The 143380-nt window shown below is 44.2% G+C and overlaps 5 protein-coding genes across 9 annotated transcripts; 3 read left to right on the top strand and 2 right to left on the bottom strand.

Annotated features, from left to right (window-relative positions):
• The first annotated feature begins 23361 nt into the window (after positions 1 to 23361).
• Positions 23362 to 26378, top strand: NDUFB6 (NADH:ubiquinone oxidoreductase subunit B6). Its single transcript, XM_039544558.1, has 4 exons — positions 23362 to 23700; positions 23987 to 24079; positions 25776 to 25820; positions 26222 to 26378. Exons 1-4 carry the CDS (start codon positions 23521 to 23523, stop codon positions 26288 to 26290), a joined length of 387 nt encoding a protein of 128 aa, XP_039400492.1. The 5' UTR covers positions 23362 to 23520; the 3' UTR covers positions 26291 to 26378.
• A 516-nt stretch (positions 26379 to 26894) lies between these two features.
• On the bottom strand, positions 26895 to 28872 carry SMIM27 (small integral membrane protein 27). Of its 3 annotated transcripts, none has more exons than XR_005600392.1 (2): positions 28734 to 28872; positions 26895 to 27928 (listed from the first exon to the last, which is right to left on the bottom strand). XR_005600392.1 is itself a non-coding variant. In XM_039544559.1 (2 exons), the coding sequence occupies exons 1-2, from the start codon at positions 28615 to 28617 to the stop codon at positions 27818 to 27820; spliced, it is 156 nt and encodes a 51-aa protein (XP_039400493.1). In that variant the 3' UTR covers positions 26895 to 27817. The 3 variants fall into 3 exon arrangements, 1 of the variants encoding a protein (XP_039400493.1); XR_005600391.1 differs by having other exon boundaries at positions 28668 to 28806; XM_039544559.1 differs by lacking the exon at positions 28734 to 28872 and adding an exon at positions 28573 to 28617.
• Positions 28873 to 28974: 102 nt separating this feature from the next.
• On the top strand, positions 28975 to 36320 carry TOPORS (TOP1 binding arginine/serine rich protein, E3 ubiquitin ligase). 2 transcript variants are annotated; one of them, XM_039544556.1, is made up of 2 exons: positions 28975 to 29179; positions 32982 to 36320. In XM_039544556.1, exons 1-2 carry the CDS (start codon positions 28994 to 28996, stop codon positions 36021 to 36023), a joined length of 3228 nt encoding a protein of 1075 aa, XP_039400490.1. In that variant the 5' UTR covers positions 28975 to 28993; the 3' UTR covers positions 36024 to 36320. The 2 variants fall into 2 exon arrangements, with proteins under 2 accessions (XP_039400490.1, XP_039400491.1); XM_039544557.1 differs by lacking the exon at positions 28975 to 29179 and adding an exon at positions 29346 to 29492.
• Positions 36321 to 43118: 6798 nt separating this feature from the next.
• DDX58 (DExD/H-box helicase 58) lies at positions 43119 to 90720 on the top strand. 2 transcript variants are annotated; one of them, XM_039543431.1, is made up of 18 exons: positions 43119 to 43287; positions 58729 to 58863; positions 63051 to 63229; positions 65929 to 66079; positions 67827 to 67958; positions 70900 to 71007; positions 73083 to 73236; positions 74031 to 74289; positions 74961 to 75123; positions 77395 to 77496; positions 79795 to 79952; positions 81212 to 81347; positions 82506 to 82654; positions 82825 to 82915; positions 83680 to 83850; positions 85807 to 85958; positions 87442 to 87588; positions 89824 to 90720. In XM_039543431.1, exons 1-18 carry the CDS (start codon positions 43125 to 43127, stop codon positions 90127 to 90129), a joined length of 2856 nt encoding a protein of 951 aa, XP_039399365.1. In that variant the 5' UTR covers positions 43119 to 43124; the 3' UTR covers positions 90130 to 90720. The 2 variants fall into 2 exon arrangements, with proteins under 2 accessions (XP_039399365.1, XP_039399366.1); XM_039543432.1 differs by lacking the exon at positions 43119 to 43287 and adding an exon at positions 55522 to 55849.
• Positions 90721 to 93266: 2546 nt separating this feature from the next.
• ACO1 (aconitase 1) lies at positions 93267 to 135487 on the bottom strand. Its single transcript, XM_039543433.1, has 21 exons — positions 135183 to 135487; positions 122275 to 122392; positions 120713 to 120881; positions 118033 to 118170; positions 115720 to 115789; positions 115430 to 115613; positions 113299 to 113438; positions 112486 to 112657; positions 111744 to 111844; positions 110632 to 110748; positions 109229 to 109388; positions 105220 to 105355; positions 104483 to 104567; positions 102040 to 102196; positions 101366 to 101490; positions 100156 to 100260; positions 99577 to 99719; positions 97861 to 98008; positions 96571 to 96693; positions 95099 to 95284; positions 93267 to 94039 (listed from the first exon to the last, which is right to left on the bottom strand). Exons 2-21 carry the CDS (start codon positions 122369 to 122371, stop codon positions 93926 to 93928), a joined length of 2670 nt encoding a protein of 889 aa, XP_039399367.1. The 5' UTR covers positions 122372 to 122392; positions 135183 to 135487; the 3' UTR covers positions 93267 to 93925.
• Positions 135488 to 143380: the final 7893 nt, after the last annotated feature.

Below are 143380 nucleotides of genomic sequence, written 5' to 3'. Positions count from 1 at the left end.
TAAGTCGAAGGACGCGCGGCGAATGGACCTGTTAGGCCGCAAGGTCTACTCGGCTGGCGGCCTGCAAATGCACATCGCCAACCAGATGGTCCTCCTCGCCAGGTACGTCTATGACATCATGGTGTCCCTGGCGAAGTTTACAGAGCTCCTGCCAACAGCCTCCCGCCAGGAGTTCTCGGCGATGTTGGACGAGGGGAAGAAATCGTCCAGGTCCTCCATCACGGCCGCCCTTGATGCCGCGGACTCGGGAGCTCGGACCTTAGCCTCCGGCGTGACGATGCGGCGCATCTCCTGGCTGCAGTCCTCCACCCTGCCGCCGGAGGTGCAGTATACGTTACAGGACCTGCCTTTTGACACCCAGGGTCTCTTCTCTGAGAAGACTGATTCCCGGAGCCAGACCCTGAAGGACGGTCGCATTGCCATCCGCAGCCTCGGGATGCACACGCCGGCTCCACAGCGCAGGTCCTTCCGGCAGCAACCCCCCCGGTCCTTCCATCAACAACGCTACCGCCCGTACAATAGCAGGCGACCGGGCCCAAATCGCCGTCGTCCTTCCGGCAACAGGCGTAACCAGGGCCAGGCCTCTTCCAAGGCCCCTCAGGGGTCCAAGCAGGCCTTTTGATGGGACGCAAGAGGACGGCCCATCACTCTCCCTACCGGATCCTACCCTTCTCTTCCACAACTGCCTCTCCTATTTCTTTTCGGTGTGGTCCCAAATAACAACGGACAACTGGGTGCTCCAAACAGTCCAGTCGGGATACCGCCTTCAATTTGTTTCGCCCCCACCTTCCCACCCACCCTCCCTGTCCCTCTTCAGGGACCCCTCTCACGAGCAAGTCCTCTTACAAGAGGTCCAGACTCTGTTGAGCGTGGGTGCCATAGAGGCAGTGCCTCAAGACAGGCGGGGCAGGGGATTCTATTCCCGATATTTTCTCATCCCCAAAGCGAAAGGAGGGCTACGTCCTATCCTGGACCTTCGAGAGCTGAACAAATACCTGCTCAAGCCCAAGTTTCGCATGGTCACCCTGGGGACCATCATTCCCTCTCTGGATCCGGGAGACTGGTTTGCCGCCCTCGACATGAAGGACGCCTACTTCCATGTCGCAATCTATCCTCCTCATCGACGTTACCTCCGTTTTGTGGTCAACAACGCCCACTACCAGTTCGCCGTGTTACCATTCGGGCTCTCCACCGCACCGAGGGTGTTTACCAAATGCATGGCAGTGGTTGCCGCGGCCCTCCGCCGTCGTCAGATACATGTCTACCCGTATCTCGACGACTGGCTGGTTCGCGGACAGTCTCGACGGCTGGTAATGGGCCAGTTGACAGAAATCCTGTCCCTCTTCCGGCGACTCGGTCTTCTCATCAACGCCGAGAAGTCCACCTTGATTCCGTCGCAGCGGGTGGAGTTCATTGGAGCGGTCCTCGACTCCTCGTTGGCCCGCGCCTGCCTGCCGCGTTCTCGACACCAGACAATGGTCTCCATCATCCGGGACCTCGTCACCTTCCCGACCACGACGGTGCGATCCTGCCTCCGCCTCCTGGGCCACATGGCATCCTGTACGTATGTCACCGCGTACGCGCGGCTCCACCTGCGCACGTTCCAGGCCTGGCTGGCGACAGTGTATCGGCCGCATCGAGATCCTATCGATATGGTGGTCACAGTCCCCAGGCCAACCCTCGAGTCCCTCAACTGGTGGCTAGACCCGGAGGTCGTCTGTGCGGGAGTCCCGTTCCACCCTCCTCGCCCGTCCGCCACTCTGACCACGGATGCCTCAGCGCTCGGTTGGGGAGCTCACCTGGGCGACCCTCACACCCAGGGCCTGTGGTCGCCCCAGGAGCTCGCTCTGCACATCAATGTCCGCGAGCTGCGAGCGATCCGTTTGGCCTGTCACACCTTCCGCACCCACCTGCAAGGCCGCTGTGTGACGGTGTTCACGGACAATACAACAGCAATGTTCTACGTGAACAAGCAGGGCGGAGCCCACTCCTCCCTCCTCTGCAAGGAAGCGATGCTCCTGTGGGACTTCTGCGTGACCCACTCCATTCACCTGGAAGCGTCCTTTCTTCCGGGAGTGCAGAACACGCTGGCCGACCATCTCAGCAGGTCGTTCCTCTCCCACGAGTGGTCTCTCCATCCTGACGTCGTGCACACAATCTTCCGCAGGTGGGGGTTTCCCCGGATAGACCTATTCGCCTCGAAGGCGAACAGAAAGTGCCACCTGTTCTGCTCGTTCCGGGGTCACTCGCCGGGGTCCCTGTCGGATGCCTTCCTGTATTCCTGGAAGACTCACCTCCTTTACGCCTTCCCTCCGTTCCCGCTCGTGCACAGAGTGCTACAGAAGCTTCGGAGGGACAGAGCCACCGTCATACTCATGGCTCCGGCCTGGCCGAGGCAACATTGGTACACCCTGCTGCTCGAGCTCTCCGTTCGGGATCCTCTCCCCCTTCTGTTATGGCCGGACCTCATCACCCAGGACTTCGGCAGACTCCGCCATCCGAACCTGCAGTCCCTCCATCTTACAGCCTGGTACCTGCGTGGTTGACCCACACAGAGAGGGACTGTTTGGCGGCGGTGCAGCAAGTCCTGCTTGAGAGCAGAAAGCCTTCCACTCGCTCCACCTACCTTGCGAAATGGAAGCGGTTCACACTCTGGTGTGATAGCCGAGGCCTCAATCCCTTCGTAGTCCCTGTCCCTACCATCCTGGACTACCTCTGGTACCTTAAGGAGCAAGGTCTTGCTGTCTCCTCCTTGAAGGTACACCTGGCAGCTGTGTCCGCCTTTCGTCCATCGGTGGAAGGTCGGTCCATCTTCTCCAACCAGATGGTTTCCCGCTTCCTTAAAGACCTGGACCGCTTGTACCCGCCGGTGCAGCGTCCTGCCCCGACCTGGGATTTGAACCTCGTGCTGGCCAAGCTGATGGGTCCCCCCTTCAAGCCCTTGGCCACGTGCTCCCTGCTCTACCTCTCCTGGAAGACAGCCTTCCTCGTCGCAATTACGTCAGCGAGACGAGTCTCTGAGCTCCGTGCTCTAACGGTTGGTCCACCATACACCGTCTTCCATCGAGACAAGGTGCAGCTTCGACCACATCCGGCCTTCCTCCCCAAGGTGGTGTCGGCCTTCCACCTCAACCAGGAGATCTTCCTCCCGGTCTTCTTCCCGAAGCCGCATGCCTCACCTCGGGAGCAACAGCTTCACACCCTCGACGTCCGCAGGGCGCTCGCTTTTTACATCGAGCGGACGAAGCCCTTCCGGCGTTCGCCCCAGCTGTTCGTAGCGGTTGCTGACCACATGAGAGGCGAGCCGATCTCCTCCCAACGGATTTCCTCCTGGGTCACAGCATGTATCCGGACCTGCTACGAGCTTGCTTGCGTGCCACCATGCCGCCTCACAGCTCACTCCACGACAGCACAAGCCTCGTCGGCCGCTTTCCTGGCCCAGGTCCCCATCCTGGACATCTGTAGAGCTGCCACCTGGTCTTCTGTCCACACCTTTGCCTCCCACTACGCGTTGGTGCAGCAGTCTCGAGACGACGCAGCCTTCGGCTCCGCGGTATTACACTCCGCCACGTCTCACTCCGACCCCACCGCCTAGGTAAGGCTTGGGAATCACCTGACTGGAATGCATAGGAGCAATCACTCGAAGAAGAAGAGATGGTTACTCACCGTAGTAACTGTTGTTCTTCGAGATGTGTTGCTCCTATCCATTCCAGACCCGCCCTCCTTCCCCACTGTCGGAGTAGCCGGCAAGAAGGAACTGAGGAGCGGACGGGCCGGCTGGGGTATATAACAGGCGCCATAGCGGCGCCACTCCAGGGGGCGCCAGCCGGCCCGCCAGAGTTGCTAGGGTAAAAAAGTTCCGAAGAGCCGTGCACGCGCGGCGCGCACACCTGACTGGAATGCATAGGAGCAACACATCTCGAAGAACAACAGTTACTACGATGAGTAACCGTCTCATTTAGTGTTTCAAATCCATGAAATGCTTGTAAGTTGCTCCATGCATTAATCTCACTTGTAATGTCTGTATTCCCTGGTAGAAGGTGAAATAGAATTTTGTTTTATAATAGTAAAAATGCCTGCCCTGAACTGGTGAACTCAGATGGGAAGAGTGGCCCTCCCATCCATCTAGGAGGACTATCAAAAATTAAATGGGCCCTTGTAGGACAAGAGCTTTGTTGGTTGCCTCATCCAGCATGGAGAAGTACATGCAGAAGGCCTCATCCAATTGGTTTGAACAATGGAAGAGGGAAATGAATAAAATCTTCATGCTAGCTATTTTTATCTCTTACAAGGGCTGGAGCTAAGAAACGAAAAAGCAAAGACCTGGGTTAAACCCTGAGAAGACATTCAATGCTGACAGATTCCTATGTCTATCACCTTTTGAATCACAGACTGAAACTCATTGGTGAATATATACGTGCTTGCTTTAACCTGCAAATAACTCTCGTATTTATTTTTCCTAGTTAATAAACCTTTAGTTATGTTATTACAGGATTGGCTATAGGAGTAGTCTTTGGGGTGAGATCTGAGGTACAAATTGACCTGGGGTAAGTGCCTGGTCTCTTGGGACTGGAAGCACCCTGAATATTTTGTGATCTTTGGTGTAAGTGACTATTTGTCACTAAGTCCAGCTTGCCTGGGTGGCAAGATAGACTGGAGAGCCCAAAAGAACTGTCTGTGGCTCCATGGTAAGACTATTACAGTGCTGTAGGAGACCACACTTATTACTGAGTTGGAGAAATCTAATTCTAGAACATATCACCACTTTGGGGCACCAGCCCTGCTTTGACAGTCTGTCCTGAGATTGGCACTCTCAGATGTGAGCCACTCCAGACAGCGTGACTTAGGCATCTAAATAAGTGTCCTGATCTTCAATAGTGCCACTGCTTGCATCCGAAGAAGTGGGTATTCACCCACGAAAGCTCATGCTGCAAAACATCTGTTAGTCTATAAGGTGCCACAGGATTCTTTGCTGCTTCTACAGAACCAGACTAACACGGCTACCCCTCTGATACTCAATAGTGCTGATCACCCAGCTGCTCCTATTGACTTAGGCTGGGATTTTCCAAAGGACTCAGTGGCCTAATGCTGCACCCTGTGCTGTCATAGGCCACAATCTTCCACGAGAGCAGAACGGCATCATTCCCATTTGGGAGCAATGGAAGACAATGGACATTTTGAAAGAAGGCCTCTTAACTAGGAAACCTATGGCTTCAATTCCAGCGGAATAATATGTTAGCCATTTTGAAAAGGGGCATTTCTTTCGGCAATTCTCTGCAGAAGAATATTATTTGTCAGCCCCTGCTGAAGAGGCTTTCATTTATGAAGACTCATGGTAAAAAAAGACTCATAAATCCTAAAAAAGACTTCAAATGTAGTCAGTGCATGAGATTACAGTGAGTTATAACTATATGATAAGCCTGAAGATTCTGAATTATTCTATTATAAAGACGATGTGGGACAAAAACATAGACTTACACAAGGTGCTAAACTAATCAACTGATTTATTTGCAATGTCTCAGAAAATTAATTCTGTATTCAAAGTGTAAATACTGTAATATTGGAGAGGATATGCCGTAGTCTTCATATGTGACGAGTGGTTGACTCCCTGCTTTGAGTACACAACCTCTGACACTATGCATGCCACATGACCTTAGCTTTCTCCATATGCTATAATTTCATTTCTACCTAAATAGGTAGATACAAAAAAGTGCTCAAAAGACACCTGTATAATTGTCAGTATAGGGGGTTTTTTGAACAGAGAAAATCTTCACCCTTAGTAGCAGTCTGTACAGTCTGAAATTGTTAGAAGATGGCACTTTTTCTGTGAACTGTGCTTAGTCATGAAGAAGGCTAGATGTGCATGACCCCTGGATGTTTCGGAGTAAGGTATTAACACTTCTGTGGTCACTGATGAGATGAACCTGTGTGACAGAGGGATAAGAGTGCCACTCTTTTTTTCTTTGGGTGGCAACACAGGGAAGAGTTAAGGTTGTTTGAATCCCATTACCTGCATTATTGTGGTGTCCATTGTTTAATTTCCAGGCTTCTCAATGCTTGTGTTTTTGAGAAAACGGAGACATTCTCTGAGTTTTTTGGCAGATGTGATAGAGTCTTATGGTTTTCACTCCATGTAAGAGTTTTTTTGCCTAGTTATATAACTTCTTTAATGTGTTTCAATTGAATTTAGTGAAAGACTCCAGATTCACAGGCCAGTGACTGAAGTCCTATATTTTTTCAAGAAATCAGTTTTGCATGGCTTTTGTCGGCTTCCCCCAATCTACTTAGCTAATGTGCTTGAGTCCTGACCCTGGGGAGAGTGAGTTCTATCTCCAAATCAATCAGTCCTTGGCCTCTCCCAACAAGGATGCCACTCAGTGCTAGCTGTGGGGATGTTTTTGTGATGTGGGCATTTGCACTATAGAAACTTGAATAGAAATACAACATCAACCTTACTTGCAGGGTGATTCAAATACTAACCGTGTGCCTGTGAATTATTGCCACAGGTGCCTAGGAAATGTTCTTTAAAGCATGCCCGTGTGAAAAGTGTTTATTATTTTAGAAGGTGCTAAGACTAAGAGCCTATCAGAGATCAAGTGATGTCTAAGCCATGTCTAAGTCCAAAATGTCGTCATGAGCAAGGGCAATTGGAGACAGACAGAGCCACAGAATTATGTGCTGGATCTGCTTCATTTATTGGATTCCTAGCTAGCAAGATACCAGTCCTGAAAATCTCACTCAAGCTCCTTCCACTACAGCATTCAGTCAACCTCAGAGTACACCTTCCCTATTTCATTTGAGGAATTAATGAATATTCAGGACATTTTCAGGATATAGGGCCATGGGGATCTAGACCTCAGACTGCAAATCAGAATACAACCAGTTGTACCTTGGTACTAATAGGGTGACCAGAACATAAGAATGGCCGTACCAGGTCAGACCAAAGGTCCATCCAGCCCAGTATCTGTCTACCGACAGCGGCCAATGCCAGGTGCCCCAGAGGGAGTGAACCTAACAGGCAATGATCAAGTGATCTCTCTCCTGCCATCCATCTCCACCCTCTGACGAACAGAGGCTAGGGACATCATTCCTTACCCATCCTGGCTAATAGCCATTAATGGACTTAACCTCCATGAATTTATCCAGTTCCCTTTTAAACGTTGTTATAGTCCTAGCCTTCACAACCTCCTCAGGTAAGGAGTTCCACAGGTTGACTGTGCGCTGAGTGAAAAAGAACTTCCTTTTATTTGTTTTAAACCTGCTGCCTATTAATTTCATTTGGTGACCCCTAGTTCTTGTATTATGGGAATAAGTAAATAACTTTTCCTTATCCACTTTCTCAACATCACTCATGATTTTATATACCTTTATCACATCCCCCCTTAGTCTTCTCTTTTCCAAGCTGAAGAGTCCTAGCCTCTTTAATCTTTCCTCATATGGGACCCTCTCCAAACCCCTAATCATTTTTAGTTGCCCTTTTCTGAACCTTTTCTAGTGCTGGAATATCTTTTTTGAGGTGAGGAGACCACATCTGTACACAGTATTCAAGATGTGGGCATACCATGGGTTTATATAAGGGCAATAATATATTCTCAGTCTTATTCTCTATCCCCTTTTTAATGATTCCTAACATCCTGTTTGCTTTTTTGACCGCCTCTGCACACTGCGTGGACATCTTCAGAGAACTATCCACGATGACTCCAAGATCCTTTTCCTGACTCGTTGTAGCTAAATTAGCCCCCATCATATTGTATGTATAGTTGGGGTTATTTTTTCCAATGTGCATTACTTTACATTTATCCACATTAAATTTCATTTGCCATTTTGTTGCCCAATCACTTAGTTTTGTGAGATCTTTTTGAAGTTCTTCACAATCTGCTTTGGTCTTAACTATCTTGAGTAGTTTAGTATCATCTGCAAACTTTGCCACCTCACTGTTTACCCCTTTCTCCAGATCATTTATGAATAAATTGAATAGGATTGGTCCGAGGACTGACCTTGGGGAACACCACTAGTTACCCCTCTCCAGACAGCATATGTGAAAAATCGGGACAGTGGGTTGGGGGTAATAGGAACCTATATAAGAAAAAGACCCAAAAATAGGGATTATCTCTATAAAATCAGGACATCTGGTCACCCTACTTGGTACAACCCCTACCAACTGGAATAATGAAGCAATGGTTAATACATTGCTTCCCATGGAAAACATTTATTTAATTTCTGTAATGTGGAGCAAAGGAGCTTGATTAAATAATCCACTGAGTTTTACTGCTTTTGTGCCACACTCTCAGGGGTAAACTTTCAGTGCAGTTCACAGGGATTTAGCTGCTCAATCCGCATTTCCCTTAATGGAAGGCATATGGCTAAATCCCTGTGTGCAGCTCACTCCTTTACCATTCATTTAAAATGTAGTCTTTTGAGTGTTAATGGAAAATCTCAAGCCTTGTTGCAGTCAGCCGATGAAACTAATCTCTAGAAGTAACATAAAGATTAGTCTCACTTCAAAAGACAAATGTGCTGCTCCATCAGTTCAGAGAGAGACAGCTCAGCTTCTTCAGAAAGGAGACAACTGACAGCAAAAATGCATACAAATAATGATACTCTGAGCATGTATAATGTCTCTCAGGCGCTTATTTCTGTAGACTGGTTCATTTCATAAATACTTGTAACCTACATCTTAAATTTGGGGGCTTTGGGAGCTTAATCCTGGGAGTTGCTGAGTAGCCTTGCCTTCCATGGAATTAATCAAAGGTGAGTTCTAGGCAGAGATTCAGAGACAGGGTTTCTTATTTTATCCAGAACTGGTGTAGTGATTATCCAGAGTGAATCTGAACTCTGAACCTTTGGAAGTTCTCACGTGGCTAATTGGCATGTCTGTTTTGTTCTCATTTCAGGAACAAAATCCAGGACCAGGGGCTTTTATTTGGCAGTTTTCAATGCTTTGGTCATAACCAACACTTTGGCTTCTTTCTGCTCTGCCATAAACCCACTAGGCAGGAAATAGAGGGTCAAAAGTGGTAGCTGTTAAGACAGATGCCCTCTGCTCCATCTTATCAATTAAACCTGATAGTCAATGAGTCCTCATCTGTTGGGGCTTTGAATCCACTTTCAACACTCTTCTTTTAGCTTTCAGATAAAGCCAGATCTGCTATTGTCACCATCCTGCCATTGTTGCAGCTGCACAACCTGAGGGTTTGAGGGTATTTCACAGACCCTCAACATTGCCTCAAAAAAATCTGGTCTTCATGCTGGGGCCATGCCTGTGAGCATCATGGCCATTGATACTATAACATGACCTTAAATAGAGAAGGGGGGAAACAGAGTGGCTATGCTGCCCAAAAAGATGCCCCCCCAAAAACCATGGGATTTACCTAAATAGGCGACACAATATTTTCCTGTGTGTGTGCTAGGCTGTGTATATGTATGTGTAAATTTTTTTTTTCAAATAGTATAGAAGAAACAGAAGTGGGGATGATGGGTGAATTCAGCTGAAAGGAAACCTTTCGGCTTTTCAGTTTTTTCCAATGTTAGCAGGCATGGACCCTGTCTCAGTGCTCCGGGGAATATAGTTGATTGAGTAATTGTCAATCTTTTGGCCCTGCCAGAACAGGTACCCCTAAACCCAGGGCTAAATCTGTGAGTCTCCCCATCTAAGGTGAAGGCAACTCATCAGCACTGCTGAAAGTTTGCTGGCGGCGAAGATGACTAGGAGCACCCAAGACTCACTGCCAGATGGAACTTTGACCATGACTTCTAAACTCTTTGTGCAGACACATTGCTCAGTGTCTGCCCTTTCAAACTGTGGTACCACTGGGCCTGTGGGGCTTTGTGTTGAATGCAACCCTGTTTTATGGCTCCGCCTAGCTCTCCCCTTTTTGTTTTTCTCCTTTCATGCCTGAGTAAATAAATATTTCCCTTTCCTATATTCATTGTACTCTTCTGGTGTGTGTGTTCACTCTGGGGGGTTTGATACAAGTGCCTGGGGGGTAAGGGACTTTCACTACTTCATTCCTGCGTGCACCTTCTCTTGGCCAGAGCTGCTCGCAGAACAGACTCCATCTTGGCCACAAGAGCACTAAAGTTACATATTGTTGACATTTAAACTGCCATCTTTATGTTTCATGGATGAAGGGTCAGGTCATTCCTGTCAGTTACTCTTCCAGGCTGCCTGAGTCTTCAGGCAGCCATCATTGCAGCAGTTAACATAAGAACGGCCGTACTGGGTCAGACAAAAGGTACATCTAGCCCACTATTCTGTCTTCCAACGGTGGCCAGTGCCAGGTGCCCCAGAGGGAATGAACAGAACAGGTGATCCATCCCGTCACCCACTTCCAACTTCTGGCAAACAAAGGCTAGGGTCACCATCCCTGCCCATCCTAGCTAATAGCCTTGATGGACCTATCCTCCATGAACTTATCTAGTTCTTTTTTGAACCCTGTTATAGTCTTGGCCTCCACAACATCCCCTGGCAAAGAGTTCCACATGTTGACTTTTCATTGTGTGAAAAAAATATTTCCTTTTGTTTGTTTTAAACCTACTGCCTATTAATTTCATTTGGAGACCCCTAGTTCTTATGTTATGAGAAGGAGTAAATAACACTTCCTTATTTACTTTCTCCATACCAGTCATGATTGTATAGACCTCTATCATATCCCCCCCTTAGCTGTCTCTTTTCCAAGCTGAAAAGTCCGAGTCCTATTAATATCTCCTCATATGGAAGTTGTTCCATACCCCTAATTATTTTTGTTGCCCTTTTCTGTACCTTTTCCAATTCCAATATATCTTTTTTGTGATGGGGTGACCAGATCTGCACCAAATATTCAAGATGTGGGCGTACCATGGAACTTAGATAGAGGCAATATGATATTTTCTGTCTTATTATCTATCCCTTTCCTAATTATTTCCAAGATTCTGTTGGTTTTTTTGACTGCACATTGAGTGGATGTTTTCAGAGAATTATCCACAATGACTCCAAGATCTCTTTCTAGAGTGGGAACAGTTAATTTAGACCCCATCATTTTATATGTATAGTTGGGATTATGTTTTCCAATGTGCATTACTTTGCATTTATCAACATTGAATTTCATCTGCCATCTTACACTGAGCTTTCATTCTGAAAGTTGTTTTTGTACGCAAGAGCTAGAGACTTACATTATCTTTTAAATGAAAGAGATTTTAGAGCACCAGTAGTGATAGCAGTAATGATGGTGTTTAGTTAGGGGGCAGAGATGTACGTATGACAGGGATAGAAAAGCTTGAGTGTCAGTTACAGGGCTTTATCATCAGAGCCCGTGCATCCTAATGCAAATCAAATTCATAATCACAGAAAAGAGAACACACGGGCTTTTCAAAAACTCCTATCACTCATCTCATTACTGATACATAAATATACCACATGAGCCAGCGCACCTTTCAAAGCAGCTGTATGGAGAACAAAGAATAAAAGAGAAAAGCAGCAAGGAAATAAAGAGGACTTTCCAAAGCAGAAAACAGGAACCACAATAGCACTTGTGAATGAATTAATAAAATGGTTTACTTCTGTAGTTTTATTATCAGCAGTCTAACTGATTTCTACAGCCCTTAATAAAGTTTACAGGTTTGACTTTAAAACAAAATTAATTTTACCCACTGTAACCATTGGAAAAAATTAATGAACTTTTCTTAAGACATCAAGGATCAATCATGGTTCAGAGAAATGAGAATGCATTCAAAAGTCATCTTATAGAAAAAAAAGTTTTATAACTTACAGCATCTAGTGACTGGGCCTGAACTCACCCATGACCCTAGGCAATCTATTTACTAGGATAAACTCATTCATTTCTAAAAATGATTATACAGATATACCCTTCCTCCAAAGGGAAAGTCCACTAATAAGATCTATAAATTCTCTTCATAATCACACAAGCTGCTTCGTAGCATATGCTAATCAATTCTGTCATTAAGTAACTTCTGTGGTGCATTCCAGCTGAGGATCTCAGAGCACTTAAAATATTAATGGAAGTAAACCTAAAAATGCCCCTATGTAGAAGGAAAGTATCTTCCCTACCTGCGAATGGGAATACTAACTACAAAGCAGTTATGGGTGACATTTTCAAAACACTCCCAGGCAACATCCCTCAGCACGCTCCCCATTCATCAGCCCCAAACAATCCATCCCATCCAGGAGCCTTTCCTTCTCAAGGTCCTCCATTCTCCAGTCAAGCACCTCCCCAGCACCTACACCACCAATCACCTTGATGACTCAAGTCCCCAGCATTCAGGCAACCCACTGTACCACTGTCCCCCACGCACCCACCCAACCCATGCAACCTACCCACCCAACATTCCCCAGGCATCCAAATCTCCACCCCATCTTCCTGTTCACCCAGCAGCTGGGTAACTCCCTAACAGGGGCGGCTCTAGGCACCAGCAAAACAAGCTGGTGCCTAGGGCGGCAAAATCTAGGGGGCGTCCCCTGCGGCCGGGGTGGGCGGCAGGCTGGGCCGGTGGACCTGCCGCAGTCATGCCTGCGGGAGGTCCACCGGAGCCCCGGGAGGACCGGACCTGCCGCAGGCATGACTGCGGAGGGTGCACTCGTCCCGCGGCTCGGCTGGACCTCCCGCAGGCATGACTGCGGCAGCTCAAGCGGAGCCGCTGGACCCGCGAACCGTCCGCAGCCGCGGGAGGTCCAGCCGAGCCACGCGGGAACAGCGGTCCCTCTGCAGTCATGCCCGCGGGAGGTCCGCTGCTCCCGCGGCTCCGGGGCGCCTCCCGCGCATGACTGCTTGGGGCGGCCAAAAACGTAGAGCCGCCCCTGCTCCCTAACGCACATACCACACACCAACCCTCCTCAGCCAGCAGCCAGGCAACACTTCCCAGCACCCACCACCCAGACAGTCCACTTTGTGGCAAGTACCATATACATCAAAGGGAAAGAAAGGAGAATTTTTTTTGCATTTACGCAATAATTGAGCACAAGCAATACCTAAACATTAGATCTCACAGTAGGGTGACTAGATGTCCCATTTTTATAGGGACAGTCCTGATTTTTGGTTCTTTTTCTTATATAGGCTCCTATTACCCCCCACCCCCTGTCCCGATTTTTCACACTTGCTGTCTGGTCACCCTATCTAACAGAGACATTTTTAAAAGCAGTGTCTCAAAGATGGGTTGCACAATACAGTTGCAATGATTTTCCAATGCACCTAAGGAAGTGTTCAAGGAATAAGCAGCTGCTGCCCTCTTGTGGGAACCTGTGCACTAGACTGGATTATTTAATTGCTAGCCAGAAACTGTTCAGTCTGGTAAGTAAGGCCTTTTAGGAGACCTTTCACCATGTCTAGCCACTCTCGACCCTCTGCTGGATGGTGTCTTGCTGTGGTGACAGCATGCAGGTGTGGCCCCCTTTGATATCCCACACCCAGGCATTGTCACCCAGGTGTGATAGCTTCTGCTGTGATACTTCCCGGTGTTGACCAACCCACTGGTTGGCTACTTGCCTGTAACTTCCCATTTGTGCTGAAGGTTGCGTCTCACCTCACCTGAACCTAATTCTAAGGCCCTCTCTCTTTAAGGGCTAGCCAGCCTCCCTGGATGTAGCCCCTTTAGGAGTGGCTAAAACCCACACTACCCTAAAGCCCCTTAGGCTGCCAGTATCCCATTTTATTTCCATAGCAGCTAGGGGATTGCTTCTTTCATTCCAGCTCCCTATCAGTGCAGCCTCTGGGGTTGCTGCTGCAGGCTGTACTCTCAGTCCTTTTTACTCTGGGGCAGCTCCCAACACATCCTCTCGTTATCCTCCTGGTACCACCTGGCCTCTGACCCCGTCTTCTGGACACAGTCAGCTCACTGGCCCCCATTTTTTCCCTAAAGCGGCTTATCTCCCTGTTACTTGTTAGGGTGCTTCCTACCTAGGGTGACCAGACAGCAAGTGTGAAAAATTGGGATGGGGTGGGGGGTAATAGGAGCCTATATAAGAAAAAGACCCCAAAATTGGGACTGTCCCTATAAAATCGGGACATCTGGTCACCCTACTCCTACCAGACTTCACATAAGATTCAGTCACTTCATTTCTGCAGCCCCTCAGCTCCACCCCTCTGCAGGCCTACATGGCTGACTGTTGGTCAAATGTTGCTTCTTGGATCTAATATGATGGAAGTCATTTTTAGCTGACCCAAGAATTAATCAAGGGCCTGACTCTTTTGGTGGGCTGGTCAGCCCTTGGCTGATGCCTCTTTGAAAGTGGTCACACAGCTTTAAGTGTATCACGTGGCCTTGCCGGTAAAGTCTCTTTCCCAGATAACATCTAACATGTGGGTCTATTCATCTGCCGCCCCTTTGTGAAACCAAGAGGGTTACTCACAGTCACACTGCTCCCCTAACTCTGAGCCAACTGCCAGCAATAGTCACCCTGTTAAGTCTGTTATGATGTCACCAGAGCAACTGCCATCAAATCAGATCAGAAAAGTGTGCTGGAAAGACAGAACGATTACACGTCTGACGCTTGCCCTTTGCAGGCCAGCCTCTGTCAGGTGTGGGTTTGTTGGGTATTTCATCAAATGTCATTGATTTTGTGGATCAATCTTTTAGGGCTGCGAGGAAAAATACACCTAGACCCCAGGCTAAATCTGTAAGAGTTGTCCAATCTAAGGAGGAGGCAAACCCATTGACTCATCAGTACTGTTGGACTACAGCAATACTGTTGCTGACCCCAAATGCTGACAGTGAGACGTAGGTGTGGTGGTTAGAAACAACTTGCCATCTTATGGCAGTTTATAGATAAAATCATTCTGGGTGCACTTGAGATACTCAGATCTTAGAGCTGGTCAAACTTTATTTGTTGAAGGCAAACCTCAGTGAATGCTGAGCTATTTTGGCTTCACGAATCACCTATAAACGAGTCTTCCTCTCAAATGTATATATTATACAAAGATATTTGACCAATATTATGACTGAACAAATGGCAATCTAGTCTGTGTGTTAAGTTAGGAATCATTTGACTTCACTGTTTTAAGTTTTGAAATGGGTAACTCAAGTCCCCTGGCTTAAGACCTAGCAAGTTTGTAGCATTTTACTTTCCTCTCAATGCCCATACAACCCTTCTCCTATTTTATAAGATCCCCATTGCAGTGGGGGCAATTTTTCTGAGGTAAGCAATGTGGTGGTGTCATCTGTTTGATCTGTGCAGATAGTGACTCTTCAGTGAGCCTCACTGTGGATTTGCAGAATGCACTAGTTTCAGTTCACTAATATTTACACATCTTGAATTTGGTTTCACTTTTGGGCTTCAGCACCAGTGTCTCTGAGCTGAGCCCCAAATCCAGCCTCATTGGTTGAAACAAAAACTGATGACAGCGAGTAGAAACTGAAGCCCAGCTGCTCCAGCTGAAAAACCTACACTCCATCTTAAGAACCAGCAGCTCTCTGCAGTCTCCCCATTCTACCAACTATCCTAATGCTCCAGAATATTGCAGGTGTTGCCATGGTTTCATTTGCCAGACATCCACTTTCTACTGGAACCCAAAGTCCTTCAAAGTAAATATGGTTTACATTTCCAAAAATGCAACATTATATAAGAACGGCCATACGGTGTCAGACCAAAGGTCCATCTAGCCCAGTATCCTGTCTTCTGACGGTCGCCAATACAAGGTGCCCCAGAGGGAATGAACAGAACAGGTGATCATCAAGTGATCCATCCCCTGTCACCCATTCCCTGTTTCTGGCAAACAGAGGCTAGGGACACCATCACTGTCCATCTTGGCTAATAGTCATTGATGGATCTATCCTCCATGAACTTATCGAGTTCTTTTTTGAACCCTGTTTTAGTCCTGGTTTTCACAACATCCTCTGGCAATGAGTTCCACAGGTTGACTGTGTGTTGTGTGAAAAAAATACTTCCTTTTGTTTCTTTTAAACCTACTGCCTATTAATTTCATTTGGTGACCCCTAGTTCTTGTGTTATTGGAAAGAGTAAATAACACTTCCTTATTTACTTTCTCCACACCAGTCATGATTGTATAGACCTCTATCATAATCCCCCTTATTCATCTCTTTTCCAAGCTGAAAAGTCCCAGTTTTATTAATCCCTCCTCATATGAAAGCTGTTCCAGACCCCTAATTATTTTTGTTGCCCTTTTCCAATTCCAATATAACTTTTTTGAGATGAGGCGACCATATCTGCATACAGTATTCAAGATGTGGGCATACCTTGGATTTATATAGAAGCAATATGATATTTTCTGTCTCATTATCTATCCCTTTCTCAATGATTCCCCACATTCTGTTAGCTTTTTTTGACTGCTGCTGCTGCACATTGAGTGGATGGTTTCAGAGAACTATCCACAATGACGCCAAGATCTCTTTCTTGAGTGGTAACAGCTAATTTAGACCTCATCATTTTATATGTATAATTGGGATTATGTTTTCCAATGTGTGTTACTTTGCATTTATCAACATTGAATTTCATTTGCCATTTTATTGCCCAGTCACCCAGTTTTGTGAGATCCTTTTGTAGCTCTTCACAGTCTGCCTGGGACTTAACTATCTTGTGTAGTTTTGTATCATCTGCAAATTTTGCCACCTCACTGTTTATCCCCTTTTCCAGATCATTTACGAGTATGTTGAATAGCACTGGTCCCAGTACAGACCCCTGGGGGACACCACTACTTACTTCTCTCCATTCTGAAAACTGACCGTTTATTCCTACCCTTTGTTTCCTATCTTTTAACCAGTTATAAACCCAAGAGAGGACCTTCCCTTTTATCCCATGACAGGTTATTTTGCTTAAGAGCCTTTGGTGAGGTACCTTGTCAAAGGCTTTCTGAAAATCTAAGTACACTATATTCACAGGATCCCCCTTGTCCACATGCTTGTTGACCTCCTCAAAGAATTCTAGTAGATTGGTGAGGCATGATTTCCCTTTACAAAAACCATGTTGACTCTTCCCCAACAAATTATGTTCATCTACGTGTCTGACAATTTTGTTCTTTACTATAGTTTCAACCAGTTTGTCTGATACTGAAGTCAGGCTTACTGGCCTGTAACTACCAGGATTACCTCTGGAGCCTTTTATAAAAATTGGTGTCACGTTAGCTATCTTCCAGTCATATGGTAAAGAAGCTGATTTAAATGATAGGTTACAGACTACAGTTAGTAGTTCTGCAATTTCACATTTGAGTTCCTTCAGAACTCATGGGTGAATACCATCTGGTCTTGGTAACTTATTACTGTTTACTTTTTCAGTTTGTTCCAAAACCTCCTCTAATGACACCTCAATCTGGGACAGTTCCTCAGATTTGTCACCTAAAAAGAATGGTTCGGGTTTGGAAATTTCCCTCACATCCTCAGACGTGAAAACTGATGCAAAGAATTCATTTAGTTTTTCCACAATGGCCTTATCGTCCTTGAATGCTCCTTTAGCATCTCAATCGTCCACTGTCCCCATGGGTTTTTTAGCAGGCTTCCAACTTCTGATGTACTTTAACATATTGCTATTACTTTTTTACTCTTTGGCTAGCTGTTCTTCAAATTGTTTTTTGGCCTTCCTAATTATAGTTTTACACTTCTTTTGCCAGAGTTTATGCTCCTTTCTATTTTCCTCACTAGGATTTAACTTCCACTTTGTAAAGGATTTTTTTTTTTATCTCTCACTGCTTCTTTCACTTTGTTGTTTAGTCAAGGTGGCACTTTTTGGTTCTCTTACTGTGTTTTTTAATTTGGGGTATACATTTAAGTTGAGTCTCTATTATAGTATCTTTACAAAGTTTCCATGAAGCTTGCAGGGATTTCACTTTTGGCACTGTACCCTTTAATTTCTGTTTAACTAACCCCCTCATTTTGTGTAGTTCCCTTTCTGAAATTAAATGCTACCGTGTTGGGCTGCTGTGTTTTCCCCACCACATGGATGTTAAATTTCATTATATTATGGTGACTATTACCAAGCAGTCCAGCTATATTCACATCTTGGACCAGATCCTGTGCTCCACTTAGGACTAAATCAAATATTGGTCATCTTACAATGGAATTGGTTTTGGATTTGTTCATTGAGCTGTATTATCATCATGTGTCTGAATTTTGGGCACATTATGGAATGTTGCCTTTGTATCACCATCTGAAGAGCATCTGGACATGACCTCTCTCTGAAGATCTCAAATCATTCTGCAAACATTATAGAACTAAGCTTCACGGCAATCCTCTGAAGAAGCTAGGTCTCAAAACCATTTGACTGATGACAACATTGAGGCAGAGAGATTAAATATTTTATCTACAGGTACAGTGAGTCTGGGGCAGAATCAGGACTAAAACTTTATCATCATGACTCACAGGCCTGTGCTAGACCGTGCTGCTTCCCATAATTCACAGGATGCATCTTTAATATCGTGTTATGCAATAAATTAATCTTTCATAAGCCACCTATGGTAAGTGATCGTATCCGTTTTGCTTCAGAAGCCACTGCCTCATAAAATAGAAATCATTCTATTGTCTACAGCTTTAAATATCCAGTGTAACATTATTCACAGCATTGTCTTTCAACTTTCTCAGTATTTTTCCTTTAGCCAATGTTAAAACCCCATTTTATTAGTTCTGCAAATGCTAAAATGGCTTCCATATTTCCCAGTACCTTCTCACTGCAATAAGGGCCCTGATTCTCCATCCTGTTGTGGCAGCATTTCCCCACACCCACTCGGTGCTCAGGTGTAAATGAACACACAAGGTGCAAGGTGATGGAGAATCAGGCTTTTTAAATGCTTTCCAGCTCATCTCCCCTTTTTTAGTTTCAGAAACATTTAAGAATGAAAAAGCCCAGTGAAGCCGAACTCTTAAGTTTAATGGGAGGAAAAGGTGGGCTTCCTGAACCGCTGAGCCTGCTGCAAGGACTGGAATGGGGGCCCACAGTGCTAAGTCTGCCATTACAGACTAGTGAACATGGGACTATATGTCGTATTTGCCACTCATTCTGATGCAGGATGGTTATCTCAAGAAAAGGCTTTCGCTAAGAGAACATAGCTCTCATCCTGTGTCCATATCAGCTTGCTCTAATTTCTGGAGACTTCCATATCGCTCTCACAATTGCATCACCCAGTGTCTTGTATCCAGTTCAGAAATGACATTGAAGATAGCACTGCAACAAATTGTGACTTTCCAGAGAAAAGGACACAGGTGAGGCTCAAATGATCACCATGGTAACTCTTCTAGGGCTCGAGAGAGAGAGCAGATTTTATACTCTGTGGCTAAATACAACACACACTGCACTGCAGGGTACATACGACAAGAAAAGTAGGTGGGGCTAATTCAGTGAAAGTGAGACAGGTTGCAAGAAATCTCACAAAATAATGATAAGCTCTTTGGGTCAGGAAGAAACTTTCGGGTGTTTGTACAGCACCCAGCACAATGGGGTCCTGGTTCGTGAGCAGAGCTCCTAGATGCTACAACAATACAAATAGTCATTACAATGCTAATAGCAAAACCATCCCAGACCATTAGGACCTTCAATACCAGGAGACTGAACTTCCCCAAGAGCAGGGGGGAGTGTGTGATGCATGGACAGAGCTAAAATTGTCTCCCCCAGCACTGACTCCTATCAAATGTTCATAATGTAAACACAGTTGATTGCCACCTAACTCCCAGCCTCCCTGTTGGTGGCATCACATGGAAAGCAGGAGCATGAGCACTCAGGTGTTTTTACCTTTGCCAGCTGGAGGTGGATCAGTGTCCCCTAGGCCTTCTGCTTCTTAAATCCAAGCCAGTTCCCAAAGTGCTCCAAAGAAGCCATTCTTATACTGCTGTTTTCCTGAAGGGAATGGATCTGGATGAGACCTGAAAGACTGCGAGTCCTTTGCATTTACAGACTAATTCCTCCCCATTGCTGGAACTGTTTAACAGTTTGTGAATAGACTTTTATCTGCCACACTCTGAATTTGGAATTCTTCATTTTCAGAGATTCATCTAACCCATTCCCTGGATGTTTGGAACAGGGCTGGAATCAGATAGGGTTTCTTTGGGGGAGAGTGACCATTTTTATAGTATTAGCCCTACAGTTTACTGTAAGTCATTATGGGATGCTGACATCAAAGTGCTATATGGCTACTATTTGCCTTTGAATTTTACAGTTGCCACCATTAACAGTGATAGCAACCAAACAGTGTTTTATTCTGTGCACACCCTCTTATATAAAGCCAGAGAGCCTCAGGGCTGTACCATCTCTCCCACCCCACAGCAGGGATTTCACCTCCTCTGCTGGAGAAGTTGACTGTCTTCTTAATATAATAGTAACATGGACTTATAACGGGCAGTTTATACTAATGAGAGACCTAAGCATACTGGTGAAATCCCCAGGCTCCTGCCCCATTCTGTATTTGCATCAAAGAAGGTTCAGGCTAGCAGGATTATCTGCATGGAGGCAGATATCTTGATTATCTTCAGCTGCTGCAGAAGCTTTGCTAGGCTTGTCAGTGCCATTAGGAAGGTCATGGAGTCTTATGCCTCATACAGGCAGTTCACAAAGAGCTCCAGGATCTTGTCTATGTGCACTTTGACCTGAAGCCAACAAGAGATGCAAAACGGTTCTGTTAGCTGGTCCCTGTGGACTTTGTGTGTGTAGGTAAGCATGGTTAGAGTAATGAAAATAAAGAGTAATAAGCAACATGGTTGTATTAGGATTGAAATTTGAGAGTTTTTTTCCACATTATCATCTAGGAATGGAAGGACAAAAGGGGAATTGGGGCATTTCCTGCCTAGAGATCCATGGCTGAAGTCGTATCCCTTTCCTCCCACAGGAGGCAATAAAGAAAAAAAGACTGAGGGGGGACCTGATAAGTCTTCAGAGGTGTTAAGGGCTGTTATAAAGATGAGTTAGTCAATTGTTCTCCATGTCCACTTGTTGCCGGCACAGAGGGCCGAGAACAGCAACAGTGGGGGTTCGTTGCCCGGTGTGCACCGCACTAATTAACACACCAGGGTGGAGAAGCAAACCAAGTTTATTTGAGCCCAAATAAGGTGCAAGGGAGACATAGCCATCTCAAATCCTGCACACAGATACAAACGGTTTTTCTCTCTTTATACATAACTTCAGCTAAGCATTCCCATCACCCCCCACACTCCTCCCCCTTACCCCCCCTTCTTCCCCCTCCCGTCTATTTTCTATATCAAATACATCATGCAAGTAACAATTACACTAAGCAGGTTAAATCCATACTTGGCAAAAACCACTTTAGCTCGTTAGTACCTCTTCTGTGAACAGTTATCTGTACTTTCCCACCGTGGGGGCTACGTTCTCATACATATAACTTTAATTACAGCATCTGCTTTCCGCCTATCTTATTTAGTATTGGCTACATCTAGTGCCAAGCAGCCTTGCAGCTGCCAGTAATCAGCACATAACACAAGAGGTTACAAAAGTTTAGTAAGGCTAACAAAAGCACTTTACATAAAGGTACTTTGGGTCACATAGGCCCAAAGCCATCATCCCGAGTTACCTAGATTTATGCCTAGTGACACCAACACACTGAAGGTAGGATAAGAAATAATGGGCTTATCTGCTGCAAGAGAGATTTAGGAAAATTATTAGGAAAACTTTCTAAACTATAAGGCTGGTGAGGCTCTGGAATAAGCTGCAAAGGGAGGTTATGGAATCCTCTTCACTGGAGGTTTTTACGAACAGCTTAGACGAACAGCTGTCAGGGATGGTCTTAGTTTACTTGGTCCTGCCTCAGTACAGGGGGCTGGACTTGATGACTTCTCATGGTCCCTTCCAGCCCTACATTTCTATGACTCTATGAAAGAGTAACCTGTTGTATGACCTCCATGGAAAAGGGGAATATAGTCTAAGAATATTTTAATGTAGTGTAAGGGCAGAGAGACAGTATGATTATACCTGTGGGACAGCCTTAGACCAGACACAGATAAACTTTTCCGTGTGAGAGCATACTGTCCCCCTCAACTCCCAGTGATGCCTGCCTGGTCCCAACAGGAATAGGCTTCCTGTCAGAATCCAGTTGTCCACCACTTATTGCATGAACTTGCTAATTGTTCCTCATTAAATTGTTCCACAGAAAGCCAGGGGACCATCCAATGTGAAAGGTGTCTGCTGATGGAATCTCTTAGGAAGCAGGTAGGAGAACTACAGGAGGAGGTGGCTAGGCTGAGGAGCATCCATGCACATTAGGAATTCATTGAGAGTATTCATACGGAGACCTCCAAGGCTGAGGAAGCTATCCAGCTAGAGAGGATTTCTGTCTCACCACCAGGAAAGGAGGATATGGTTCCGTCACAGGGAGGACACTGGCTCCTTGGTTACTTCTGGCAGCAGGCAGTGCTCCACCCCTGCTCCCAACCCACTGACCATCATGATAAAGAACAGTTATGCTGCCCTGTCAATGAGCGATGAGGAATTGTCCCAGAAGGTGGAGGAGGAGAAGCCATGTACCTCCCCGGCTGGGGGGATCGCAGCCACCACTCCCAGAAGGAGACATAGGTTAGTTGTGGTTGGTGACTCTCTTCTGACATCCCAGGAGATATGCTGCCTGCCAAGGGCCCATATCCAAGATACTGTGGAGGGACTACTGAAGATCATTCAGGCCTCTAACTACTCCCCTGGCTGCTCATCCATGTGGCACTAATGATACTGTGAGGTGTGAACCTGAGCAGATCAGAAGTGACTACAAGGCTCTGGGAATAAGGGTGAAGGAAATGGGGGCACAGGTGGTGTTCTCTTTGATCCTTCCAGTCAAGGGTAAGGGACCAGGCAGAGACAGATGCAGCCTGGCTGCCAGGATGGTGTCACCAGGAGGGCTTTGGCTTCCTTGCCCACGGGATGTTGTTTCGGGAAGAAGGACTGCTCAGCAGAGATGGGATCCACCTATTGAGGAAAGGGAAGAGCATCTTTGGATATAGACTGGCTAACCAGTTGATCACAGTGACAGGTTGGTACCATTGAATTGTATTTAATTATGGATTTATTTTTGTGGGGGGCCCCGCTTAGCCCGAGGCTCTGGGCTGCAACTAGGGTGACCAGCTGTCCTCATTTTATAGGGACAGCCCCAATTTTGGGGTCTTTTTCTTATATAGGCTCCTATTACCCGCCACCCACATCCTGAGTTTTCACATTTGCTGTCTGGTCACCTTATGTGCAGCCCCTAGAGCCCCTCTGCTAATCCAGCCCTGCCAAAGGGTGACAGTGAGGGAGGCAGGGGGAGAGTGAGGGAGGGGGAGGGGGCGTGGCCTCAGAAAACGGGCGGGGCAAAGCTGTTCAGTTTTCCGCAAACAGAGACTTGGCAACCCCTAGTCTTCAGCCCCCTTCAGCTCTACGCATGCGCGCGCAGTGGCGCCGACGGGCCTTTGTGGATTCGGCCTCCCAGCAGCAGGGGGCGGAACGCATCTATCCCTTCCTAAGCGCGTCTGTGATTGACAACGCCAGTTACCGGAAGCACCGAGCCTCCGCTTCCGGCGTGAGAGAAGCGCGTAGACGGCGCCTCTCCCGGAGCCGTAGGGAGCGTGCGCTGTGCCCTGCCCTGCCCTTGGGAAGCGGCGCGCGGCCGGCTCGGGATGTCTGGCTACACCCCCGACGAGAAGCTGCGGCTGCAGCAGCTGCGCGTCCTGCGGCGCCGCTGGCTCAAGGACCAGGAGCTGAGTCCGCGCGAGCCCGTCCTGCCCCTGACCAAACTCGGGCCAGTGGAGAGCTTCTGGGAGCGCTTCCTGCAGCCGGGCTCCTTCTGGCGGCTGCAGGTCAGCGAGGCCCTGCCCTGCTAAGGCCTTCCCACCCCGGGGCAGCCTTGGCCAGAGGGATCCCCTAGCCCCCAACCCGACCCTGCTGGGAGGTTCGCCTCTGAATAAATAAGCCCAGAGACTAAAGCCTGTCAAGCCAGCCCTAGTGAATGCTAACGTCACTTAAAAATAACTAGAAATTTAAAAGCAAAGCTGGTATTAAAGGTTGAAGTGGGGGTGGGGGGAAGTTTTATATACTAAAATGTTAGGAAAAATAACATTGAATCTCATTTACCTTTATTTCCAGACTTTTAAGCTGTACAGAGGTTGTGCATTTACTTTAACTAGGATACTTATTCCTGCCTGGGTTGTTCACTACTATGTCAAATACCATGTAATGGTAAGTATAGAAACCTGCATGTTGCATTTGGGTGCAGAAGGTATATGCTGGACCATACAAATACCATTTACTTCCCTTCGCTGGAAATGCTTCCACTTTTTCTCCTTAAAAAACCCCATACTACAAAAAACACACCCCTGTGATCTGTCATGAAGTAAAAAGTTAAGGGTGATTGCACCTGAGAATTCTTTTGCTTTATTTTTGTCTGGGTACACTTTAGTGGTGTTGAAAATGTTTCACTTGCAGGACTAGAAAACTCTTCAGAGCTTCTGGTTTTCCACTTCAATAGACAAGTGTCATTTGTTGGCACACTATGCAAAGAAACACATTTCTGTACTTCTTGAGATGAACACAACTGTTTTGTTTCTTGCTGCTTAATAACTATTGATCAGGCTTACATTTTTTCTTTAAAAAAAACAAACTGTTTTTATTTATAGGCCCACTGAGCAAATATATGCACTGGGATTAAGCACTGAACGTTAATCACCTGCCTGCAGTATTGATTCTACAGTTAAAATAAGAAAAAATGCCTTATGAATAGGCTTGGATTAAAGAATTTTGGGGCCCTGTATACTTAGGAAATTCCCCCACTCCACCTGCAGTAAATTAGCCAGCAAACCTCCCTCACCCATATATATATCCCACCCCACACAGACCTCTGAATGCTCCTCACATCCCACATACACTCCAACCACCATTCCCTATCCTCAACAGACATGCCAGTTGCCCTGACATACATGTTCACTATAGCCCTATAGGCCACAACCTGCAATATCCTCTACTCAGCTGCAACATTCTGGCTCCTGTCAGTTTATAACTTATGTTCCCTCTGTCAACATCCAGTGAGGGGTGATTTTACTGAGTACCTGTGCCTCTCTCTAGTCACCAATGACTCCATTCAGTATCCTTCACTTTAGGCTTCTAGACAGTTCTGTAACATATGTCCTCTTAGGTTTAATGAGACTATCAAGGTTATTCATTTCCCATTTAATTTTTCTAGAATAGTTAGGCTTGATTTTCAGTCTCGGAAAGCTAACATTTTTAGCATCAGAAAACTTGGAAATACTTACATAAATATTTCAAAGTGACAATTGAGAATGGAAAAATCCGTGAAGTTGCGTTTAGTTTATTCTGGGGAAAACCAAGTTTTTCCACAACCCACATAGGGAGAGCCACATGTTGTAATGAATGTTTGCGGAGTAGCCCCCTTATGTTTGGACAATTTTATGTTGCTTCATCTATGTTTGGTCAGAGGAGGTTAGTTCAAACTGCATAAGCCTTGATGATTAAGAGGTTGATTTGTGTTTTGTTTGTAGCTGACTTGTACCCTGGTCTTGCTCACTCCTGCTTCCTTACTAGTCACTGACAGAATAAAACTCACTGCTCTCCTGAAGAAGTAATAACATGATCATTGCACCACGATTCAGTGAACACTCTTACTAGGCCATTGCCTGTGGATCTTTAGCCAGGGAGAGTCTTTTCATTTATAAAGTATTTTGAAGACTTGTCCTGTTTGAGGTGCGTTTATTCTGTATACTTCTGGTTTTAAACTAAGAGTAACCTAGTGGAGAGAAGCTGGGGCTGCTTACTATTAATTGTATTCAATGCTTTACCTGTATGGCAATATGGAAAACAGCTTTTTCTAATCAGCCATCTTTCAGAAAGCTTATCCTGACTAATCTGTTTTTTATTGCAGAAAATGCCACATGGTATTATTGAAGTGAAGCGCAAAATATTCCCAGTGAGTTAATTAAACTTAATATTTTCTCGTAACATGTCAGCCTCATGGATAAAGAAAACAAATGGGAAGGGAGTGGTGGGTGTGTGAGGGCAGCAGTGGTACAGGGAATAAAATTAAAGTAACTATTTAGTACTTTGGGCAATTGGTACAAAAATGTTAAATGCTGACTAAAGGAAACAATGTGATATAGACCTTTAGAAGCATCAGTATTTTATTCAGAATGGATAATATTCCCTTGAAAGCTTGTTTCGCCAACAGAAGTTGGTTCAATTAAAAGATATTGCCTCACCCATATTGTCTCATAAAAATAACAGTACTTTTATGCACTTGCATATTATATATTTTAGACAGTAGTATGACCCATGACAAAATATTCACCATAATATTTTTTATTTCATTAGGGTGACACAATTCTAGAGACAGGAGAAGTAATCCTACCAATGGAAGAAGAGCCTACTAATCATAACTGAAGGTTATAAACTCCAGCTTTGTTCCTATAAAAATGTGTTAAATATTTCCAGATATGTATATAAAACAATAAAGTTTCTTTCAGGAGACTCTCATGTTATCTTATTTCCTTCTAAGTATAGCAGGAATAGCAAAGACCATTTCCAGACTTTTCTTTAGTGCAAGGCAAGTTAAGGAAGTTACTCACATAGTAACAAAATGTTCATGATTGACTGTATGAAATGGTAGTAGGCTTTCAGGCCAATGTACTAGTAGTAATACAATCTTCTTGTCTTAACAGGCATTTATCAGATTATCTGCATTTTATCCATTTTAGCAACCAATTATATATCTCTAGTCATGTATTTATATTTAACCAAACAGGAAGATACAGAAAAAAAAAATCAGCACAGCAGGTAATGCACAAGTGCAGTAAAATTTAGAAAGCATTTTTGGAAAAGTAACTGTCCCACTTTTAAGTCAGATATTATTGAGAAATACATATCCTCTTTGTTTCATTTATTGTGGAAGTCCTACCAGAACTCTGAACACTCAAGCAATATTGTAAAGTTTATAAACTACAAAATCTTACAATTCTTTTTTGCAAAATGACCTGTATGAGAAGGGTTTGGTAAAACATGATAGCTTTAATTGTATGAATCAACAGCAAAATAAGATGAGTAAATAGAAACAAACTGTGACAAATAGTGATTTGTACTCACATTTCTATGAATACTTGTTCCTTTCAGGAACTAACCCTATTTCAAATACTTGGTCCACTTCATTGACTAGCAGTATTCCAGAATTCCTCAGCCACCCTGGACCTGACTATTCCTGAAGGTCAGCACACCATATCACTAGAAGATAGTGTGATCTATGTCACTGTAACATTTGTGACTAGCACTTTGCTAGGCATAGCCAAGATGCCAGACACATCTGCAGACCTCTAAACACAACTCAGTTGAGGCTGCTGTAGTTACACTTGCTTAATCCATCAATGAAAAACTTTACCATAATCAATTTTAATAGGAAAGAGTTGATATGGATAAGTTGTTGCTGAGAAACTATTTGAGGGCCAAATAATATTAACGTGAACTGAAGGAAAATGTTGAATCATCTTTAAATAATGTTACTTACTGCTATATCATTGGACTTAAACATGTGTATCATGTTTTAAACATTACAAAATGTAGCATTTAGCAAAGAGGGCTGTAAAAGAGAAGACATTCAGCAAACCAACTGAACATACACTTGGTGTACATTTCTTCCTTGGCTGCTTCTTAGTCTGGTGCTCATTTTCTGTATTTGTTTATTAAGAAAACTCAGTGTCACACAACATGCATTGCCTGTATTTCTGTTGCTCCTTTTAATTGTGCAGGAAGGTTGATTTTTTTTTCTTGAAGCCTTCTGCCACTGTTAAACTTAAATTATGTGGTCAGGTCATAACTTCTCAAACCATTAGCCTGGAAATAATCTTTTCTGTCCTCAAATTTGGTTTTAAGTGTATTCAGGTGTGAAAATCCAGATGCTGTCCATCTGTAATGATTCCTTTAAAAATTCAGCATTTGATCAGGGTAGTCCTTCTCAAGTTGCCACCGAGCTGCTATTCGTGTTGCATAAATAACATATCCCCATGAAAGTAATACAATGGTAAGAAGAATCTGTTAGAAGAAAATATATAATGTTTGGAAAGGTAGGTATTGTGCATTACCAATATAAATTTCAGAGTAGCAGCCTGTTAGTCTGTATCCACAAAAAGAACAGGCGTACTGCTGTTCTTTTTACCACTATAAATGTTTACCTCTATTGAATATTGGTCTCATATTTAAACTATTTGCAAATGGTTATCATTTACCAGCCCTCGCCTAAAAGTTTAGGTGTCCAACTCAGACACTAATGAAATACTGATTACATAGGGTAATGGTGGGGACAGGATTGGCATAGTGCCTGCCCCTGCTAGCATGGTATTTTCAGGCTCTGAGCCATGGCATTCAGTGCTTCACAGGAAGACTGGATCTCTGGCTTCCTAACCCCTCCTAATGCGCGGTGCGGAGGGTAACTGCGCCCCCGGGTTGTCCCGCAGGAGGCGGGTGGAAGGGAAGGTACCTGCTGCCCCCGCAGGGCTGCGGCCCGTTCCCCCAGCCAGGGGAGAGGCAGCGGCGGGACCCGAGAGCGGAGGCTTTGCTGCACGCCTCTGACAGGCCGGGCCGGGCTCGCCGGGAGCAGACAGCAGCCGCCCCCGCTCAGCGCCGGGGAGGGGGCGGTGTAGGCGCGCCCCTCCCCGAGGGACGGCGGGGGCACCTACCAGCGAGTAAAGCCAGTCCCGGGCGCGGCGGCCCAGCGGCGCCATGGTGCGGGCTGGGAGCGGCGCGTAGGTGGGTCACGGCAAGGGGAGCTCACCATGGAGACAGCTAGGCGGGCGCGCGCTCCGAGCCACCATCTTTGGTTGGGCCCGGAAGCGCCTACCCTGCGCAAAGCGAGCTGTATGAGCGGGTAGTGAAGTATCTGTGGGCGATGCCGCCCGGAGTCAAGATGGCGTCCAGGTCACGTGGTCGCTGTTCGGCCCGCTTGGCGGCTGCGTAAGTCGTGGAGTTCAGAACACGTCTTTTCCGGTCCCAGCAGCCCTTGCGGGGCGTCTGTCTTGCCCGGGGCCCGGCCATCTCGTCGTGTAGCGGGCGGGTGGTCACGGGTCGCTCTCCGGGCCCGGCCGCGGGCAGGCGGCTTCAATGGGTGACCCGCTGAATTACCTCACAGAGCGGGGGCGCCGCCGCCGCCTTCGTCACGGGGGCGAAGAGCCGCGCGCGGGCCCCGGCCCGGGCCCCGCCCGCTGCCGCCGTCAGAGACTCAAAGCGGCGGACCCGGGGCAGCCCCGCGCGGAGGCCGAAGCGCCCGCACCGGACAGCGGCGCCGCTGTGAGTGAGCGGGGCGGGGGGACTCGGGAGCGGCCGCGCCCTTGGCGGGGGAGGTCTCCGTTGCTTTCGCTCGGGCAGGGGGAAATGGCGGGGGGGGGGTTGGGACTGAGAGCAGCGGGTCCGTGGGGCGCTCCTGGGGCGATCGGGTCTGTGAGGCGGGAGGGTGCCTGGGCCTGTCAGGATGTTAGGCTGGTTCTGGAAATGTGTCTCCCCCCCCCCGCCCCCGTGCTCATCGGGGTCAGATCTTGCCCCTTCCTGCGAGGTACCGGTGACAAGCCCGGATCTGAGTGCCGGGTGCCTTGTGATTCAACAGGTGAGTTGTCAGTAGCCCCTCCCCTGCTGAGCTCTTGCAGGGACAGGAGCTCGGCTCAGCAGGAGCTGGGGAGACTGAGCAGAGAGGACCCCGGCCCCCCTGCCCAGCGCTCCTGGTGCGGCCGGATTCTGCCCGACTCGTGTTAGATCTGTGTGTAGAGAGAGCCTGAACTTACAGACACTTCGCAGCCTCCTGCCACTCAGTTACCTTAATGTTAGGCTGAGCCGTTAGGACGGATTAGTTGAACTGTCTCTATGGGCTATATGGAGAGTTTGACAGCAATGTACAGTGTTTGTTAGTTACCAGCTGTCTCCAGGTAGGCTTCCTATAGGGAGTAATAGAGTTCCCATCACTTGGACATACCTTCTCTTTTCAAAACGGGTCAAATAACTGTTCTAAATAGAAACACTGAGCCCAACTGTACATGACCACAGTGAGACTTATCAAGGCAGTTGTCCAAGATTTCATATTTCTCATTTACTTAAAGCCTGAAAACTTAGCAGGCCACACTCCAGTCCTTAATATAACAATGATAGACAAATTAGAAATTAGACTGTAACTCCTGTGCTATCAGGGCTCCCCCTGCTTGTGTCTAGGAACTTGGAGGAAGAGCAGCCTGACTCAGATGTGGTGGGTTTGAAGAACCAGTCCTGAGTGGGCAGAGAGAAGTAGGTTTGGCCAGGAGTCTCCTGGAATTGGGCTCGATCTCCCGGAGGCTACTGAAGCCAATTCGGGAGATTTTAGACCATTGAAAGTCCGGTGGTGCAGTGGGGCTATGGCAGGTGCCCTATTTGCCCTGGCTCTGCCCCACTCCTGGAAGCGGCTGGCGTGTTGTGGCTTCTAGGCAGAGCTGTGGCCAGGGGGTCTCAGCGTGCTGCCCCCACCCTGATCGCTGACTCTGCAGCTCCCATTGGCCGGGAACTGGGAGCCATGGCCACTAGGAGCTGCGGGGATGGTTCCTTCAGGCAGGGGCAGTGTGCAGAGCCGCCTGGATGCCTCTGAGCCTAGGAGCCACTGCTGGACACACTTCTGCTTCCATGAGCCACCTGAGGTAAGCACTGCCTACCCGGAGCTCTCACCCCCTTCCCAAATGCCTGCTGCAGCCCCCTCCTGCACCCAAACTCCTTCCTAGAGTCCGCACCCCAATCCCCTGCCCCAGGCTCAGCCCAGAGCCCCCTCCCACATGCCAAACCCCTTGGCCCTACGTTCCTGCCCATAGCCCGCACCCCAATCTCCTGCCTCATCCTGGTGAAAATGAGTGAGGGAGGGGGACTGGAGTGGGGCCTTGGAGAAGGAGTGGGATGGGGCGTGGTCTTGGGGAAGGGGCAGGGGGTGGGGCAAAGGTGTTTGGGTTTGTGTGATTAGACAGTTGGCAACCCTAGGGAGAAGGTATAAGTTGGGTTAAGGAGCTTAGGGGTGTGGTGAGTGGGAGGCTGGCACTATTTGGGGAAGGGTGGCAACTAAGGTAGGATAAGGGGTGGGGGTGGATGGGAACTTTGTGGGCAAGCAGCTAGGGGTTAGACTGAAACAAACTAGGTAAAGAAATTGGAACAAGGAGCTGATGTGAGAGAGGGCAATTTAGACTAAGATCAGATGAGGATCCAGAAGTTAGTTGGAGGGGATCGGAAATTTGGACTGGTAATTAAAGACTATATCAAAATGCATATGCACAAAGGGGCTGAATTAATTCTGGCATTTCCTAACTTTTGAATGCTTCACTTTGCAACCTTAATATTATTGTAATATAGTTTTTGTGTGTGTAGTAATTGTATCTGTTCTTATTAGCTACATCAGTAATACACTTTGTTAGATCATGATTACTGGTAGTAGTATAGAGACCAAAAATAATAGTAGAACTAATAGGATGATCAGCTTGATCAGACACTAGAGAATTAACCACCTTTGGGGAAAAAAAATACACTGTTATATGAAGTCTAACAACTATGATAAACATCTTGATCTTTTGTGGAAATAGCCAACTGATGATACCCTCCCTAGTGTAGAAAAGATCAACCACTATAATTATTTACCCTTTGCACTAAAATGTTATAATAATTTGAAAAATAAAAGCCTGCACCCAAAACAGGAAGCTTGGGAGGATGGCAGCGTCTTAGAATTCCTAGAGCTTACGTATGAAGTTGTCTGCTTGGCTGGTGATGTCAGAATGTTAGTAAAGGTTGTTCTAGGAAGCCTGCAACCCTTAAACTGGTATTAAAAAACAAACAAAAAAAAAATCCCAACACCAACACAGGGCTTTTTAAGTTCTTTGTTACTTTAAACAAATTTGCTATGTGTACATGCAGTAGTTGGTAAGTCACAACCTATTTAATGTACCTATCCCAAAATAAATATATGTTGATGTCAGCAGAAGTCATTATCCGCCGTAATGTGTGTCATGATGTAAAAATCAATTGTAGAAGTGTTGCTGAAACAGTGATCTCCTCTGACTATCCATAGAAGAATTTGAGGCATCTTAAAATTATTTGTGGCCAATCACAAACATAAATGCTTCTCCATACTTTCCCACCGCTTGTCCCACTCATTCAGATGCACCTTGGCCTGTGAACAATTGGCTAACAAAGTAGTGCTTGAGCAAAGCAATACTGGCTGTGAGTAAAACTGACTAGAGGATAATTCAATCCCAGTCAATTTCCCATAGCAGCATTATGCAAAATAAAATTGACTAATCGGTCAGATTTTGTCTGCATCAATCCCTAAAGTTGCTTTATACATGGAAGGACTGCAGAAAGAAACTGGCTGCTGACCTTGCAGAGGCTCCTGGAAAAGGATAAGGAAAATAAAAAATAGTAGACACTTTTATAAGATGGGAAGAACAAACACTAAAATGAAGACAGGAGAAGTTGAAAGTCAGAAAGAATGGGAGTAACTCTAACATTAGTGATTTTCATTTTTTCCAGTTATTGGGAATTGTGGCTCATCAAAGCTTAGAAATGAATAACCAAAATGTATATTTTGGAAATCCACTGAACAAACTATAGGATAGTAAACCATCCTTGTCTTGTGTACTGATCTAAAATGTTTTGGGACACAGATGTGGAGCTACACTTAAAAATAAAGACTTTGGGGCAATTCTCTGCCTAATAGGCCAGATTCTCAGATGGTGTAAATCAGGGTAGTTCCACTTCAATGAAGAATCTCAGATTTACATAACATGAGCATCTGGTCCCATGTATCTTTAGGTTATTCCTTTGCTCTGTTTGCATTAGGATGTTATTTAATCACTAATATTTCCTAAATTTCTGGGGGGAGAGACTGCAGAGGGAGTTTAATAACTTAAGCAGTTACATGTCAATTTCTTCTGGTCTAATGGGTTAGTAGTGTTTGCTGCTGTTCGTTCCTTATTTTCGACTCTCAGAAAAAACTGTTACAAGCTTAGTTGTTTATTTGGTTCACCTTCATATCACTTTTTTTGATCAGGAAAAGTTTAGCAAAGCTTTTATTGATCTTTGCCTCATTTTTCTTTTGTAGAACATAACATCAACAACTGAGGAGTTTACGGTGGATAGCAGCTTTTCACCTAAAGCTGGCACAAGCAAGCTGCATCAGACAATGCCAACAGATACATCTCCAGACTCTAAATGTCCAATCTGCTTGGACAGATTCGACAATGTGGCCTATTTAGATCGTTGCTTGCATAGGTTCTGCTTTCGTTGTGTACAGGAGTGGTCAAAAAACAAAGCTGAATGTCCACTCTGCAAACAGCCTTTCCATTCGATCTTCCATACTGTAAGAGCTGAAGATGATTTCAAGGAGTACGTACTCAGGCCTTTGCAGAATGGCTCTTTTGCTAGCCCTGATGGGCGGAGATTTCGTTACCGTACTACGTTAACAAGGGAACGTCATACATCAGCTTATCCTCGAAGGAGTTCCTCTTCTCGAAGAACACTGTCACCTCCAGATAATGGGATATTATTTGAAGGATTATCTGGTCAACCAGTAGGGCAAAGAGATGGAGGAATTCATCAGATGATTAGACGGCTTGCATCAAGGAGACAAGCTAGTGCAGAGGGTAGATCACTGCGGCAAATTCAAGAACAAGATATAATTAATTTCCGAAGAGCTCTGTATCGTTCTGGTGTGCGTGTTAGAAATATTCAAGATGGTGGTCGTTATAGAGATATTTCAGCTGAGTTTTTCCGCCGGAACCCCGCTTGTCTTCACAGATTAGTTCCATGGCTAAAGCGTGAGCTAACAGTCCTGTTTGGTGCCCATGGGTCTCTAGTCAATATTGTACAGCATATCATCATGAGTAATGTGACTAGATATGATTTGGAGAGTCAGGCCTTTTCTGATGACTTAAAGCCTTTTTTGCTCCATCGTACTAACCACTTTTTACATGAATTCATCAGCTTTGCCCGATGTCCTTTTAACATAGAGGCATACGACCAGCATGCCAATTATGATTGTCCTGCTCCTTCATATGAAGAAGGAAGCCAGTCAGAATCATCAGTTATCACAATATCTCCAGATGAGACAGATTCGCAAGAACCAGATCATAATGCATCCACAACTGGTGTTGATCGGGCACCTTGGGATGATGAAACTCCAGGGCCATCGTATTCCAGCTCAGAGCAGGTTCATGTTGCCGTGGCTTCTCCTTTGGATACTTCGGAAACTTCTGATGAAGAACCTAGTAGAAATGGAACTGAACTGCAAGGGCAGTTAAAAGATAATGCAGCCCCAGGTGGTGACACTGATTCTTCTTCAGACAACTGCGTCATTGTTGGGTATGTTAAGCCATTAGCTGAAAGAACACCAGAGCTTGTTGAGCTGTCCTCGGACTCTGAGGAGTCGGTTGATGATGGGAAAAGCGAGGATGTGAAGAAACCACAGTCTATCCAGTTTCACGTTTTTAGTGTCAGCGATGCTAGTGGGTGCTCATCGCCATGCTCTCCTATATCTAAGGATGGTAAATATAGCCATAAAAGCAGCACCTCACCCTCACATAAGAAGATGAAGTCAAAAAAGAATGAGAAAGATACAACTAAAATAGAAGATTTGTCTGTAAAGGACTCTTTACAAAGTTCCTCTACAAGAAGGGATAGGGTGTGCTCTCCGTGCAGCCACAGATTATCCAGGAGGAGGAGATCAAGGAGTTCAGAATCCTATTCACAGCACTCTCGCAACAGAGACAGCCATGGCCAGAGAGCCAGGAGGAAACATCACAGCAAAGAGAGGTTAAAAAGTAGACTATCAAGAAGCAGAGATAGTAGCAGACATAGGAGCAAAAGAGACAAAAGGAGGTCAAGACCTCGAGACATAAGTTTATCTAGAAAAAGCCAGACAGTGTCTCTAAGTAGTGAGAGCACTATATCTAGAGATGTAAGCAGGTCAAGATCCCGGAGTAATGATCATAGCAGAAGAAGATCAAGGAGCAGAGACAGTGATCATTATTATGTAAGAGATAATTACCAAAGTAGATACCAGTGGGAGTATACTTTTTACAGTAGAAACATGGACAGAGATGGCTATGAATCCTCATACAGGAGGAGAACTCAGGCCAGAGCTCATTATTCAAGGCAGTCAGCTAGTCCAGAGTACAGAATACAGTCCTTTTCTGAAAGGACAAATACTCGAAATCCGAGAGGTCACAATGAAAGCAGATATTACTACTATGAAAGACGCAGATCAAGGAGTCGATCCAGTAATAGATCTCGGACTGCTTCTGATAGAATGAGATGTGAAAAGCCTGGTGGAAAAAGGAAATACAAAACTCGCCACTTGGAGAATGCACACAAGGAGACTGCAACAAACCCTTGTGAAGGGAAAGGAAGTGACCTGCAGAAGTCTTTGTCAAAATACAGTGGTTGCTACAAAAATCAGGACAGCCTTTTAGACAACCAAGCAAGCATTGGGACTAGACATAAAAAGAGGAAAAAAAAGACAAGAAGTCCAAGTGTAGAGATTATTTATGAAGGAAAAGCTAGTGACACAACCAGACATCACAAAAAGAAAAAGAAAAAGCACAAGAAGAAACACAGGAGACATCACTCAGGTAACTCATCACATTCTTCTCCAGTTGTGATTACAATTGACAGTGATAGTGATAAGGAGACTGGAATACAAGAAAATACTGAGTGTGACAGTAGTATCTCTTGGACAACCACAACCCAGTTAAATGAGAGAGAAAATGAGACTCCATCCCCTGTCCTGGGAACAAGTGATTGTAAGGATGAGTACACAGTAGATGATGAAAGTGGACTGTTGGACAAGGATTCCAGTATTACTACCACTAGGGGAGACTTAGGTGATGACCCTGGAAAGGTAGATCGCCAATTTCAGGAAACATCAAATGAGCAGGCTCTTACAGTGGCAGATGATGATAGTGCATCTGACATGGGAACTCTACCGAGCAATGTTGAAACTATACAAACTGAATCAACCAGTCAGTTGCCTTCTTCGAGAGCGTCATTAGTAGGGAGTTCAGAGAGACCACCTTTGATATTAAGACTGCCAAAGAGACTTATTGACAGATCCTATTGGCTTGACTCCCCAGAAAAAAAGATGTAACAAGTTTTACACTGAACTGTTTTAAAACGATGAAATCCTGAAAAGAAAACACCTGGTGTGGTTTGTGTGTGTAAGACTGTTTTAAAAAAAAGTGTCTGAGAAATGTGTAAAATCCTTAAATTTATGCACTTTTAAGTCCAAGAAAACAGAATGTTGCTAGTAGTTTGTTAATTTTTTTTTTCCAGAATAAATGTATAAACCTTTAGAAGTTGTAATTTCATAGAGCCATACTGTATTCACATTGTGTAAAATATATCCATGGAATCTTTCTAAGTTGTTTTTAAAAAAAAAAAAAAAGAAAAGAAACAGCGCCTGAAGTCAGAAAATCTATTTTCTGATGGTTGCTCTTTTTATTTTATAAAAGAAAAATTGTATAATTCACAAAACAAATTCATGTTTAATTCTGCCATCATTTTAATCTGCATGGTTTAGCTTGACCTCTGCCAAAAAGGTGTCAATGCCTTCTGTACAAATGTTGAACCAGACTGCCATTGAAGTAAACATAAATTCTTTGAGAGTCCCAATAAAACAATAAGACATTTTTAGATCAGATTTTGAACACAATGTAATATGTACTTTCCAAGCATATCATTTGTCTTTAAGTCTGATATAACTTAAAACTGCACGTGGAAAATCATTAGGAAGAAATCTGGATCTGAGCTGTTCGTGTAAAATGGCAAGTTTAGCAGACCACTTGCCTGTGCATCACCATATTTTTTTCCACATGTCTTTTTCCACGTCTTCAATCTTGTAGGGTATGCACTGCAAAGAAAAACACCCAGCACAGAGTCTAAGCCCTGGTCTACACGGGGAGGGGGAGGTGGAGGATCGATCTAAGTTATGCAACTTCAGCTATGTGAATAACGTAGCTGAAGTCAACATACTTAGATCGACTTACCATGTGTCTTCACTGCGATAAGTCCACTGCTACTGCTCCCCTATCGACTCTGCCTGCGCCTCTCGCGGCGATGGAGTCGACGGGAGAGCGCTCAAGGATCGATTTATCGCGTCTAAACTGGACGTGATAAATCGATCCCCGCTGACGCTGCCCACCAATCCGGCAGGTAGTGTAGACATACCCTCAGCAGACTTGTGCTCAGTCTGTGGGGCTAAAAATAGCAGTGTAGACATTGGGGCTCAGGCTGGAGCCTGGGCTCTGAGACCTTCCCTCCTCACCAGGTTTCAGCACTTGGGCTCCAGCCCAAGCCTGAATACCTACGCTTGCAGTTTTTAGCCCTGCAGCCTGGGCCCTGCGAGACCAAGTCAATTGACTTGGCCTCTGAGACCAGGTGCCCGCAGATCTTTTATTGCGGTGTAGGCACATACCTTAAGTGTGTAAGAGCAAATCCAATAATGTCTTTCTAGTTCATTTTGTTTTGTTTTTTTCTCCTGCTTCCTCTGTACCTAAACTGCAGAATGCCAGAGGGCTATTATTTAACTGTATCATCACCTTTCTAAGATGATCAAAAGACAGTCTGGGTATATAATTGAAGACAGCTGCTTGACTTCAAGCTTAATCAGATTTTTTTTTCTCTGTAGACCCTGCCATTGTTTAAATGGGTTTCTGACATGACTGAGGTATAATGAGAAATAGAGGCCACACTTTAGGCAGTTTAATTACTTATAACAGTGGTTCTCAAATGTTTTATATTGACAATCCCTTTCACACAGCAAACCTCCGAGTGATTCTCCCCCCCCTTATCAATTAAAAACATTTTTGTATTTAACACTATTTTAAATGCTAAATTTATAACGCTTGTTTAAGACAAATTTACCTTTTCCCACTGCTTTTAAATTAAGACTAAAATGCATTTTTAGCAAATTATTGTTATAACCAGAAAAGTTATTTTTTAAATAGTTACTATTTAATACTGGGAGGGTGGCACAAAGAAACTTTGTCAGTATCACTTTTCACAGCAGACTGAGGGCATGTTTATATTGCAAAACAAAATTGACTTAAGTTATGTTGACGTGCAGCCACTGCAGTAACTAAATCAGTTTTGTATGGCCACACTAGCTCCTTCTGTCAGTGATGTGCGTCCTCACCAGGAGTGCTTGCACTGGCTGTCAGTGTCGGGCCCTGATACCCAGAGCCCTGCCGGCTGGGACTGAGAGCCCGCAGCCCTGCCATGCATGGGGGCTGACAGCTTGCAACCCCCTAGTAATAATCTCGTGACCCTGTTTGAGAACCCCAGACTTAGAAATATATATGTATTTCAGATAGCAGGGATCTTTCCCTTTTTCACTGATAAATGTTGAAAGTCTAAAGCCCAGTAGCTGGCACTGTGTCTGTGGAAGAACAATTGTTTTATTTTTAAAAGTCCATTATTCTGCCTTCACAAAAGAAAAAAACTGCTACACTAAGCTGTAGCCGAGAGGGGGGGGGGAAACCAGTAAGGGAAGTAGACTTGTAAATTTATCTCCCCCAGCTGACGAGTTTCTAAATTCTGTTATCCAGAAATTGCTTTTCAATGTTTGAAACAATCTGTGTATGAAAGTTCTCTGTAAATTCCTGTAGGTTAGACTTTTTTGTGTTTTTCATGGAAAAATGAACCAATTTCATTGTAGTGAATTGCTCCATTCATGAAGTTTTTTAATTTTTAACCTGTTTTTCCTAATTATTGTATTTCTCCCTTGTTGCTTTGTGAAACACCCACATAAATGTGAGGGATTGACTGACAGTATGCAAAGTAAACAGCTTTTTCTTTTAGATATAGTAATTTAGGTGCTGCTTGTAACAAGAGGTACAAACATTTCAGATGTAAATGTGATTAACACTTACAAAAAGTCAAACTATAATGCAGTCTTACTATAAATTCATATTCTGATTACCCTTCTGCATCTTTTTTAAAAGTGACAGTAGTCTTAATGACTTTTAGATCTAAAGTGATAGAATAATCCACTCTGATTTGTCAGTACCTCTGATTAAAAATGGTTTTAACTGCTTGTGAGTGTAGCAGTGAAGGTTTTTAGCTAATAATTTGTCCTATCATGGCTCCTAGGTGCACTGTATGCTAAAAAATTGAATGCTGCTGACCTTCACCAGCTGTATTAAGCAAGTGAACTGCATTTTGCACTGACACTGGTTCCGGTGATCTCATTAATCATTTAAAATATACACCTCTCATTGACCTATGGAGAAGGTGCCCAGAGCTTAGGAGGGGAGTGCCTATATGTATTTTATAAATCTGATTAAATTAAATGATAGATTTATTTACTGCCATAAGTCACATAGGGATTTAATAGGGAGTAAGATGCATTCCTCAGAAAATGGAGTTTAGGATAGTAAAAAGCAAGACACAACAGTAGTAGTAAGGGAGGATTTTGAGAAGTCGGGTTACTTTTTTTTTTTTAAATGGTGAAGTTTCCTGGAAGAAAAACTGACAGGAGGAGCCAAAGGAGCGTATGATAGAGAGCAAGAGCTAAACGTTTCCAAGGATAAGGGCAGTAAACTCAGCCAAGAGTAGGAGAGTAAGAGAAGGGGAGCAAGAAATAAGTACAGAGATGTAGGTGAGGATGAGGTCTGGTTTTTGTGAAGATGAAGGGCTGGAGTTGGATGCAGTAGGAGAATGAGGCGAATGAAGAGGGCAAGAAGGAAGCGGGAAGGAATGAGATGTCTGCAGCAATGGCTTTTCAGTAGAGATTCGGAGTCAGAAGCAGACTGAAACATAGAGGCCTTGGCTACACTTGCACGTTATACTACAATAAAACTTCTCGGAGCGTTCTACCTTACTCCCTGTCCACACTGGCAAGACCCGTAGAGTGCTCTGACTCCCTGGCTGGAGTGCTCCTGGTACTCCACCTCCATGAGAGGATTAACAGCAGTTGTATTGGGTGGGACACTTCAGTGCCAGTGTAAATGAGAAGTAATCCCCTTAACTGAAGTGGCCTCTCTTGTCTTTGCTGTGAACTCGAGGGAAGTGCCCTTTCAAAGCTCCTGTTTCAGAGTGCCAGCTGTTTATCTGGTCTGAGAAAAAAACAAACCGCTAATGTTTGCTTTGAGTGTGTGAGAGAGAGACAGGAGAAAGGGGGGTCTGAACTTACAAGACAGCCTGCTAACACACTCAGCACCCCAAAACACACTCTGTCCCTCCCCCCCCCACCCCCACCCCGCATTTGAAAAGCATGTTGCAGCCACTTGAACACTGGGATAGCTGCCCATAATGCACCACTCCCAATGCAGCTGCAAATGTGGCCACACCAGTGCGCTTTCAGCTCTCAGTGTGGACAGACTGCAGTGCTTTCCCTAGTGCACTCTCCGAAGGCTGGTTTAACTTAAAGCGCTCTACAGCTGCAAGTGTAGCCAAGAGTAACTGTCGTCTGATGCACACGTGCTGAGATGCAGGGGGAATGCTTATTTTCTAAGAGGAAACTATTTAAACCCTGTCAATGCTATTAAGTTTTCAGTTTTATTAAGAGATCTTATTGACTGCTATCCATGTATGGAAAACAAATCAACTGCATAAACTGAAACATGTGAATCTTATTAATTTCTTTAATATTCAGTTGTGATGGGCAAATGAATTGAAAATATCTTTAGAAAGTTCATAAGCAAATTAACATAATACAGATTTCAGATTTTATTTTATTTTATTTTTTTTGAGCTAAGACTGAAATCTTGTATTTACAGCTCAGGCAATGCACACTCTCTTAGAAATGCACTTTTTGGGTTACCTGGTGGTGGTATTACACAAGTGATCTTGTGGCTTATTTCGGTAATTATGTAAACAGAGACACACAGCAGGTGAGAGAATGTCTCTTAGTGGACCAACTTCTGTTGGTGAGAGAGACAAGCTAGTCATTCTGAATTATCAGAACAAATTATGGATGCTCTGTTTATAGGATGTCACAGAAGCCGTGCTTCAAGATGAATAAAAGCAAAGATAAGACAACTTTTCTTTTAACACATGGTATTTAAAGTTAAGCTCCAAAATTCAGGTAGGGCATGTTTATAAGGAAAATGGCAAAACAGTAATAGAAACTTTTTAATGGTTTTTCAAAGAAAAGCTCAGTGAGAACAGTTGATTGGATTTAAATACACCTCTACCTCGATATAACAACGTCCTTGGGAGCCAAAAAATCGTATCATGTTATAGGTGAAACCGTGTTATACTGAACTTGCTTTGATCCACCAAAGTGCACAGCCCCCCTCCCCCCGGAGCACTGCTAAATGGTGTTATATCCAAATTTGTGTTATATCGGGTGGCGTTATATCGAGGTAGCGGTGTATTTCAGTTGCCTGTTTAGGTTTCAGATATTCCACCATTTTGCCTGTGCATGAGAACTAGAAAGTTAAAGGTGACAAGTCTAGGTGCATTTTCAGAGGCCCCTTGAAAATTCAACCTAGGGTGTAATTTACGGAATGTATTTAACTTTTTGCAAATTGACTCTTTACAGCTCAATACTACCTTTGGTGTAGGTCGTACTCTGAAAAAGAGACTGACTGCCTCTTACTGAACATCAGCATTTGTATCTTCATTATGCCTTCAGTCTCCTTAATAGTTTCCAATAGCAGAGAGTTTAGGAAAATTATAATTGTATAAGTTGTATTGGTGATTCTTTAGGTGGCACAATGCTCTGTGAATCAGTACTGAACCAATGCACCATCATGATTAGAGGCAATATGCTGCTGGAGAGAGCGCATCTCACATGCGTCAAACTGAAGTCCTGACCACTAAAAACCCGGTACCTCTTTTGGCAAGAGTGGATGTTACTCGGGGTTGAAATCTGGCACAGTATTTACTTTCTGCCGAAGGAGATGCTATCAAGACAAAAATAACAATTTCAGAGGTACCTGTAGACCATCTCTCATGCCCACTCCCATGTCCGCAGACATGACAACTCACAAAGCTGCATCGTTTGGAGACACTAGTTCAAGTAGGGAATGTCATCCCATCCTGTCTGTGGAACTTAAGTGATATCAAACACAAAGGAGTTCAGCAGAACACAGTCAAGGTAATAATCTTGGTCTCCATTTTGGTGCCCTCTTGAGACACCTAAGAGGGGCCTTATCTTCAGAGACCTCATTCTTTTCTGAAAATCAGGCTGCATGATGGAGTCTGCAGATGGGCACCTGAAGGTTTCAGCAACCAACAATTTTGGGTGCTGAAACCTTCATGTGAAAACTTAGGTCCCAATATTTGAAAATAAGTGTGTGTGTGTGTGTGTGTGTGTGTGTAAAATATAAAAATCCTTTCATTATAATATGATCTAAGACCATGTAAACTAGCAGATGAGGACTGACTGGCTTACTTATTTGGTGATGAGACTAGAAAGAGTCTTTCACTTGTAGGTTGATGATTCACATTTTTGGCTAGGTCTGTAGTCTTTGGGTCTGGGGCCATCTCTCTCTTTGTGTTTGTATATCACCTAGCACATTGGTACAAATAATTCGTAGTAGTTACAGGTTTATAGTGACTGAAAGACTGTTGGCTGCTGTGAGCCTATATACAATTAGCTTGCTGGTCTGTTTTGTTCCATGAATATTTGTCCATGTCAGGACCACCACGGTTCGCTCCAAATAGAAGCCTTGCTGCTCGTTCAGCAAAGATCAAGGACAGAATGGCCCATAAAGACTGAAGTATCCTGTTGCCAGGCCTCCATAGTAAGTGTGAATGATGGTGATGGAGTGCTGTGTGGGAGCCACTGTCTGTGCTTCACCCGTACTGTGGGTAAATAGAGAATGGCAGTCTCCAGAATTGGCAGTCTGTCACAGTTTGGTGGATAGATCCATAAGACTGGATAAATGAAACCAGATGACTGGTAAGTTTCCCTTTCTGTTTCCCAGGCACAAGTACAATTGTTCAGTGGCGGGTTTCAAACACTGCAGCAGGATGTTTCACACACACCTTAAAATAAATACAACATTTTAAATCATGAAAATGTGCTCTTCAAATTTGCATGAGTAAAACCATGGTTCCCCACCTCAAGCTTAAAGTTTGTACTTTTAAAATTACAGGTCAGTATCAGATTAATCTGTAAACTACATATTTCAGAGTTCCGTAATCTTAATAAGAAAATACCGATGTACTACATTCATTGTTTGTGATTCCCATGCTGAATGTAAATTAACCTAGGACACCAAGAGACTAATTGAATATAATGGTTATTACTGTGTCATTGGTCTTCATCACGCATGAGAGATTTACAGTACTTCTCCTTTCTACAGTAGCTGGTGTAACTCTTAAGGAGTATGTCAGCAGCAACCAGAGCTGGAGCTGCTATGAGAGAACCAATCATTTTATCTTGTATTGGTTTCTATCTGGTATGTATTGTACCATATTCTGTTTTTTAGTTTTTAGAAATGTTTTCCTTCATGTTGCAAAGTTCACTTTCAGTGCATCTTGAATTCCCCATCTATTCAGTAGCATTTGATGAGTAAAAACAAATTGGACTTTAACATTTTGTGATAGTTACAAACACTGATTTTTATTTGTCATATCCCAGGTATAAGTTAGCCAATGTAACCTGCTTTTTTCAATGCATACGGATTGTGCAGTTAAGTGACAATTCTAAAGAACCGCAGATGGTCACTTTTTTATGATGTTGAACCATGAGCTTTAGTAGAATAAGGAAAGCAGTGTTATCCCTAAAGCTTCTCTGTCTCTCCTTCACTGTAAGGCTTCTCAGAACCTCTACCATCCCACTCCTGCCTGGCTTCCTACTAGATTTAAGGAAACAGTACATGCCTCCTTATACTTGTGGTTTAGGTCATAGTGGTCTGTTGTGTAACTGGAAGGGGTACAGCACTTCAAATGTATTTATTCAAGGCTTGTCTACACGCAGTTTTTGTACTGCTTTGACAACATAGAACCTTAGAGTTGCGAACACCTCAGGAATGGAGGTTTGTAACTCTGAACAAAACGTTAGGGTTTTTCTTTCAAAAGTTTACAGCTGAACAGTGACTTAATACAGCTTTGAAACTTTACTGTGGAGAAGAAAAAAGCTGCTGTCCCTTTATTTGTTAGTAGTTTACATGTAACACAGTACTGTACTGTATTTGCTCTGTTGCTGCCTCATTGTGTACTTCTTGTTCCAGATGAGGTGTGTGGTTGACTGGTCAGTTCGTAACTCTGAGGTTCTCCTGGATTAGAAACTTTAACTCATTCCCCTTGTGCATGTGCATTATGATAGTCTTTAATTACATGACCACATTATCTTTTCCATAGAAGCCCAGCCTTTTTAGGGCACAGGATGGGTATACAAGAGAGCAGAATTGAAGTTGTGTGGGCAACCTGCCAAGTGCTTGATGATGCTTATGTGTATCCTTGTGTGCGCCCTAGCCTCCAAAAGGCTTTTCTAGCAGGGCCTGACCACGTGCTTCTTGAAGAAGGATGGTATTGGAGTGGAGGACTGGAAGTTGGGACTCTTGGGTTCGATTCCCACCTTTGCAGGTTCCTAGTTTCAGGGCTGCCTGATTAAATACAAAGTTAGGAAAATATGCTCAGAACCTCTAATGCAATGGTTCTCAAACTGTGGGTCGGGACCCCAAAGTGTGGGTTGTGACCCCATTTTAATGGGGTCACCAGGGCTGATGTTAGACTCGCTGGGGCCCATGGCTGCAGTCGAAGCCTGAGCCCCGCAGGCCTGCACTGAAGCCAAAGCCGGTGGGCTTCAGCCTGCGATGGCGGGGCTCAGAGTCCAGTCCCACTACCTGCCTTGGGAGGCAGGGCTCTGCGCCCCCCTTCCCCTGCCCAGGGTCATGTAGCAATTTTTTTTAGTCAGAGAAGGGGTCCCGGTACAACGCAGTTTGAGAACCACTGCTCTAAGGCTATGGGAAACGCAAAGCAGTGTTTTGTGTGTGTGCGCATGCACACAATCCAATTGCTAGGGGGAGCTGCCTCTCCACCGCCCTTCCACAGCCTCAACTCTTCAGCAATGATTTTTTTTTTTAAATGTTGCTTTACTAGCCTTCAGTTAATAGGACCTACTGGGCTTCTGCTTCCAACTGCATTAGCAGGCAGGAGCCCTTATAGGACTCTTCCAGTGGTACTTACTAACTAATCATGTTCCTAACTGGAAGCACTAACATCAGTGGGATGGCTCACATACTTTGTTAGTCATGTGCATAAGTACTTTCTGGAATCAGGGTTTTAAGGCTGAACAATAACAGGGATTTTTTCTATTCTCCTTTTCTTTTTGGTTCAATAGGTATTTCATTCAAATCATTACTACTATAAGTTGCCACTTTATATAAAATAATTTATTGATAAGCAACAAATTTCTATGATAAATACATAAATAGGAACAATAAATAAATAGACTGACATAAATATTCTGTTACAAATATCGTAAAATGATCTGAAAATATTTTCACAGTGCATAGATAGAATAAATAGTAACGACAGCTTTTAAAATCCCACTGCATTTCATTTTAAATCATGTGTAAAATATTACTTGATTTCAGTTAGTACTTCTAAAAATGTTGGTATTTAAATTTCTAAACTTCTTTGTGAGTTTGTCCTATATTTGAAAACCCCATAATTCCACATGGATTCTCCTGCTAGCACTGAGGTTGAACTGCTTGTCTTTTATGAAATAATTGGTATCTCTTCACGTTCATCCTGGGAAACTGTAGGTCCTTTTCCCCTGGTCAGAGAGTCCCATTTTCCACCACTGCAACCAAGCATGTCTCCAGGTGCCCAACTTGCTGATGAGTCTGTGTTGGAATATCTGAATGGAACTCCCACCTCAGGTAGTTTCGGAGAGATTTTTGCAAAAGCAGCAGGAAATATGTTGGAAGATTTCCTGGATTGCCACCCTGCCATTCCTCTTCAGGGACACTCGAGGCTTGAAAACCTCTTGGGGCCACCTGAAACATGTCTCTTCGTTCTGACATTAGAGGAAAATTATGCCCATCTCTTTTGTTTGAAAGTTTTTCCAGTTCACATTTGTTATTCTGTTATACTGTGGTTAAGCAGCATGTTACAGTTCAGAGATGAGATTTGATCAGAGAAGAGTTGAACCACAGAAATATATAGCAAACACACAGTGGCAACAATGTTTAAGGTCTAACCCTTTCTTAATTTTCTTAACTTTTTTGCATGGATATCCTTCATTTTGCAATTTAAACTTTGAGTAAATCAATAGAGTATTATCACATGAATTGTAATATGGGCAGTTGGAATTTCATTATGGAGTGAGTGTATTGCATAATACAAGGTCAAGCATGATGCTATGGGAAGTTTCAGTAGAGAGGAGGGAATCCACTGCATGGTACAATTTCATCCAACTGTTTTAACCTCTGTAGTCACTGCATCTGCAGCTGGAATGAAATGAGATTTGGTTGAAACACAAAGGGAAGAATACATTTTTCCACTGTATTAATGTCAATAAATTAAATGGAAATATCTTTTTATACCTCCTAATCTCACAAGTCTTATGCTACGTTCATGTTTTTTTATAAATGTCTCTAGGAAACTTCTCAAGCTGTGGTATATGATGAGGACAGATGAATAAATAACAACCATGATCATAATAGAAACACTTCATATGTAGAAGTCAAAGTGCTTTCGGGGTGGAGGGGAAGTATCGTTTGATGACCAAAGTACTGATGAGGTGGCTAAGGATTCCAGAAATATGTACATTTTTGCATGGACTGCCAATTATGTAATGCATAACATCACCTGATATATGGGAGATTATGAAGAATCACAAACCTAAATAACACTAGTAACACAGAAAAATAAATCCATTTCCAGCACAGGACAGGAAGAGTCTAAAGCTGCTGCCATGGAAATCAGTTGCTATTTGGCCATTGACCCTGTAGAAGAAGGATCAGGCCCTGTATAAGCAGAGTTATAAAATATCCGCTATCTCTGTTCAGCTGTATAAATTACACTAATGTTAATTCATTTACTCCAGTTTTGTACTGTACCTTAGTTACTAAGCCTTCTAGTGAGTTTGTCAACCAGTAAAAAATTATCTGGGTGTTTCCATGCCAATGATCTCACAGGCTCTATTGCTTTTCTTTCAGGAAAGCATCCATCCCCTGAAAGTATTGTTTCACTCTCCCACTGGTGAGCTGCAGGTTCTCACTTTCTGGGTTGGTTAATTCCTTCTCCATCTGTGCTCTCAAACATGCCTCCAGCTGCTGAATTTGTTGCTAAAGTCCACTTTGGAACCTGACTATGTAAGTCCCATCCCAAGCACTTTTTGCTAAAGATGTTGAAGATCTCTTGGAGGATCTCTTAGGCCTGGTCTACACTGGGGGTGGGGGTCGAACTAAGGTACGCAAGTTCAGCTACGCGAATAGCGTAGCTGAACTCGAACTACCTTAGTTCGAAGTACTCACCCATCCAGACACCGCGGGATCGAAGTCCGTGGCTCCCCCGTCGACTCCGCCACCGCCGTTCGCGGTGGTGGAGTTCCGGAGTCGATGGGAGCGCATTCGGAGTTCGATATATCGTGTCTAGATGAGACGCGATATATCGAACTCCGAGAAGTCGAACGCTACCCGCCGACCCGGGCGGGTAGTATAGACGTAGCCTCAGATTGCCACCTTGGCATTCTCCTTCTGGGACACCGGAAGTTAGACAACATCCTGGGTGGGCTTGAAAGAGCAGTACAAGGCCAACATGCAGCAAACACCTGGTGGCCATGATGCTGTCTATACAGTCCTTTTTCTTTGTGTGAACCTTGACCCTAGTGTTTTTCGTCTTTCCTTTGTCTCTGAATTTAAGTATTTGGTTGGAGAATGTTTCTTTGATCATTTTGTATTTACAAGATTTTCTTTCTGGGAGGTTTCAGAGATTTTCCGTCTGTTTTACTTGCTATTTTCTAGTTCTTTTACCAAGTTTCCTCCCCCCCCCTTTTTTTTGTGGGGGCTGGAGGGGGTGAAAGTGACCACCCATGATAATACAGAACCCTGTTAACTCATGTTGGTTCCACATAGATACCGGCTTTTTATCATACATTAATTTCTATAATTTCAGAAGATCATCCACAATTCCAAAGCGGTATGGAAAAGACCTCCCCTTTGTCAGACAACGCACTTCCCATTCATAACCTCCTTCATTTGAGAGACAGAAATATTTTAGGAATATTTCAAGTTTGCCTAGGCATGGAGGAAGTAAATGTGGGAGAAAGGGGTTAGGCCTCCTAAAAGTACTGGCAAATCTCAACTTTAACCATTTCCTCCGATTTAGAAGGCACATTTAAAATGTAGACAGCACAAACCATTGGTATTCTCTTTCTGTGAAACCACGAGAGAGAGTGTTGTGAGAAAATGAAACCTTAACTCATTATTTATTTCCAGGTCTCTATATACATACTGTAGCTGAGGCATAGATGCAGTTGGAAGGTGTGAATATCATGTCCTGTTGATCACTCCAAGTAGCTGACCATAGTGGGGAAAAAAGAGACTAATTCATAAAACAGAATGAGCAATTAGTATAGTAACACATGCTAGAGAGGTACCCACATGGATGACTGTGATTTACAATGTGGTTAGAAGGAGGTTATGTAGAGAAGTCACAGTATGTATTTTTAACCTATGTGTCCCTGGAATGAAAGAATTCAAATAATTTTTTAAAAATCAAATTCAGAGTTCACCAGTTTTGCTGGTTCCTTCTCTTTTAACATTCACCTTCCCCTCGGCTTGGGCAGGGACATTCTTCTGGTTTGTTTAATTCTCTTCACTTCCTGTGGTCATGTTTCATTTTCTGGATCTCAGGCCCTAGCACAGACTGTTGTGCTGGAGTTTGCATCATGGCAAGGAAATGTGTTTTAATTCAACAAGAAAACTATTTTAACTGAAATTAGAAAAATCAGATGAAGAAACTATGAAAACATTTTTGTGCATATTAATTTGGTTAGAGTTTCTGAAGTCTTCCTGCACTTTTAGAAGAAATTTGAGATTTTAGCTTCAAATTTTTGAAAGACACTCTGCAAAGCAGAGAAAGCAGACTTAACAGAGCCCCCAGCTTGTCATGGGCTATGCTCCCCATTCTCTCATGACTTTCCAGGGGTGTTGGGCATCTGTATTCCACGCCAGGGTGAAATCCCAGGGGAAGATCTTGGGGGGGGGGGGGTGGTATTGAAAGCAAATGAACAAAACTGCAGACCCAATATATGAATGAGACCATGTTTTGGTCACTCTTATTACTTAGAGCTTCCTACCCCCAGCACCTATTGTTCGAGCCTAGGGCAGCCCTGGCACGGTGGCTATAATGGAACCACACTGATAGGGACTGGAAGGAAGGTCTGACAATGTCCTAGAAGTGATGCAGACACTCAGGTGCTCTGTGTGGACAGATTTTGTGCTCTGTGCAGAAGCCAGCAGGTCATCTATTTCTATGATGAAAGCTGGGGAAACTATTTCCTCCTGCCTGCTAGTGGAATGATAAGGGGGAGCTTAAGGGGGGGCTGTATTAGTGGTGTTTTCCTCCCGTTTTATCCACCTGTGGTTGGCTTTCCCTCAGGAAGACCTAAAGTCATAGATGATGGATAACATCAAATGGTTCTTAAGTACATTAAAAGAGTCTTCCACGTAGCACAGCTTAAAAATAATGTGGAATGGTTGTCAGGAGGTTCTCCTCTTCTCTACAGGGGTAATGAAGAAGTTAGGCTTTGAAGAAGAGTTTGTATGGCTCCCAGGTGCAATATGACCAGGTAAAGGCCCCTCTCCAGCCACTCCCCATAAGTGAGGTTCCGTTTCAGCATGTAGCTGTGAATATTCTGGGTCCTTTCCCTAAGAAGACACCCAGAGGAAAGCTGTACATACTGACTTGCTTGGCCGCAAAGCCAGGGCCAGCACTGACTGTGGCCGCAAGTTTCATAAAGATGCGTTCAGCTCTTGAGGCTCTAATCCTCCCAGAAGAAATGTAACATTTTCATGGACTCTGATTGTGATTGTGATATGTTTTCACCCAATAGTATACACGACTCCATTGGTGAAATGCTGTTTAACTAATATGGAAGTATAATTAGTCCAAATAATAAGGGCCAAATTATGGTAATCTTTCCTTGTGGGGTACTTCACAGTAAGGCAAGGAGAGCTTGTATTTAACAAACTACTTCCATTTAAACCTAGTGGAACACAGTAACCAGGGCCTGCAGTTATGGTCTGCTGTTCCAGCTCTCAAGATGCAGGATGACCTCTGTCTCTGCAGTTACACCCTCATCCTTACGTAACAATAGCAGTTCCACACAGCACGGGTATTTCTAGTGGTGAATAGGGTGAAAGGAACCCCTTCTCCATGGTTTCTGTAGAGGGAGCAGCCATAATATGTCTGCGTGCACTAACTGAGGCTTGGCCTACTCTAAAAATATACGTCAACATAGCTATGGCACTGAGGTGTGAAAGAGTGATATCCCTGAGCATTGTAGCTATGCCAACTTAACCTCCAGTGTAGCTGCTGCTAGGTCAATAGGAGAATGCTTCTGTCCACCTAGCTACCATTGCTCAGAGATGGAGTTCCTACAGCAATGGGCGGGGGAGAACCCTTCCGTTGCTGTTGTCTGTCTGCGCTACACACTTACAGCAGCATAGCTACAACACCATAACTATGCTGCTGTAGGGCCCATAGTGAGGATGTGGCCTCAGTGCAAGAAACGCACTATTGGTATCCATCAGCCCCACGAAGGGGTCATGTGTGGCTGGTGCGTGAAGAGCATGACCATAGACACAGCCCAGGTACACGCACATGGTGGTGGTGGGTGCAAGGGGCTGTAGCACTCCAGCCAAGTGTATGTAGGCCTGCACCAAAGAGAGCGTGTATTATTGGTGGTCTGTAGATGCCTCAATTGCCACTTGAGGGGCACTGTGAGAGTATGCTCCCAAGACGAGGAATGCCTTTAGCCTCCACCACTCAGGCAGTGCAGCTCCCCCACCCACTCGTAGAGCCATAACTGAGTCCCACATGTATGTATTTGTTATAACATTGCATTGGCCAGGAAGCATCACTTTATATTGTACATGCTACATTGTGACTATAAAATCATATTTCCTTTAGTACAGATATAACCACCTTATGTAAAATGGAGCAAAATGCTTAAAACCGCTCAGGCACATTATGTGAGGAAAATATACACACTGAAAATGTGTTGTGGTTACAGAAGTATTTCTCAGGCCTATCTCCTTCAGTCCTGCATCTCAGGATATAAGATACACTAGACCTGCTATAAGCTGTACGAAGGGAGACTCTCTCTACCATGTAAATAGGTGAAGTGGCCTAAGACATACTTGCTTTTCTTGGGCAAGACTTCATATGATCAGATGACATGTCCTTCAATTTTGCTCAGTTTTGGTGTGTAAAAGAATGAAAGCCGGCACCTTCTAGAGTAGAAAACCTCCCAAACATATTAGAAACTAATCAGTCACTGTCAAGGTTCCGCCCCCACTCTGAACTTTAGGGTACAGATGTGGGGACCTGCATGGACACTTCTAAGCTTAATTACTAGCTTAGATCTGGTAACACTGCCACCATCCAGAAATTTCAGTGTCTGGATCACTTTCTGTCCCCCCAAAACCTTCCCCTCCCTGGGCAGCCTTGAGAGGCTTTTTCACCAAGTTCCTGGTGAACACTGACCCAACCCCTTGGATCTTAACACAAGGAGAATGTAACCATCCCCCTTCCTTTCCCCCACCAATTCCTGGTGAGTCCAGATCCAATCCCCTTGGATCTTAACACAAGGGGGAAAAAAATCAATCAGGTTCTTAAAAAGAAAGCTTTTAATTAAAGAAAGAAAGGTAAAAAATATCTCTGTAAAATTAGGATGGAAAATACTTTACAGGGTAATCAGATTCATATAGCCCAGAGGAACCCCCTCTAGCCTTAGGTTCAAAGTTACAGCAAACAGAGGTAAAATCCTCTCAGCAAAAAGGAACATTTGCAAGTTGAGAAAACAAAAATAAGACTAACACGCCTTGCTTGGCTATTACTTACAAGTTTGAAACATGAGAGACTGATTCAGAAAGATTTGGAGAGCCTGGATTGATGTCTGGTCCCTCTTAGTCCCAAGAGCGAACAACCCCCAAAACAAAGAGCACAAACAAAAGACTTCCCTCCACCAAGATTTGAAAGTATCTTGTCCCCTTATTGGTCCTCTGGTCAGATGTCAGCCAGGTTTACTGAGCTTCTTAACCCTTTACAGGTAAAAGAGACATTAACCCTTAACTATCTGTTTATGACAGTCACTATATTAAGTCACACGTGCTGCCCTACCCTCTGTTTATATACAAGCGGAATAGCTGTACTGTGCTAAAGCAGGGTGTGTTCTGGGAAGTCTCTATGCCTCTTGGACTCTGCCGTGCCTTTCTTTGCAACAGAATGGAGGTCAGCGGGTGTAGCCACTAGACAGGTCTGTACTGCAGTAGGTGACAACCAATGTATGAGGTGCATAGGAACCCCATTTGTCTCTACCACTAGAGCACCAGTGCAGCTATTCCATGCCAACCCAGCAGGCTAAGGGGCAAAATGTTCCACCCAAAGCCAGATTTTTGAGCTTTGATGAGAGGTGGCACCATTTGGCCCCATGTGTTCTGTATTTATTGCCTTGTTTTCTTGCTAAGAATAGTTGCACACCATAATCTTCCCTTTTTTGCGACCTGGAAGAAGCATACCTGATTTTTGGATCTGTCGTCAATTCTTAACCGTGGATCAAATTCATATCCCAGCTGTCAAAAAACACAGAAACCGAGATACATATTTTTCCTGTGGTGGGTTTTTTTTCACAATTTTTAGTGTCTTTTTTCTTCATGTTCATCCCTGTATATTTATACAAGGCACCTAGTTTACTGTTTCGCCATTTTTGTTTTGGGGAGGATGTTTTCTCCATTCTACTAGACACCTATATTTATTGTCCTTCCACCATCATAAAAACTGTTTCACAAAGCTAGAGGTTTTATAAAATGCCAAATGCTGTTGGGCTGTCCAGTCCATAAATACCTTTTAGAAAATAAATCTTCCAACTAGGTCCAAATAATTATCTTCTATATTTCCCTTACTCCTACTGCTTATCTAACAATTATGGCACCACAACAAAATTCATGGCATATTTCCCACATCAGTTTTCCTTTTCCTCTCTCAAGGTCTGTGTTAAGCTTTCCTGTACTTTTCCTTTTATGGACAGCTTCATCTCGTGAGACCAAAACTATGCTAGATAACTGGTAAGGGCCAGCAAATAAACCCCTTTAATCCTAATTTCCCTTGAAGGGCTTTCCAACCTGAGCGAGCTTTTTGGCGAAAAGACAAGCTCACCTTGGCCTATGTTCGTCTGAACTTCTGACAATGTGCAACCCTTCAGCACAACTCCTTTCACAAAAGAACAATTTCATATCTAATGACGTGATTGTTTTCAATTACTTGACTGTGTATTCATGCTGGTGATGGTCAAATGCACAGATAATTGCAGCATGTATGCAACTGACATTTGCAAAATAATAAAATGTTAAACTATCTTCTATGTTGAAATTTTATGACTTTCAAAAACATATACTAAATATACAAGTCAGAATGCATCAATTCTCCCCATGTATAAATCTGTGTGATATAAATCTGCTCCTTGAACATCTGTCAGATACTTAGAATCATAGAATATCAGAGTGGGAGGGACCTCAGGAGGTCATCTAGCCCAACCCCCTTCTCAAAGCAGGACCAATCCCCAACTAAATCATCCCAGCCAGGGCTTTGTCAAGCCTGACCTTAAAAACCTCTAAGGAAGGAGATTCCACCACCTCCCTGGGTAACCCATTCCAGTGCTTCACCACTCTCCTAGTGAAAAAGTTTTTCCTAATATCCAACCTAAACTTCCCTCACTGCAACTTGAGACCATTACTCCTTGTTCTGTCATCTGTTACCTCTGAGAACAGTCTAGATCCATCCTCTTTGGAACCCCCTTTCAGGTAGTTGGAAGCAGCTACCAAATCTCCCCTCATTCTTCTCTTCTGCAGACTAAATAATCCCAGTTCCCTCAGCCTCTCCTCATAAGTCGTGCTCCAGCCCCCTAATCATTTTTGTTGCTCTCTGCTGGACTCTTTCCAATTTTTCCACATCCTTCTTGTAGTGGGGGCCCCAAAACAGGGCACAGTACATAGCTTGGTGATTTGAGCATTAGCCTCCTAAACCCAGGATTGTGAGTTCAGCCCTTAAGGGGGCCACTTAGGAATCGGGGGCAAAAATCAGTACTTGGTCCTGCTAGTGAAGGCAGGGGGCTGGACTCAATGACCTTTTGGGGTCCCTTCCAGTTCTATGAGATAGATGAGGCCTGACCAATGCCGAATAGAGGGGAATTATCACGTCCTTCGATCTGCTGGCAATGCTCTTACTTATACAGCCCAGAGGGGGGCTGGCCCGCTGATGGCCACAAGTTTTCTGTAGCTCAATAGTATTTCTGAAAATACCACTTGGCACTGAAAGGATGGGAGTAGGGAATCTAATGGGACCAGAGCTGAGATTCATGCTACAGGTCAGAGTGTCTGTAGAGACCTTTGTGATTAGTGCAGAATCCATAGAATATGCTGACTGTGGATTTGGAAGGACAGGTAGGTCCCTGAGAAAGTCAATGGATTAACTTGCCTCTCCTTCCTCCTGCCGATGTAGGAGAATCTCAGAGGGAGATATGTACAAATTGTTCCTGTCTTTTAAGAAACTCAGCTGGGATTCCCCACAGGCAATCCTGGTCCTAATACTTACCTATAAAGCTCTGAGAAAAAAGAGATAGAAGCCTCAAAGTAAAATGTTTTGTTTTGTCTATAAAGTGTCCTGTGCGATAAATCCACCAATCTAACAAGTACTATGTGTTACAATGGTCAGAGTTACCCAAAGGCACCATTACCACAGGACAGTAAGATCACTTAAGGCACAGTATGAGCTGGTCTATATAAACTCCCGTCTTAAAAATCTGTGTGTCTTTGGGCGAGGGAGATGGGTGGTATGACCCGCTTTTGGTTTTGAGTTTTCTTGCTGGGCTGATTCTGCCTTTTGAATATGTGAATGGACTGTTTCCATTTGGTGGGAGGAACATGAAGGTGCTTAAAGGAGGTTGTGATCTTGTTGAATTTGAAGGATTTGTTGCGTCTTTAATGGATTTAGGAACATAAAAAGTGTCATACTAGACTGGACCCGCTAGGCCAGTGTCCTGCTTTAGATGCACAGGTTGCAGCCAGTAGGCAGGTGCGGGATAATCTGCCCCCCACATGAGCTCTGATCCCAATCTCCAATCGCTTGAGACTGGTTTAAGTCCCAAGGCATGAGCCTTAACATCCCTCCCAAAACTTAGTTATAGGAGCGCTGGATAGTCTTGTCCTCCACGCCGGGCAGAGCGCGCGCCCCCTTGCGGCAGGGCAGGAACGGGTGGAAAGCGGCATCCCAGGCTCTGCCTTGCTGCAGCTGCTGCTGCCCTGCACTGCTGGTTATCCTCTCTGCACCGCCCTCGGCCTGCGCTTGTGGGCTAAGTTTCAGTTTCCTTTCTGGCTGCTCGGCTGAGTTTCTTTCCTCCTCCCCCTACCCCGGTGGCTTGGGCGTTATCCTCTTCCCTGGGAGTCAGTGAGTCTCCGTCCGTGGCGAGCTGCGAGCTTGCGCCGAGGCTGTGCCCCTCCTCTTTGACAGGGCAGGGGGAACGTGCCCGCTGCAGCCGGGGGCACCACCCCCCGCCCGCTGCAGCTGCAGGGTGCTTTGCCCCGAAGGGATTTTCTCTCCTTTGCAAGAGTGAAGCACAGGACAAAAAGGGGAGCTGGGAACTGGTTCTGCAGGGGCTGCCCCAGGAAACGGGAGCCCAGATGACTGCGGAGCAGAAGGGAAGCCTGCGGTGCTACCGGCAGTACATTGAGAAGACCCTGAATCCTGCCTATGTGCTGGGCAATATGAAGGAATGGCTTTCTGACGGTGAGATGCTCGCTCCGGGCAGGGCACCCCTGGCCCATCCCCCCTACCCCTCTCATGAATGCTTCTCTCCTGGAGGTTGGTGACAGTTTCCCACTTAGTGGGGATTTCTCTTCTCTTCCCCCCTCTCACCACTTCGATTTGTTTGTTTGCCTCTCTTTGCTCATTCTGTTGTCTGCTCTTTAATTATGTCCCGTCTAATGAAGATATTTCTATGGAGCGTTGGCTTCGTTTAAAAAAAAAAAAGTTTCTCAGCCAAGTACAGTGAGAGTTGATGGTGTCCCTTTAACCTGTAAAGACAATTTAACCTCAGCTGTACCCTGCGACTCCCTACACAGCTCCTAAACCTCTTGAATGACAAAATAGCTGTAGTTTTCCTCACTTAGTACCCATTACTGAAGTCAGGAGCTTTGCCACTGAATGGACACAGGGTCAAGTCTTTAATTCTTCCTGTGCCGTATTGTCCATAGGTCTAGGGTTCAAATGGGAGAAAGGAAGCCAGAGATGGAGAGAATACCATTTCCCTTGTTAAACTGATGGTAGCTTAATACATATGAGGACTGAAAGGAAGAGGCAGTTTCCGTTTTGAAATTTTGGGGCCTTGTATATGACGTACTCTGTGCTGAGTCTTTATATTTAGTTGCTTGGGTGCTCTGTCTATACCTGGCACTGTATATCTGGGGAAATGAACATTCATTGCTGCCTGATGTACGAGTTTGAGGTGCCAGTTCCTGCTCTTGGGTGGGGACCACCTTGATGTTCTGTGTTTCTGTAGCACCTTGCATAATGGGTCCATTACCAGTGCTCCAGCGTGCTACTGAAATACAAACAGATAACGATGATGGAACATCCATGCATTATGCTGCCGCATAGACTTTGGCAGATGACGGTGGCAAATGGGTTAATGTGGCACCCATCTCAAAACCCAGCTTTGGGGTTAACAGAAAAGTATCAGTCTAATGCCCCAAAATATGGTAGTTGCCTTACAAAGCATATGAAATGTAAGGCTTGTGATTTTTCAAAGCGAGTTAGCAGATTTAGCCACACAGCTCAGTGACAGAGAGACTCTTTGGCAAAGGGTCCTCTGTTCTTTGCAAACAACTCTCACCTCAGACCTGACAAACTCATTACACCAAAGGCATGTATTTATCCATAATGAGTAACAAGTAAGGTATCTACAGAAAGCTCTTAACTTGCAAAATACATGGTCTTTATGTATATATGGGTCGTATTTAAGAAATAATAATATATTTCTATTGAATGTATGCTTTATGGACATGGAGTAGAAATTAGTCACCAGGGGATAATGTGTGTTGGTGGTGGTTCGTTCAGGCAAGAGGGGAAGTGTCACCCTGCACTGTTTAGCTAGTGAGGCAATGCAAGGCTCAGTTGTTTAGCCTTGTGCAATACTAAGGCCTGGTCTACACTAAAAAATTAGGTTGGCACACTCAGGAATGTGAAAAGTCCACACCCCTGAGTGGCGTAGTTAAGTCACCCTAAATCCCTGTGTAGACAGCTTTAGGTCAATGGAACAATTCCATCGACTTAGCTATGGCCATTCAGGGAAATGGATTACCTTTGTTGATGGGAGAACCTCATCCCATTGGCATAGGTAGCGTCTACACTGAAGGGCTACAGCAATGTACCTTCGGTGTTTGAAGTCTAGACAAGTCCGAAGACTTTGAATGGGAAACTGAGGCAAATGCAAACAATTGAAACCAGTTAATTTAACAAGAAGACAGGTTCACTCTGTCTATGAAAAGAAAGATAAAGATGTTGTTATACTGATAACACAGAGGAGGGAAAAGCACTCTGCATCCACTCACTGAGGGAAAAACCTTTGTGGAGCGCAGCGGTGCTTTCATGAACGTTTGGTTCCTGGTTTTTGAGAAACCAGCCAGTTTTGCAACAGACTGAACTTTGAAGAGTTGTGGAGAGGATACTTCCTTTATTAGATAGGAAAGGTACTCTTGATAGGTAGACTCAGGTTCGCATTTTATTATTTTGTTTTCTATCATAACCATTTGTTACCATCACTCTCAGTTCTAGTGAAATCTTTACTCTTTCTTAAATAAACCTACTTTTGTTTTATTATAAGTGCTCACAAGTGCTATGTGGTTTGCAGGAGCAGCAGTTTAAGGTAAAACTGGCAAATTGGGGTACAGTGTACACTTGAGGGCAGAGGATCAGGGATATCTGGGAATAGCCAGCTGGATATCACATGGAAATGATTCAAAGGGCCTCGGGGATTGGGTTGCATCTATTGTTAACCTGCAAGCTGAAGTTAGGGTTGGCACAGCCTAGAGGAGAGGGCTTGGGTGGCTGAAAGGCTGATGGTACCAGGGAGATGACACCCAGCTACTCCAGGACAGACTCCCTCTTGCTGGAGGCGGGGGGGTAGGGTGACCAGATGTCCCGATTTTATAGGGACAGTTCCGATTATTGGGTCTTTTTCTTATATAGGCTCCTATTACCCCCACCCCACCCCAGTCGCGATTTTTCCACATTTGCTGTCTGGTCACCCTAGCAGGGGGTACACAGTGCCTCTCAGGCTTGGATTCCCCGAGAACTCTTAGACTCGCATTAATTTAAGTGAGACTTGTGAGACCAAATCCCCTTGGCAGCTTTCTCAATTTCAACCAAGAACTTGCAGTCTGAATTTGGGTTTAATTTGTGCATCTCCAGAGATTGTTTCCCACTCATAAGGTGTATATGCTTCCTCTCCTTGCCTCTGGAAGTGCAGTATAAAGCAGATACCCATCATGTAAATATACCCAGTAAATATTTCAGCACCTTCAGCACTCTGCACCAGGTGCAGTCCCCACTGCTGCCCGCACACCAGATCTACAATTTTGACTTATTCATATCTGATTTCACGCTAGATGCCAGAGAGAGAATTCAGACTGAGGAACAGAAGAAGGGTCTGACTGCTGCAGCGGCTCTCTTTGTTGACTCTATACTGCAGCTCGAATCAGAAGGATGGTTTCGGGGATTTCTAGATGCACTGAATGAAGCAGGTTTGTTTTCGTTGGTAAAGCTGACCGTTTTCACTTTCCCTGCTTTTTCATGTTGTGTGTGCATTTATTGCTTGTAAAAGGTGCTGGATTGACCACCCTGGAAAGTGAACACCTTTTAGTTCCATAGGTCAAATCGTAGCAGTACGAGCATCTCCACCAATCCATCTCCTAGCTCGATGGGCCAGGTAGAAGGTTGAGAGCAGAGGTTAATTGGGCTGGCTCATGGCAGCTTGGGGAGATAGGACATGTGCGTGTGCATACACCTGCACCATTCTGTGTCCCAGAATCTCAGCTTTTGTTAACTCAGAAAAACCAGCCAACAAAAAAAAAGTGGCTAGCCCTTAGGGTTGCAAAGAAAACCTGCAAAATGTGAACCATGTAACTGATGCAGTGAGGTCTGCAGACAGCCTGAGACAGTAACTCCAAGAGGTATGAACTGCACCAGTTCCTTGAAAGTCTAATTATGACAATATAAAAGTCAATATTGTTAATTTTCTATGCTGATCAAAGCAAGAAGTTATATTATGAGGATCTGGGCAATCTGCTTTTTTAGTGGCATCTTGTTTTGGTTGGCAGAAGCTGCCTTTTTTTTTTTTTAAATAAAACTTAAGAGAATAGCTCTAGAAATAATGTGATTTTCATATCCTAGACTGTTTGCAAATATTGGCAGTAGGAAAAATTAAATATTTTTACTTGGGAGTTGAGGAAATTTGATCCATGATTCAATGAGACTTAATAAATGGGGAACCCCAACATTATTAGTCATTTTTCAGAGTATAGACCACCCTCTAATGGTCAGGCACAAAAGAAATATATAGATGTTTCCCTTCTCCCTTTGATGGATTTACCTATAAAGAGTCATATTGTTTAAAAAATTCTAAAGTGACAATTTAAAGGTAAAACTCTTCTTTTAATTTATCAGGATTGTATTTTATTTCCATAGCTACCACTCTGAAACCTGTCTTAATACGATGTAACTCTTGATTAACTCATAAAAATACAATGTACTTTAGCTAGCTTGCATGGAACAGTCCTGTTTGATTTTGGAGATCAGTAACTCCACCTAGAATGTAATTGTTAAGCTGGCATGAAGCTAGTTTAATTATATCAGGGGTAGGCAACACATGGCACGAGTGCCGAAGGTCGCACGCAAGCTGATTTTCAGTGGCACTGCCTGGGTCCTGGCCACCGGTCTGCAGGGTTCTGCATTTTAATTTAATTTTAAACGAAACTTCTTAAACATTTTAAAAATCTTATTTACTTTACATACAACAATAGTTTAGTTATATATTATAGACTTATAGAAAGAGACCTTCTAAAAACGTTAAAATGCATTACTGGCACGCAAAACCTTAAATCAGAGTGAATAAATGAAGACTCGGCACACCACTTCTGAAAGGTTGCCAACCCCTGAATTATATGCATAGGCATATATAATAATGCATATATAATAATGCCTTTTGCGACTTCTGTATGATGTGTACAGATAACCCCACACTGCACTTCCAATTTTTGCTGGAGGACTCTTTCATAGAAGTTAGAGATTGAAAAGGCCCTACTTAAAGCAGGATTGTTGCCTACACTGTGTATGTAAACATTCTGATGTAAGCAGTTCCAAGCCATGAGACTATTCCACAGCCCATCTGGGATTAAAAAATACTATTAAAAATCCTACGTTGCCACTGGATAAGTCAATGGTATGTCCGTATGTATAACAAAGTGTTCAGATCTTGTCTGATATTTTCAGAAATAGAAGGGGTGGGGAGACTCCCATAAGAGGAGAGAGTGGAAAGACTGGGGATATTTAGATTCAAGAGAAGATGAATGAGAGGATGTAACGAAGGTACGCAAAATAACGAAAGGCATAAAGAATTAAATTGGGCATTCATAATTCTCATAAGGCCTGATTTAAAACCCATTCATATAAATGGGAGTCTTTCTATTGACTTCAGTGGCCTTCTGGTCAGACCCCTGGGCTGGGATTTTTGAAAGCACCTAAGGGAGTTAGGCACCCAAATCCTATTGAATTTTGATGGACGTTGTGTGCATGTGCCTCCTTTAAAAATCTCAGCCTTAATACAAGAATATGGGGACAGCCAGTGAAACTGGAAAGCTACAAGCATATAATTGATTAAAGGAAACACTTTTTATAGCATGTGTAATTAACCCTTAGGAACCCATTGTCATGAGATAACTTCGAAGCCAAGAGCTTAATAGGATTCACAAAAGGATTAGTCATTTATATGAATAGTGAGAATATCTATAGTTATTTAATATTAGGATAATATATGTATAAGGTGTATGAAACCTCATGCTTCAAAATGTAAGCCAGCTATTAATTGCCTAGGGATGGGAAGAAAGTTCCCATATGGGCAGGTTATTAAATGATTGTCCATTATGGAGGTTTAGTGCAGTTTTCTCTGAAGCATCTGAGAGATTGCGATAATATAAGTATAATACCTTCAGGGTGTGCCAGCTTTCTTCCACAGTAATGGATTTTTAACTCTTCCTCTCATTGGCACCCTTACTTACTAGACTTCTTAACTTCTGAAAACTTACTTTCATGAAAGCTATTGTTGCATTCTTTGAACTCATTTTTTATTATGCAATAGTGCAGTTCCTGGGCAATTGCTCCAAGCTTCCTTCTTACTCATACTTTTTATAAATTTCTTTTCAGTAAGAAGTAGATCCAGGGTAGCTTCTCCTTGGGCTACAGTCTCTAATTTCTGAATTATAAAGCTGTGTTCCATATAATTTAGGAACATTTTTGTCTATTTGGTTGTCTCTGTTACCCAGCTAATATGAGAGTAGTTAACCCCCAGCCCCAATGAGTGCTTTCAGATAGTCTATACTGCAGGATAAACATTGGCCCAGGAGTTAATTCTCTCTGTTCCAGTGTTGGTCTGTAAAACGTATTGATAGTCTCAAGTCTCAGACTGAAAATTTAGCATCTCCTCCCTGCTCAGTGGAGGGTTGAGCTAGATGACAGATTAGGTTAAATTATACTGTGATATCAACATTTCATTCCAGTCCTTCAGGAAAAATAGAGAGTTGTCGTGTAAACAGGTAAGCAGAACCCTATTTTCTCCTCCCACTTTTGTGTGCCTGCCTGAAGCAGATTTTTTGGGGAAAGTTTTAGTTATTCTCAGAAACGGCTAAACTGTTTTGAGATTAGGAAACCATTCATTGTTTTGTCCTTATATATATATTTTTAATAACTTTTTAATTGAGAAGCTCTAGCTCCCCCATGCTTTGCAACAGGGACTTGATGTTTGGCAGGGACTTGACGTCTGGTGTCAGCAATGGACCTTTTGCTGTTCCCAGGAAAAACCTTCCAAATTTGGACAAGTTTGAAAAATCTGTTTGCACATGCCCAGTAGAGGCTTGTTGGAATTTGGCAGTCCAATTCTCTGAACATTCAGTCTGCACTGAGCATGTTCTATTCTCTCTCAGCTCCTGTGTGCTGACTGGACTGTGCATGGTCCCTCCCCACAGAGCAACTGAGCAGGCTTGTTCCCAGAGGTACATGGACTGAAGACTTTCCCCATGACTGCTCTTCCTTGCCACCAGGATCAGTTGTGGCACTGGGTACCAGAACTAAGAGCAGGGATCCTCTCTCCTGTGCTCCGAGGGGAAAGAGGAAGCAGCTTGATGTGAATGCAGAGGAGTGAGGAATGTATGGGGAGAGAGAAGAGATGCAGGGAGGAAGGGCAGAAGATGAGGGGGGGGATAGAAACAGGGAGGAGAGAGGGGCTGTAGCTGAAGCTGGACGGGAAAGCGGCATGAGTCAGGGATGAGGAACGACAGGAGCTGTGGAGATGGCAGAGCATTCTGAGCGAGGTCCAAGGCCTGTGGGAAAAATAAGACTGCATCATAATTTATATGTACAAGGGGGTTGAGTTAAGGTTGCACAGGCAGTATTAATTTTGGCATTTCCTAACTTTCCTTGCTTGACTTTGCAGTCTTAAAACTTCTTTAACATAGGGTGCCTTTTCTGGGTTGTGTGGTGTGTGGGTTGTTGTTGTTTTTTTTTTAATGTAATAGAGCAGTAAAGGTAACCCAGCCCCCTTTTCAAAATGTGTTTGTAGTTCACCCAGTAGCTCTTAGCCAGTAATGGGTCAAAATATCTGTTTTAATTAAAAGCGGTGTTTGCTGGTGTAATTCGACCCACCCCTTTTGTTTTCAAGGTTACACCGGTCTGAGGGAAGCAATTGAAAACTGGGATTTCCAAAAACTTGAAAGCCTGGAGGAGCATCGACAGCTGCTGAAACGTATAGAAGCTACAATGAGAGACATTGATGCAGAACAGATAATTCCTTACTTAAACACTTGTCTCATAGACCGAGAATGTGAAGAGATTCAGCAGGTATTATTTCAAAATCAAAATTGCAACTTGATTTGCAGAGTTTACAATTCTATGATAATTGTGTAGCCCTGACTGCAGCTTCAGATATGTCGGTACAATATAGAAACTAGGGATGTCAAACGATTAAAAAAATTAAACGTGAGATTAAAAGACATGATTGATTGCAGTTTTAATCACACTGTTAAACAATAATAGAATAACTTTTATAATAAAATATTTTTGGATGTTTTCTATATTTTCAAATATATTGATTTCAATTACAACACAGAATACAAAGTGTACAGTGCTCACTTTATATAATTTTTTATTACAAATGTTTGCACTGTAAAGAAACGGCGGCCAGCACATCCCTTGGCCTGCGCCGCTTCCCGCAGCCCCCATTGGCCTGGAGCAGTGAACTGCAGCCAGTGGGAGCCGCGATCGGCAGAACCTGTGGACGCGGCAAGTAAACAAACCGGCCTGGCCTGCCAGGGGGCTTACCCTGGCGGGCCGTGTGCCAAAGGTTGCCGATTTCTGGAGCAGAGAGTCATGAAGTTAATATAGACCTTTAGTGGGATACAGATTTGTGTTGTAGTAATTCTATTTAAGAGAGAAAAATGAAGATCTTAAAGCAGATTAAATTAGATTATCACTTGCTAGACAATTCAAAATTACAGCTGCAATTCGGCCTGCTATGGTAATTATCGGAACTTGAAAAGCCTTTTGTTTTCCAGCAATGTTCATGCCCGTTGTGACCGTGGTTGCTGGAGGAGCTATACTGAGAAAGCTCAATCAGGGCAAACTGCAGAGAATAGGTCAGATGATACCCAAAACTGGTGGTTTATTCTATAATTAGATTTCACCAAGTCAGTAACAAAACAGCTTCTGTAATATCTTACTTTTTACCTAAAAGCCAAAATACAGCTCCCTTTAAACAATCCAGCCTTTGGCTCCCACCCAGACAGCCAAGTCTAATATAGCGAGGGTTACTAAAAACCTTATTCACCATATATAAATGTCTGCCAATCACATTACTCATCTATCAGGTCAATGAATATTTCAGATCTTACCAAATATGTGCTTACAGACAATCCTTATGGACTAAATTTATTAAAGAAAAGAAAGAAATAGTTATGAATAAAATCAGTTTCATAGCAGAGATGGCAAAGTGGGTGATTTTTAAAAATCAGCTTCTGAAATCAATTAAAAAAGGTATAGTCCAATAGGATGTCCAGGTGCATAGTTTGTTGCAATTCTTCCATGAGAAATTGCAGGGATAATCCAGCGTAGGCCTGGAGACCTCAGTCTTGCAATTTAGACTTTCCCTGACACAGTTTAAGCACATCTGAGATAAAACAGGATCGGGTCCAACTTCCTTTATAACTGAAGTTCAGTGGATAAGGCTCTTGTCAGCAAATGATCACAGCAGGCTTCCCTTGGATGAAGAATAGGTTAAGTACATTGTTGCTTTGAAGCTAATCTGTTTCCTAGGTGTACACGGGTATCTAGTTGCATTCATTAGCATAAATCAAGTAACCATTCAAACAGTTAACAGGTAGATTTACATTGTGGAATCACACATTTCAAAGAGAAATGAAGACAATAATGTCACTACACCACAAGTTCCATCTAAATTTTAATATCCCCTTTTGATCGCCAAATCAATAAAATACAATAATGAAACATTATAGACAGGAACAGAAGTTTAGCATCTACAAACTACTTAGATCACATTGTTAAACTCTAACAAGATATAGGTAAGCATAGATAAATACAATTAGTATCTTCTGCTTGGTTCTCTAACAATATAGACCTACATTTTAAGAACTCCGGTTTATTTAACATGGCTTTGCTAACTATCTATAAGGAATGGCCCTGTTTGCCATTTCAATACTCTTCTAATATGTCCTCAAGGGTTGTTTTCAAGTCACACAGCCTGCTGGTTGCTTAATTCTTGCTGGCTCAGCCTCACACCCATAAAGGCCTTTAAAAAGCAAAATGAAACTTCTAATCTGAAGCTTTTAAATCCACCAGTTAGATTCCCTCTTCTCAGTGAGAGAGTTAAAGTTATGTGCTGGATTTTACCTTTTTTGGCATGTTACAACCAATTAGTAAGAAGCAATGTTATTTATCTGTTGTTAAAGCATCAGTATGCTTGACACATTACGAGGCAGCCAATAAGATGGTCTCCATCCCTGCTTTTACTGGCTTCCAGACAACTGATAGGACAATAGAAACTTTCTAAGCTATTACAATATTTTATTCAGATTTAAAGCAGTGCATCATTTCTTTTGTATGTTTTGAAAAATGCTCCACTTCAGTTAACTTAAAAATCTTTCATCTGGGTTTATTATAATACTTCGTACTTACAAGGGACTTTTCATCACTTTACAAAGGTGGATAAGCATTAGTATCCCCTCTTTACAGATTGTGGAACTGAGGAACAGAAAGCTGTCATAGACCTCCATCCTGCAAACACCTAAACACATACAGTTGCAAGTAGTCCAGTGGAGTTCAATGGGGCTGCTTGTGTGTGTAAAGCTATGCACGTGCTTAAGTGTTTTCAGGATTAGAACAATTATGGACTGTACAGTTATGTAGATACACAACAGAACTTTAAAGAATTTTCCCCTGTAAAGGCTCAACAATGTTTTTCTTTTGAATGACACACTTTTTGATATTTTGGAAGCAGTCACAAACTTTGCTTGTGCATTATGCAGGTCAAAGAACTGAAAGGCAGAATGGCTGGTGCAGTAAAGCTCATTGAATGCCTTGCTAGGTCAGACAAGGAGAACTGGCCCAAAACCTTTCATCTGGCTCTAGAACGAGCAGGATATGACCCAGTTAGCAAACTTTGGAATATGAAAGAAGGTAATATGCAAATTATTTTTATCATACTCTGTGCTTAAGGTTCTGCTGTTGTACCAGGCATGAATCGTCTTCAGTAAGATGGGATTACCTTAAAGGGACACTGTCAGTTTGATTCCTTTCTTTGTTTTAATTGACTCAGTTTAAAAAAAAAAAGTGTTTTCTGGTAGTAAACAACCCTGAAATATAAAAATGTTTTAAAGCGTTTTTTTGCTCCCCTGTTTGATGATTATAGGGTCATTTTTAGCAAAGGAGAAATTAACTATACAAGATGAATGAGGAACCTGACTGCACAAAGTGAACAAACTGGAAAAATTTGTTCCACACCATCAGCATTGACCATTATTTTATGTGTTGTTTGTAATTGAAAGGCACAACATTTCCAGACAAAAATGTGATTTGTCAAGTTGATGGTGTCTCTTATTGAAGCTGATAAACCTTCCTTTGACTTGCCATCCCTGTTGTAAAGTGATCAGTATGGGTTTCCGCAATACCTAATGGACTGATCACCTTGTCCCTACACATCTGTGCACACAATAGAAAGGTAAAGGACCGTGTGTTTCAGAGTTTGTTGAGCAGCATCTACTGGCACTCAGACTGAGCAACTTCTTCTGTTTTCTGCAAATGCGGAATTTCCCATCAAGTCCATCTTCTGCCACTGAATTTACCATTTTTTTGTGTTTTTCGTTTCCCCACTTCTTTGAGATTATAAAAATACCCTCACAAATGAGCTTGCTTTGGAGTTATCAGGGAAATTCTTGAGTTGAAGATGGTAGGATTGGGCACTACATCACTGAACCAAGTGATTGTTACGGCTGAATCTAGATTCCATTTTTTTATACTTGAGTTGCTTTGACCTGGAACATAAGGAGTTTGTTTGAAATAGTTTTAATTAGCAAATGAGGGGAAAATATTTTTTGTAAATGTGTAGCTATTTTAAGTAACTTTTTTTTTCATATCTGTGGTTGGCTCTGATTTGGAGACAGCTTTATATTACAGTAACCCGGTCTGTGTCATTTTATGTGTCTTTGGGAGCCCCCCGCTCCCAAATCACCTGTATTTTATAGTCTTTTTTTTTTAAAGGCTTTTTGGGCCTCTTATGACATCTACCTTAATAAAACTAAAGTTTACTCGATTGGGGATGCTCTTGGATCATAAGAAAAAATATCCATGTTGGAGATGTCACAACTCGAACAGTCAAAGAGAGTTGCTGACAGGAGTCATTGCTAACTAAAGCCTGCTCTTTGGAGCTGAAGTTGTTGGCTAGCAGTGAAGAGAAGAAAGGTAGCTCTGATGTGCTTTTTGGTTTTGTATGTTTTTTGTCACAGCTAAATTAATGATAGCTCTATGAGAAAATTGTTCCACAATACAAAATATAGGGGGAGCAAGGAATATTTAGCATATGCCCTCAGAACTAGTCAGAAATAAATCTTGGACTGGTACAAGTAGGAAGAGGAGGTTGAATAGGCTGTGCTTTTATGAGCACGTGGCACTTCTAAAATCATAGGGGTCCACATAGTCGTTTGTCTACCTTAAGCCCAGCCTGGACAAGGCATTTTATTTTTACCTCATAGACTTTAAGGTCAGAAGGGACCATCATGATCATCTAGTCTGACCTCCTCCACTGCCAGCAAACAACTTCTTTCCCAATAAGATTCGGCATTGTGGGAGAACCACTTTCCTGGCCTGTCAAACGTATGATATTTAAAGTGGAAAAGATGGCTAAGATGCTTGCCTTGGTGTTGTTCAGGTAACGATAAAGAGATGGATGTTGAAATGATGGAGGACCAGAATGGGAACAGTAGTGCCTTAGACATAAATGTACAGTATTCCGAAGAAGCAGAAGTTCCCAATTTCAGTGGAAGTCCATGTTCTCCTTCAGGTAATATTACAAACATTAGAACTGTGCGCTCCTTTGCACTTTTAAAATGTGTGTGATGTCCTTAAAATGGCTCAAAAGAAAATTGTAGAAAATAGAGCACTGAATTTCCTATGTCCCGGTTTAATTTAACTTCACTGGTTGCTGCTAAAAATCCCCAATGCCTTGGGCATGACATACAGCATATGCTGCCCCTTGTTTCCCATACACTCACTGGAAAGTTGGTGTTTCAGAGGAGCATCCTCATGAATGGGTTAAAATAGTGGAACTCAATCCATGGCTCTTCTCTGATTTGAGTAAGGCCTGGTCTACACTAGGCGTTTAAATTTATGAAACAAAAACGATTTTAAAACAACACACATCACACTACCAGGCACCACATATCGATTTTTTTAAGGCTTTTCTTAACTTCTCATTAACTCTTTAAAACGAGCAGAACGGATTAAACATATTATTATATTATAGATATAGCATTTTATGGTTATGTTGGATTATGGTCGGCTATCCGAGCCCGAGCCTATGCACACACTGACCGCCTGGACAGCAATCAGCAATCTGAGCTCAGCACAGAAAGACAGGAAAAGAGAAGCCCCCTTTTTTTTTTGAATATTTGAGCCCGCCGCCAGCCGAGGTGGCAGCAGCGTTAAAATGCAAAAAAAAAAAAAAATAAAGAAGAAAAAGCTCTCGCATGGCGGATGTGATCGTGGCTCGCTGCAGGCAAATCTATCAAAGGCTGCAGAAAAAAAAAAAAAAAAAAAAAAAAAAAAATCAAAAAGAAAAAAGCCACGCCAGGGCCAGCAGACTGACTGCTTGACACAACGAAGCGAAAAAGCAAAGATCAAAATGGACGTCATGACTGGGGGACTGGACTGCTATCACTATCCCTGCAGTCTCCGAAAAGTATTTTGCATTCTTGGCTCTGCTCTGAGCTTCTATGTCAAACACAACAGTCAATGGGTGTGGGGTCAGGGTTCGGCAATCAGGCGCCCCCCTACCCACCCCAGAAGTGAAAGTAGAAAACAATCCTCTCTCTCTCTTCTTTAACCACTATCTTCTCCCTATCTTTACTAGATGAGATAATGCTGCAGCTGCAGCACTCCAACTAAACATGCTACGCCCGCCTGGCTGTGGGTGGCTGATAGTGCAATAAGACTGGGTACTCATCTCATCTCATCAAAAGGGGCAAAGCAAAAAAAAAAAGGAACACCATGATGACCAGCATGCATCTGTTAGGGGATCATCAAGGGGCCTGGTTTATTTTTTCATGTAGAGATGCAATATGGATGCTGATAATCATCAGTCATAGAAACAGGGGCTGAGCAGCTCCCCCCCCCCCCTTCATTGTGTAAAAAAAGAAATCAATGCCCTGAAACTAGCAGAGGGATGCTGGGCTCTCTCCTACACACTCCTTACTGTCCTGTCTGGACTATCATAGCAGCTGCTGCTGCCTTCCTCTCATATCACTGTGTCTTATTCCTGCATCTTTATTTACTTCATCACACAAGGGGGGACAATGCTATGGTAGCCCAGGAAGGCTGAGGGAACGGAATCAACAGGTGGGGTTGTTGCAGGAGCACCCCTGTGAATAGAATACAGCTCATAATTTCTGCAGGATCTGACACAGAGCAGCTGTGCTCTCTCTTCTCTGAGTTCTCTTCTCTCTACACTGCCCCCATTTCTCTAGGGACTAGGGGGGACTTGCCATATCTAGGGGACTTGCCCATATTCTAGGCAGGACTGATTCTGTTTTAGATACCAAAAAGAGGGATTGACTCAGGAGTCATTCCCATTTTTTTTTTGCACCCTGGCTAAGAGCAGCCAGGGGCACTTATGACAGCAGCAAATGGAACAGTGCAAAAGGACTGGTAGCCACAATCATCTTATTACCAATTTATGGTATGGTAGATGGTGCAATATGGCTGATAACCATCCCTGCTATCATGCAAAAGCAAAAGCATGCAGCTGTGTAGCGCTGCTGAATCGCCTCTGTGGCGGCATCTAGTCCACACATTTGCAGAACCACCGAACAAATAATTTCACTCAACAAAATTCAAGGGGGAGGGGGGGGGGAGGGAGGGCTGCGGGACTATATGGGGCTACTACGTAGCTACTACAGTGCAAAAATGCAGAAGAAATCTAGCTAGCCGGACCCGTGGACGACACCACCGATTTAATGTGTTTAGTGTGGCCACGCACACTCGATTTTATAAAATCTGTTTTACAAAACCGGTTTATGCAAATTCGGAATAGTCCCGTAGTGTAGACGTACCCTAAGTCACCACATGACTTAGTAACTGGTAATTTAGATAAACAACAGTATATTGGTCTGTGCCCTGGCTGGAACAAAGCTAAGGGAGCCCTAAAATACTGCTTGTTTTCTTAACTGTTTTGACAAATGTTAATGTGTGCTATCCTTGTCTGTTAGTCACAAAACAATAACTAGTAACTCTGACAGAGCAGCTCTTTGGTTTTTAAAGGCAGGGAGCCCCTGGATTAAAGAAAACATTGAAAGGTGTGGGAGTCATTAGACCAGAAAGAGATTAAACTAAGACACATTCAAGCTGTACGTAGTGTTCATACAGTCTGTTCTGGGGAGACACAGACAGACATTCTTCTCATGTGCTATGCTTTCTGGCTTGAAAAGATTGGGTTAAGGTAAGGTCAGTGTTGACTCTGCCAGTAAAGAGTTTGAAAGGAGTTCATCTGAGGGAGAACAAACAGGCTTTACAAAATGCAGGCTCGTAACACACAAACCACTTAAAGTTCCAGTCTGGTATATGGTCTGTTATAAAATCTTTTCCCTCAAGAGCTACTCATTAATTTTAGCTCATAACTATATACGGGAGATAATGTATTCTAACCAAAGCATTACTGCCTCCCTTTTATATAATGGATCATGTTCTTCACCACAGCATATATTGAGCTTTGCTTATTTATGTTCTAGAAGTGTCTCAACAATCTACTTATGGACCAAAGAAGGCTAGAAGTTATCAGACTGAGCTTGCCCGACCTGCTGTCAGTGGGAAAAATACAATCATATGTGCTCCTACTGGTAAGAACATGTGTTTTCCCAGTGTTGGATTTTTTTGTTTTTGAGAAGTGCTCTTTATTTTGCTGCGTGGTATGAGAGGGGGGGAAGAGTCTGTGGGAGGGGGAATGGACATCACAATTTTGTCTGTTTAGGACAAGGATTTGTCAAATTCTCCCATCAACCTTTTATTTAAAAGCAAACTATCCATTAAGTTTAATCCACAGTAATTATAGAGGAGCCCCAAGGAGTCACTAGTTATGTCCTGCACAGATAGTGGGTGAGGTTCTGTGGCCTGCAATGTGCAGGGAGTCAGACTAGATGATCATGATGGTCCCTTCTGACCTTAAAGTCTATGGCATTTACAGCAAAACTAAAATCCCTCTCCTTTGCACTTCGATATTCAAATGTTCCCTCTGAAATTTCCAAACTAGCCCTTCATGGGCCAATTACATTTTCCATAATGTTTGTATGGCACAACATTTGCTAACTTTCACCGAGAAAAGGTTTAAAATTGAGACCTTGAGACTCGGCTGGAGATTTTCTGTCTAAGTAAAGAGCTGCAATCTCTACAAACTCCAGACCTCAGGGACATTTTCATGTCAGCTCAGGAACAGGTCAGTGTTAAAGTTTAATCACAAAACAGCTGTTCCCCTTCTGCAAAGAGTAGCTGACTGAGCAGTCAGCTTTCACTGGCTACTTCCCTCAGATGCTGCCAGCCTGAATCACCAACTTCATTCCTCACAGGGGCTTTGGGAAGAGAGGCTGTGGAGGGAGAAACTAAAGTGTGTGGGAAGGGCGAGCAGGACTATGTGGGGGGAGACTTGCAGATGAAGATACCGTGATAGCAGATACGCACCAGTGACCTGATCCAAAGCTCATTGAAGTCAATGGAAAGACTCACACTGACAAGCCACAGATCAGCTTCTCCCTGTAGTGCGAGGCTATCGGAGGTTCATAAGTCTGGCTGAGGGACTGGACCCCCCCCACCTCACAGACACCCACAATTCTGAAGAATCATGATGTCCTTCCCCCCATATCTCTGCTCACTTAACTGTTTTTAAAAAAATGAATGCAATTGGGGAAGAAAGCTGTGGGAGGACCATGGAGAAATCCAGACTGTGCACTGGGAGCAGTATAAGCAGGAGTGAGTGAGGATCATATGGGGGAGGAGTGCAGCAGTATATGTCACAAAGAGAAAAAGTGGGCTTTGGGGGGGAGGGTGGGGAATACAGACCGTTGGGGATCTGTGTGGGGCACATGAGAGTTAATGCAGCATGGATAGGGTAGCGTAGAGGCCCTTGTGTCGAAGTATTTGTGTGTTCTTTGTGCACAAATTCCCATATATAGTTACACAGTTTATTTTACGAATACAAAAAAATGTATGCAGCAATACACGAAGTAGTTACAAAAAGGTTGATATTCTGGCTTAAAGGAAAAGTTGGAAAATGAGCAAAATTTAATGGACCTTAAACAGCTGTAATCTCATGAGGAACATCTCTGGATTTTACTTTTTTTTTTTCCTTCTCTCTCTCCTTTTTTATTTATTTAAAGTTTTTTGTTTTGACACAAGTACTGCTCTAGAGAAACAAGCTTTTTGTGCATTGGGGAGTTCCTGTGATTATGGGATATAACTCAAAAGAAGATATCTGTAACGTTATTTAGAATGCTGCTGATAAACAAGGAAGCAATCCTAGCAAAGCCATAAGAAACGGAAGTGAAATGAAATCGGGGTTTGTGAAACAGAAGAGGACAAGACTGATAGGGAATTTGCATCCCTTTAAACAAATAAAGCCAGTACACTCTTAATGAGAGCTATCACTCCCCCCTTAATCCATTGCTTTATGTCAAAGGACTGTCATTCTATATGGTAGATAAGTCATCTTCTGTACTACTGAGTCTGTTTCAGTACCAAGATCACAAAATAGAGAGTGATGCTAAGTATCCTGCATCCCCCAACTCCATCCCTACAGTGAGCTTAATGTAAGAACATGGGTTTGCCCATAAGGAGCCTTAAATTGTTACAGCTGCACTTGTGGGGAGGGAATATTCCAGCTTTTTGTTACTAATTCTTTGTTTTCACGCTTGATGTTTAAAAGGATCTGGGAAAACCTTTGTGGCACTTCTGATTTGTGACAATCATCTTCAAAACATGCCCAAGGAACAGAAAGGGAAGATTGTCTTTCTAGCTACTAAAGTTCCAGTATATGAACAACAGAAAAAAGTCTTCACACAACACTTTGAAAGAACTAGGTAGGTACGAGTCCACACATGTAGTCTTCAGGTTTCTTCACTTCCGAGTTCCATACCGTAGGATCCTTTACATCCTCATGATCCTACATTTTTTTGTTACCATTTCAGGACTGTCTCTCAATATAGTTCTGGTAAAAAGTGTGGCCCAAACTCAGAAGATGAAAATACATCCAATCAAAAAGTGACCAAACTGTCTTTGAGGTGTAATTGAAGGCTGCCTCTGAAAAGCAGCTACTTAGTTGCAGCAGTATAGAGCCCTTCTATGGACTTATAACTTTCATTTAGGTATAAAGGAGCTAATTGACATGCATCCGCATGGAAGCTTCTCAGTGCTAAGTTCTCTTTTCTTATAGCCCAGAACTTTGGCTTCCAGATACATAGGGGGTGGGATAGGTTTTCTGAATACAATCCATTTCATAAGCAAAGGATGATGGTTGAATGGATGATGCTGATAAAAAATCCACTGTCTTAAGCCAAACATGTTTCAGTTGGGGGAGTTGCAGGTGCTCAGTACCTCTGAAAATGTGGTCACCTATTTAGAGGCCTGATCCAAAGCCCATAGGAGTCAATAGACTCTCATTGACCATAATGGGCTTTGTATCAGACCCTGGGGATCTAACTTAAGGCAGTCACAATTGAAGATTTTGGGCCTGGGTGCATCTGTCTTATCAAATATCACTACCTTGCTTGATCCCCAGGAGATCTTGCCCTATCTTCTTGCTTTTCTTGCCCTGTGGGTGTACTAATGTGAACATACTCTGTATTAATGTCACGACATGTCTTTTCTCTCCCAGGTACAAAGTTGCGGGGATTTCTGGGGAAACGGCTGGGGATGTCTCGTCAGCAAGCGTCATTGAAGGGAATGATATCATTGTCTTGACACCTCAGATCCTTGTGAATGGTCTCAAAGATGGAACCGTTCCTTCCCTTGCCATTTTCACATTGATTATATTTGACGAGTGCCACAACACCACTGGGAATCACCCCTATAATGTGTTAATGACCAGCTACTTGAATCTTAAATTTGACTCCGCTGCGAAACAGCTGCCTCAGGTAAGGCACCACCCAGGGGTGGGAGCATTTGAAAAACATGTTACAGTAGACGCAGGACCGCCTGCTGAGGTTTTGTTAGCTATGCCTTCCATCATTTTCCCTGAAAACCCCACCTTGCTACCACTGCAACTTCAAATATTAACCCTGTGCTTCACTCGGAGGCTTCTGGCTCAGCCACGTTCCCAGCAGCAGTCTCCTTTTAGTCAGCAAGACAAGCCCTAATCTTTTTAACTCCAAACTGGATTCTGGTGACGGGCTCATGGGAGGAACTCCCGGGTTACAAAACATAATCCTTGACTTGCTCCCTCCAGGACAGCAGCACAGGAGTTGGGCCACAATGGTTCAATTGTGACTTAATATTTCATAGCCTTTAAAAGTACATTGTCTTTAAGAAGCAGAATTGACTCTGAAGGAGCCAGAATCGAAGTTTCTCCTAGCACTGATGCAAGACTGGCGAGAACATCTGGATCTTGAAAAGAATCTTGGGGAGGGAGGAGAACAATGTAGTGGAATCTTGCGAGCTTTTTATTCAGAATATCAATGCCAGTGTTCTTGATTTCTCCCCTCTCTTTACTAACGAGGAAAATCAGTCAGGGGACTGTCATGTTACTGGCAGCTTCTTTTTAATGACATGATCTAACTAATTATTTTGTACGTGAATATGTGCTCAGATTGTTGGCTTAACAGCCTCGGTCGGAGTGGGCAGTGCCAAGACCCTTGAGGAGACGATAGAATACATCTGTACCCTCTGCGCCTGCCTCGACATACAAGTCATATCTACCATCAGAGAGAACACACAAGAACTGGAGGAGATTGTATACAGGCCCCAAAAATGTAAGTGTTTGAGTAGGAATGTATCACTGCTAAGGTCCTGGGTCAGTCTAGTGTTGGAGAACAGACTGAACTGCATCTCCATTCAGGACAGCACTTCAGTCAAATGCTCAACATTAAGCAGCATGTGCTTGAGTCCTGTTAACGTCAATGTGACTTAAGCCCACACTTAATAATAAAGGATGTTTTGAAGTGCTGTTCTGAAACAGGGATGTTTTCCTGAATCGGGGCTGAAGTTCTGGTGGGCCTGATGTTCCTCTCACCTAAACGGCTGTAAATTGGAAGTACCCTCTTTTAGATTAGTGGAGGTGCACAAGTCCACAACCTCTGTAAGGGCCCCATCCAGCAAAGCACTTGCCCACATGCTTAATTTTAAGCACACTACTCACAGGCTTGTGCTTTGCTGGATCAGGCCTGAAGTGAGAGTGAAACTAAACCTGATCTATCTTTTTGTTTCTTGTATATCTTCAGGGTTGGAAAACATAGTGCCAAAACATTGAATGTAATGTGTAATCCTGTTTAGGTCCCATTTTCTTGAGAAATTTTTCAGTCCGAGATCCACTCTCATCTGAGGTAACTTTGTAAAGATAAATGTTGGTGCGTGGTCATATTTGATATCTGAAGGGAGGGAAACAAATGTTAATCTGTCAGAAAATTCTAGTGCCTGTCTCAGAATTACTTAAAGATAAGCTCTAGCTGCAGAATTTATATCCAAACCTTGAGCGTTCCTGTTTGGATGCAGGTTTTGGTTTAGGGCTATTTCTATTAAATATGCATGTGCTGTGTAAAAGATTAGAGTTTGGAGTATATGATTAAATTGGACTGTCTCCACGTCCCATTTAGTTTGCCTGCCTGTGAGGTGTGTGGAGAAGAAATATGTACAGTGCTGCTTCTAGAATGTATGGTTTTTTTAATAAAATAAATGGATTTCTGTGATCTTAGTGAAGAATTGAGTCAGTTGTGAAATTTGGAAATAGGGGAGTTGGAACTTTTAACTGTGGAACCAGAGTTTTAAGTTCAGATTTTGTGTGTGTGTGTGTGAGAGTGTGTGAGAGAGAGAGAGAGAGAGAGAGAGAGAGAGAGAGAGAGAGAATTCATTGTGTTAACCAATATTGCCCAGGATAGCTCATTTGTACGGAAGCATGACTATTAAATTCCAAGGTAAAATCCTGCCTGCCTCCTAGGTGGTTGCTAAGAGCGGGCCAAGAGAGAGCACAAAAGGAGCCTTTCCTAGTGTACGTGGCCTGAGTAAGGGCTAGATAGAAGACAGTCTGTGTGCTCCTCTAGTGCCGGGGCAGAGAAGTCTTACTCCCCAAGGGCACCCAAAGGCGGCTGGACTGTGGATCAGTGTCTGTCATAGACTTGAGCCATGGATCTGGCCAGCTGCATGCAAGGCAGTGATCTGTATGCCAGGGGTGCTCTGCCTCTGGATGTCCAAGCCTTTTAGGAAGTGTTGTGCTCTTCTGAGACAGAACGTCTCCCGATGCTCCCTGTAGGGCCATGCGACTCCATTGTGCTCCCATCAAGCGCATAGTCGAGCCCCTAGGAAACGCTGCACTGTGACTGTTGTAACTGAGCCTTTACTGAGAGTTGCATGAAAGGAAATAAAGGAAGAGGAATGGACTGAAACGCATTAGGTGGATGTTAGATAGGAATTTCCTAGAGCTGAAGGGCTCTGTTTCCCCTATCATTTCCCAGGTTTGCTTTTTGCAGGTGCAGGTGCATGTGCAGTGTAGTATTGATCAAGTAACGGATAGACTAATAGTACAACGTGAATAGTGAACCTGAAATGGTGAAAATCAATCCTTTCTGCACTGATCTTGCCCGTAGAATTTTGCCTGCGTAGAACTAGGGATCCTCTCTTTCTGTGCATGTATAACCCTGTAACTCTGATGATAAAGGCAATTAGCTAGGCCAGACTTGGCCCTTCGAAGGACCAAAGACACAGCTACAAAGGATGTTAGCAAAGAACAGCCAGGCCCAGTGTTCTTTGAATCATAGAATCATAGAATATCAGGGTCGGAAGGGACCTCAGGAGGTCATCTAATCCCACCCCCTGCTCAAAGCAAGACCAATTCCCAACTAAATCATCCCAGCCAGGGCTTTGTCAAGACTGACCTTAAAAACCTCTAAGGAAGGAGATTCCACCACGTCCCAGGCTCTAAGTAACAGTTTGTCGTGTTGGTTGATAGAGGACCTGGAAATGTTTTAATCAATCAGCTTTGGTTTGTGATCTATTGCTGATCCCTTTGTGGTTCCTTCTTGTGACTCTAGCTTTCAGACTAGTCGGGAAGCGCCCCAAAAACCACTTTATGGACATTATCTCAGTCCTGATGTCTGAAACTGAGGCCCTGGCAAGCAAGATTTACCCAATAGGTAAGATGACACCGAATGCAGACCAGTGGGAGAGAACTGGGGATTCATTTTTAGATTATATCAATAATGACCAACTCTTACTTACTGCAGCAGCATTCATTCCTTCAGCTTCCTTTCCTCTTCTTATTTTACCTTTTCTTTTCCTTCCATTTTCTCTTTTCTAATATCTCAGATGAAATAGGTTGCACATGGAAAACAAGCTTTTTGCTTATCATACAAGCTGTCTTAATTTGTAACATCACCAATCATTTGACATGCCATGAAACCAGATTGCCTAGTCTGAGTGTATAGGTCGTGAAACTGTCAAATAATTGTAAGTAAAAATACCAGAGCTCTCTTTAGAATGCAGTTTTTTGTTTCTTTGTTGTTTTTCCTACAGAGAACGTTCTGGTATGTGGTATTTCTCTAGATATTTCCTATAAAATGAGCCTACGCTAAAGGATCACATAATGAGGCCTTGGGCATATCTTAGCTTGACTATTGCAGCAGCTTCTTTTCTTGTCTCTGTGCTTCCCCCTTTTCCAGTCTATCTAAAACTGCAGCTGAAACTTATCTTCCTCTCCTGCTACTCTGACACACACGGTCTCTTATGCTCCTCGAGTTCAGTCACTGGCTTCCTGTGTGAATTAAGTTTAGCCTCTTTGTCCTTTGAGGTTCTACATGGCGCTGTCCTGCCTACATTTTACCTCATGTGTTGCATCTCCCTACTGTTCCCTTGGACTCCTCTTCCCAATTACCTATCTTAGGTGTTTATATGCCCCCTCCCTTACTGTCACATATGAGCACCTCATAAATCTTCAGTGTATCATGATGACCCTTGTGAAGATAAATTTTACAGAGGGGGAACTATGACACAGAGAGACTGACAGAGAATGAGCCAGGGTTGTGTAGCAAAGGAAGCTGCTGTCTGTAGGACCTCAGTCTCATTTGTTGCAGAATTTGGAAGGTGTGTGGTGAATAAGGCAGGGGATTGCAGGACTAGAGGGTGGATTCATGGCTGAGATAGTTGAATGCCAACCTAGAAATTGGATTCTATGCCTGCCTTTGCCAGAGTTCCTGGTTGGGCAAATAACTTAAATCAAACATTTCATGCAGGGCCTTGAATTGTGTGATTGAGTCATTGGGGTTTGATTTATCATAGAATATCAAGGTTGGCAGGGACCTCAGGAGGTCATTTAGTCCAGCTCAACACAGGGCCAATCCCCAGACAGTTTTTTATCCCAGTTCCCTAAATGACCCTCCCCCCAAGGATTGAACTCATAATGGTGGGTTTAGTAGGCCAATGCTCAAACCACTGAGCTATCCCTTCTCCCAGAAGTGCTGAGTGCTCACAGCAGCAAATGACATCGATGAGAGCTCTGTTCTGAATAACTAGTGCTACAAAATGCGAAGTATTCTGAAAAATCAGGTCCTAGGAGTCTTGGGCTATGTCTACACGCCGCACCTTAAAAAGATGTGGCTGTGCCAGTGCCACTGCAGCCACGCCATTGTAAGTTGTGCGGTGTAGTCGCTCTTTATCGTCGGGAAAGAGGTCTCCCAGAGACAAAATAAAGCCACCCACAATGAGGGGCGGTAGCTTGGTCGGCAGGAGCATCACTCCTGCGCCAATGAAGCACAATCCACACCGGCGCTTTTTGTCATTAAAACTTTTGGCGTTCGGGGGGTGTTTTTGCATACCCCTGAGTGACACAAGTTTTAATGATGAAAGCACCAGTGTAGACATAGCCACTACGTCCGGTTACCCAATTCAAGGCTATTTGTGACCTTAATCTCTCTGTGACTCAGTTCCCCATGTGTAAAATGGGGATAATACCGTCCCCCGCCCACTTCACAGGAGAGTGGTGAAGTTAAACCAAGTGTTTGCAAAGCACTTGGATACTATAGTGATGAGCTCAATAGAAAAACCCAGGAGGAAATCGAGGCTCGGTCTACATTAGCAACTTCTGTCAGTATAACTGCGTTGCTCAGGGGTTTGAAAAATCCACCCTACGACATAGACCACCCATTGAATAATGAGGAAAAAATTAAATACTGACTAGCTGTTCCTTCAGTGAACATTATCCATTGAATGAGGCAAGGGTCCTGTGGCGAAAATAGGATGTGATGATGTAATTAAAGCCAGTGACACAATGCATACACACAGATGTTACAAAGGGTTAATTCTGGCATTTCCTAACTGAGAACTTGTCTCTGCAACCTTTATGTTCTTTTATTATTCTGTACGGTGCCCTGTATCTTGTTCTGGCTGTTAGCTCCTCAGTAAGATGTAGTGATGCTTGCTGCCTCTTTCTGCACCAGATGCGTTGTCCCACATTAAGAGTAAACGTTTCGGAACGCAGTGCTATGAACAGTGGATCGTTGACACTCAGAAGAAGTGCAGAATGTTGCAACTGCCGGATAAGGAAGAAGAGAAGAGGATTTGTAGAGCTCTTTTTATTTACACTGAACACTTACGGGTCAGTAAATGCCCTCTCCTATTGCATGTACGGAGGGCTCAGTCATGTTCACAGCAGTGCAGGTGCCTCCAATTAGAAGTTGAATAGGACCCTACACAGTTCCCAGATTTCTGGGTGCCCTTATCTTTGTAGTAATTATGGGATGATGCAATGGGCCAGACTCTCAGCAGTACAGATTGGCATAGTTCCACTGGCTTTACTGCAGAAGGAATGCGAAAGACATTGAGCCAGATCCTCAGCAGCGTAAATTGTGGGTTTTAGCCCACGAAAGCTTATGCCCAAATACATTTGTTAGTCTCTCAGGTACCACAAGGACTCCTCATTGTTTTTACTAAAGCCAAGGAGCTATGTCAATTTACACCAGCCATGGATCTGATTCAAGGTCTTGATTGAATTCGTTGTGCTCCAGAGTAAGGTGCAAAGGACTGGAGCGCACTGGGGAAACCTGTGGCTAATTTCCTGTGGCACTTGGGAACTGGTGATTGTCATCTTTCTTATAAAATGTTACACAAAATAAAAGTATTGTCTTTCATACAAAACAGTTTTCAATGTTATATTAAGCTATGGGTCAAATGGATGGAATACGTTTTAATAAAATGTAATGTGAAATGATCAAATAGTTTGTTTTCTTAAAGGCTTTAGAATACTGCAGAAATGAAACATTGGGGGATAGAACTTCAAACATTCTGAAAATAAACCTCCCTTAAGCCATAAGAATATAAATTACAGGGTGATTACTAACAGTGGCATTATGTCAGTGCTGTGCTTTAAGCACCTCAATGAGTGCATTGAACTCAACCCTGAAACGTGTGTAAATCCTGTAGGATCAGGGCCAGTATTTATGGCTATATCAGGGCTCCGGTTCCCATCTGGCTTACATTCAAACAGCGGTTTGAATAATCAGTTTGAGATTGGAATCAGGCTTCAGAAATTCACAGACTGAAAAATAAATTAGTGGATTTTTCTCAGAAGTCTATTTTAGCGGAGAGTGCAAACGTATACTTGTTTGAAAGGAGCAAACGCAGTTTTAGCACCCCCACATCTGAGCTGTGTCTTGGATGCTTACTAAAAACCATACTGTTCAGCGGATAACTGCTTGCAATCACTGTTTTCCTGTGCTACTGTAGAAGTAACAAGTATTTCAAATGCAGAAGCTTATCTTAGTAAAGCTTATCACTGGGTTCCCCCCCCCCCCATTACTGATAAGCATTTGGCCTGAGAAATGAGTGCTTTAAAAATATATTCCTCTCTCTAAACAGAAATACAATGATGCCCTCATCATCAACGAAGATGCACGGACTCAGGATGCATTGGCCTACTTGACTGAGTTTTTCAATGACATTAGAAGTGGTGGGTTTGACGAGATAGATCAACAGTTAACAGCGAACTTTGAAGGTACTTCCTGCAGCCCATCTGAAAGGTGCAAGCACTAGGCAGGGGGAGAGGAATTGTTTAAGGTGGGCCAACTTGCTTCTCCTCTTACTTGTATCCATGTTTAGAGGCTGTAACAGTTGGGGTCCCCACCTTCCAAGCCAGTTGTTTGCATGAAACCAGCTTTGAGTACCCATCTGTTGTCCAGCCCAGGAAAAGACTTTAAAGTTAATGGAGACTTTCCCTGTGCTCCCAGTGGACAAATGTCCTGGCTTATCAGTGGGGGGCTGAACTTGGGACCTTGAGTGCTAAAATCATGAGCTTCTACCCCGTGAGCTAAAGAAGTAATAACCTGAGCTGTCAGCTGCTATAGACTCTTATTCTCTTATGTGGGTCAGTGGCTAGCAGCTAAAGACACTCACTCTCCTGCTGTGTTTTACATGAGAACTGGGAGCCTGGGGGAGAGGGGAGGGAATCCTGAGTGCTAGTAACTTCAGAGGGAAGAGCCAGGGTAGGACACAGCTGGGGAAGGGGCACATGCCGCGCTCTGTGCTACTTGGGCTCATGCTACTCCTGCAAGTATTGCAGCAATGCCTCAAGGGGCTGTGGTTTAATGCAGCAGTGTAGCCCGGAATTTGGAGAACAGCTGATTAAGAAATCAAGTGTACTAAATTAGGCTCTGATCCTGCAACTGCCTGTGCAGAGTAATTCCCATTGAGGTCTGTGGGGATTCACATGGATGCAGGGTCTGCCTGTACAGAGCCAATTGAAGGATCAAACTTCGGGGTTTGGCTGCCTGGCAAGCTAGGGCACTGTAGATTCACAGCCTGGCTGGCCACACGCTAAGCCCTCAGTCAGTCAAGAGCCAGTAGAATCAATATTTGTCTTTAAAATAGCTGGGGGGTTTTAAAGCAATTTTCTGGTTTAGATGCCTGCTCAGGGGCTATGCTGCTGTGATTTCAGCTTTAAAATGCAAGTGATTCAGAAATAGGTTTGCATAGGGACGTGGTTACACATAAAACTTTTTTTCTTTGTTTTTTAAGAGAACAGTTGAGAATTTTTAAAGAAGGTAAGTGCGAGGGAAAGTCACTTGACCTTTGGCTGCTAGATGTGGGCCAGCTTGCTGTTTGCTGGAATGGCTGATGCTAACTGCAAACTGAGGAGGTCAATGTTTTCTTCCAGCTAAACAACAGGAACTGAGAGAGGCCTCAGTAGATGAACTGAATGAGAATCCCAAACTGGAGGAGCTCACCTTCATCCTGAATGAAGAATACCGCCTGAAGCCAGAGACCCGCACCCTTCTCTTTGTTACCACAAGAGCTCTAGTGTCTGTAAGACCTTCTCTCTCCCACATGACTAAAAAGGGGCAACTAGAAAATAAATATGGGGTAGCTTAGGAGCCTGCCTGGGCTGCGCTTATTGCACAGGCCAGGGGCTCCTCGCATCCCTTTCTGCGACCAAAAGTTTGGAAATGGTTACTAATGGGTATCTTGCTTTATAGGCTTTGAAGAAATGGATTGATGAGAATCCTACACTCAGCTACCTAAAACCGGATGCATTGATGGGGCGTAGCAAAAGAAACCAGCAGACAGGTATGGGAGTTTGCACTGAGGGAAGTAAGTTGTTATACCATGTGTTCCCAGACCATTATCTCTGTAGTCAGTCTCCATGTTCCAGGACAGGCCGACAAGCAAATGCCCAAGCCAATACTACAATTCCTTCATCAATATTAGGGAGGGATATGAAATGTACAGGAGATTTTACCACATCTAAACAGACTCCTGCTTTTCCTGCCAAAACCTCTGGTTAAAACGCTTGGTGCATTAGCAACAATGCTCTGCTATACAATTCTGCTAGATAATTTAAAAAAAAATCCCTCGTCCTCTTTACTCAGAGCGATGCAGTGGGTGTTCCCTGCCTCATTTGTCGCCCACTGAGTTTCCCTGTGGTTGGAGGTAAACACACGTTTAAAAACTTGACTGCACCAAACAGAGGAAATCTGACTTATTTTGAGAATATCTTAGTGGTTTAAAATAGCCAGAGAACAGGATCTCATTAAAACAAACCAGTTTTTAAAAGGACAGCTTCAAACACACTAGGGGAAGTGTAAAATGTTGCTTGCCAAAGTGATTCACAGTGTGACACCTTAACAAGAGTCCCTCTTTGTTAGATATTGTGCAGCTTTCTAGTCCTCAAGCCGTCAGCTGTGTATCCTGATGTGAGGCATTTCTTTCACTGTCTCCAGAGCAAACAGACTGACTTTTGGTACTGACTGCAAGGATAATATGTGTAGTATCTGATTTAGGAATTTTTCAGCATCTCACCGTGCATTGTATTCTGACTTTTTGTACTGTAGGGATGACACTCTCAAATCAAAAGGGTGTACTGGACTCGTTCAAAACCAATGGCGACAGTAAGATACTAATAACCACAGCTGTCGCAGATGAAGGGATTGATATTGCTCAGTGCAACCTGGTTCTCCTCTATGAATACTCTGGCAACGTCACCAAAATGATCCAAGTCCGAGGTATGTGCCACTAGAGCTTGAGGAACTATTATCATGTGAATATGGTATAGGGCTAGAAAATACCCCGTCAGTCCCTCTGACTGGCTGTCATGTTTACTTTAGGCGGTGTGTGTGTGTGTGTATCTTACTCTAATTTTGCTCTCCCTCTGAGTGCTTTCAGCTGAATGAAGGGTCAGGGCAAGTCTTGATGTCAGTTTGTCACAGGACGGAAGAGCTATTGATTAGATTAGAGTGTGTGTGTGTGTGTGTGTGTAAATAAACTATACACATCACACGATGGTGCTACACATTCAAGGAACATCTCTTAAGCGTGCATTTGTGCATGCAAGTAAATAGAAATATGCACAGAAGAATAGTTTAACAGCAAGTGCAATTGGAAATTCTGCAAAACATGCCCCCATGGAGAATTCAGAAGAAAGTCCATTAAGGGAGTCTCACATAGTTGCTTAGTCCCTCTACCCATCTACGCAGTTCTTTGCATATGGGCACAATCTGTCCTTAAACTTGTGTAACATAGTGCCCTCAGGTGGGTTGTTGGAAGTGTGGCTTGAACCTGGGACTCCTGGATTTAAAAACAAGTGTCTACTGTCTAAGCTAAAAGACACTATTAATACAAAGAATGTGGTGCTCATAAACCACTATAAGAACAGGAGTAGTTGTGGCACCTTAGAGACTAACAAATTTATTTGAGCATAAGCTTTCGTGGGCTACAGCTCACTTCATCAGATGCATAGAATGGAACAGATAAGTAAGGAGATAGATACATACACATACAGAGAACATGAAAAGGTGGTACTTGCCCTACCAACGCTAAGAGGCCATTATGTAGTCCAGCCACTAGAGGGGGATAGAGGGTCCTATTCGAAATGTCGGTTTCCCTTTCAGCTACAAAAGGGAAAAATGTTTCATAAAATTACCCAGCCCTTTTAAAAATTCTGCTGCAATGTTTAATTTTGTGATCTGAGCACGTAGTCAGGCTATGAAATTCAATACTGTTGTGAAACGGTTATTTTACTCATTTTAAATTGACCTTTCACTGAGGTGAGCTCCTGGCTTTTGGGGTTTATAGCAGACACTCAATGTCATAGTTTTATTGTTACTTATTTTTGTATTAAATAATTACCTCAAAATTAGACACTTAAAGTGTTGAGGGAAAAAGCTCTCTTGCTACAAGTGCTGTTGTAAATACCTGAAAAAGAAGTTGGACAGATTAACTCCTTCAAATTTTTGGAACTCAAACTACATGTGAGTTAGTTCTAACGGACCCCCTTTTTAAAAGCCTAGGACAACATGGGAATCCTATGAATTACTATTTATTATTAATTATTATTATTTATTAGTTTGTATCCCAGTAGAACCAGACCCCAGTTGAGATCAGGGCCGCATTATGCTAGGCACTGAAAAAATACATAGGGAAGAGACAATCCTTCCCCTAATGGTATTTCCTACTGTCAACTATCCGTTTTCATTTTGGTGGGAATCTAACAACGGGACAGATAACTAATGGATGTTCATCTGTCTTGTTCCTCATCTAGCCTTACGGATCTTTCTAAAAGAAATCAGTGGGATGATATAGAGTGGTTGCTGGCCACAAACTGTCTGAGCTAATCACCCCTGAAGGCCTCATGTGTAACACAGTACAGACAGAGAGAACACATACAAAACAGGGTGGGGTCTTTGTAACTTCAAAACTTCATAGAATGTGTGTGGTTTTTTTTGGATACTTCTTCAGATTAAGAGGGCCTGGGCCCAGTGAATTTTAACTGGGAGGCTTTTCTAAGCATGTGTAGTTGCTGCAGCTTGGGAATGGGCGAGGGCCACATGAGGACCCATGCAGAAGCATAACATTTCCAGTTGCTATGCCTGCATTGAGACCCAGGCTTCGGGGCACAGCCTGTCGGCTCTTTTGCTCTGTTCGCTATAGCGCGTTATAAAGGGGCTACCTGTCACCCCCAGGTCGCGGAAGGGCAAAAGACAGCAAGTGCATCCTTGTGACAAGCAAAAGCGAAGTGGCTGAGAACGAGAGGAACAATATCTATAAGGAGGAGATGATGAACAAGGCCATCAAGCAGCTGCAGGAGTGGGATGAGGAGAAGTTCGCAAGGAAGGTGGGTCCACTCGCTGCCATTCTGCATGGTCCAAATCAGAGACCGAACCTAAATTGGCCATTGTCACTGCACCACGTATTCACTCTGTGCACACACAAAGCTTGAGGCCTTGTGCTGAACCTGTGCAGCGGGGGCCGGGATACATTTCCCCCTGTATGTGCTAATCCATTGTGTAGTGTTGCTGTGTGCTGCTGTTTCACCCCAATGGTAGCTGTGAAGCACTGGTGGTCAAAGTGGATGTTCGCATAGCAATAGATGGACATGCTTATAATATTTTTAGCATCTCTGCATAGGGCTGTGGGTGGGCTTATTAGCACTGAAAAAATTTCTGAGTTGACGACAGAAACCAGTTTAAGCCCAAGTAGGTCATTGTGTCCACACTAGGTGTTCTGAGTCATGTTCTGAACCATTCCAGATTTGCTGGGTCTGTACTAGCAATGTCCTGTTTCAGTTGCAGTAGCCTTTGGCTACTGATTTCACAGCTCCCTGAAGCAGTGGATTCTGGGAGATTTCAAAGCCCCACTGGTGAGCAGGTTGGGACTGTAGGGGGATGGCTCTTTGAATGGTTTGCGTGATTATGCCATTCCCTTCCATCCTCACAGGCACTGGAATGGTGTTTTAGGTGTGCTGCAGGGCAGCCTAATCCAGACAATATTTGACATTCACATAAACCACGGGCTTTAGAAGTATGCTGGGAGTATCTCTCCTATCTTAAAACTGAAAAAGTCTCCAGGGTGGAGAAGGTCAGAGATGTGCTCTCCTTCATGCAAATTGTCCCAGTAGTGGTGTCTGGGCCAGATTCTTAGCTGGAGTCAATCAGCAAAACTCTATCCACTTCAATGCCAAAATTAACGTTGACCACTGTTTAACTGCAACTACCGCAGAGCTGAAAAGCAGCAGGTGTCAAATATTGTCTGTGGGGCCATGTGGCTTTACAGCAGATGAGGATCTGGGCCTATGAGATAGTATTACATTGTAGTGAGCGCTGTGATGTCAGGGGCTCGGGGCTCTGACATCACAAAAATCTTGTCCTGAGCATGCTTGGAAGTAAACTTTTTTTTCCCTGATGCTCTTCACTCATCAGTGACCATCTCAGACAGGTGCTGGCTTCATATTTCTGCTAAAAAGAGACTTTGTTCAAGAATTGGATGTCAGGCTGCCCGTCATAGATGCATAAGAATTGCAAAATACGTAGGGATAACTGGAGTTTGCAATTCTGAAAAGAATAGGGGTGGGGTCCTTTGGGGAGAGTTATTAGACCTGAGAGACTGAGTCACATTTTCATAAGGAATAGCAAAGAGGAGCTTGAATTCCACAACCACCACCATTTTCAGGACCAGGACCAGGTCTACAGCTGGTATAAATCAGCATAGCTCCATTGACTTCACTGTCGCTACACAGAGCGACATCAGCTGAGCCTCTGGCCCTCGGTGTTTCTTTGAAGCTCATAATATCCCTTTGTTTCTAATGCTTTGGTTTATAGATAAATGACTTGCAAAACAAGGAAAAGACACTGCGAGATTCCAGAAAGAGAGAAATAAAACAAAAGCCCCTGGAGGGCAATAGACAGTTGCTCTGTGGGAAGTGCAGAGCATATGCCTGTAATACAGAAGACATCAGGGTAATAGAGGTAAGCATATAGTTTAGGAATCTGTGAATGTTATGCTGTGCAAATAGTTCGTTACCAGTTGAGCCTTACCAGTCCAATTTTAGGGTTACAGTTGATGTGGAAGTTAAAATGACCAGTTTGATGCAGAATGGGACATAGGAACTTTAGTGACACATCACACCTGTGATTCATCCTGTGGCCAGTGCCAAATATTTCAATGAAAGGTGCAAGAATCAGTGTAATGTATAATTATGGAACAACGGTACATAGGAGAAATTTCTTCCTAAGCCCAGGCTGTTAACATTTAACTTACACTCAGAAACAGTGGTTTAGATTTTTTATCCTACTTTATGTATGTTTATCCTCAAGCATGATCCATTGGTTGGTAAATGTAGACAAACAGGAAATAGATATCGATATCTAAACAAACCACCCACCTTCATAACCACACGTTCATCTTATACATGTACAATATACATAGTACCTGAATACTTAATGTAACTGATGTTCACTTTCAACCCAGAGATTATGTTTAAAAAATCCTGCTAAGCTCTTTGCTGCAGGTTAGCACTGAGTTGATGATTTCCAGTTGCTTGTTATGCATTGTAGGGGGGAAAAAAAATTCCCTTAACTGCATTACCTTTCAGTTTCATTGGCTTCCCCCTTGTATCATGACAGACGCTACATAGGAGTGCGTTATTTACTTTCTCTAAACCATTCAATATTTTATATAGCCCTATCATAGTGCTTCCTTCTTCATCTCCTTGCTAAAATGAAGAGTTGTGATCTTCTCAATCACTCCTCCTATGGAAGTCTCTCTAGCACTCAGATGACTTTCATCACCCATAGCAGAGCACAGCATTCCAGGAGAAGACGTATATCATTGCTTTATGGAGTAGCACTATCCTTTTCAGGATTATTTTCCTTCTTATTCCTTAGGTGGTGTATTCCTTTTTTAGAACTGCTGCTGGGCATTATTCACGTTTTCATGAGGCTGTCTATGGTGACCCAAGGGTCTCAGTCAAGCTCTGCTCCCACCCACTGAGGTTGGGAAAGGCAGCTCTACAAGAGAAGAGCCTTGTCCTTGACATCAGGAAAATCTAAGCATTGATGTTGGGTTTCCCAGGCCTGGGGTATTTCACATGCTGCAAACAGGTGGTTTCCAAGCTGTGCTCTGGCAGAGTCCCCACTGCTTGGTGACCTACTGCTCCTTGTTTAAAAAAAAACTCCCCGCAACTGACTTGCACCACCCAGCTTTACATGCCTTAGCACTAGGAAATCGCAGATGGGCACTAGCTGTGTCTCGATTACGTTTGTTCCAGTAGCAGGGAGGTGTGGGGGTAGGAAGCAGCAAGGAGAAGCAGGGTTCTGGCTCTGAACTTCCTGTTTCTATGGTTCTGTAGGGGACTGACACCCCTCCCCCTGCAGTACCATAAAGGGGGAGCCTTGCACTGGAAACTCCCTGGAGCAGGGGTCCCCAACGCGGTGTCCGCGGGCGCCATGGTGGCCCCCGGGATGTCTAAGAGCACCTGCATATTGACCGGTGGACGAAATGTTGCTGACAAGCAGCGTCAGCCAGAGGTGTCGCCGGTGAAATGCCGCCTATTTTTTGGTGGTATTTCGGCGGTGACGCCTATTGAAGTTGCCGATTGGCGGCATTTCGGCAGATGCTCATCTGCCGCCACAGTCCTCCGTGGCCCGTCGTCTGGTGCCCGCCAGATGAAAAAGGTTGGGTACTACTGCCCTAGAGTTTCCATCCAGCTCCCCAGTGAGGCAGTAAGCGACATTAGGGACTATGGAACACAGTCATTTAAAAATCGTTCTTCCCCTTGTAAGGCCAGCTGTGCGTTGTAGTACCACACAAGGAAAAATTTAATTGGAGCTGAGGTTGTAATAGGAGATTTATAAGAGTCGACTCAAATACATTGTCACAAACTCTTAGCTGAGACTTCACCACTCCTTGCAAATTACATTTGGTTTTACAATTTTCCTGGGAGAAGGGGGATGAGTGACATTTTCATCTCCATTACTTTTTTGGTAAGGGAATTTCCTTTTCCAGAAGTGCTACTGCAACTCAAGCTATTTTGTACAGAAGAATTGTATCTTGTAGTTTAAACCAAGTGACAGAGGCAGAACTCCCTTGGTAGTTGTGTAAAATCAGCGTACGGAGGCCAACAAATGGAAACTTAAGCATTTAGAAATTATGATAAATTTCTGGTATTAAGCTGCATCTAATATTCTTAATGTCATTTTTAGACTTCTCACCACACTGTCTTAGATGCCCTGTTTCGGGAACGTTTTCTAACAAAGCCTCACAAAAAACCAAACCGCTATGACCACTTTGAGAAGAAATGCAAAATGTACTGCCGGGAGCCCAAGTGCCAGCACGACTGGGGAATCACAGTGAGGTACAAGGCATTCGATGACCTCCCTGTAATCAAAATTGAAAGCTTTGTGGTGAAGGATGTTACAACTAGTAAACTCGCAGTTTTCCGGAAATGGAGAGAGGTGGATTTTGCAATGAGGGAATTTGACATAAATGAAATGTCCAGCACAGAGTGAGTAACAATTGGTTCACCACCACCCTACTGGGTGAGCTATTTCCAGGTACACAAATGCATGTTCCTAACTCAGGTGTGAAATAGATTATATGCAGAATGGGCAAATGGCAGCACTTGCTTAAAGGGGGCTCTGCAGTCTTTCATTGGCAATTCTATTATGAAGGTTATACCTTATTTTGTACTCAGTTCTAAGTGGATGAGGACTAATAACGCTCTAGGAATTACTGTATTTCATGCCCTGATTGATAGGACTTTTTGCCCGTTTTACCTAAACAGTCTGGTATTGTTAAATAACAAAGAGGGAGTATACATGTCACCTCCACTAGACTAGTTCGAGCACTCCCTAATTTGTATTCTGACTGCATGCTTAGTTAAGTTTTCATCGCTGCACAATAGCTTGTGGAGTGTGTGAAGAAACACATTTGAATGCCTAATCCAATTTATTAGGTAAAACGTGTAGATAGTTAAGTGGCATTCTACCAGTGACCAGTTGAAATTGCATGTGTTTTGCACCGATTGGATTTATCTGTTTTGTTGCTGTTTGTTCATGTTGCACTTTATGTAGCCTGACCTCATTAAACCTTAAAATTCAGTTCACCTCCAGACTTCATTTATGCCAGGATGTAGAGTTGTTTACAGGCGAAATACAAGACAGATCAGTTCCTTACTGTGAAGGAACCAAAGTCAGGTTTAAAAGAGTTTCAACTTTCTGGATTTAGAGACTACACTTGGTCCCTAATTTAGTGTTTTGTGAGAAGAGTTGGACAATTTTGTTTTCAACTGAACAAACACACTTTAGATTTTAAAAAATCCTGGTAAAAAATGTTAGGCTTAACAAAATGAAGCCACTTACCTCCTGTGCAGCTGCTGCTACTCAGTCTCTTAGTGGGAGGCAGGTCTAACCAGAACTGATTTAAGGTCAAACCAAGATCTCCCAGTATACCTGCATGAGGTTAGCTTCATCCCTCCCATTAGACAACTGAAATCCACTGTTTGTCTGTATCATAACAGACAAGGATAAACAGTGCCTTTGTTTTCAATTTAAGCAATTTACTTTAGGAGGAAAACTCCCTCTATAGTGGTGATTGGCAGCTGTTTACTTAAATTGTGCTAATTAGTAGTTAGCAGTGCATGTTTGTTAGACACTTATCAGTATTGCTCTGTTTAATTCCTCATGAAAAGAGATGCATTTAAATAAAATAACTTTAATGGAAGTGTGATTAGTAATCCACAATTAAAACAGTCTTTCTACAAACTGGTTGCTTCCTGCAGCAAAATTTGAAGTGTAAATCAAATGCTCAAATTCAATCTTCTGTTTCTATTGTTACACCATTACTTTCCTGCTTTAGGAGTTTAGAAAGTTCCCATTAATAAAAGCCAGTGCGTTTCTTATAGTTATTTCCATAAAGCCTTGGAGGGCATTGTCACATATGCTTATGAATGTATATATGACATAACTAGAATATGTTTTATGTCATGTAACATCTCTGTAAAGGTTATGATCTACTGAATCTATTAATCCTATTTGTGTGCATGTATCATTTTTATATTCAAAGTTATGAATATTTGCTGTATGGGCATGACTTTTCAGTAGCCTTTGTAAAGCATTTGGTCAGCTTCTTGAGAAAGGAATGTGCAAGTTAAGTGCCCAGTCAAGAAGCACTGAAGGGACAATGGATCTTGGGAGGCTCCAATCCACACAAGTCATGAGGGCATTCAAGGCAGCAGGTAAACCATGGCTGCTGTCTGTAAAAACTGAGTCATGCAGGGACATGTGACTTGCCCGTGTGACTCCAAAACACCATCTTGGAGCTGGACTTTGCATAGGAGAGAGGAGGGGGTCTCCACCCATAAGAGTGAGTCTATTTAAGCTTGTGGGAAACCCCTCCATTTTGTCTTCAGCTGGCTCAGAGCCTCTCCATCCCCAAGGATACCTGAAAGAAACTGGAACAAAGGCCAGTAACTACAGGGGTGTGAGTGATTGCTGGACCCAGACTAGAAGGAGACTAGTCTGTAAAAGGAAGCTTACTGGAATTCCTCTAAAAGGTGAGGTTTTTATCTGTACGCAGTTTTCTTACTGTATTAATCAGACTTGTGTTTTATTTTACTTGGTAATTCACTTTCTTCTGTCTGTTACTACTTGGAGCCAATTAAATCCTACTTTTCTGTATTTAATAAAATCACTTTTTACTTATTAATTAACCAAGAGTCTGTATTAATACCTGGGGGTGGGGGGGTACAGCTGTGCATATCTCTCTATCAGTGTTAGAGGGTGAATAATTTGAGTTTACCCTGTATAAGGTTTATACAGGGTAAAATTTGGGGGGTTTGGATCCCAGTGGGAGTTGGGCATCTGGGTGTTAAAGACAGGAGCACTTCTTAAGCTGCTTTCAGTTAAGTCTGCAGCTTTGGGGCACGTGGTTCAGACCGTGGGTCTGTGTTGGAGCAGACTGGTGTGTCTGGCTCAACAAGGCAGGGTGCTGGAGTCCCAAGCTGGCAGGGAAAGCAGGGGCCGAAGTCGTCTTGGCACGTCAGTTGGCAGTTCCAAAGGGGGGTTCTGTGATCCAACCCGTCACAACTTACTTCTGCCAATCTTTGTTACTACAGAGTTAGAAATTGTACTACAATAAAGCACACTAGCAGGGTCTATGCAGACGAACCAGTGCATGTTACCCCCCATGAAAACAAGCCCAAAGATGTTCTAATGCAAATAGGAGGTTATAGGCTTAATGTAGGTGGTCACAACAGTCCCTCATTATGGCTTTAAAAATCGATGGAAGTGTCCCCTCCTCCTGCCGAGTAGTTAAATGGTGATAGGTTAGGAGCCTCTTTAGTAACACTTCCTGTGTTTTGGAAGCCACTACAAGCAGTGTGTACGCAGCGAGGGCTCACGGGTTCGTATGTAGCTATTAGCTACTTATCTAGAACCAAAATGTGGAGTCTTCAAAGAGCCACAAACAATATGCTTCTAGCAATATGAGCATTACAGAATGTTGCAGTATTTCTGTAATAGCAGTAGCTACTTCTTACCTGTATCACTGAAGAACCACATGATCAAACTGTACTTCTCAAACATACTATCGGCCTCTTGCTGAAGATAAGTCAGTATGCAAAGAAAGTCCAATGCGATGGTCAAACTTTTTTGAAAATAGATTTTAATCTCTTAGAAATTTGTCCCCCAAAAGGTCCACTGTCCCACCGAAACCTAGTGCCTAGAGAAGATGTTCTTAAAGGAAGATAATTCACATTTTGTGATTAAGAGCGAGCTAAGCAATTTACTAATTTCAGCATTAGCCTCTCGAAGAGGGATTCTGATCAAATGCTGTTTAAATAGGAAAGCGCCAACCTCTGACACTTCATCCAGATTGGGGGGAAGGGGTAGGAAGGGGGTTAAAAATCCCAGTGTACCCTGTCAGTTTCTGGGAAACTGAAATGAGTACAGTACTGTATCTGACTGACGAGTGTCATCAAACTAAATGCACTGTGTACAAATCACCACTTGTTACAGAACGGGCTTTGGCAGTGTTTACAGATCCACTTTCTGCATCGCCCCATACTAGAATAGTCAATCTAGTCACCATACAAAAAATAATACAGGTATTTAATTGGGAAAAATAAATGAGTGTGTCAGGAAACTGAACACATTCTACCTTTGTAAACAAGCCCCTGGGTAATACAGTCCACAAGGAAACAACTGATTTCATGGTTTAGACGTCCAAGTTCCGGGATTATTGGGCATTCGCGTGTGGCCATCAAAGGCAGGTTTCTAACGGGACAGTTGCTTGCTGTTGCTTTAATTAGGATGCCATTTTACGGATCATGTAGTTCAGGATGCCACCACTGCGGAAATAAGTGAGCTCCACATCAGTGTCAAACCTCATGATGGCTTGGAAGGTTTTCCCAGTATCCAGCTGTGGGGATTAGAAAGAGAACATTAACTGAGTACATTGTGCTATTTGAATGACTAAGATCTGCAGGTGTGCCAAGTGCAACAGGATCTGCTAGTGAAAGGGGGATTATTTCCCACATACAGCTGGAAGCCATGCTTTAGCAATAACAAACTTTAAGTGACCAGTAATGTGCACAAGTGCCAGAGTCAGATCAGTGGTCTACCTAGTCCAGTATCTTACCTGACTCTGGTCAGAGCCTGAGACAAAACCCAGTAACTCAGGTATGGAATAACTTATCTCCAGATAAAATTTCTACCTGAATCTAGTAAAAAATGGTTTATTTATGTCTTGGAGCATGAAAGTTTGTATCCCTTAAAGTGGTTTTTATTTTCTAAATTCTTGGCTTCAGTAATGTGGCAAAAATATTAATTCCATTAACTTTTTTGCAGCCTCAGTTTCTGTGGTGTTGGCACAGAGAGGATAGGGCACCAGGAAAAAAAGGTTAATCACTGTTTCTGTACTAAAAACTGTCCAAGCTAAGCATTTCAAGGAGGTGCACACATTGTGGATTAAGATTATATATATGTTTCAAAATGCATTAAGTGATGCACTGGGATTCAATTCTTCCCTGGCAATATTTTTTCATTTAATTAAGCAGTCTCCTACCCATATCACTTAAACATAACTAGATTTATTGTTGACTACTTTGAACTCTACACTATGGCAAAAGTGGTGGGGCCCTTTCCGAAATCTCATCTAAAAATGTGCTCACCATTTGTTTGGCCCTAGTGTATTCATGCTTACAGTTTAGCTATATGTCGCTATTACATGGCACTGACTACATTGTGCAAAGTATACAATCTGTATGGGTGGAGGAAGTCAAACTTAAGATTCAGTGGACTGCATCAGTATTGAGTAGTTGCATGAAGTACACTTTATGGACTTCATTCTTTGCCACACAGTCTCTCATACACCATAGCAGGGGCTGGACCAAGAATGCTGGAAGGTGAGAGAGAGAGAGAGTCGGAGCTGCTAACTCCAGGGTGCTTTTGAAAATCCAACCCACAGGCTCCTGATTACCTTGATCTGGACTTTCATCCTTGGTGCAAGTTCTTCAGGAATGACAATTGTGTAACGTTCCCGTCCTGTGAGACCTAAACTCTCAGCATCCTCTCCGGGCAGATACTGCAAGGGAATCACTCCCATTCCTACCAGGTTACTGCGGTGGATGCGCTCATAGCTCTCGGCAAGAATGGCTTTAATTCCCTGGGAAATGCAAACAGAGTCAGCTGTGTTTACTATAGGTTTAGAATAGCCTCTCTACATAGGTTGGGAAAATTCTCCTTATTACCATACAGTAGAGTTATAGGCAGAGATTTGCAAAAGTGACTAGTACTTGTGTTCCTACCCACCACAAAGGAGCCTCATTTTCCGAAAGTGCTCCTTGAAAGGTATTGTATAGTGGGGCCTTGAAAACCTTGGCCATGTTATCTTTTAGAAAGGGGGGAATAAGGACTCCTAGCACACACACTGGCACCCTGAATAGGCTTGTGCTCTGGGCCACATGACCTCTGTTCTGTGCACAGATATTGGTTTATCGTGTGCGCCTGTCTCCACTACTAGGTGCCGCACTGTTTCTAAAAAAAGGCAGTCACATCATTGATCGTATGTAGCACAGCGATCTCTTAAATAACTCCCAGTTTCAACAGAAACTTTCCTTCCAACCCAGCCTCTTGGAAAAAGTGCAAGTGTGGGAAATGAACCAAAGCCCCATCCTGCTCCATGGGGTAGTGAGATCAGGGCTCTTCTTTCCAAAATGTATTATTTGTATATTAACAGCACATAGGAGCCCCGCTCACCAATGGCATCCTGTCAGCAGTTGGTGCCGCGCAGCCACAGAACAAAGAGCTGTTGCCTCACAGAGCTTAAAGTCCAGGTAAATAAGTAACAGTTACAAGTCTGGCCCCTTTTTGGTTGGAGTGTCATGCACAAACCAACCTCAACTTTCTGCCAAAGCAATCGTACTCGCGCTTGGGGGAATAACGTGCAAGGCGCCTGGAGTGTGCAATCTACTGCTTGTGGTTGGTGGTTAGTTGTAGAGTGGCGTTGATCATCTCAGTTATATGCTATTGTTTCTGCAATAGTGAGTCCTGGTTAAGAGTGAAACGTACCTGTTTACTGGGTAAGTATGAATTTCCTTAGCAGGAATAACTGGCTTCTCTAGTATATAGCTCTTGTTGTGGGCTACAACACTGCCGGTATTGCAAAGGCTCTGCTGGGCACAGAACTGGGCTTTGTTCGCAAAGGCAAATCAGCAGCCTCTTCTTAACCAGCATTAGCACCCTAGTCTGAATTCTCCTTTAGTGACTGATAGTAACATTCTACTTGGAGTTAGAGACAGACAGACACTCCTTGGAATATTTCTTTATTAATTTACACTCTTCACCTTCAATGGGAAGTTTGGGCACAGGATGCTCACAAGCATCTAGGAGAAGTGAACAATGAAGGGTGGTTCTAACTTCTCCACTTCCATTTATTACAGAGTCACTCACCAGCAGAAAAGGGCCCTTTGCTGCCCAGTCCCTGGAGCTTCCTGAGCCATACTCCTTGCCAGTCAGCACAATGAGGGGATGGCCTGCCTGCTTGTACCTCTCAGCTGCATCAAACACATCCAGCTGGAAGGAATACCAGATACATTAGATTACTTCACACACAGCTGTGTCCCGACAAGACAAGAGCTCTGCTGCTTCCAAGTCTACCAGAAGGGTGCTCTAAGAACTTTTCCTTCCATAATCACACATATGCAAAATACCACCATTCAGCATAGAGCTAGCCTACACCACCATGAAAGTGTGCTTTGTTCAGAATGTGAGTGGATACAGATGTAGAACAACACCAACATGTGAAATAGCTCGAGCAGGTCAGTTAATCCCAACACCGATCTCTCTTCATCTAGTATTGGCCATTTACAGCCCTGCCAGTATCACTTGTGCACCCCAGCCCAAATTATACTGTGTGTTCTCTCTTCACTGGTGCCCAGAAGAGCACAGGTGCTATTGGCAGAGCTGCAAATAGCCAATAATAGTGGCAGATGTATTGTTATGTTGGGATGAGAGCTGCTAAAGACTGCATGTCTACACACCCATGGTGTTAGATTTCTCTCTCTCTCTGTGTGTTCTGTCTCTCTATAGAGAGATCTCTAGAAATATACATCTAGCTATATAAATATATAGAGATCTGTAGAGCCTCCGAGTTATGAACTGACCCTGGAACCACACATCTCATTTGGAACCAGAAGTATGTAATCAGGCAGCAACAGAGATTAAAAACATTAAATACAGCACCGTGTTAAACATAAAACAGTAAAGGGAAAATTTCAAAAAAGATTTGACAAGGTAAGAACCGGTTGTGTGCCTGTTTCATTTAAAGTAGGATGGCTAAAAGCAGCATTTTTCTTCTGCATAGTACAGTTTCAAGGCTGTGTTAAGTCAGTCTTTTGTTCAGAATGATGAACGTCCATTCCTAAAGTGTTCGTAACTCTGAGGTTCTACTGCATAGATATTGCTACACACAGAATATATAGACAGATACAGGATTAGAAATTGATAAAAAGATGTATGCTTTAGAGAGAGATCTCATATTTTAAAGGGACAGATTCTCAATAAGTCAACATAGTTCCACTGAAGTCACTGGCACTACATCAGCCGACACTAGATGAGGATCTGACCCAAAAAACTAGGAAATAGCCCCCAACCACCTTAAACACAAAGTAACTACTGCAGGCAAACTAGGTAGGTGCCCTGAGGTTGGCAGCGCCAGTGTGGATCAAGCAGTGCACTCACTGTTTCTCCAGAAGGGAAGTGGATGGTCTGGGGTGCCTGCTTATTGATGAATTTGTTTGACAAGCGAATGTTTGCAAACGTTCCTCTGACCATGACAGCGTCGTTACCTCTGCGGGAGCCGTAAGAGTTGAACTCTCTAGGAGTCAAGCTATTAGAGAAAAGAGACACCGGTCTTTATTTTTAAACTGAAGTGGCTGCATGAAATAAGCTGTGAAGAGACATCGCTGAAGCTAGATCCAGTCATCTTTTTAACTTGCTTTGAAAGCGCTCTCCAGCACTCACATGGTCCCCGGCAGTGTAGTCGGGAACCAGCTCCCAGTTCATTATTTCTATTTCAACATCTTTCTTACCAGCCCACGGTAGCGCAAGCATGACACCAGGACCTAGCCAGAGAGGCTGCCAAAGCATTGTTACCCCAAGCAACACGAGTGGTGCTACAATAATAGGAACCAGGCTGCATTTAGCCACAAGAGCCAATAGCAATCCCTTCCGATTAGCTGCTACTTACTTGCTACCACTGCTTACTTCTGTTGCTATAGGACCTACGGTCCCTGACCAGAGCCCATTATGCAAGGCATTGTTCAAACCAGTAGAACTTGAGCTCTTTGGGGCAGGCTAACCGATACCTTTTCCCCTATGTAACAGTAAGGGTGGGTGTACAAGGGAATATTCATTTATACAGAGAGCATAAGAGTTATACATGACCCCCAAAGAAACACACACAGGTCTCCTTCTACCTGAGCCAGTAACAGAGATGAATAGTATAGAGCAGAGCTGTTTGTACTGGGATCCATCCAAAGTGTTGCTTTAACATACTTTATTTGTTTTGCAACTTGTGTATGGGACTTTAGACTTTCAAGCCAATCGACATCAATGGGACTTGCACCCATGAAGCAAGAGTAATTTGCATTCAGTAACCTCTGGTACATGAGCACATTTCATTTACAAACCCGTTGAAAGGCTTGTTACAAAAGCAATGTTTTCAAAAAAAGTATACTTGTAGTTTTCAGAAACAAAACTCGTGCCGCTCAGAGAGATGGACTAGGGATTAGAGGCACAACACTGTGCATGAAACAGAGCAGGGAGTCAGACCTGAGAGAAGATTCCAACATTAGCCCAAGGCCTGGCAGACAAAACCCCAGACTTCCCTTATAACAGTAAAGCAAGAGTGCCCTGTTCTCAAGCCTGTGCCAGTGGCAGCAGCTGCTCTGACCAAGGAAGAAGATGTGAACTCAAGAGCTTCTGTAGCTCAGGATGTCCTGGTTTGACCAATGAAGGAGTCCTGTATTATAGAGGAAATGTGTTTAGAGTCAAAGCTTGGTCCCACTGAAATCTATGAAAGTTTTGGTGTTGACTTCAGCCAAATCTTGGTTTTATTGGATTATCTGGAAGGGAAATGGCTCCCTATTATCTCTGCACTGGCTGACCCAGCTTATACTATAGCATGAAGCCAAAAAGTCAAGGGAGGACGTGAGGTGAGAGTTGCTCACTTGCCATGTGATGCTAGCAAGACAGCTGCTCTGGAGAGTAGAAGGAGCAGCTCTTTCTGAAGAGCTCCCGACAGGCGCAAGGAGGTGAAAACAGCATGGTGGGAAGGCACGTGAATTTCAACCCTCTGACACGCACAGTACAGTCACTGAACCACAGCGCGAGAGGGGGAAGGAGCAAAAAGGGCGTGTATGAGAATGAAAATATAAAGCATTTAACGTCACTTACCTTCTGCTGGTTAAGTAACGAGCAGCAGGGCTGTTCCTTGCTATATTCCCAGCTGGAGATATGTGGTCAGTTGTTACAGAATCGCCCAAATTTAAGAGCACGTAGGCATCAACTATGGATTTAGGGGGCTCGAGCTCCAAAGTCTAGCAAGCAAACAAAATGCACTATCGATATAATAATTCTTATTTATATAGATACACACACAGAAGAATGAAAGTGACCCAGAATTTGTTGAGTTGGTTGAGACGGGTGCACTAAAAGGTAGTTAAACTAACCAGTCAAAAAAAAATCCACCCATTCTTCAAACAAATCCTCACCTCTGAATATTCATTAGTTGTGTTGGAGGGTTTGGGGTTTTTTTTTTGGATCTAAGCTATTTTTGAATGGGAAAAGATCACACTGAGGGACTATCAGAATTTGGCCCAGTTACACAGGTGGAAGTCTGGAACAGGTTATCACAGCTGTGGATTACTCCAACTATACACCATTTTAACAGGAGAATTTGGCCCTGAATGTAGTGTAACCGCCCTGGAGGTGAACAGAAAATCCTTTAGAAAGGAGAAAAAAAAATGTACCTACCAGGTTCTCAAAGAAAGGGGGTGATTTAATGTATGTAGATTTGGGATTCCAAGTATATAGTGTATCTGATGGAGCATCTAAGGCATTCCAGGACTCATTTACTGTCTGAAAAACAGAAACTCACATTACATTTTTCAGAAGAATTTCAGTGAGTTCGAAGCCTTACCTATCCCTTTCTTAATGATTCCCCACATTCTGTTTGCTTTTTTGACTGCTGCTGTACATTGAGTGGATGTTTCAGAGAACCATCCACAATGACTCCACAATCTCTTTCTTGAGTGGTAACAGTTAATTTAGAGCCCATCATTTTATATGTATTGTTGGGATTATGTTTTCCAATGTGTGTTACTTTGCATTTATCAACACTGAATTTCATCTGCCATTTTCTTGCCCAGTCACCCAGTTTTGTGAGATCCTTTTGTAGCTCTTCACAGTCTGCCTGGGACTTAACTATCTTGAGAAGCAGAGCTGGCTCTAGGCACCAGTGCTCCAAGCATGTGCTTGGGGCGGCACTTTCCAAGGGACGGTACTCCGGCTCCTTTTTTTTTTTTTTTGCTTGGGGTGCAAAAAGCCGGGAGCCAGCCCTGAGCGGAGATGAGCTGTGACGGTGGAGGGTGCCACAGGAAGTAACCCAGGGAGGTGGGGGGGGGGGGCCAGAGGAACCGCTCCCCGCCCAAGCTCGCCTCTGCCTCTCCCCCCGAGCACACCGCCACTCCACTTCTCCCCGCTCCCTCCCATGCAAGCCTGGGAGGGAGGGAGGGTAGGAGGGGAAATGCGGCGTGCCCAGAAGAGGACGGGGTGCCAGGGATTTGGGGAAGGGGTTGGAATGGGGCAGGGAAGGAGCAGGGTTGGGGGGCAAAAAACTTGGAGCCAGCCCTGTTGAGAAGTTTTGCATCATCTGCAAATTTTGCCACCTCACTGTTTACCCCTTTTTCCAGATCATTTATGAATATGTTGAATAGGACTGGTCCCAGTACAGACCCCTGGGGAACACCACTATTTACCTCTCTCCATTCTGAAAACTGATCATTTGTTCCTATCCTTTGTTTCCTATCTTTTAACCAGTTACCAATCCATGAAAGGACCTTCCCTCTTATCCCATGACTGCTTACTTTGCTTCATTACTTCGTTATCAGGAAGACCTTACTAAACAGCTGCAGAAGCTCTTCTTGCTGAAGTACAAAAGTCAGTTAATGCATTACTGAGTCACCTCTATTTTCTGGTAGACTTCTTTAAACATCCCTGGAATGACGTACTGATGTTCAACGGCCTGGATCTCGTCTCTTGTTGGCCAGAGGTCTTTCAGGAAAATTTCCTTCCCTTCTGCATTTACTCCTATAAGAAACCACACACAGAGTTTGTGTACAAACATTCCACTTGAAAAAAGTGATCCAATTTCTGTGTGCTGTCCACTCCCACAATTCTCTACTGTACTCCAACACTCAGAGACCATGCTGCCTTTGCTTTCCAGCCTGGCTTTGACCCGGTGGACTGGGATCTCGTGGAAGTTGATGATGACATTGTCAGGGTGAACTCTCATTGGTATTTTCTGGTAGGGCTGCCAGGAGACGCTGTGCAAAACAGGCATCCTTCAGGTCTGCCTTGCCACGCGCCCCCCCGAGCCTGCAGAGGCACAACACCCAATATTCCCCTGAAGGAGCTTCCTTAGGTTCAGACTATTGGTGCTATTAACACACTTCTCCCCCACGTGTGCTTAGTGACCACGACTGATCCAACACCTGCCTGTCTTGCATCTCATATGCACCTCATTGGGCTCCTCCCAAACCAATACAAGAGACGCTCCCTCTGGACTCATCACTTAATATCAGTTGAATTTTCTGAAAAATAGTGGGGGATAGGGGAGAAATCCCAGCAGTTTCTTACCTAAAGGTTCTATCTCAAAGTCAATCCTTATGGTCCCCGCGATAGCATAGGCTATTACCAGTGGCGGGGAGGCAAGGTAGTTGGCACGAGTATTGGGATGGATGCGACCCTCAAAATTCCTGTTTCCGGACAACACGCCCACTGCTATGAGGTCTCCCTGCAAGACAGCGGTAGAGACAAGTGAACACAAGCAGTATGTATGTTTAGGGTCAGAGGAAAGAACAATGGAAAGGAAAGCATTCTGGGATTGTATATGATTAAGGCTACATTTTAGTCACAGGTATTTTTAGTAAAAGTCATGGACAGGTCATGGGATTGGGGGACAGGGCAGCCAGCAAACAGCACGATACAGCTTGGAACAGCATGCGACAGAGCAGTTTACGTAATTAAACTGCAGGAGCATGGCTGAATGGTGGCACATGGCCTGTGTAGCCGGGGAGCACTCCTGCCAGAGGGATCGGCACTGACCAGAAGGCATCGGGACCTACATTTTGTGGCTATCCCAAAAGGCAGTACTGCCACCAGCACAAGATCCCTAATACTCTGAGGAAATGGCTCACCACCACCTGCTGAATTACCAGCACCACATTTTCTCTGTCCTGTATTACCCTGAAGGTCAGACTAGAGGCAGGGACCACGTGTTTGTTCTGGGTTTGTACAGGACTTAGGAGCCCCAGTCCTGGACCACAATCCAAATCATCATCAAAATGGTCCTTCCTGGCATTGATATCTAGGATTGTTCCTGAAGTGTTCCTTGGAGGTCTTCCATCCAAACCCTGAACCAACCCAACACACTAATATTAGCCTGCAAGAGGTCTGGCTACAAACCACCTCAGTAGCCTCACAGACGGCCACTGAATGAATGAATGTCATTACAGTATCGCTGAATGAGAGATTCAAAGATTGGGCCATATACAAAGCAATACCAGCTTACACTGCTCCACTGTCGTTTATTAACGACCTACAAACATGTTCACACAGGTGGCCTGTCGCTGTTTGTTACTCACAGCAGGGAATAAACAGAGGCTTATTTTGACAGGGAAAAAAAATGTTTTACACACAGAAATCCTCCCCCAAGCTTCTTAAACATGCAAGTCAAAGACCTCGCAACCACAAACAAACAAGCTCATCACCACACAGTTGTGAAACTGGTTAACATTGAAGACTGCAAAACCTGGCTAAGAGATGACCTCTGAATCCCAGGGCAAAGCTACATTCTGAACAGGAAAACGCAATAAAACAGAATCTTGCTATGTAGCCTTCAGCTATTCTGAAGGCTCTCCTTTCCCACAGGGTGAGCAGAAAACTCTCTCTGCCTCTCCAAAATACAGCCTTCACTTTGCTTTTTTCCCTGTTAATGCCCTTGGATTACTAGAAAATGCATGTAGGAAACATCAGTTTTGACCCTGCTATCAAATTCTGAGCTTTGGCTGAGAAGAGATTGCCAGTCAAGTGAAGATGCCTGGTTCTGGCACAGAAACATTCCTGTGAAGAGACAATTTGAGAGGCCCAGCCCCTTTTCACCTGTGATCTAGTCAAGATTTTAAGCTAGAGGCCAGATTTAGTCCTGGTATAGACTGAATGGAACAACCCTGAAGTTGATGGATTTGCACCCTCTTATAATGGGGTTATATTTGGTCCGAAGTCTCTAGTGGTCAAAGGGGGCAGAAGTGCTTCCAGGCTCCCTTGAGATGACTGCAGACTCGGTTTTCAAAGGTGGGTAGTGATTTTGGGTGCTGCTTTTCCAAGGACAGGAGCTCAGCATTCTCAGAAGTGAAACAAGGCCCCTTTCAAAAAGGTATCTCAAGTTGACCACCCAAAAACTGAAGCACCCAAAGCCACTAGTCACGTTTGAAAACGCAGGCCTCTCTCTCCACAAATCCAGCCATACAGATCCATTTATAAACACAATCAGAGTCATTTGGGTGGGGGATATTATTCCAGGGGGCTACATTTGTTCCGTATCTGGACACCCATTCACTCTTTAATTAGACAGAAAGCTACTCTGCATTAAAACCAGGACATCCCAACTAACGAGCATTTTCCCTTTTATAAAGCTGGCTTCTACAGCATCTTCAATGAAGATGCTAAAACTTCATTTACACTCAGCAACTAGTTGCCTTGCAAGCAGATAGAACTCCACATTCCCCACTGCCGACAGGAGAGCTTCTTGTTAGGATCACCGTCCTGAGGTTTTTTTAAGGCTGCACCACAGGATGATTTAAGTAGGCTCTCCTGCTCTTGCTGCAGCTTGTCATTTTGTTTGCAGGGAGGGAGTTCTCATCTGAGTTTAAGTATCACATCCCTCTCCTGCATGGATCCCTTGGCAGCAAACCTTCAAGATGTACCTCAGTCTCTTGACCAAGTGAAATAAATACATGATTTTGTCTTTGAAAGACCACGAGTATTCCATGCTGCAGAAGATTTAATGGCAGCCGAGTACCTGAGTGATGGCTTCTGCAACAGGCTCTGGTAGAGGTCCACTGTTCCCAATGCAGGTCATACATCCGTAACCCACCACATCAAACCTAGAGACAGTATTAAATATATTAGCAATCACAAGATAGGTATTAATTCCTTATTGATAAAGCAAACGATTGGGCAATTTCCACTTTGAGGAAATGTGTTACAACACAAGCTATTCAATATCATTTTCTGCTCAGAAAACTGTCTGATGATCATTTGCATTCTTTTGCTGCTGCTTAAAAAAAATAAAAGTGTAGATGGGTGCATAAATTTGTGCACCTAATTTGCACGCACAATTGCAGTGAGGACAATGTTTTGCATGGAAACAGTCATTAGTGCATGTGATTGCAACGATGCATACTGGAGACCATATGTTTATCATCAGCCAAGGCATAGGACAAATTCCAGACCTAGAAGTCTTAAGTGAGACACTAGTTTAGAACAATTACATTTAAGAAATAAGCCTTTCCCTTGCCTAGCAACAAGTAGCCTTTAGTGAAATCAAAGGCTTCAATTGGCCAGCTGAGCAAATGGCGCAGCCTGGGTTACACAGTCGAGAATCTAGCCCGAATGACTCAGCTATACCTTTCAAACTGTGGACACCCATCACGGTCTTATAGTCCATCACTTGCTGCAAATGCGTTGCTTGTCCAGTCATTACATTTGCCAAGGATTATGGGAAACAGGCATCAACTAAGATGAAAACCCTCTTACCCTAGCTGAGCAAGGTAAGGCATAACTCCACTCTCCCGCAGATAGTAAGTGACAACCCCACTGCCTGGGGACAAGCTGGTTTTAATGTATGGCTTCACAGTCAGACCGGCATCAACAGCTTTCTTAGCAAGCAATCCTGCAAAACACAAAGGGCACCTGTGATTGTTCTTGGCAATGGTACAGTCCACCTACAAAACCACAACAACCCCCAAAAGTCGTCTGATGGCTCCCTTGAATAGCTTGAAACAGAAGAGATGCTATTTCCGCCATTCAATTGTTTTGAATCAGCACCCGTCTGCTTACGTTCCATGACTCCAAGCACTTCGATGAACTGTGGTACTGGTTTCTTTCATTTCCAGTGGAAAGCTGTGTGCAGTTACATTCAAAGACACACACCCCCACACACACACACACACACACACACCCACAGTATAAGATCAGGTGCTTGATCAATTTGGGAGCTATTTTCTATGCAATAAACAAGGGAAGAGGAGCCATAAAACATTCCACGTAAGACAATCTGGTGAGCCAGGGCCGAACTAACTAATGGCATAAGTTCATCTGGCCCCTTGATGTAAGCAAATGGTCTCCCAATGTGTAGCCTGTTGAAGCAGCATTATCTAATTACCTTCGGAGTGCGACCCTTTCAAAGCAGCACTGTACCACAGTCCATTTCTTTGAGCTTGTTAACAAGAATATGTTTACCCAGAGCCTGAATTCTTCTCCTGGCCATTTTATTCCTTTTAAACTGTTTGTCCGTGGACAGGTGAATTCAGTGCTCGTGGTACAGAGTTGACAGTTTTGGAGACTGAAGCCTGCCATTTATTCACAGCAGCCCTGCAAGCTGGATCAGTGTCGCTGGGGCAAGAGGACAGCTCAGTGTCTCCGAAACCTGTGACCCCTCTGATGAGGCTGCTAACAAAAGGTGGCTAGTTTTTGCCAGCTGCTGTGGTCAGTTTGGATGATGCAAACAGCCCACCAGGTCATTTCAGATAACTTCCAGAGGTACTGAGCACTCGCAGCGTCCAGAGACATCAATGGGAGCTGCAGGTGCTGGGCTACTCTGAGGTGCTCAGATAAAACTAAGGCCCAGATTTTTTTAAAGCCATTTAGGCTTTGCAATGCTGAGCACAGCAATGCCTAACTGATTTAGGAACCTAACTCTTATTTGCAAAAGGGATTGAGGCATGAGTCTAAATTTACTCCCTAATGCTTAAATCCCTTGGGGGGGGAGAGAAATGAGGTTTAGGCTCCTAAATCAGTTAGGCATTACGACACTGCACACATCATCACCTAAATACCTTCAAAAATCTGGGCCTAAGAGCCTAACATTAGACACCCAGTTTGAAAATGGCACCTATTTAAAAAAACCACACAACTGTTAAAAGAACATTATTAAGGTTGCAAGTCAAACAAACACTCAAAAGTTAGGCAGTGACAGAATTACGGTTGCTTGTGCAAATCTTAACTCGGCTCCCGTGCGTGTCCGTATTATGATAGAGTCTTTATAATTGCACTATCCACATACTATTTTTCCCATACAGCCCTTGCCTCAGTCAGTGCACTAGATGGATGGTGCTCCCTGAATGAGCAGCTATTCGATATTTTGTTTTCTCCTTATTGTGCAATGTGTGACCCCAAGCCTTATTTACTGCACACTGAAGACAATGATTCATTTCCTCATGGGCTTCTCTATGCACTCATCACTATAATGTCCGAGTGCTCATAAATATTAGTGAATTTACCTTCCCAACACCCCTGTTAGGTGCGGGGGAGGTATTAGTAAAGATGGGGAGCTGAGGCAGAGAGAGACTAAGGTCAAAATCATCCACCGATTTTGGGTGCCCAATTTGAGATGCCTAGGACCTGATTTCCCAGCACACTTATTATCTAGCACTTTATATGTTCAAAGCACAGCTCCCATTGATTCAGCCACAGCTGTGAGCTCTCAGCACTTCTGTAAATCAGACCCAGGGTCTCAAGCCAGGAATGAAGAACAGTTAGTTAGTGACCACATGTGAACAGTTGGGTTTAAGTGACTTGCTCAGCACCACACAGGAACTCTGTTGCAGAGGCAAGCACAGAATCCAATTCCCAAAACCATGAGACCATCCTGCCCCTTCCTGCAGCTCCCTGCCTCATTCACTCCCCAAATTCCAACAAATGAGCTCCAGGTTTTACAGACAGACATTCTCCTTTTATTACACAACCCCTGTTTCATCCCCAGAGCTGGTCCATCCTGTGCACTGAATGAGGCAGGGGTCCTGGGAGTGAGGGAGAATATACTACAACATAATTAACAACTACCCTAATGCACATGCACAAGGGAGCCAAATGAAGGCTGCTTGGGCTGAACTGTTTTAGCCAAAGCCCTCCCCCAGAATTGCAGTGTGAGGCAGGCATCTAGCATCTAGGAAAAGTTTAGCCCAAACTTAAAGTCTGGCAAAGTTATAAGCAACTGAAAAGAGGGTCTTAAAATGGGCAGCCTTAACTACAGGCATTGCTACCCGCTCAGCCTAGAATTTTGGCAATTGTTTTTGATCTGGAAAACAAACCAAACATGACCACCACCTGAGTGCTGCATAATGTGCAACTTGCAACAGCAATCTGAACGTGTATCTTTATTCTGCCCAGTCCTGAACAAGTGCACAGCCAGATGATTGGCAGGAGCAGAGCGGCAGGGTCGGGGGAGAGGAGGAGGAGGAGGAGTGCACCCACAACCAGGTCCTGGAGCAACGACACCAATTACGCCCACTCGCCTGCTCTCTTCCATCCTCTCCCCTGCAGGGTTCTGACCTTGAACGTCTTTCCACAGCTGCAATCACAGAGGAACTGCAGAGCCACCTCTGTGTGCCTTTGGAGGGGAGCCAGAACTGGGGCAAAATGAGGCCGTTCCTCCACCCAAGGTTTTCTGGCACATGCACAAACAGGGCTGCCAGCCAGAATTTGGCACAAAGATGAAAAGAGAAGAGAAGGAAACAAGAAACTGAAACCGGGAACATGAGTGAGAAGTTCTTCCCTTCGCCCCCAGGGCGTGAATGGGAGGGTGAGTGTCAGACAGAAGCATCCCATGACTACCACAGAGTTTCATCATTGCTATCAGAGTACTAGATCTAGACCAAGGAACCTCGGGGACTGAGCCATTCCAGCGGCAGAGAATGCTGTTCTTGGGTCTGCGTACCATGCAGCTCAGTGCAAACTCCAACACATCCATGAGCCCCAGCCTCCAGCTAAAATCCATTACAAAATCACCATCGACCTGAATGGCCGCAGGACTGAAACATACATTACCTAGGCCAGTGGTTCTCAACCAGGGGTCCAGGGCCCCCTGAGGGGCCGCGAGCAGGATGCCGGGGATCCGCCAAGCAGGACCAATGTTAGACTCGTTGGGCCCCAGGCAGAAAGCTGAAGTGCTGCTGTGCAGGGCTAAAGCCCAGGCCCAGGCCCAGCCCCGCCACCTGGGGCCGAAGCCGAAGCCCGAGCAACGTAGCTTTGTGGGGGCCCCTGTGGTGTGGGGCCCCAGGCAACTGCCCTGCTTGCTACCCCTTAATGCCGGCCCTGGCTTTTGTATGCAGAAAAACAGTTGTTGGGGCACAGGTGGGCCGGGGAGTTTTTATGGCATCTTGAGGGGAGCAGGGGGTTAAGAAAGAAAAAGGTTGAGAACCCCTGAGCTAGGCTGCAGTACAGACAAAGCAATTTGACACCACCCTTGCTTAGCACTGCATCAAACGCCTCAAGGAGAGATCAGAGGCGGGTGATAATTAGTGCAAAATGAAACTTACCACACTTATAGACTTGTCAGCGCAAGGAAAAAAACGTGATCAGCAGCCAGAGTTTCCAGGTATCAGCCCAAATATTGGTCCCTGGATGCCTCTTGCCAACTCCACGGGCTAAATTCAGCTCTGGCATAAAGGGATGTGATTCCTTCAGGGTCAATGGGGTTTGCTTTTATGACCCAGACCTAACACTACAGAGAAATTGCTGCAGGCAAACGATCAGCCACACTTACCAGCTCCTAACATAACCGAGGGGTTGCTGGTATTAGTACAGCTGGTAATGGCAGCAATCACCACCGAACCATGGGTGAGCTCAAAGTCGGAGCCGTTATGAACAAACTTCACACGGTCACCGTGACGGTCCGGGGCGACATTGAATCCTTTGAAACCTTGCTATAAAGGGGGACAATAAAAACAAAAGGAGACGACGGTGAGTGTGTGAACTGGGAAAGGGAGATGGAACGGTACCAGGAAACAGCTGTAATTGAAAAGGGGAAGGAAAAGTGTTTGGGGACACACTGTGTGTTATAGGCTCCCGCTGTGCCCAAGCCACAGAAGATGAGTGTGTAACAGCTTCAGCACAAGATGTAGCAGCTCTTGCTTTTAAACTCGGGAGGTTCCTGCTTCAGTCCCCAGCGCATCAGCCAACTGTCACATTTGCTTAATTGGGGCCAATCCTACCCCCTCATCCCTTGGTGATGAGGTGGCAGCTGCCTCTTGCAGTGGAACACAGGGTGGGATTTTGCACAGGAAGACACCAGAACTCCTTTAGCCTGCACGGAGGCTATTGTGTCTCTTGGATCCCAGATCAGACTGTACATCAGCGCACAACGTCAGGATCTAGGAAGCCACCCCACTCCCCGAGCCGGGTCACTCAGGTCAGACCTGGGATTTTGGCCAGAATGCCCAAGATTTCATACAATTAGCACTGAATGGTCTGAAGTTTGTGTCGAGATCTAGCTCAATAGACAAAAGATTGAGTCTTAAAAAAAAGGGGAGAGAACTAGCTTATCAATTCTACGGACCGGGATAGAAAATCTGAATGGCATAGCAAACCTGGAGGGTTCCGCTGGATTTGAAAACCAGAGCATTCTTCATAAATATTGGCTTTTACAGGGAATAAGCCTGAGCTGTAAAGTTTAGATTTGGATTCAGGTCTGAGATTCCCCAGAATTTAGGGGTGTTTAGACTTGGGTCCTAATCAAAATCCTAGACACAGTTCTATTAATTGCTGTTTTTAACTGGATGGACTGCAAAAGGCATTTAGGATTGTTTTGGGTTTTTTTAAATTTTAGCTGGGCAAAAAGCACTTCTGGAAACCTGCAGTCTCAAACTGGTATGCCATTATCAGCTTGAGTCACTACTTCAATACTGCGAACACTTCACTAATGGGTCAGGAGCAGATCCACGGACCACTCATGTTCCATGACCCATAACTTGAGAACCACTACTTTAGAATACTTATTCCTTAGCGTTATCCTCTAGGCTACAATTGAAAAGAGCCAGGAAACAACATTCATGCAAGGTCATTTGTTCACAAAAAGTGTCCTGAACGGATTGACGCAGACCTGTCTCTCTAGTGACTAAGCACTACAAAGACAAACATATTTCCGTTTGCAATGCCACATGCCCTTACCTTGGCTCCCAGGCAGGTCTCAAAGTCCTTCTTCATTTCTGACACAGCTACTTTGTCCTGAGGTCTTTTGGGCCCACTACAGCAAGGTACGACGGTATGCAGATCCAGCTCCACAACCTGTTCAACAGGAGGAACGGTACTGCTCTAAGCTACTACCAAGGAATGAACAAAATAATGCAATATACATTGCTCTGAAGGACACTGGTGTTCCAGTGCAGCAATGCTCAACACACGCAGTCCCGCTGACTAGTCATGCGCTTAAGCGCTTTACTGAATCGGTGCCTTCAACTCTCTCCCGACAGCACGAGGCCTAACCCATTTAAGGGCAAAATTTCTCCAAGCCATTTGAAGCGAGCGACAAGCTCAGATACTGTTAGCTTCCAAGGAAAAAATTTCACAGCCACCTCAAGTCCCCATTTCAAAAGTGACTTAGAGACATAGGCGCCTAAGTCTCATCGACTGTCAAAATAAAGCCAATATGATACGTGTCTAAGTCACTTTTGAAAACAAACAGATTTGAGGTAGTTTGAAAATTTTACCCCCACCCTCACAATCAAGACAAATCCTAGCATCAGGAAGCATTCTGGGAAATTCTAGCAAAAGGGTAGCACACAATATCACCCAAGCAGCCTCCTGCTCACCATTTTGATAGTTGGTTTATAGATAGAGTTGTGCAATTAGAGAAAATTTACAAGATTTCAGAGAGGATCAAATCCCTTTAATCTTGCCTTGTTTGCTAATTATTAAGAGATATTTGGGGGCAAGTTCTTTCCTCATTTAAATCCATGCCACCCTATTATAAATCAACTGGGTTGAGATTGCTGGACACAGCGAGACCCTGCATTTCCCTCAGGTTTTCTGTGTGGTCTAATGTCATTACATGAGGCTGCCTCAAAGTCACGGAATGGACCAGGGCGTGCTTTCGGAATGAGATTACAAAAATCAGAGTCAAGTTAATTTTTTCCTTGCTTTGTGAAAATTCCTCTTTAGAAAAGAGGAAACAGAGAACAACAAAAATAAATAAAATGAAAGAGAGGAGAGCGAAAGGGTGGATGTGTAGGAGAGAAATAAAGGAAGGAAGGTACAAGATTAAATGATGATCAGGACTCTACCTGGGTAAAATCTGGATCCTGAGCAGAGTTATTGAAATCTCTAAACATCCCCACAGCCACAAGGTAATTCTTTATGTGCTTAATTTTTTCTTCATCCCGACCTAAAATGAAATCCAGAAATAGCTAAATAAGAACCAGTCAAGACAAAGAAATTGAGGCATTTTAAGTATGCAGAACAGGGCCTTGAATGGGATAGATTGTATTAGCATCAGCTTCTTGTTTAACTAGAAAAGCAGGAAGAGAAAAGTCACTGGATCTTTGATAATCCCAGTCCCAGTTAACTGGGACTGTTACTTTCATTCCAAGGTTGGAGTTGAACTTTTGACGTTTTCTAAGCAGAAATTTTCATATGCTGGAGTTCATATGGGCTCAATCCCGAGACACACAGTAGGAGGGTTACCAGATAGCAACTGTGAAAAAACGGGACGGGGTGGGGGGTAATAGGCGCGTATATAAGAAAAAAATCCCCCAAAACGGTACTGTCCCTTTACAAACGGGACATCTGGTCACAATACACGTAAAATGGATCCTTTGCAGAGCCCAAGGCTAAGGTTTAGGAAGGTGCTAGGACCAAATGCATGGCACTATGGGTCTGATTCTGATCTCTCTCAGACCAGTGAGATTCTGAAGTAACTCCATTCTGGTCAATGGAGTTACACCAGAGTCAGGCCCTGTACCACTAACAGTCAGAGTCCAGGTTTATAATCCGGATCTTCAAGTTCTGGTCTCTTTTTGCACTTACCCGTTTGGATCAGGTACCTGATGCTGACTTCATCGACTGGGAAGAAGGCTGCAGTTGCTCCATATTCGGGGCACATATTGGCAATGGTGGCTCGATCAGCAATTGACAGCTGGGCTACGCCAGGCCCAAAGAATTCCACAAACTTACCCACCACCCCAACCTGGCGAAGATGCTGTAATACATGAACCAACAAAAAGGTACTCAAAGGCCATTTCTAATCTTGGGAACGCTGACTGCATAAGCCGTACGCGCTAGAGACAGTTCAGGCCTACAGGGTTCTGCTCCAGACAAGAAGCCAGGGCTTCCTCAAAGTTCTGAGTTATTTGGGACCAGGGTTTTGTTTGGTGTGTAACAGAGCTTCAAAACTCAATGCCAAACATGCCATACGTACGCGATTCTGCTACCGCTGCAGGCAATGGCAAAAAATTCCTGTTAGCATCAATGGGAGTAGGTTTGGGTCTCACACCTGACCAGGACAACAACAAGGATTGTAAGAGCCCCTGCAGTGCCAGCTCTTCCTGTCCCATCCAATCAGATAGGCGGGGGGAGGGAAGGGAGCAGGATTGGATGCTGATTCCACCCCATCTGGGGTGCGGCTGATCAGCAGGCAAGAGGGAAGGAACTGCAGAGCTCCTGCAGCCCAGGCCCAGCATGGTTGGGTGTCAGAGGATGAAATCAAGATGACAGCCCCAGAGACAGGACTCCTCAGGCTGCTGTATACAGCTGCTCTAAGATCACACCACGCACACACATGCCGCACTGTGGCCCATTGTAAGAAATCCCCCATGGCACAGTGGCACAGATGTCGGTTACCTTGGTAACGGTGAGCACTATGTCTGTGGATGTTACCAGGGGATGAGGATTTCCCATCAGCTTGTAACCAAACACGTTAGGAAGCACCATGCTGATTGGCTGGCCCAGCATCACCGCTTCTGCTTCAATGCCACCAACTCCTGAATCCAATTGGCAAGACAAAAGCAGATATTAGATGAGGCAATGCATGCTGAAAGTTAACTACCCAGGGAAATAATGTTACTGCAAAAAAGGGAAGTCACCACACAGCAGGGCTTGGATTGAGCTGGTCCTAGGGGACATTTCTTAGATGTTCTGACACTGTTCTAAGCTTTTGTTTAAAAAAGAAAGTTTCTAGCCCTCGGGGGCTCACTTGCATTTGGAAATTGAATCATGTTTAAACACAGTCAAGTTAGCAGACATGAGGCTGGCTGGTCAGTGCAGACAAGCACACGTTGGGCTCAACACTGGGGTAGCTAGTCCTGAGTAAACACTAGTTGCAGAAGAGTTGGTCCCTGCCTGCTGAGCACAACTGAGCCTCCTCTACACTGACTAGTCAGTATTTTATTATTTTAGTACCTTCCACCTAGAACCCCAGTCATGGACCAGGACCCACAGTGCTAGGCACTATACAAAACACAGAACAAAAAGCTGGCCCAGGCCTCAAAGAGCTTACAAGTGCAAGCCAAGAGTCAACAGATGGATACAGGCAGATGGGGGAGTACCAGGAAACAGCGAGACAATATTGGTGATAGGCACTGGTCGCAGCCCACGGGCAGCCTGACCACTCCTTGCTCTGAGAATCTGCTTCCTATCTGTAATATGGGGATAATACTACCGCTTTTCTCCTCCTACTAGCTGTATGTACAGTGCCTAGCCCAATGGAGATCTGATCATGGTTAGGCCTTCTAGGAACTAAAGGATTATGTTAGGTGTCAATCAACCAGTCGATTGTTTTTCCAACTCTATTTGTTACAGTTTCCTTGTGAAGATGAGACCATGGTTATAAAGAATCTTCCCAATGTAATAATTATTAATTATTTGTATTGAGCTAGCACTACAAACCCCAGTCACAGATCAGGACCCAAAAACACGGAACAAAAAGGCGGTCCCCATGCCCCAAAGAACTTACAATCCAAGTAACATGATCTGATGCAGTGCTGTGTTACCAAGGCTGCAGATACAGAAATTCCTTATACAGGTTTTAATCTATACCTCTATGTAAAGTAGATACATATATTACGACTTACACTGTGTGCGACCGAAAACTTTATGAGCATCTTTGTAAGCAGTCAGCATTATTGTAAGCGCTTTGAGACCAGGACACTATGTTCTGCGTCTGTACAGAGCCTAGCATGCTGGTTGATGGAATCCTGCTTAATGAAGGGACTCTTAGGTGCTTTCACAATACATGTCATGTATCACTGCAGTATTCCCCTGGAGTATTCTTTATACTAGGTATAGGGATGACTACAAAATACTTCGGTTAGACTATCTACTTATACAGATAAAATTTCAACGCTTCTATTGTCTACCATTAGCTAGGAACATATTTCCGTTTGCTATTCTGGCAAGCATTGTCCCATTATTGTCCAAGCAAAGAACATCTGGTACTAGAATACTGGCAAAGACTGATCAAACCTTGTTTTGATGTACTTCATCCCCTCTCATCAGCGTTGGCTTTGAATAAGAGTCTTTGATCCAGCACTGCTTTTACAGTTACTGTCACTAGATAAACATTTGCAAAAGCATCTGAGTGATTTTAGGCTCATGGGTCTCACTGAAAGCCAGTGAAACTTTCAAGAGGACTTAGGTTCCCAAATCCTTTAGATGCTCTTGAAAATTTTACATCCGTCTCCCCCACCACTATCCATGGATGTTTTAAACCCTCAGTCAAGAATATTTAAAAATAAAAGCACAAACAAATCCCCTACAACCTGACACGTGACTGAAATGTGATTCGTTGTCTATTACTCTTACAATCACTGGGTATGGAAGAGAAAATCATGTTACAAAATCCTGATTTATAGGGTCATCTGAACTGGACACAAAAAAGGGAGTTTGTTGTACTTAGTCATTTTATTTTATATGTGATGATAGGAACACATGCCATAATCTAACCAACCAGTTCATAAAACTTTAGTGCACTTACCCCAGCCCAGCACTCCCAGACCATCAATCATTGTAGTGTGCGAATCAGTGCCTACCAGGCTGTCTGGATAATAGTACCCATTCTGATCGAACACCACTCTTGCCAAGTATTCTAAATTCACTTGGTGGACAATTCCCGAGCCGGGAGGAATAATCTTCATGTTGTGGAAAGCTTTGGAGCCCCACTGAAACACAATGAATAACAGCCCCAAATATTAAATACACAGGAACAGTGAATGAGTTGATTCATCCAATCTTGCGACATGCAAAGAGGAGAAATTCTTCCCATACCTTTAAGAATTCAAATCTTTCTTTGTTCCTTTCAAACTCCAGCTCCTGATTCTTCTGCAAACTGTCTGACCTGCAAGTGAATAAATGAACAACAGAGCTACAAGCCTCCAACTGAACTGTGTGGTCTGATGTGTGCGTATGGTGAAAGAGAAAACAGAAGAGCACTCATACCTCATAATGCTGATCGGTTTTATATGTTTCAAGTAATTGCAGCAGTGAGCTAAAGGCAAATGATGAAAAGGGCTTAACAAGTCTTAACAGTAATACCTACCATCCAGCTCAAATGTTAATCCCACACCAAATGTAGGCATTACATTTGCAGTTTGATAAAGTCTAGTCTGCATCTTAAAGCAATGGAAAGTTTTCAAAACCTAAATTATACGCAAGCTGCATAGCAGTAAAGGAAGCTGATGCCAATAACTGTGATTGAACATATGCTAATACTGATCTGAAATATACACTACAGTTCAAGCCTGTACTTCTAACAAAATATACAAAGCAACTGCAGATAAACAAAAAATCCCTAAGAAGTGATTCTTTTTGGATCAGGGACACTTCTATACTCTCTGAGCCGTGTAGCACCTTGTGGTCACTGTGAAAGAACTAAACAGCAATTATAGCTGGTCAGCCATTTTATTTTATTTTGAGAAATTTGTCCATCTAAAATGGGATTTCATCAAAAATTACTTTTTGTGAAACACTATTTTTCACTGAAAATATTGGGCTTTTCTAAAAACGAGAACCACGAATATTTCTATTTTTCAATTAAATTGACAAAAATAACATTTTTCACTGTCACAAAAAATTCTCACAGGAAAATATGCTTTCCCCCCAGCCAGCTCTCATAATAAATAGAGATTCAAATTAAATGGAAGAAGAGTATATTTAAACACATCAGTACCAACATGTACATATTCTCCAGAGACTACCCTTTGGACATTTAATTCCAAACTGAAATCCATTCCTGAACTTTTCTCAGTGATATTTTAAGAGTGCAGTTTAAAAGTTAACGAGGAGCAGATCTCATACAAATGATCCAAGTGAACATCTAGGGGGGAGAAAATTGGACAAAACTGCTGAGCTTTTCAGTTAGCTGGGTCCCTGCCAATGGAGGTTTGCATCCATATAGCTTTTGAGGTTTAAAAGAAACCTGCTTTTCTAAGAATCACATGGAGGGAATAATTTACAAACAAACCAATCTGTCAAGAGGCTTATTTCCCCAAATAGGATCAAAATCTTTTATTTAAAAACAAAACAAAAACCAATCTGAGATGGGACACTAGATGGGGAGTGCCCTGAGTTACTACAGAGAATTGTTTTCCAGGTACCTGCTGGGCCACATGCTCAGGATCTAACTGACTGCCATATTTGTGGTCAGGAAGGAATTTTCCCCCAAGTCAGATTGGCAGAGACCTGAGGGGTGGGGGGAGGAAGAGGGAGGGGTTGCCTTCTCTGCAGCATGGCTCACTTGCAGGTTTAAACTGGCGTAAATGGTGGATTCTCTGTAACTTGAAGTCTTTAAAACCATGACTTGAGAACTTCAGTAACTCAGCCAGAGGTTAGGGGTCTATTTCAGGAACAGGTGGTGAGGTTCTGTGGCCGGCAACGTGCAGGAGGTCAGACTAGATGATCACCATGGTCCCTTCTGACCTTCAAGTCTGAGTGCTCTTAGATTCTAAGATTTCCTCCCCATTTTGTATGTTTTCATTCAAGTGGGCAGTTATATTATTTCCTACAGAGAGTAACACATATGGAATAAGTTACTGGGTAAGGCAACTGGAGTACGATGTATTTAAGGAGCTTGGAAAACAGAAGAGAACTAGGGGGATGACATGAGAAAGCAGGACGATATCACACAGTTCAGTTAGGAAATGCAGGATAGTAGGTAGGTTTCTGAGATCCAGATGCTGCAATGAGCTCTGTGCCGATGGACCTCTATGCCTGTTCAGAGTCCCACTGATTTCAGCGAGGCTCTGTACAGGTGCAAAGGAGCTCACTAAAGGGTTGGAGATTAAATATTCTAGTGTTTCCAGTTCGCTGTTCCTTCCCCCCTACATAAAACCAATGCTTTGTGCTTTTTCACCAAGGCAGCGATGAGCTAACAACCCCATTCTCAGAACTGTGCCAACACAGCCCAGTGTAGTAAATAGTCTAACTTAATCAGTCTTTAGCCTCTATAATGCTAGGGGACAAATTCTCAGTTTGCATTACGCAGTGTAGCTCCACTGACTTCAGTGAACCTCTGCTAATTAATACCAGCTGGCCCTGGCTTCCTAGCAAGCATGGAAAATAAAATCTGCTTTATTTCCTTACCTCCTGTTAAAATCCACCTGGATGGAATGATCAATTACTAGATCAGCAGGACAGATGGGATTAATTTTTTCAGGGTCTCCGCCCAGTTTCTTCACAGCATCACGCATTGCAGCAAAGTCAACCACTGCAGGTACGCCCCTAAAATGAGAGAATTAAGCAAACTGAGGGGACAGAGCCCAGATCCTCAGGCATAGCCAACCGATGCCACACTGCCAGCAGATTCTGACTACAAAGCCAACATTGGAATCACCACACCATTGCAGCGGGACACGGAACCGGGGTGGCAGAAAGAACAAAGGCACATTTGGATTCATCAGTGCAGAACACCTGAGTGGAAACTCGTAAGGTGACAAAGGGAGGTGGTTGTGCACCTTAGGCATTGGACTGGGAGACATGAGACCTGGATACAATCTCTGTGATCTTGGGCAAGTGACTCTTCCTTGCTCTGAGAATCTGCTTCTTATCTGTAATATGGGGATAATACTACCGCTTTTCTCCTCCTACTAGGTGTATGTACAGTCCCTCGCCCAATGGAGACCTGATCATGGTTAGGCCTTCTAGGAACTACAGGATTATGTTAGTATGAGTCGGTAGAAACATCATCAGCTTTTGACTTGCAAGTCAAACAAAGGTGACCCAGAATCCGTGAGAGTGGGTGTGACTGTGGAACCCCTGTGGGAGCGAACAGGCTGGCTTTCTGGAGTAGAACTGCACTGACTGAGGGAAGAATAACAAAGCCCCCACCCAACTGTGCCAACAAGTTCTTGATCTTAACAAATGCCCCCAAACTGACCACCCACATGCTTTACACTCCGTAAGTATTTCTGTTAGGCTGTTGGCCAGAAGTCACATTTTCACCTCTGGTAACAAGACTTTGTAACAGTCTTATAAACATGGCTGCTCCAAGAACTGACATGGCAACAAACAAAAGACCTTCCTCTGGGTTTACACAGAAGTGTCTCATCAGAGCATCTGGAACCACTTATCAGTTAAACCTTCCCATGCTGAACTGAAATAGGTAAACCTTTCTCTATCTCCCAGGTGGACAGACTGAGGCACCATGGGTTAAGTGGTTTAATCCAAGGCAACACAGCTAGTCAGGATTAGAAACCAAGAATTCTGGCAGTCATGGTTAGAACATGACACTGAGACCATAACTTTCCATGTTTGCTTTTGCAGAGCAGATGGAAAGCTTATGGTCCATCACAGATGGTACAATTTGGCATTTCCAAGGTTACCCTAACTACCACTGCCCATCGGGGTATTTTATGTAGCACTCAGCACGTCACTTGTAGACTGTTATTTTTGGGAAACATCCTCACATCACAAAACATCTAATTCTGCAGGGTGCCGAGTGCACACAGTGTCCAGTGATGTGGTCATGGGCATTCAGGACCATTTAGGATTAGTCTCCGAGTGTTCTTCCTGAAATACCTGCCCAGGAGAGGCTGTTTTAGAGTTCAAACTGCAACAAGCAAAGATGTTCTCCGCTGCAAGGGACTAAAAATAATCAGCCTATAATATTATAGAAGACTTGTGTGTAAGAAAAATAGTGAAGATTATTAAATACAACAGGTTCAACACTGTGAATGGGGTAAGGGACTTCGCTTTTCTTCTTTGCGATCCTAAATGTTTACAGACAGACAATACTCCAACCAACACAGCTCACGTTTAGATCACAGGAACTGCCATAATATAAGAAAATATACATCTGAACGTAGTGAGTGTTATGTACAGTGGGTGCATGCCAATTTCCCCAGGCTATATGTACAGCAAAGAAAGCAACTGATATTATGAGCTAACTGGTTGATACAGAAGAGGAGAAACAGGACAGGTATTTGCAACATTCTGGGGGACTGAGGGAGTGACACCAGAATACATGCATTTATATACCCAGAGGCATACCCAGTGATGTGGGCCACTGAATTACAGAACGCACAGGGCTGAAAATCAGGAACCCTCAAAATTTGACTCCCGAACTAGCAATTTACTCACTACGGGGCCTTGCGCCAAAAGCCAGATTTTCAGTACAGTTCACTCCCATTTAGGCACCGATACAAGGGCCAATCTTTTCAAGAAAGCTCAGCACTCAGCAGCTCCCACTGTGACACTTATGGACAGATTTTAGAAGAGATCAGCAGCGACCCTGGACATTTATTTAGGGGTCTAAATGGGAACTGAGCTCTTTAGAAAGTATAGGTCAACCTCTCTGTGCTTCACTGTCTCCATCTGTAAAGCGGTCACCACACCTCACACCTCCCAGGATGTGAGCTCGTTAGGACCCCAATGTTGTTCCCAGCAGAGGCAATGACAGTTTTGCCACTGACTTCAAAAGGTGAGCATGACTGAGTCCTCAGTGCCCGTGGTGCATTTTGGAGAATGCCAGGCAATGCATTCATTGTAAGGGTCAGAAATGGAATGAATCTGTAGTCCAGTAACCAAGGCTGTGCTGCATTCCTTCTTATCACCTGGGTCCGAGGTCCAAAGGACAGTGGACTTTTGATGAAGTACTTTTAAAATGACCACTGTTTGCTTAAAGGAGCTCTGCCAACTAGACATCCAGTATGTTTAGAATAACGTGGCACCGCATCCACCCTCTCTTTCCCTCTGCTTTGCCCACTGCGAATGGTTGTGGTTTTTACAAACCCATTTTCCTAGTCTTAGGAAACATTCGACTCACGTTAAATCCTGCAGAATAACTCGTGCAGGATTAAATGGCACTTCAACATTCTTGCTCTGCATCACACTCCAGTTGAGGATATTCTCAACATCTTCCTTCTTCACTAGGAACTCGTCACAGTTGCGGACGGCTGCCTCCAGGAGGACCCTGATAGAAAAAGGCAAACGTCCTGGGGGGAAGAGACAGAAAGCAGATTGGAAACTTCATCTAAAAGGGGAAAACCAGATATCTGGGCATGGCTGTGTCCTTTCACCTTCTGGGTAGCGAAGTTCTGGCTCCACTGAAGTCAATGGGAGTCTTAACATTGACTATAATGGGGCCAGGATTTCACACATCTTTATTGGTGGCATACATCTTGCAATCACACACTCCTATCAAGTCCATCACATCATCAAGGCAGCATGGGCAAAATTTGTCCTTCCACTGATCTGGCTAGACGTTCATGCCCAGCCTGGGGGATACACCTCACCCGCAGGAAGCACTCAACTACCACATAAAATGACCAATGTGCAGTCCAAGTTTAGAAAAAAAGAACCTCATCATAACAGGAAATTAAATAAGCCTAGATCAGGCCTGCACAACTCGTAAAGCGGTGAGGGCCATATTACTCCAAAGAAAACAGCTGAGGGCCAACCCCCGCCCAGCTCTGCCAACCCCAGCGCCATCAAGCCCCAAAACACAACACCCCCCCCGTGCCACCCATCCCCCCAGAAATACTCCCCACCCAGCACCGCCTGCCTCGCGAAAACAAACCCTCCTTCCCCAGCACTGCCCCACTGAAACAGCGGTATTGAACCTTGGTAATATGCTATATCAGGCCCCTAAGGTAGTATAATTAAGGTAAAAGAAAAATGTGTTTTTGCTAGAAGTAGAATAAGATCTTCCCCTAACTTTGTAATAAATTGCCCTGTTGACTGAATGAGGTGTGACTGAGGAAGGCAGCACCTCCAGACAGCTGCACCCCTTGGAAAGGGGATGGGAACCAGACCAGATCAGTAGAACAGGTCAGCCACTGACTCCTCGCTCGCTTCCTCACCCTCTGCCACTCCCCTCCCATTCGCCTCCTCAGCCCCCCCGCCCCCGGCTTGCCTACTCAGCCCCCACCACTGCCCGCCCGCCTCCTCACACCCCCGCTCCCCCGCCGCCGGCTCACCTGCCCCGCCCCCGCCTGCTTGCCTCCTCAGTCCCCCACGCCCCCAGGCTCGCCTCCTCACCTCCCGCCACTGTCCACCCACCTCTTCAACCCCCCTCCCTCACCCGCCACTTGCCTACTCACCCACCCATGGGCCGCACAGTGACCCCACCTACTCACCCCCCGCGGGCCGCACAGTGAGCCCACGTGGGCTGCATGTTGTGCAGGCCTGGCCTAGATGCTAGTACCCAAAAACACACGATAAGAACTGGATCTTGAAGAAATGGCTTTTGAATTTGTACCCATGTTTCTGTGCCCACAAACCAAGTATCATCTAGAGCTGCAGTGCCCTCCCCCAGTTATTTCCAATGCCCACCGCAGCCTGAGTACGCACGTATCAGGCAGTTCCGTCTGAATGCTGCCAACATACCATATCTCGCATCTCCCAATTTGTTCAGATTGAAGAACTTCTTCGCAGGCTGGCTGGAGTCTAGTGGCTCTGCAAGCCATGCAAAAGGGTTGCTCATGATTAAAGCCCTTGTGTGTCACTGAAAGCACAAAAGAAAAATCATATCAGCTGCCTTAGAGGTAAATTCTGTATCAGCTGGAGCATATACCTTGCAATATACATTAAACACACAATTCTCTTGTGACTCCTCTGCAGTCATTATTGTAGGGGTGTTGTGAAGATTATAAACAAGCTCGGCTGATTTCCACAGGGCTCAAACACCTACATTTACAGCACTGTGAGTGTTGCAATGTTTACACGGTGACTATCTCCGGACAGACTTTGTGCCTTTCCACTTTGCTAATCACACAGCGATTGCAGAGCCGCTTCTTCAGTGGAAATGGCGAAGTCTGAACTGACAGGTGCCCCTACCTGCCCACAGACAAAACCATCTACACTGAGCAAGATGGAACCTATTAAACCAGGGGCCGGCAAACTTTTTGGGCCGAGGGCAGCATCAGGTTTCTGAAACTGTATGGAGGGCCGGCTAGGGAGGCTGTGCCTCCCCAAATAGCCAGGCATGGCCCAGCCCCGCCCGTTATCCGACCACTCCTGCTCCTCGCTCCCTGATGGCCCCCCCCGGGACTCGTGCCCCCATCCAACCCACCCTGTTCGCCATTTCCCGACAGCCCCCAGAACTCCCACCCCTGACTGCCCCTCGCTGCCCCATCCAACCCCTCCTCTCATTCCTGACTGGCCCCCCCAGGACGACTACCCCATCCAACCACCCCTTCCTCCCTGTCCCCTGACTGCCCCCGGAATCTCCTACCCCTGACTGCCTCCTGCCGGCCGATACAACCCCCCTCCTTCCTGACTGCCCCCGGGAACCTCTGCCCCCATTCAACATCCCTGTTCCCTGCCCTCTGACCCCTATCCACACCCCTGCCCCCTGACCACCACCCAAACTCCCCTGCCCTCTATCCAACCCCCCACTCCGTGCCCCTTACCGCCCTGCCTGGAGCACCAGTGGCTGGCAGCGCTACAGCTGCACCGCCCAAGCACCAGGACAGGCAGCCGCGCCGCCCGGCTGGAGCCAGCCACGCCACAGTGCAGCACAGAGCACCGGGTCAGGCCAGGCTCTGCAGCTGTGCTGCCCCAGGAGCTCGCAGCCCCGCCGCCAAGAGCACTGCACTGGCAGTGGGGCGAGCTGAGGCTGCGGGGGTGGGGGAACGGCAAGGGAGGGGCCGGGGGCTAGCCTCCCAGGGCAGGAGCTCAGGGGCCAGGCAGGAGAGTCCCACAGGCAGTAGTTTGTATTAAAATGACTAATCCCACCTCTGTATTAAAATGACTAATCCCCTGAAAAGATTTTCAGAGGTGCTAAGCACCCAGACCTCTTCTTGACTTGAGTGGGAGCTGTGGGTACTTTCCACCTCTGGAGAGTGGAGAATCAAAAATCTGGCCTCAGTGTAAAGAGTTTTTCAGTTTAACACCCACCAGAAGTGGGGGGGTTTGTCGATCGTATAGTGGCCTAATAGAGCACTTGACTGGGACTCAGGAGATCTGGATTCTATTCCCAGCTCTGCCACTGGCCTGCTGGGTGACTTTAAGCAAGTTACTTTACTGTCACATACCTCAGTTTCCCCATCTATAAAATAAGGATAATGATACCCACTTCCTCTGCAAAGCGCAAGAGCTAGGTATTATTAATTATTGTATTAATTATGTATAATAATAAATAATAATACAGGACCACGTTGTGCACATCCCAGTCACAGCCGTGAGCTTACTCTCCAAATAGTCCAGTTGATTTCACTGGGCCTACCTGACTCAGTAACAGGTTCACAATCTGTCCCGCAGTGTATTCAGACACCAGTCACACCTCACTCAGTTTTAATGCTTATAATTAAAACTAAGCGTGTGGGTGGAGAGGAGAGGTGCAGAGGGATTTTAGTTTGGTTAGTGAAGCGGGAAAGGCTTGTAGAAGTCTATGATTTATGTTTATACAGAACTGCCAATAAGATGCAAGGCACGAGACAGGCTCACGAGCAGGAAAAGGCGCCAAGAGGAGGGAATACACTCTTTACCTAAGGTAACAATGCATTGTGCATTTACTGCTTTAAGCAGAAAAGAGAAAAACAAAAAACCACAATTCACTCCATGCCTCACTTTCACCGCTGGGAACGCACACACGAGACTGTCTTATTTAGGAGAATGAACCAAGTATTGACACTTCACTTTGCACACACACAAATATAAAAATATCAAGTCCATATTATCTGCAATTGCTGCATAAATTGGAGTTGTTATCCCTACATTTTCATAACATCAGAGCTGGGACCACTTCAATTCTTGTCTGCACAGAAATCTCTAAATCCCCTTAAGACACCAATTGAGGTTTTGAACTTGGATTCTTCAAGCGGATGGGCTCATTTCTCTCTCTCTCTCACCCCCTTCCCCCATTTGGCACTTCTACATGTTACTTTACAAAGTGACTCTTCTTCCCAGTCTTGCAGCTATGAACCGCTCACACAGCAATTTACTGACCGCAGAATTCCCTGAGGTTTTGTTCTTTGAACTTCTTTTTCTCTCCCTCTTCCTCTCATTCCATTTCTTAGAGCCTCCTGGATACTGCATGACCACAAGAGAACTCATCTGCTTCCTTCTTGCTATTCTAGCCAGTCGTTCTCCTGGATGAATTTTATACCATCTTCGAAACTCAGCCCTTTATTTCATGCATGCTTAGTTTTCACAGGATTATTTAGTACCACAGAAGATACAAAACACTGGGATGTTTCCTGACAGATAAAGCAACTGACCATTGTTTTGCAGTGGCCATAAAACCTGTTTTCACTGTATGCATTTGCCACATTCTCATCTAGCTTTACAGTTTCAGCTATAACAGCCAGTCATACCTTGGTGTCAATCATGCCGGTCATTACCAATGAATAGTGGGCTATAAACCAAGTGATACTGGCACAAGTTCAAGCCAGCCACCCATCTAGAAGCTGCAAGGGGAATAAGACTTGCCAAAAGCCATGATTCTGCACGGATTTGTAAGTAATCACATGGTTTGGATACAGATTAACTTTCTATCACAGTAGAGTGTTTATTATTATTTTGCCTGCCTTGAAATGGGAACATACAACAGTCAGCAAGCCACAGAGCTAGTATCGATGGCCTTCCAGGATTTGTACAGTATGGAAGGTCACAAGCATTTTGTTGCTGGGTCATGTCCATGGTCAGCAGTGCTCCTGACATTTTCAATGAACAGAAAGACTCATAGCTGATCACACACTACATAAATCATTTGTGCTTTCATTCAACAATCTCAAAGTGGTCTGCAAAATTAAAATGAGATTATACCCCAGATAGTGGGTTTAAAAAAAATAAAATAAAAGACATGGGATTCTATGCTGATCAGCTGCCAGGAACTCCAGATCAAGTCGCTCAGTTTACACACAAAGATGTTTTCTAGCTGCCAATCCTGTAAACAGAGTCAAGCTGACGTCTTTCTGGTTTATGCATCATCACCGCCACCAAGATTCTGTGGGTTAAATTCTGCATTGAGTTACCCCTGGACCAGTCTTGTTCAGCTAAACTATAGAAGTCCATACTTTGGCGCTGAAGGTCCCAGGTTATAGTCCCTGTGGATAAAACCATTTCACACAGGTGTAAGTGACCAAAACCTGGTTAACGATTCTGTGGGGAATGCACAGGAAGGAGTAGAATCCAGCTCGCTCACTCTGCAGAGATAACAGCAGTAAACATTTATTTTTACCTATAATGTCAACAGATAGCTCTCAAAATGCAAATAGAGAGAAGATCTGATGATTAAGAAAGTGCAGGAGGTTCACATTTTATAGGGGTTATACCAAAACTGAATCCAGGCCATCTGATCAAAAATAGAGGGGGAAAAAAGAACACTGAAAAGGACCTAAGTTATTCTTGCTCCATCTCATCCAGCAGTGTGTCCCCGCCCCCCGCCCCGCAAAAAAAACAACAACAACAAAAAACACACCACACTCCATTTCAGTGTCTGGACAACCAAATGTTTGCCAGACTCCAGATCTCTGAAGTTCACATGCATAAGGAATCAGATCAAAATTTCACCTACTAGCCAGCAGATGAAATGAGTGGGAGAGCAAGTTAGAAACACCACCCCATCAGCATAGTGGGATTGAGAAAAATAGGGCCCAAACTGAATGAAAGATGAATGCAAGGAAAGGTGGGAGGGGCGAGGGGGAACAGCACAGGAGACCACAAAGAACGTACTACTAAACGTGTGGTTAAAAAAGAAAAAAAAAATCCATTGGTGGTCAGATTCCTAGAGTTTCCCCATCCCATGAAGCTCTCTCCCTGTTTAGCTGCATTTCACCAGATCAGTGTTCTGCTCGTCCCTCCCTTGCATGAATTCTTCAGAATCCCACCCTCTGCTAAGAAACCCTTGTTCATTAACTGAAACCTTGCTTAAAGGCTACTCACACTACATGAAGATACTGCATGTTTTGTACAGAGCATCCATGAACAAAATGGCAGATGAAATTCCATGTTGGTAAGTGCACAGTAATGCACACTGGGAAACATAATCCTAACTATACATATAAAGTGATGGGGTCTAAAATTAGCTGTTACCACTCAAGAAAGAGATCTTGGAGTCATTGTGGATAGCTCTCTGAAACCATCCACTCAAAAGTGCAGCAGCAGTCAAAAAAGCTAACAGAATGTTAGGAATCATTAGCCAAGGGATAGATAAGACAGAAAATCTTAATGCCACTACAGAAATCCACATTTTGAAAACTGTGTGCAATTTGGTTGCCCTATCTCAAAAAAGGTGCAGAGAACGTATTAGAATTGGAAAAGGTGCAGAGCACGGCAACAAAAATGATTGAGGTATGGAACAGCTTTCCATATGAGGAGAGATTAAAAAGACTGGGATTGTTCATCTTAGAAAAGAGACAATTAAAGGGGGACGTGGATATGACAGAGGTCTATAAAATCAGGAATGGTGCAGAGAAAGTGATTAGGGAAGTGCTATTCACCCCTCAACATAACATAAGAACTGGAGGTCACATGATAAAATGAACAGGCAGTAGGTTTAAAACAAACAAAAGGAAGTACTACTTCACACAACACACAGTCAACCTGTGGAACTCATTGCCGGGGGATGTTGTGAAGGTCAAAAGTATAACTGGGTTCAAAAAGAATTAGATAAGTTCATGGAAGATAGGTCCATCAGTGGCTACTAGCCAAGATGGTCAGGGATGCAACCCCATGCTCTGAGTGTCCTAAGAATACATCTACACTGCAATAAAAAACCCACAGCGCTGATTCTCAGAGCCAAGTCTGAATGTCTACACTGCAGTTATTAGCCCCAAAGACTGTGTCAACTGACCCGGGCCAGCTGTGGCCATGGTGCAGGTCTCCTATTGCACCCCAGACATACCCTAAACCTCTAACTGCCAGAAGTAGGGTCTGTATGATAGAGGATGGATCACTTGATAATTGCCCTGTTTTGTTCATTCCCTCTGAAGCACCTGGCACTGGCCACTGTCAGAGACAGGAGAGCAAAGCTACATGGATTATTTGTGATCCAGTATGGCCAGTCTCATGAACAACATTGCACAAGGCAAAGCTATTTAAAAACCCAGTCAAACAGGAATACGAATACGTATTAATCCCTACCTTTATAGATACAAGTACACTGTTTTCCATACACAACATTTGGACTTTAGAGTAAAGATAGACTCCTTATGAATGTTTAGAGTGTAGCTGTAGCCATGTTGGTCTCAGGATATTAAAGAGAAAAGGTGGACCAACTTCTGTTTGCGAGAGAGACAAGCTTTCGAGCTTACACAGAGTTCTTCTTCAGGTCCTTAGGAACGCAGTTCTGTCTGGACTCTATTCCTCCTACACCATGTAGCTTATCTATGCATGCAAGCAGGCTAGATCTCTCTCTCTTCTTATGAGTTTAATCATTTGTTACATTATAGGTTTGTTATCACAATAAGTTTATCAATTTGTATTAGAGTATTTTAGCTGTATTGCAAGGAACCTACAGGCAACACCCTGTATGTTAAGCTAAGGCAAGTTATCATACATCTATTTGAGACCTTTACCCTAGATAGGTGGTGATGAGTGAACGCATACAGTATATATATGTGTGACCTTTCACATAGATAAGTGAGCAAGTTAAAGCAAGTTGGTAGGTAAAACCACCCAAGTTCATGGCCTTTTTCAGACTTAACAAGCACACCATGAAGAACACGCAAATAATCGGTTAGGGCAGAAACAACAGAGGTGAGGATGAGCTAATGGTCTCTAATAGTTACAAACATGTCATTAATATGAACAAACATGCCAGCCTGAGTGGACCCTAACATTTTTGTGGGTGAGGAAGTTAAGTTTGGCCATGGAAGGCGGGTACTTAGGCTCTAAGCTCAGGCCCCATAATAGGGGTAACCCACCCTGCTGAGGGGGTTCCGCTAGTTTTTTGTTAGTTTGTCATTGTTAGTTCTTAATTGTTAGGTTCTAAGTAAACTCTAAGTAGGCTTCTATAGCGTTTAGCTCTAGCTGCTTCTAAGCTGTGCACCTCTCACTCAAGACTTGAGGAACCTGGACCACTGAACTCTCTTGGCATGCCAGAAGCAAGGCTTATCACCAGGTTCTCATGGAAGGGTGCGAGTACATTAATCGAGAAACCTTTCTAGTATATAATACAACATGTCCTGCCAGAACAATATCGCTGCTTTTGTAATTGGTTGATTATTTGATTAATATTCCATTACTGTTCCATTTATCTCAAGAAAAGGCTTAAAGCTGCCTTTTGTTCTCAGTGTGAGTTTCCTTGTCAGACATCCCAAGGATCCCTGCAAATTCTGTGTAGCCTGATTCTGGGATCTTATTATCTTTTGATCAGATTCACTGGTGAGCCTATAACCCGTATTATCTAAACAATATTATTAATCTCCCATAAAATCAGGCAACCAACAGGTGGGAAGAGTGCGAGTTTCTCCAGCAACAAAGGGGTTATATTCACATCTCACATGAAGTTACTACTAATGGGTTACTTGCGTGCTTTGAGACAACATCCCTAAGTGACTAACGAGTCATCACAACTATTCACTTTATTATTATTATTAAAGCAAGGGGGGAAAAAAAATCAGCAGCATTCCCAGATCTTACCGTATCAAGAGACTCATTATGCTCAATAAAGCTATGCTCTCACACACTCTGACCATCTTGGCTAGTAGACACTAATGGACCTATCCTCCATGAACTTATCTAATTCTTTTCGAACCCAGTTATACTTTTGACAAATTGGAGAATTGTTCTGAATGCAACAAGATGAAATTCAATAAAGACAAGGGAAAAGTACTTCACTTAGGAAGGAAAAATCAACGGCACAACTACAAAATGAGGAATAACTGTCTAGGTGGCAGTACTGCTGAGCGGGATCTGGGGGTTATAGTGGCCCACAAACTGAATACAAGTCATCAATGTGATGCAGCTGCGAGAAAGGCGAATATGATTCTGGGGTGTATTCACAGGAGTGGTGTATGTAAGATCCAGTAGAGTCCCACTCTACTCAGCACTGGTGAGGTCCCGGCTGGAGTACTGTGTCTGGTTCTGGGCACCACAATTTAGGAAGGAGTCCAGAGAAGAGTAACAAAAATGATAAAAGATTCAGAGAAACCTGACCTCTGAGGGAAGGTTAAAAATAGTTGGGCATATTTAGTCTTGAGAAAGGAAAACTGGTGGGGGTTGGGGGGGGACACACCTGATAACAGTTTTGTAATATGTTAAGGGCTGTTATAGAGTGGACAGTGATTAACTCTTCTCCATGTCCACTGAAGATAGGACAAGTAGTAATGGGCTTAATCTGCAGCAAGGGAGATTTAGGTTAGCTAGTAGGAAAAACTTTGTAACTAAGGGTAGTCAAGCTCCGTAATAGGCTTCCAAGGGAGTTCGTGGAGTCCTCACCACTGGAAGCTTTCAAAAACAAGTTGGACAAACACCTGCAGGGAGGGTCTAGGTTTACTTGGTCCTGCCTCAGTACAGAGGGCTGGACTTGATTTCCCGACGTCCCTTCCAGCCCTATATTTCTCTGATTCTCTCTGCTGAGGTGTCTTATATTTTGTTGTGTTTTAAATGACTTCAAGGTTACCTCAAACATTTGGATGGGGGCCATTTTTTGAGCATCTCTCCACACATCTAAATAACTGGCAGCTTGTCTCACATGAGCCACCAGAACAGGCTTCAGAGAGTAAAAAAAACCTCTCCATCACTTATGCTCCATGATGGATTCAAACTATCCCTTCAAGGCAGAAGGTTCTGAATCACGTTACCAATTCCCCAAGCTGCCTATTACCCCTCATTTTAACTATTAAAATTGTCAAAAAACATTACAGCACACATACTCACACACGCAAAAGCTTTACTCATCTGTGTCGCGGGCTGCCAAAAGGCACTGGAGCAGAATGCCAGACTACTAAATTAAAGCTCTCTCAGGACAATATTGGGCACAAATCCCATTGATATAAATAACCAGCGTGTACAACTCAAGGGCACGACCTGACCCTTAATTTGTCTAATGCATACAGCTCCCCTTCCAAAGGGAAGGAAGAGGGGATGGGGGAATAGGTGAGACTAAAATCTACAGAAAACCCCTAAAAGTGATCTCTTTTCCATGTTCTCACATTCTGATTAGATACAGGCCTGAGTGGACATATGCAAAGCTGGTTCCAATCTTCACCAAAGTTCAAAGCGATACAAGCGCAGGTGGTCTGGCACAGGCACCATCTCTAGCCCTGTTAACCCTGGAAATCAAAAGATATTGGAGCGAGGGATTTCCTGTCCAGCTGGAATTTTAGCATGTTTTGAGCATCTAACTCCTCCCTTTGTTCCCTTGAGAATACCTCTTGTCTTAATGTGCCGTCCATGGATTTGTCCAAACTATGGATTAGCCAAAGGAAGACAGAAGCGGTCTCTAGCCAATCATGAAATATATCAACTTATAAATATTTTACTTACTCAAGAGTCCATGTGTAGTATGGAATCACTGACATGAAAACAGCTTTATTATTCTGAAAAAGGACAATGCACAGTGGACAAATATTTTAGATTTATGTGTAACTACTTTAATCATCCAAGGCAAAGCAGGACAGTTACAGCCCCTGCAATATACGCTACATGGAATCAAAGCTAAAGATATCTGGGTAAAGTTCAATGCCTGTGATATCACTTAGCGCCAGGACAAGCCTTGTTTTACAATGTATTTTCTACATTTGCATTCTCGTATACCTAGGAGGACTGTATAAGCAAAGGCACCATTGTAGTAAAGACACTGATTCTGTTCAGAGAAAGAAAAGCTCTTTCTAGTTACCATTTGCTCTATTTAGGTCACATATATCAGAAACAGACAGTATTGTGGTATTGCTGTAAATGAGTCCATTTATTACAGCGGTTTCAGTGCAGTGCATTACAGAAGCCTGGAAAAACAGAGCAGTTTTAAGGATGTACATAATGGAGAAGGAGACAAAGAAGAGGCCACTGACAATTTGGCAACTGAACAAACATTTTGCTGGCATAAAGCAATGGCGCAGCTGGGACCACCTGCACTTGCAATAAAATGCAGTAAAGTGTAAAGGGACTTGATAGCACTGGATGTGTGAAAACTTAAGGGATCCACTTTCAATATTAGCACTTTAAATGAACAGTGCACTGCAACAAGAAGAATGGGGCCCCAGGCGCCCGATCCGAATGTATATAGACCATTTGCTCCAGAGAGAATCTGTCTTTTTAAATTGATAACATGTCTGACCTAAAACCTTGCATGGCCCCTTTAACATCAATGTAATAATATAAATATAATACAGAGCCACTCTGGACTACATTTTCAGTGCACTGTGCAAGCAACTAGGTGGCTATTTCTTATTGTTTTAGTTTGTACACCTCATCATCTCATCTTATCACTTAAAATATGCAGGGGGGTTATTTTATCCCACATCCCATTGCAGTTCACATCTGTGGGTTTCTTGTGCAAATTCTGCAGTTGAAAGCGTGAGCAATCAACTCAAGGTAGTCTCAAAAAATTCCAGCCACAGGAGCTTAGATGAGCTGTCAGACAATGGTATTAATTTTCTGCTAGAAAGCAAGCTCAAGGCAGGTGAATCCAGTCTTTGATGAGGACAGGTGTGTGCCTCCCACTTGACAGCAGTTGTCAAGTGTTACGTGTTATTATGAAGTTCACTCAGCTTGTTATCCAACATGATCAGAGCTAGCAAAGTGACACTGAAAGTCCCATGGTGGACCAATCTCTGGGAATCTGAACATCTGCTTTCCACTCCATCAAGTCACTCCCCTCCGAGGCGCACACTTCCCCACGCTAATTCACTCACCATCCTTCCTTGCACTGCACACACAAACTGATACTATACAAGTGATGGCCCAAGAGGCTTCTGTGGCTTGGCTTTTGTTTTGATTGATAATTCAGAGATGCAAGACACACATACCATCTGTGGTCTTTTCAAAGAAAGCCCTTAGAACAGAATCTGGTTTTACAGGAGCTAATGAAATCAAAAAACTAAATGCCGATCAAGGCATAAAAGTTAAAGAAACACTGTAACTTTGCTTATGCAGCAAGTGTTCTTGTTAAAAATAAAGACATTCTGTAACTACCTTTTTTGTTACAGGGAAAGAAGTCTCAAGCAAGTAACATTAAACATCCCTGCATTTCTGGGGTAAATATTCTTAGGCCTTGGCTACACTTGCACGTTATAGCGCAATGAAGCCACCAAAAGCGCTCTACCTCACTTCCCGTCCATACTGGCAAGGCACACAGAGCGCTCTGACTCCGCGTCTGGAGCGCTCCTGGTACTCCACCTCCCCGAGAGGAATAACGTTTGTAGCGGCTGCACCAGTGCCAAGGATTATACAGCTTTACCACCATTTGATGAAACCTGCTAGAAGTAGTTACTCTAAACATGGGCACTAATGTTTCTAGTGTAAAAGCAGCATGATCCAGTCACTGGATAAGGCACTGGGCTGGTACTAAGGAGATAGAGCCAAGACTAGAGCCTGTGCCACTGACCAGCTGGGTTGCTTCTCTATGCCTCAGTTTCCCTCTCACCCTTTGTCTTGGCTATTTAGACTGTAAGCTTTTCATCAGACAGACATATTTGTACTATGTGAACATACAGCACCTAACACAATAAAGCCTTGATCTCATTTGGAACCTCTCACACTACCTTATTACAAGCACAGAGTGATAGGAGACAAGGCTGAATTGCTTATAATGAACAATAAAGAATTAAAAGTTGTATTTAAAGCAGTACTTGGCACACTCTTTCCTTCCCCTGATTTTATTAAGCGTTAATCGTCTCTTTCCCCATCCCCTGCATGGAACCTTGAACTCACCATAGGGGTTTTGTTTGCTTGCATGTCACCATCAGGGATAGCAGCAGAGCTCTTTCTGCTACCACAAACAGACACAGTCTTTGGCCATGACTCTGCAAGCTGATCCATGCAGGCAGGCCCCTGCATAGCCTCACTGACTTCAGTGGGGCCACATATAAGCAGAAGGGTTAGGGTGACCAGACAGCAAATGTGAAAAATCAGGATGGGGGTGGGGGGTAATAAGTACCTATATAAGAAAAAGCCCCCAAAATCAGGACTGTCCCTATAACATCAGGACATCTGGTCACCCTAAGAAGGGTCCATCTGTGTGGAGCTGTGCTAAGAACACAGAGACTCCATATGGAGGCAGAGCTCTGCCTGCTCGGATCAGTGTGCAAGATTAGGTCTTTGTGTAGATATATTGTATGGGTAAGATATAATTTGCCTTAAATTAAAGTAGAGAGATTTTCAAATCTCTATATAGCAGTTTTTAATATTTAATGTTTTATATATATATATATATATATATATATATATATATATATATATATATATTATCTAGAACCCAGAGTTAAATTCTCAATATTTTTAAAGTTACAATATTTTATATTTGAGTTGTACACTGAAAAGGTGGCAGGATCACACATTAATAACTAGAAGTCCTGCTACTTTGGAGATCTGTTTCACTTGGAACAGGAAGAAAGAACTATGCAGTCATCACCGAAACACTGAAGAAGTCAATAGAGTTACTCTGGATTTACACCAGCGTGACAGAGGAGAATTGGGGCCTGTGTGATTACAGCCAGTTAAATTAAAATCCCGGCCAGTCCTATTTTATGGATTTAAAGTATCATCTGGAGTTTCCTGGGGGAAGGAGGCAGCAAGGAAGAGAAGGCCAGGGACCTTTGCCTCTATTTCTGGCAGACACCCCTCCAGGGCACCAATGACACTTAAAAACACGGATCCCGGCCGGAGCTGGGAACAGAGCTCATGTGTCCAGCTTTCCGCTCCCTTCTCAAGGGGCCATGATAAGAAAATTCAGGAGACTGACACTGACACAAGGGGGGGGGTGGGGGGTGGGGTGAGGAATACGGAAGCGCTCGGCAAGCCCAAGGCTGAGGCCCCCGGCTACCAAAGCAAAGGAAAGGCTACTCGGGCTGGCAAACAGGGGAGTGTTGGGGGGGACCCAGTGAGGGGGGAGGAGGGATACAAGTTTGCAACGAGTGTCCAGCCAGGGACACCCCCTGCATCGCCGGGAGAGGCGAGGCCTGTTCCTTTTCACCAGCACTTCTCCCCCCCGGCCCTGCAGCGCAAGCACGAGGCAACCCCCCCTCCCCGTGCCCCGGGCGGCAGGTCCGGCCCCCTCTCCCCGCAGAGCTGCAGCTTAAAGGGAGGGGGGAGCCGGTGGCTCCACTGCCAGGCCCTGCCGGAGAGGGGCAGAGCCCGCACGGGTCAGCTGGAGGGAGACCCCGACGGGCGGGCGGCTCCGGACTCACCGTGCAGCGCGCTGCCTGCCGGCCGGCCAGCGGGGACAGGGCGGAGAGGCGCCGGGGGGACCTGGGGCAGCAGCCGCCGCCTGCCTCCTTCGCTCGCTGCGGGCCAGGCTGCTCCGTCCGCCTGGGGCGGCCGGGCTCCTCCCCTGCTGCTCGGGCGGGGGTGTGGGAACCGGAGTCAGCTGCTTCCCCTGCCCGCCCCCGGGCCCGGCGAGCTCCTTAGCCGGAGCCCAAACGTGCCCGCCCCGCGGACGGGGGCAGAGGCCGACGATTGCAAGGTCCGATCATCCGTCCCGCGTGTGTGGGTCCCCCCCCGCCCTGCAAAGGGCAGCATCAGCCCCTCCTCTCCTGACATGCCCTCGGCAAAGACAAACGCGGTAGCGTGACAATCAGCAGCCGGATGGTGGTTGGTTGGTGCGTGTGTCTGGAGAGGCTGAGAGAGTTAAGATGGGGAAGGTCATAGGGTGACCAGACGTCCCGATTTTATAGTCCTGATTTGTGGGTCTTTTTCTTATATAGGCCCCTATTACCCCCCTGCCCCATCCCAATTTTTGTTACATTTGCTGTCATAGAATCATAGAATCTCAGGGTTGGAAGGGACCTCAGGAGGTCATCTAGTCCAACCCCCTGCTCAAAGCAGGACCAAACCCAACTAAACCATCCCAGCCAGGGCTTTGTCAAGCCTGACCTTAAAAACCTCTAAGGAAGGAGATTCCACCATCTCCCTAGGTAACCCATTCCAGTTCTTCACCACCCTACTAGTGAAAAAGTTTTTCCTAATATCCAGCCTAAACCTCCCACTCTGCAACTTGAGACCATTACTCCTTGTTCCTGTCTGGTCACCCTAGCTAAGGACGTGGGGAGTGCTGCAGAGACATCTTGCTTTACTATAATACAAAATTTCAGTGCCTCATAACTTCTCCCCCCCCCACTGTATTTTATGACACCTCCGTCACACCCAGCAGTTAAGAAACACTTCACTGGTCTCCCTGGTGACCTGCGTAACACAGGCCATACAACTGCACTGAGGATTCCTCAGTGGGGACAAGTCCAGAAACGCAGGCAACTAAACCAAAGCAATTCACTGTGCAGATGGGGCGTTCCACACCCAGACTCTGTTTACAAAGGAAAATGACTTCGCTTCAGAGGTGAAAGTAAGCCGGTCTGGTACGAGCAAGAGCCAGTATGTCGTGCTGGACCGCACCGGCTTCCGCAGCAGGGATTTAAACGGGGAGCCCAGAGCCCTTTAAATCCCGCCCACAGCTTGGCGCCCAGGCTGGGGCTGGGATTTAAAGGGCTCCGAGCTTCTGCAGCTCAGAGCCCTTTAAATCCCCCCCGCACATCCAGCGGCTGGGCTGGGCCCAGGATTTAAAGGGCTCCAAGCTCCCCCCTGCTGCAGGAGCCCCGGGCCCTTTAAATCCCGGCCCCTGCCTGGCAAGGCTCGGGGCACCCCGCAGCGGCAGGAGCACCTGGCCCTTTAAATCCACACCCGAGCCCAGCGGTCAGGCTCGGGCGGGGATTCAAAAGGCCCAGAGCTCCCGTGGCGGCCAGAGCCCCAGCCCCTTTAATTTGCTCCTGAGCCCCGGGGGCTCCCAGCCACCTCTACAGCTAGGTGCCCTGGGTTGATTTAAAGGCCCTAGGGCTCCTAGCCACAGCCAGTGCCCCAGACCCTTTATATTTTGAGAGGCCCCGCCTCTTCCTGTTGAGGCCACACCTCTTCTGGTTGAGGCCAAGCCCCCTCCAGACTCCAGCAGTACCAGTATGTCCTGTAAGTTACTTTCACCTCTACTTAGCTTCTACCTACCAGCTCAGCCAACAGGATTTGAAGGCACTAGTGCTTGGACAGCAGGTGTTGCTGATTTGAAGGGGGGCCTTGCACATGGGTCACGGAAGGCCTAATTTGGCCTCAGAGCCTTTCTTTTGAGTGACCACACATGAGAAAGATAGATAGCCCCTCTCCCCACAGCTTAACTCAGAGCCCAGGGTGAGTTTACAAGGCTGGCTCTTAGTAAACACATCTTGTTAACTACAGGCTGGTCAAATTTAATGTCACAATGCCATTACCGTAGAGTCACTTTCTAGAGGACAGCCACCTGATCACACGGAATGTGCTATGAGTGGGACCAACTTAAGGTTGCTCTGGGAACCTTAACCTTGAGTTTTCTGACTTTATAAGTGGGTTGTTTGCCATTTGTCCCTATGCTGGCAGACTCCGGTGCTCATGTCCTGTCCTGCGGAGGCATTGGTGTTCTAGCACATAAACAGCTAAAGGATCAGGGCCTTATTCTCCATTTTTATAAATAACCCCCTCCCCATTAACTTTCCTTTCTGTCTTAAACTTGTGGATCAAATTCTGCAGTCGTTACTCACACAAATCTCCCACTGACTTCCATGGAAGCTTTGCCTGAGGAGGTACAGTCAGTTCCTATGTTTACTAAAATCATTTCTTTATTTGAACAGTGCTATGATACCACTGGTGTTTTACCCCCTTCAGACTATGTAATGTAGGTTGGGGCCTGATTTTCCAGACTCTCACACTTGTGAGTGACATTATGTATGAGCGGAGTCCCACTGAACTTGATAAAACTACACACAAGGATAGATTTGCTCACGTATGGAAGTGTTTGCAGAATCAGGCTGACAGGATAATATCCTTGTGTTCTGTGTGTGGTTAATTCATGAGGAATTTTATACACAGCAAGTGTATATTTTGTTTTTATAGATAAATAGATTGCAATCTATTTGAGACCCAGTTTTGGTTCTATTTTTACAAATTTATGCAACGTACAGACAGGCTTTAAGCACATGACTGCAGCCTGTTTCCAGTTAGCACAGAGTAACAATTTATGGGTCTGGTTTTGCAAACCCTCATGCAAAGAAACAGACCTGTTGATTTCATTCATATGAATAACCACCATTCACATGATTAAGCTTTTCTGGATCTAGCCCTGCTTCTGTTCTGTAGATGAGGGGTAAGAGGTAATGCCTTAATAAACACTGCAAAATGGCTCCAGTGCTGGTGACAGGAGAAGCTGGAGAATTCCCCAGACACTTTAGAACGTTTCTCAGAATCCCAGGTGCTTCATGAATCATCAAGAGCATTTTAGTTATTCATGTATTTTGTTGATTTTGCCAGTAATAAAACATCCATAATCTCGTAGTAAGATAATCATTCCAATATGTGCATCACACAGTGATTATTTAGTTAACATTAAGATCAACAGTGCTGTGAAATAAATAACTTTGGAACACCCCTTTTTCTAGAAAACATGGTGTCCCCCCTCCTTCAGTCCTGCCAGAATACAAATCCCATACAAATCAATAAGCCTATACAATTCTAGACCCAATAAATATTAATCCTTGACTCATACATAAGGCTTCCTCTGTAGGTCTCAAAGCACTTTTCAAAAGAAGGTAAGCACTGTTAGTATTAAAGAGGAGACAGAAGCAGAGAGAGGTGAAGTGATTTTCCTGAGGTCAAACAGAAGTCAGTGGCAGCCCCTCACCCCTCATTCACAGTAGCAGGGTCAAGTTTGTACTAAGGTAGCTCACTGCCTGTTGTGCAGGTAGGTACAAGCTGTGATTTGGCAACGCTACTAATCCCTCACCGACCGTTCATCAGCACAAGAGTCACCCAGTGTTTGGAAGTAAGGGTCGCACTGGGTTTAGGGTTAGGTTACGGGGACCACCAGCCATTCACCTGGGAAGTGCTGAAGCAAGTCACATGTTGTGCTGAGTCAGGGCCACAGGCCATAGTCCTGCTAGCCAGAACAGATACAAAAAGCATAGAGTGCCTCTCTCCTTGCCATCATGGGAGCCCCAGAGCCTGTAATTTCCTGTTTTCTGATGTTTTTATTTTTAAATAACACTTCACAGAAGATAAAATCCAACGAGGAGCCTCATGTCAAGCCTTCCTCCTCTCCTCAGTGTTTGGAAATTCACTAGCAAGTGCTATTGACAAAGCCCCTGCTCTGCACTCAAGTGCACTAGAGAATGCCCAGTCAGGCCACTCATAACCTGATGTCCTGAAAGCCTATTGGATTGTGTCACCTGTGTCTACCCACTCCCTATCCTCCCCATATCCAGTGACTTGTGATTTTGCACAGTAATTTCTGTGATTAAAGGTTCAATCCTGCAAGCACTTAGTCATGTGACTTGTCCTTACCCAACCAAGTAGTTGTATGCAAGATCATGCCCTAAATCACTGCCCTCGATATGAGAGAACGTTCGGATCAGAAGTTTAATTGGCAGCTCACAAATGAACACATGTTTAAACCTTAATGTTACTCATCTGCATCCTGCCATGTGTTGCATGCTGTTTGGAAATGTTGCCATGCAACTGCTACACAAGTCTTAAAGCAAAGAACATTGGACAGAAAGCTAGTCAGAAATATAAAAGTGGGCAAAAGTTATGATAACATTTGACGTTTGCTGCTTTTCTGACTAAAAGATCTTTTATTAAACTGTCCGTACACCCCTTAAAAGAAAACATTGGGGGTGGCAGAGTTTGGGGAAAGAGCCTGTCATTTCTCTCTGATTTAAGCGTTCACTTTTTTTTTTGTGTGCAATCATGGGCCTCACTTAATCTGTTTAAATGACTTGCTTTTTAAAAACAAACAAAAGCAAAGTCAGGAATCATTTACATCATGATGGGTATATTTATACACAGCCATGATATGGAAAGAAACACTTGAGTTCTGCCCTCTGGTGGTCAAATTGGTATAGTGCAACAGGCGGTGAAGGCTCAGTGCAGGAGAAAGGGCATCTTACTATTTATTTGTCTTGCGGTAGCACCTAAGAGCCCCAGTCATGGACCAGGGTCCCCTTCTGCTTTATAATATAACATTTTGTATGTCTATAGCACCCTGCATCCAGAGATGTAAAAGCCCTTTAGAAACATGAATAGCTTTTAGCCTTACAAACCCCTGTGAAATAGGAATGACAGTTCTTGTTTTACAAACTGGGAACTGTGGCACAGGGAGGTAAAGCAAGGGGCACAAGACAAAGTAACATGTATGTGGCAGAGCCAGGAAGAGATACCAGGCATCCTGGCTGTCAGGCCTGTGCTTTAACTGCAAGACCATCCTGTCTTGCACTTAACCTCCCATCTCCGAGTGGCTTATGACCTCCATGTTTCAGGAAGCAGGACAGATCTAAAATCTGCAAAGGGAAGGCCGTCTGTTCCTACTGAGATCAATGGGACAACTCATGTAATGACAGGGGAATTCCCATCTGCCCTTTGAAGTCAGTTTCAGTCTCCTTTGCGTTGCTGGGGTGGTGCAAAAGGGACTTAATTTGGATTAAAATACGGTGGATGGTATTTATCGAAAGAGACATATTAGAAAAGCACCAGCTGTTTGAACTGTTAGGACTAAGCTACTTCATCCTCATATGCTTCGAAAACCTATATCTCGAAGCTCTGATGAGAACTAAAAAGATCCCAATAGTCTTAATGGTAGTTTGTTCAATGTCGCTATTTAATCAATTAATCTCTTTTCTAAAGAGACCACTTTTAACAAATATCACATTTTTATACGCCTGAGCTTTATTGGTTTTTGTTTGCATTTTTATAATAATAATTGAGTCCTGATCCTGGTAGGAGCTCCAAATAGGCCTCCCTGAGCAGAGCTCAATGCAGCACCAGGAGCTAAGGCTCTCATCCTGCAAAGTATAAGGCTCCAGTCCCACAAACGCATATGCATGTGCTTAACTTTATTCACAGAAGTAAAGTTAAGCATGTGCTTAAGTGTTTACAGGCTTGGTGCTTTACTCGCATGCTTAACTTTACATACTGAATGGTCCTTTAACTAAGTCTTTGCAGGATCGGGTCCTACCTCTGCAAACTTTTGACTTTGAAATTTTGTGTATTGCGTCAGACCGATTTATGCAATATTAATTTTATCCTTTTCCATCCAAAGGAATGGATAAATTATATACCCTGTGTTTGGGAGAGTGGAGTTTGTAAGACTTTGAAACAAGACTCTTGCAACACCTGTGCCTTTGAAAAACTGTTGCAATATAATTTCCACAATAGCATTTCAAAACAAAAAGGAATTATATTCTGTCCAAGTGAGTTACTAACTTGAGTGGATGGAAAGCAGCTGATTTTACAGAGGAATAAGTAGGCTTCAGGTTTTCTGGAGTCCTCCCACTTGCAATCAGTTTTACAAGCACAAAAGCCTATACACATCAGTCAATACTATTAAGTCGGACTGGATAGATCTGGGTCTGGTGAGTCTCAAACCTGTTCTATTGAATTCTGTCACTTCCAGTTAAACATTTCTGATTTTATTCTGGTTTAACCCACAAATTGCTCCTCTTAAAGAAATAAATAAAAGGGAAGGATAGGGGAAGCCTTCTTACATATATAGAGAAGAGACAGAATAGTATCCTCAATTTAATATATAGTATTTACAGGTCTGTCGCAACTTACGCGCATTTAACATGCGTGATTTCAACTTTACGCTGTATGGCCAGAGTCTGGGGGCGTGGCCTCAAGCGGAAGAGGCGTGGCCTCAAGATTTAAAGGTCCTGGGGCACCAGCTGTGGCTGGGAGTCCCAGGGCCTTTAAATCACCCAGGGGGCTCCCAGCTGCAGAGGTGGCTGGTAGCCCCTAGGGTGAACTAAAGGGCCCGAGGCTCCAGCCACTGTGGAGCTCTGGGCCCTTTAAATGCCGCCCCAGCCCAGCCGCCGGAGCTGCAGGTGGGATTTAAAGGGCTTGGGGATATAATTTTGAGTATATGCAGTTTTCACTTTACGTGATAACCGCGGAACGGAACCCCTGCATAAGATAAGACTTGCCTGTACACAGCTTGCTTACAGCTTACTGGATTTGGGATCTCACACACACGCTCCCCTTCTGTTCTTTCTTGATAGAAATCAGCACCATAAGGCGCTGATCCTCACAGGTATTTAGGCACCTGACTTCTATTGATTTCAATGGAAATTAGGTACCTAAATGCATCTGAGGATCTGGGGCTAAAATATCAGAATATTTCTCCAATCTAAGCATAAGTAGATGAGGTTGTGTGTGTGTACAAAGGGAGAAATAAACATACCAGCTTCCAAATTCCTGGTGTCCTTTCTTATGAAACAATCTTTCGAACATCAGAGTTACTCCCTAAATTAAGAGGGCAAAAACAAACTTTATACCTATCTTATCTAATTATACACACTTGAAACCTCCCTATCGTTAGGCCTTGATTCAGCAAAGTGCCCAAGTCCCATCGACTACGTATCTTAAGCATGTGCTTAAAGTTAAGCAAGTGCCTAAGTTTGCTTATTTGGAGTATGAAAAGGAAAGCTAGTTGGCCCTGCCAATTCTCTGGGCACGGTTGAGTCTCTGGGACAGATTCTCAGCTGATGTAAATTGTTATGGCTTCACTGAAGTCTAGGGAATTATGAGCATTTATGCCAGCTGAGACTCTGTCCCTGTATTTCAAAATAATCTTCACCTGCAGAAAAGTATTAAAGCAAAATATAAATCCAATGGATAAATGAAACATCATTGTTGCAGAGACCAGAAGCAACTGTGATAGATGTTTAAGTTTTTCACTTATGGGACTTATTGCACAAAAGCTATATGACATTATGACTGATTCAATTATAGTGGACACAAGGGTGATCTAAAAATAATTGTGGCCATATTTAGGTAAAACGAAGGTCCATTTGAAAGCAGTTTAAATAAGATTGCTTTAAAAACAAATGTCATTTTTTATCACAAATGAGTAGCTTGAAAATACTCATCATGAGAAATGTATTGGGAATAAAATTAGGTTGGAAATAATAGAGAATTGGGGGTAAAAATCTAGTTGTATTGAAAGGGACGATGGGCATTGTGAGTAAGATTAACAGAAAACAGCATAAAAGTAATCAAAGTTGAATCACTTTATCAAAATGTGAAAAAAAACCCTGCTGGTGGAATCTGCTGAAAATTCATTGAATACATCACCAGCCAGAAATATTGGAAAACTTGCTGGATAATCATCAAATGTTAAGTGGTCTTTTGGTTGACAACTAAGGATGCACAAAAAGACATGACCAGATTCTCATGGGTGTAGCTCCACAGATGTCAATGACACTTTGGTGATTTACATCAGCTGAGGATCGTGTCTAGGAAGTTTCACTGGTTTATTGGTAGACTCTTGCACTTCCTGTCTTATACACTGGTGTGACATCCCTCGTGCCCTGGCGTGGGGAAC

The sequence above is a fragment of the Mauremys reevesii genome, linkage group 6 (assembly GCF_016161935.1).
Source record: "Mauremys reevesii isolate NIE-2019 linkage group 6, ASM1616193v1, whole genome shotgun sequence".
Taxonomy (NCBI): domain Eukaryota; kingdom Metazoa; phylum Chordata; order Testudines; family Geoemydidae; genus Mauremys; species Mauremys reevesii.
This window is presented reverse-complemented; position numbering and strand designations above follow the sequence as displayed.

What these genes read in the sequence shown, in the direction of transcription:
- SMIM27 (XM_039544559.1), bottom strand. Translation starts at nt 28,617, where the DNA reads ATGGCGCCGCTGGGCCGCCGCGCCCGGGACTGGCTTTACTCGCTG. An exon ending in GGGACTGGCTTTACTCGCTG is followed by an intron (nt 27,929 to 28,572) that starts GTAGGTGCCCCC and finishes TTCTTCTAACAG; the next exon opens with ATTCTTCTTACCATTGTATT.
- DDX58 (XM_039543431.1), top strand. Translation starts at nt 43,125, where the DNA reads ATGGTTATTACTGTGTCATTGGTCTTCATCACGCATGAGAGATTTACA. An exon ending in AGGAGAAGTTCGCAAGGAAG is followed by an intron (nt 85,959 to 87,441) that starts GTGGGTCCACTC and finishes TTTGGTTTATAG; the next exon opens with ATAAATGACTTGCAAAACAA. An exon ending in AAGACATCAGGGTAATAGAG is followed by an intron (nt 87,589 to 89,823) that starts GTAAGCATATAG and finishes TGTCATTTTTAG; the next exon opens with ACTTCTCACCACACTGTCTT.
- TOPORS (XM_039544556.1), top strand. Translation starts at nt 28,994, where the DNA reads ATGGGTGACCCGCTGAATTACCTCACAGAGCGGGGGCGCCGCCGCCGC. An exon ending in CACCGGACAGCGGCGCCGCT is followed by an intron (nt 29,180 to 32,981) that starts GTGAGTGAGCGG and finishes TTTCTTTTGTAG; the next exon opens with AACATAACATCAACAACTGA.
- NDUFB6 (XM_039544558.1), top strand. Translation starts at nt 23,521, where the DNA reads ATGTCTGGCTACACCCCCGACGAGAAGCTGCGGCTGCAGCAGCTGCGC. An exon ending in ATGTCAAATACCATGTAATG is followed by an intron (nt 24,080 to 25,775) that starts GTAAGTATAGAA and finishes TTTTTATTGCAG; the next exon opens with AAAATGCCACATGGTATTAT. An exon ending in TGAAGCGCAAAATATTCCCA is followed by an intron (nt 25,821 to 26,221) that starts GTGAGTTAATTA and finishes TTATTTCATTAG; the next exon opens with GGTGACACAATTCTAGAGAC.
- ACO1 (XM_039543433.1), bottom strand. Translation starts at nt 122,371, where the DNA reads ATGAGCAACCCTTTTGCATGGCTTGCAGAGCCACTAGACTCCAGCCAG. An exon ending in AAAGATTTGAATTCTTAAAG is followed by an intron (nt 115,614 to 115,719) that starts GTATGGGAAGAA and finishes ATTGTGTTTCAG; the next exon opens with TGGGGCTCCAAAGCTTTCCA. An exon ending in CCCCTTTCTTTGAGAACCTG is followed by an intron (nt 99,720 to 100,155) that starts GTAGGTACATTT and finishes TTTGCTTGCTAG; the next exon opens with ACTTTGGAGCTCGAGCCCCC.